The sequence below is a fragment of the Salvelinus namaycush genome, chromosome 3, assembly GCF_016432855.1.
Source record: "Salvelinus namaycush isolate Seneca chromosome 3, SaNama_1.0, whole genome shotgun sequence".
Taxonomy (NCBI): domain Eukaryota; kingdom Metazoa; phylum Chordata; class Actinopteri; order Salmoniformes; family Salmonidae; genus Salvelinus; species Salvelinus namaycush.
In genome coordinates this window covers 69,759,519-69,892,131 of record NC_052309.1, presented here as the reverse complement: position 1 = coordinate 69,892,131, position 132,613 = coordinate 69,759,519, and the positions used below count along the sequence as shown (strand labels likewise).

The 132,613-nt window shown below is 42.5% G+C and overlaps 3 protein-coding genes across 6 annotated transcripts; 1 reads left to right on the top strand and 2 right to left on the bottom strand.

Moving 5' to 3' along the window:
- The first annotated feature begins 1,617 nt into the window (after positions 1–1,617).
- On the top strand, positions 1,618–16,425 carry LOC120036366 (transcription factor MafK-like). Its single transcript, XM_038982843.1, has 3 exons — positions 1,618–1,798; positions 11,789–11,866; positions 11,957–16,425. Exons 2-3 carry the CDS (start codon positions 11,822–11,824, stop codon positions 12,392–12,394), a joined length of 483 nt encoding a protein of 160 aa, XP_038838771.1. The 5' UTR covers positions 1,618–1,798; positions 11,789–11,821; the 3' UTR covers positions 12,395–16,425.
- Positions 16,426–19,983: 3,558 nt separating this feature from the next.
- On the bottom strand, positions 19,984–39,102 carry LOC120036346 (transmembrane protein 184B-like). 2 transcript variants are annotated; one of them, XM_038982833.1, is made up of 9 exons: positions 38,781–39,102; positions 32,604–32,831; positions 29,314–29,479; positions 26,404–26,494; positions 26,036–26,111; positions 24,965–25,056; positions 24,585–24,754; positions 24,244–24,450; positions 19,984–22,037 (listed from the first exon to the last, which is right to left on the bottom strand). In XM_038982833.1, exons 2-9 carry the CDS (start codon positions 32,829–32,831, stop codon positions 21,799–21,801), a joined length of 1,269 nt encoding a protein of 422 aa, XP_038838761.1. In that variant the 5' UTR covers positions 38,781–39,102; the 3' UTR covers positions 19,984–21,798. The 2 variants fall into 2 exon arrangements, with proteins under 2 accessions (XP_038838761.1, XP_038838757.1); XM_038982829.1 differs by having other exon boundaries at positions 20,010–22,037; positions 38,602–39,102.
- Positions 39,103–45,804: 6,702 nt separating this feature from the next.
- On the bottom strand, positions 45,805–66,618 carry LOC120044540 (proteasome assembly chaperone 3-like). Of its 3 annotated transcripts, none has more exons than XM_038989199.1 (3): positions 66,531–66,618; positions 46,583–46,813; positions 45,805–46,449 (listed from the first exon to the last, which is right to left on the bottom strand). In XM_038989199.1, exons 2-3 carry the CDS (start codon positions 46,796–46,798, stop codon positions 46,297–46,299), a joined length of 369 nt encoding a protein of 122 aa, XP_038845127.1. In that variant the 5' UTR covers positions 46,799–46,813; positions 66,531–66,618; the 3' UTR covers positions 45,805–46,296. The 3 variants fall into 3 exon arrangements, with proteins under 3 accessions (XP_038845127.1, XP_038845126.1, XP_038845125.1); XM_038989198.1 differs by lacking the exon at positions 66,531–66,618 and adding an exon at positions 47,254–47,388; XM_038989197.1 differs by lacking the exon at positions 66,531–66,618 and adding an exon at positions 47,298–47,385 and having other exon boundaries at positions 45,806–46,449.
- Between the last annotated feature and the right edge of the window lie 65,995 nt (positions 66,619–132,613).

Sequence of the window (132,613 nt, the reverse complement as noted above, 5' to 3'; positions counted from 1 at the left end):
CAACTTTAAATGTACTCTGCATGAGAGATCCCAGCACATCAATGTACAATTTAGTCCATATGCCTCTCCTGAGGAAAACGCTCATGTGTTCAATCACCCCTGGCAATGGTCTTCCACAGAAATACAACCATACACCAACCTCCTGGCTCTAGGCCCAGCTACAGTGGGTGAACTCCATCAGAGTTAGTCAGTTCCTTTGCTAGGAAATTAGTGGGAATCTTTTTTCTTATTGTTTACAGGGTAATGGAGAGGTCCTCACTAAAGACATCCTGATTTGAACCAATGTATGAATGCATATTGTAAGGAGCAAGTTGATTATTATATGAATATCATTCAGTAATTTACAACCCTTCCATTTAAATTTGACCTTTTCCATTCTCAAACCTCTGCAGCGCAGTCTATGGTTGCGTTTACACAGGCAGCCCAATTCTGATCTTTTGCCACTAACTGGTCTTTTGACTAATCAGATTGGATCTTTTGCCCATAATTGGGCAAAAGACCAGAATTGGAATGCCTGTGTAAAATTGGAATTGGAATGCCTCTAAATATATGTGGCAACCTGAAGCAAGTGAATACTGTTGAAGCCAATTAGACCCCAGCCTTTAAGGCATCTCAGCACTGCTTATCAACTCTGTGCTCAGTTTGAGGATGTTCAATGAGATGAGCCCTAGAGTTAGGCTGTTAATGTGTATCACATACATACACATTTTAAACATGTAGTATTAAAATTTGTAAATCATTTTTAGAAGAATATTTGATTTGTCTGTTTAAAAAAATGATGCAGCGTATGACCGTACTTGTTCTTGTAGGCTTACAACAAGAACAACTGAGAAGCACGTTGTGGGAGTCCTTAGTTGGGGGGATACTACTAGTTTATTTTTGGAGATGTGTCATGTTTTTTTTCTAAAGCATTTCACCTAAGAGAATGTCTGTCACCCTTCTCAGACTATATATTGTCTATATATTCTCATACTATTATATATTATCATACTATTATACTATTATAGTATTCTCATACTATATATTGTCTTGCATGAGAATGGTCTTGGGGCAGTAACGTAAGTGGTTAGTAAGAAGACGGAATAAGCAAGCTTATAGTTGGCCTCAGAGCCTTCAACATTATGCCACCTGTAATAAATCCAAAACTCAAAATAAATGTTGGAAGGACAGGACAAGGGTAAAGACAGATGGCGCTGTTTCTTCTATTAACCAGTGAGGCAGTAACTTTAGGGTCAGATTACCAAAAAAAGAAAGAAAGATAATTCTGTAATGTAAAATTATGGGAACGTATGTGGGATAGGGATTCTCTCATACTGATTTTGTCACCAGAAGAACAAACATTGTGCAATCATGGGATTATTGAATCGGCCTATAAAAAGCTAAAACATGTGCTGACATTGTCTGTGAAGTATTAACAGCCTATTTATTGTTGGATAGCCATAATTAGTATAATAATGATTTCATCTACACATTATCTCGCCAATTTTCCCAAAAGTATTCGCAAACTGCATCTACCGTCTATTTCTGGCTTCCCCTAGTTTCCCGCCTCGTTTACGTCAGCAGAAAGTTATTTTCATGAATGGAGGGGGCGGTCACGAGGAATTGGTGACGTGAATACTTGCGGAAGCACAGAGTGGAATGTTGATACATTGTTGTTGTTTTGTAGTTAATTTAGTACGGGGATACATTTCGGTTCGACTACTGGACGCCTTTCAGAATTGCGACAAGTAACTTCCGTATAGGACGGCAACTTCACAAGCTTTACGCTTTGCAGACGGAGAATATCCGCGTTCATAAGGTGAGAGTACGAGCGCTTTTCTGGGAGATGTTTTGACATTCCTCTCTAAAATTGCTGATGCTATCACGGTGACAGATTCGATTTTACGCATGTATCAACAAGTAAGATCAGGCTTAACCAAACATTTAATTTACATGTTATCAACGTACTTGGTCATTTTTTTTAGGCCTATCTAAACAATTTGAAACAGTTTACAAAGGTTTATGGTTATTTGCAATTATTTTTCTGCAATATGGACACGTGTTGGAGTAGTGTAACGCCTGGAATTAATTTACTTCACTCTTGAAGTTGTTAAAATGTACCAATTTAACAAATCGTGTTTTTCCGAATTGTTTCTATTTATTTTTTATTCCATCTATTTACCAATCGTAATATTTTGAAGGGTAATATGTTTTACTTCTGCCTCTTAATAACTTGAATAAGTGTAATAACTTGAATAAGTGTAGATCTTCGATTAATTACTGTATCTATATCGTTGTCCACATAGCATACGGTAGCCTACTTTATATTTACGACGTAAGGAAACAACACGTGGTCTGGGTTTTAGAAATCTGAGTCAAAGGGCATGGTGTGGGGATAGACCACCAGGAGGATAGTAAAGGGGACAACAGTAATGGAGACAACAGTAATGGCGACAACAGTAATGGAGACAACAGTAATGGAGACAACAGTAATGGAGACGAGTTCTAAAACGTTGCCTCTGCTTCACACATGATACATTCTACGATTTGCTTGTTTTCCTATATCAAGGCCCTTAAGTGTGTGGGCTACTGTAATTTTCAGCAAGTATGACAGTTTTTATTCTCCTTAAATGTAGTATATACTGTAGAAGTTAGGTTTATGTTCAGTTTATTATATAGAATCTGCAATATACAGTGCCTTCAGAAAGTATTCACACCCTTGACCACATTTTGTTGTTAAAGCCTGAATTTAAAATGAATTACATTGAGATTTCACAGGCCAACTACACACAATGCCCCATAATGTCAAAGTGGAATTATGTTTGCGCTGCTAAGGTACGCAATAGTATATTTTGGTAGACAGAATAGCAAAGACAGATGGTGCTCTTTGGTAAAAGGGGTACATTTGAATTATGTTTTTTTTATGTTTACAAGTTAAGTAAAAATGAAAAGCTGAAATGTCTTGTTATGGCATGCCTAAATACACTACAAAAGTATGTGGACATCTGCTCGTTGAACATCTCATTCCAAAATCATGGGCATTAATATGAAGTTGGTCCTCCTTTTGCTGCTATAACCGTCTCCACTCTTCTGCGAAGGCTTGCTTCCATTCAGCTACAAGAGCATTAGTGAGGTTGGGCGATTAGGCCTGGCTTGCAGTCAGCGTTACAATTCATCCCAAAGATGTTCAATGGGGTTGAGGTCAGGGCTCTGTGCAAGTGAGTGAAGTTCTTCCACACCAATCTTGACAAACCATTTCTGAATGGCCCTCGCTTTGTGCACGGGGGCATTTTTGGGGGGGTAAATATAGGCAAATATATTGATAAGTCACCTTGTCCTAGAGAGTTTTACACAGTTATAACTTCAGAGTGATGGGAAGCATGAGCACCACCATCAATCAGCCTACACCACTGTGCACACACCCGTCGGTATTATGACAACAAGTGTAGCCATGTCAGCAAATGACTGCTGTCTGAACACAACTGATTTGAGCATTAAATCCGGCAGTGTGAACAAGGCTTTAGAGACTTACCCAGAAAGACACAGCTGTAATCGCTGACAGACAAAGGTGCTTTTACAAATGTATTTAGGGGTGTGAATACTTACAGTACCAGTAAACAGTTGGGACACCCCTACTCATTCAAGTAAAAAAAAAAATTATAACTATTTTTATTAACTATGAAATGACACACATGGAATCATGTAGTAACCAAAAAAGTGTTAAGCATAAAAATATATTGTAGATTCTTCAAAGTAGCCACCCTTTGCCTTGATGACAGTTTTGCACACTCTTGGCATTCTCTCAACCAGCTTCACCTGGCATGCTTTTTCAACAGTCTTGAAGGAGTTCCCACATGCTGAACACTTGTTGGCTGCTCCACTCTGTGGTACAACTCATCCCAAACGATCTCAATTGTGGAGGCCAGGTCATCTGATGCAGCACTCCATCACTCTCCTTGGTCAAATAGTCACAGCCTGGAGGTGTGTTTTGGGTAATTGTCCTGTTGGAAAACAAGTGATAGTCCCACTAAGCGCAAACCAGATGGGATGGCGTATAGCTGCAGAATGCTGTGGTAGCCATGCTGGTTAAGTGTGCCTTGAATTCTAAATAAATCACTGACATTGTCACCAGCAAAGCACCATCACACCATCTCCTCCATGCTTCATGGTGGGAACCACACACGAGGAGATCATCCGTTCACCTACTGTGCGCCTCACAAAGACACGGCGGTCAGAACCAAAAATCTCAAATTTGGACAGATTTCCACTGGTCTAATGTCCATTGCTCGTGTTTCTTGGCCCAAGCAAGTCCCTTCTTCTTTTTGGTGTCCTTTTAGTGGTTTCTTTGCAGCAATTCGACCATGATAGCCTGATTCACACAGTCTCCTCTGAACAGTTGATCTTGCGATGTCTGTCACTTGAACTCTGTGAAGCATTTTTTGGGGGGCTGCAATCTGAGGTGCAGTTAATTGCCGATTTCTGAGGCTGATAACTCAAGTTAATTTATCCTCTACCGCAGAGGTAACTCTGGGTCTTCCTTTACTGTGGTGGTCCTCATGAGAACCAGTTTCATCATGGTGCTTGATGGTTTTGCGACTGCACTTGGAGAAACTTTCAAAGTTCTTGAACTTTTCCGTATCATGTTGCCACTAGGGGCTATTGTGCGTAAATGGGTGAGGGGGAAAAAATCGAATCCATTTTGAATTCAGGCTGTAAGACGACATATGTGGAATAAGTCAAGGGATATGAATACTTTCTGAAGGCACTTTATCTGTCTAGTGTGGTGCTGTGTCCGATTGAATACTACTCTAGACATTCCCAAAGACAAATTGTTAGTGCTGTATCAGTGATTTCAGTCTTTATCCTATACCCTGGTTTGACAGTAGAGAGAGGAGAGAGTGCCATAGTTGGCCCTGGTTCAGCAGAATCTCTTTTGGAAGCCGCAGTGTCACAGGCCAATATGAAATTGATACTACGGGCCTGCTGTCAAAGCAATAATTTTTAGATGACACGCACACAAAAAAACGCTTGTTGCTATGCTGATTTTTTTTCTTCTCTGCCTCGTCCCATTGCTCAGCTTTATAGAATAAACAAAGAGAAGATATCCTTATCAATTTCATATTTTGGTGCTGATTGCATGTCTCCAGACTGGGATCATATTCTTGGACATTTGACCTTTACTGTCATTGTGATTTATGTGGAAAATATGAGAGTAGTCCTTTCTCATCCAAAACTTTCCACATTGTATGAGGGCCTTGAAATCTCGTCTAAGAGGCTGCCTATGCCCTGAGTCACTGTTGATGAGGTACAGTTGAAGTCGGAAGTTTACATACACTGAGGTTGGAGTCATTACAACTCGGTTTTTAACCACTCCACAAATTTCTTGTTAACAAACTATAGTTTTGGCAAGTCAGTTAGGACATCTACTTTGTGCATGACACAAGTAATTTTTCCAACAATTGTTTACAAACAGATTATTCACTTATAATTCACTGTATCACAATTCCAGTGGGTCAGAAGTTCACATACACTAAGTTGACTGTGCTTTTAAACAGCTTGGAAAATTCCAGAAAAGGATGCCATGCCTTTAGAAGCTTCTGTTAGGCTAATTGACATCATTTGAGTCAATTAGAGGTGTACCTGTGGATGTATTTCAAGGCCTACCTTCAAACTCAGACCCTCTTTGCTTGACATCATGGGAACATCAAAAGAAATCAGCCAAGACCTCAGAAAAAGAATTGAAGACCTCCACAAGTCTGGTTCATCCTTGGGAGCAATTTCCAAATGCCTGAAAGTACCACGTTCATCTGTACAAACAATAGTACGCAAGTATAAACACCATGGGACCACGCAGCCGCCATACCGCTCAGGAAGAAGACACATTCTGTCTCCTAGAGATGAACGTACTTTGGTGCGACAAGTGCAAATCAATCCCAGAACAACAGCAAAGGACCATGTGAAGATGCTGGAGGAAACGTGTACAAAAGTATCTATATCCACAGTAAAACGAGTCCTTTGACATAACCTGAAAGGCCGCTTAGCAAGGAAGAAGCCACTGCTCCAAAACTGCCATAAAAAAGACAGACTACAGTTTGCAACTGCACATGGGGACAAAGATTGTACTTTTTGGAGAAATGTCCTCTGGTCTGAAATGGAACTGTTTGGCCATAATGACCATCGTTATGTTTGAAGGAAAAAGGGGAGGCATGCAAGCCGAAGAAAACCATCCCAACCGTGAAGCACAGGGGTGGCAACATCATGTTGTGGGTGTACTTTGCTGAAGGAGGGACTGGTGCACTTCATAAAATAGTTGGCATCATGAGGGAGGAAAATTACGTGGATTTATTGAAGCAACATCTCAAGACATCAGTCAGGAAGTTAAAGCTTGGTCGCAAATGGGTCTTCCAAATGGACAATGACCCCAAGCATACTTCCAAAGTTGTGGCAAAATGGCTTAAGGACAACAAAGTCAAGGTATTGGAGTGGCCATCACAAAGCCCTGACTTCAATCCCATAGAAAATTTGTGGGCAGAACTGAAAAAGCGTGTGCGAGCAAGGAGGCCTACAAACCTGACTCAGTTACACCAGCTCTGTCAGGAGGAATGAGCCAAAATTCACCCAACTTATTGTGGGAAGCTTGTGGAAGGCTACCTGAGACGTTTGACCTAAGTTAAACAATTTAAAGGCAATGCGACCAAATACTAATTGAGTGTATGTAAACTTCTGACCCACTGGAAATGTGATGAAAGAAATAAAAGCTGAAATAAATAATTCTCTCTACTATTATTCTGACATTTCACATTCTTTAAAATAAAGTGGTGATTCTAACTTACCTAAGACAGGGAATCTTTTACTAGGATTAGATGTCAGGAACTGGGATACACCTTAGCCAAATACATTTAAACTCAGTATGTAAACGTCTGACTTCAACTGTATATGTGGTGGTGACGACCTCCCACACCAAGTGCATCATATCCATGCTCTGTTATGAGGTTAATATGTGGCTTGGTTTCCAATGTGATGTCTGAAGGAGGAAAGAGAGGGCCTATCATCTTCTGCTCTCTCACTTCCCTACCCAATATTTCAGCATGACAATATGGTGTATACATACTCGTAATGGTTAATGATGCTCACAGTTTTCATAGTATTGAGTGTTCAGGGGGTGGAAGAGAACCCGCAGTACTCATTGTGGGTTTTGCAGTGTGTTGTGAAATGACTGTGGTTAGTGAAAAGGTATGACTCAAAAGGAAACCAAAGTCAGATATTTTTGTGTAAAGTTCCTTTGAACTATGAAACGTTTAACTTCATTTCCTTACTATGTGTTCTGATAATTTATTTCTAGAGACAAAGACCGTGTCATAAGAATTACATAGACATGACAGACAACCAAAATATTTACAGTACTGTATTTCAGGTACAGTTTAACAGTCCCATTAACAAGTTGACACTGAAGCATGGAGAGATATACATTGGCATCTCTCCACAAGTGCCCCTTAGGTGCCTGTGTTGTACCAACCACCAGGATCTGCACCCAGCCCATTCCTGCTTTTCTGGATGATTTCCTGGATCTCAGACCAATGCTCTCGCCACACTGTGGTCTGGGGTGTGGAGGGATCGTCTCGAGTAAAGTGCCTTGTTTTTGTAATTATGGTATTAGGTGGTATACAGTAAACAAGGAGAAATGTCCTGAACTTTCTCACTTTTACATCTGAGAACTTGGGTACCCAGACTAAATAAGAATATTAACAACTTAATGGAGAGCCGGGATTGAATTAATGACTCCTGAACTCCTTTGTTATTTGAAGTTGGAAACTGTAATAGTATATATTTTTTTCTCATTGGTTTTCATTGTTATTCAATGTGTACTATGGAATGGCTTTAGTTAGGTAATAACTGGACAGGTTTGTCTTTGTTGTGTGCATACTTGACATTCTTTTAAATCCCTATGTCCCCAGTTGGAAAGTCGCTTCGCTCAAATATCTACCTCTCCTCCCTTTTCCGCAAAAAAGTTCCGCCGGTTATGCCAGCCGTTTCCTGTACTTTTCCTTCTGCCCTGCGGAACAACGTGATTTTCCAGGAAACGTCAGTTTGGGAGGGTGTGATTCCCTGCCGCTCGTCCTAGTTCTTACCAGTAAACAGCATGACTCATGGCTCGGCTATGCTCTCCATTTCCTTTACATAACATCCCTCCAAATGTGCTGCGCTGGAGTGCAGAGCAGAGTGCACCACCACAGCATAGTCTGGAGGAAGGCTCTCTCCTCCCCAACTCCCTGAGAAAACAGAGGAGACATTCTGAACAGAGGGGAGCTCCATCAAGCTCTCTCTCCTCAGAGGAACATAGCGTATCTGTTTTCCACCCAACCCAAACTCCAAAACTTATAGAAAAGAGAAGGAAAACCTTCAGCCAAGACAAGCCAACACTTCATCTATCACTAGGACCTGAGCACTCAGCTCTTTGATGTGCTCCTTATTTTAGCGAAACGTCGGGCCCCAGAGCAGTACCTGTCATAACCCAAGCACACAGACTTGAATTTGAGCTGATGTCTGAATGACAAAAACTAAATGGAGTCACATTTCACACATTGTCTCTGGACTAATACCATAACAGGCCTGCAGTTTTTTGGTTTGTTATTCTAGCCAGGTCACAATCAGTGCTTAAATAGGCAGTTATTCGTCCATTATTAATGGTTACTGCCTGGGCTGATACTGTGGTGCTGATTTAATATGCACCTTAGTAAAACTCATTCTAGAGTATTTTAGCAAAGCTATAGCCCTAGTTCTTGGCTCAAGCTTTGAGTAAGTCATTGAGTTCAATTGGGCAGAGAACAGTGATTATTAGCAGTAGGCTGCATCCGGCGCCTACAGTAATGTTGTCAGTTGGACTTGTGTGCTTTGATACGATGAGTAATTTCCTCATGATCTGGACAACGTGAGCTGATGAAATATGGCGCTGAAATCATCCGACCTTTCCTGTGGCCAGCAAATATTTTATATTTTCCATCTGTTTAGCCACCACCTTGTGTGTAAATGCTCCCTCTCTCATCATGAAAACTTAACAGTGTTGTCTAACTAAGTTATTTGGTTAGGGGTAGTACTACTCTGTATCCCTGTTAGTCGTCAACACTTGATTCATTCTGGCTGTTAGACTTCGATATGAGACACATCTGAATTTCAGACATTTGGAAGATTTTACAGCGATGTCTTTACATCTGAATAGACTAAGCCCCCCTTCCAGAGATGGGTGCATTACACAGGACATATTCTGAATGCATTTATCCTCCCAAATGAAACTTGGGGTCTCTTTCCTTTTGTGTGTGTGTGTGCTCAGTCAGGAATGTGGTTGTGTTATCCACACTTCAGCCACATTCCATGGCTTTACTTTGAGGTCTTCTCCGACATGAGTAGAAGCACTCAAAAAGGTGGAAAGGGAAATAGTTTTCTGGAGGACCGTCAAATGTGCACAGTCAATAGCGGTACTGAATTGTAAAATGTGCCTGTTGCTCGCCCTGAAAGATGATCAAAACAGGGATTTGGCCTTGGAACATTACTGCTCCTTTCCTCTCTGGAAGAAGGAAAGCCGCAAAGTGGGACCTAAAGGGCTCGACCTAGTGCCATTTGCAAAAACAGAGAGGAGCACATGCAGAAGGAATTTGAAGGAAACAACGTGGCCTCTGAGCTGTAAAGCTTGAGCACCCCGTGTATGGAGAGGGAGGCCTTTTTCCATCCCATTTCATGATATTCGAGTCGCACGGAATATTACCCAGGGTCTCCCCTTGATGCAACAGTTCAAAAGGCTCTTTCAGCCAATTTGCTGGAACATTGTCTTACATACATTTTTGGCTGGCTGTGCAGTGCTTGATTCAAAGTTGCATACATGTGCCAAAATAAGGCAATGCTGTATGCTTTTCTCTACTCTTTTTCCTATAGTTAAGTTGAAAACCCAAGTGAATTTCAAATGAGGTTCAAAGGGGATGGACAAAACAAGTAATCAGATGTGATGGTTCACCGAACATGTTTTCATGTGGTTCTTAAATCCACACAAAACAGAAGAATCTATTGGTTTATTTTCCAAGTTAGGATTGTGTGAGTGTACACTCCACATTCATGTATCCCTTCATTACAGAAACATGCGGCCAGGCATAGGCTGTACCTCCGGTGTGGTTTTACAAAAGGCAAAACAGATGGATGACTAAGAACGTATTAGTGATCTGTTCTGCTTCAGTGCCAAAGCCAGTGAACCTTCCATTATCATCAGACCAATCACTTGGCATTCTGCCCCTTTCCACTTAGACTTTCGATGCAAGAACAGTATTTATATTGTAGATACAGTGCAACCACTTCAGCTCTTCAACACAAGGTCAACCCAGCAACAGCTGTCAGAAACTGCTGTGATCAGCTATCTATATTTATTTCCAGGGGCATGAGATGAACTTCCCTAAAGGAATAGTCATTAAAACCTCACCCTTTGGGTTGTTGTATCTTGTTCGAGAAAGTGCAGCTCAAAGCGCCGGATGGAATATTTGGCCTCTTAATGAGGTATCGCTTATCACATGTTCACCTAAATTGTTTAGCTGGCATAATTTTGTGTCAGCAGCACAGTGAGCTAAATATATCCAACAGCGTTAAATAAGGGCATGTAGCAGCTCAGGAAAGCCAAGTGTAATACGAGCCAGACAAGCAGACACAAGTCCTAAATGAAATAGTGCATTGTCTCACTACAAATATACACCCATGACTGTAAGGGAAACTATTCCTCTGTCACACGGTCTTCAGGAATTTCCCACATATCTACAGGACTGTAAAGTTCAGTATGACCATAAATGTTAGCTTGTGTTTGTTGGGTAGTTTTACTGTTGACATAGGCATATGTTCTGTGTTATAAAGAGGAGACTCATACGGGTCAATGTAGGCCATGTTAGGTTGAATAGTACTGTATCTAAATGGAAGAGACTATGCATTAGGTCTGAGGGAAATTAAAAATAGGAGCCAATGTTCAGAGTTTATGAGACTGTTATTGTACACACTCCCTAAACTATTGGTGATCCTCACTTAGTTCTTCAAACTGACCTGCCCTTGTAATCTCTACCATGTGTATGACAGGGTTATGAATGAGACTTGTTTACCCTTTGGATGACCATGTGACTATACTCTCACACCCATTTGCAGGGCGTTTCCATGGCAGCCGTCGCCTAGGGAGCAAGTCAGGGTGCTGAAATGGAGCCTTGGGAGAATGTGGGCTTTTATTCACAGTCAGGCACACAGCAGTCTCTCTCTCTTTTTGGCCATGGCGGCAGTCTCAAAGGCATGCGTTTCACTGTAGTGTTCAGATAGGCCTTTTTCTAAAAACAACTTTGACCAAAATAGCCCATGCCCAGTTTCTAAGCAGAGGGCTAAGACAAAGCTGCGTGGTGATAGCTGACCTGTTTCTATTCTTGCGGTCTTGCTACGGTCTAGTGAACTACATTGTGAGGGCCCTCCCTACAGCAGCAAGTAAACAGGTTTGCCCAACAGTCTGTGTATTCATTATCATCTTTCAGTGTGATGCTGACCTCTGCTGGCAGTCTCTGTTACTAGAGAATCTACTGAGCTGGTTACAGATGAGGTAACTAACTCAGGAATGTTGTTGTGGGATCTCTTCAATAGATTTATTGGGAAAGGGGAGTGGCTTCTTAGGATGGCTGTATCTGAACTTGGCTACACTCATAACCGACACTTTAATTTCACCATGAAAACACTATATTATGTATGCAAATAAATTGGAATACATTTTTTTTATTCCAATCACAATTTTCCCTTCTTTGTTTTGCAGTGTGACGTCTGTGGGATTCTGGCCAGTTTATGCATGCAGGGTATGACGACTCAGTTTAAAGCAAACAAGACTTTAAAGGTAATTTTGTATTCGTAAACTGTATATTTTAATGTGAATGATGAGTTCAGGAAAGGTCCAGACTCTCATCAATGGCTGTCTCTCTTGCAGGTTAAGAAGGAGGTGGGTGAGAATGCCCCGGCCCTCAGTGATGACGAGCTGGTGGCCATGTCGGTGCGCGAGCTCAACACACACCTGCGCGGGCTGACCAAGGAGGACGTGGTGCGGCTGAAGCAGCGGCGGAGGACCCTGAAGAACCGCGGCTACGCCGCCAGCTGCCGCATCAAGCGGGTCACCCAGAAGGAGGAGCTGGAGAGGCAGAAGCAGGAGCTGCAGCACGAGGTAAACAAGTTGGCCCAGGAGAACGCCAGCATGAGGCTGAAGCTGGACGCCCTACGCGCCAAGTATGAGGCCCTGCAGTGCTTCGCCCGGACTGTCACCTGCGGGCCTCTCTCACCAGGCAAGGTGGCCACCACCAGTGTTATCACCATCATCAAGTCTACTAACAACCAAAACTCCAGCCCAACCTCCTTCTCAGCCCCCTCCTAGTGCTGACATGACTGGGCTCTCATCTCCCCGTCCCGCCTGGTCCTTACTGGTTCCGACCCGATCCAGCCTGAAACCAATGGCACCCGACCCATGCTGAGAGGAAGCTCAGTAATTCGACTGAGGGAAGGGGGTGGGGTGGCCACTAGCTCTGTGTGATGATAACAACATGATGCTGCATTCATTCTCTACTTTCTTTCTCTCACATACTGTACATAATCTACATTGTCTGTGCACTGTGCTACAACCTCCCCAGCACCGGCAGGGCATTGGGCCTCTCTGACTGATGGCAGAGATTAGCTCATACTACAGTGTGAGTGGATACTTGATATTATAACACGTGATGGCAGCACTGGTCTGAGACAGCTCTGATGCCTGTGGTATCTTGCATTTACAGAGTATAAAGTAATATATTATTGTAATAATTACCGTATTAATACATTATGAATATTTAAAATAACAAAAAAAAACAGTGATCTAAGCCTAAAAGCCTTCTTTCTTCTGTATACGAGAGCATATACTAATGTCTCAATGAAAATTGAGGTATTGAAGCTTTTGCCTTAAACTGATCTAGGAATGATCTCTCAGTAATATTCAATTTTTTGTCACTCTCATACAGTATGTTCAATATTTTAAGCTTTTATATTCCAATTTCAAGGGCAGCTTGAAAACCGTTAAAAAACAATATATATTTGATAACTGACCAAGCATGTTTAGCTGGATGAACCAGGCCCTTTTGACATTGGAAAACTTTTATCTGGTTTAGACTGTAGATTACACTTGCAGGTATATAGCATTATAACATAGCCTACATAAAAGAATACAAACATACTCATGGGTTATCCTCCTTACAGCTGTGAGGAACTAAATCTACTGTACAAGTAAAATACAAATTAGGCTACATCAGACAAATTTACAGATCATTGATCGGCACTTACTATGAAACTGTTAGATCACAGTGTAAAAGTACCAAAATCACTTGCTTTGCAAATGTTAAAAATCATATAGCTGCAAATTTACATCTAAAATCATAGGACACCTGAAGCATTTTTTGGGGAAATACCACAGTCCATTCTGGTATTACTTTAGCAATGGGAGATTGTATGATGCTGATCACAGTTTGTGGTCTATCCCAGAATTGCTAAAGTTGCAGCCAGTGTATAACTATTGCCAAGGGTGGCATGTTTATTTTATGTTATTAAGACAAGCACTTACCTATGATCTTTTGCCTCTGAGCTTTCCTCTCCATGCTATGCCATATTTCATGGTAGGTAATCCATATTGGATGTAGTCATAATGGGAGCTGCCTTGACAAATGAAATGCAATTCAATGAATTCCTGTATATTACAGACTTAAGCTAGAGCATTTTAGTTTCAATGCAAGAGAAGGAAAATTGAAGCTCTCAACTGCCTCCTGTCACTTTACATTGAGAACTCCGTCCTCTTAGAAATCATTCCTACTGTTGGGTCGTCTGAAAGTGCTGCTGCCGGTGTTGGTAACTCTCTGAAACAGTAGACATTGAACATAAATGCTTTTGACACAGACTCTTGGGTAAGAGGAATCCTGGCATAAAACTCAAGAAAAAAACCTCTAGGAATGGTGTCATGACCAAATCCAATGGCACATTAGCTTCAAATGTTACCCATAAACAAGCACAGGTTGAGTATGCTTTTTGAAGGTTATAAGTTTCAGTTCTAGATGATTATCTAGAATCTATAGTTCTTGCATTTCAGCACTTGTCCAAGTTAGTCACGAGTGAAGTCTAGAGTTGGCTATTGTCAAGGTTTTCTCTTACCCCAGTGGACATGACTTTTCCTCTTCCCCTGTTTCTTAGCTGTAAAGAGCACTAAAGGGGACTTTGCTGCTGCATGGCTCTCTGCTATTTCAGGCAGGGCCATTGCTGTGCTCTTATCATTCTCATGTTTTTTCATTTGGTATATTTGTTATTACACCTTAATTCCCATGTTTTTATATGTGTGTATTTTTCTATAATTTTTGCTTTATTATAGGGATATTAAATACCTGGGAGTGGTGTGATCTTGTAATCGTCATCTGACGTAAAATGATTCTTATTTACTGGCCTATCTCAGCAGGATAGTTCAATTATTATCTATAGCATCAATTAAATCATAAGGAATCTATTCTGCTGACTTTATAGTTGTATTTGTGTCTTTTTAAGGTCAGTTCATAATTATTACCTGCAAGCTACCCTCGGCTAGTCTGCAAATTAGGCTGTCTGTGTTTACAGTCACGACTGTTTTAGAGTAGGTGGATTGGGTATATTTTGATAGGAAAGACTTACTTTGGTAGCTAATTGCCATATGCCCACATGCTATTATAAGGAAGTTACATTTGTATCACATTGCTAAACTCCAAGACTTTTGAAGTTTGAGTTGATGATGCTTTTGTGACGGCTATGAAACAGATACAAGTATTACAATTTGGAGGAGAATATACAGCAGAATGCTAGTTATGAAATGAAAGTATAGGAAGCGAAAACACTTGAATTATTTAGCACCCTTTTCTGAGCTTTACACTGACCTCTGCTGGTAGTCTTTATAAATGCTGTGAATAAGCACATTATTATTGACCAAATTGTTTGAGACATGCAATCCAATTGCATATCAATTTAAGACTTTTATCCATTTAGTTATTGCTTTCAATTTCATTCAATTCTGTTATAAACAAAGCCATAATACTGTCTATATATTATTGTATGACTCATATTCGAGTGCAAAACATGTACTTTTGTGTCAAAATAAACATCCAACAAGGTAGATGAATTTCTATGTACCCCAAGCTGAATTTTCCTCCCTAGCTGTATTGAAACTCACTAAAGGTTCATACACATCTACACATAGCTCTGCCAGCTGAAGATGGAGTATGGAAGCACTAGTAGTTATGCTCTTCCTGCACAGCAGGTGGCTGTGTTATCCCTCAGTACCCTCGATCTAGAAATAAAGAACTTTGGTCCTAGAGTTTGATTGAACATTGGCGACGGCAAATTCATATGCACAGGGCACTGTAATGAAACTGCTAGCAACTAGAGGGAAATGTAGATAAGATGTATTTCTGCCATGGCTGATTGCATCTTCTCTGATATGAGTCATTATAATGCAACGGTAAGGAAATTGGATAGATGGTTCAGAAAGCAAGTGGGCACTTTTAAATGTAAATCTTATACGTTTTGCTATATGTTGCCTTTTAGACTGGCGCAGTTAAATGATTGTATATTCTTCACCTGATTTATATCTACGGTATGTTTTATGTAGGCCTACACATCTTTCCTATATTTGCTCTGTCAGTCCTACGAGCTATTTACCATAAACGCACATAGAACATACATGTTAAATGTCCTATGTTCAGCAGATGTACTTATAAATTTGTTTAAAAAAGTTCCATGACATATAAAGTATGCTGCTCCAAATTAGTACTTTGTATACGTCAACATTCAAATGAGTAAACAAGGTGGTGGTGGGTGAAAGAATAACAGCTGTAATACAATGGATGTTATACTTTCACTCACCATCGTCCATCTTGTATCACACAATTGTATGTTAACAATAAAAAAAGTTATCATGTGGACTTTCACAATGAATGTGATCTCAAGTGTTAATGCACAGCCACAACGACACTAGATTAGATGCTAATTTGTCTAGTTTGCGGTAGTTAATGAGGCATGACGATAGTTCTATTATACCGCTTTCTAGCTGATGGTGAGTGAAAATAAAATAATGAGGGAACACTTTGAAGAGAATCCGTACCCTTTGTGACCTTTCATTACTCTGCTAGTAGTTTGTATTTTATTTGAACTTCAATATTTATTTGATTGATTTTCCATAATTTGTATTTTCAACATCTAAATTATTTTATTTACATTCATTTATTTACATTTTGCGTTAATGAAATACCCTCCTGTACAAATAAAATACTTTTTGTTTCTGTTTCGATTGAAAACAAGGAGGTAAATTATTCCTGTAAATAGACGTCTGCTGTGTCTGTTTTTGTACTTTTAAATAAAGCTTTTTCCTCATTAAAATGTGGTCTGTTTAACTCCTTGAATGATTTCAAACACTATAGGGTGATTCCTCACGAAACTAGGACAAAAAAAGACCATGATTTTGGGGGATTTTCACAAATTTGAATCCATAGAAAGGTCCTGTGTGGGAAGGATTGTTGACAAATATTTGATTTATATCAAAGCATAATAGAGAAATAATGAATCAATGTTGGCATGTTTATTACAATTTGGCCTTACCCAGGTCTCCTTTAAAGGTGCTACAAATAGGATTTTCGTTTTTTAGAATTTTTGCATTGTCATTTCAGAAAATGTCCATAATATAAGTGGCCAATGTAGAAATCGCTGTCATATCCTGGTTACAAATATTCTACACGTTTTGCTCAATTTCAGTAAGTGTTGTAAGCGTTACCAACTGAGAGAATGTGTAAATGGACAAAAAATGGTCGTCTTCTGTTGGTGATTTTCAGGATGTGCAGTGATACAAGTAAAAGGAGGGCTGTGATTGGTTACATTTTCTACAGAGAAATTGGTACAGTAGAAAAAGTGCCATAACTTTAAAACTAGCAGAGATCCCACTCTGGAAAATTGATATGCCCATAAAGTATATTATGCTCAACGATATATAGAAATATTTGCATGTTTTCTATATTCATGTTTATATTTTTCAATATTAATAAATTAATGTAAGAAAAATCTAAATACTACCCATATATTCAGAGCAAGCAGTAAAGCTTCATTTGACACAAATATTAGCTTTTTGGAGTTGGTATTATTTCTCAATTACGCTTTTAGATACAAATGTCAACAATCCTTCCCCCAAAGGACCATTCTATACAGTAGATTAGATTTCCTTATTTTTTTTATTTACTGGTTAAATGAGAAATCACCCTTTAATCTACAATGAGGTGCTGAGAGAAGGACAGTGTACTGTCTATCCATACTCCCAAGTACTTGTATGAGGTGACTACCTCAAGCTCTAAACCCTCAGAGGTAGTAATCACACCTGTGGGGAGAGGGGCATTCTTCTTACCAAACCACATGACCTTTGTTTTGGCGGTGTTACCTAATTAAGGTAAGACAGTAATTCTGCTCATACACTGAACAAAAATACGGTGCATTCGGAAAATATTCAGACCTCTTCCCTTTTCCACATTTTGTTACGTTACAGCCTTATTCTAAAATGGATTTAAAAAAGTAAAAACATCAATCTACACACAATACCCCATAATGACAAAGCAAAAAAGTTTTTTTGAAATGTTTGCAAATGTATTAAAAATAAAAAACTGAAATACCTTATTTACGTGAGTATTCAGACCCTTTGCTATGAGACTGGAAATTGAGCTCAGCTGCATCCTGTTTCCATTGATCATCCTTGAGATGTTTCGACAACTTGATTGGAGTCCACCTGTGGTAAATTAAATTGATAAGACATGATTTGGAAAGGCACACACCTGTCTATTCAAGGTCCCACAGTTGACAGTGCATACAGCTTCGAGACAGGATTATGTTGAGGCAAAGATCTGGGGAAGGGTTCCAAAAAATGTCAACAGCATTGAAGGTCCCCAAGAACACAGTGGCATCCATCATTCTTAAATGGAAGAAGTTTGGAACCACCAAGACTCTTCCTAGAGCTGGCCGCCAGGCCAAACTGAGCAATCGGGGACAAGGACCTTAGTCCGGGAGGTGATCAAGAACCCGAGAGTTAATCTGTGGAGATGGGAGAACCTTCCAGAAGGACAACCATCTCCACAGCACTCCACCAATCAGGCCTTTATTGTATAGTGGCCAGATGGAAGCCACTCCTCAGTAAAAGGAACATGACAGCCCGATTGGAGTTTGCCAAAAGGCACCTAAAGGACTCTGACCATGAAAAACAAGATTCTCTGGTCTGATGAAACTAAGATTGAACTCTTTGCCAAGCGTCAAGTCTGGAGGAAACCTGGCACCATCCCTACGGTGAACCATGGTGGTGGCAGCTTCATGCTGTGAGGGTGTTTTTCAGTGGCAGGGACTAGATACTAGTAAGGATTGAGGGAAAGATGAACGGAGCAAAGTACAGAGAGATCCTTGATGAAAACCTGCTCCCGAGCGCTCAGGGGCTCAGACTGTGGTAGAGGTTCGCCTTCCATCAGGGCAACAAGCCTAAGCACAAGGCCAAGAAAATGCAAGAGTGGCTTCGGGACAAGTCTCTGAATGTCCTTGACTGGCCCAGACTTGAACCCGATCTAACATCTCTGGAGAGACCTGAAAATAGCTGTGCAGCGACGCTCCCCATCCAACCTGACAGAACTTGAGAGGATCTGTAGAGAAGAATGTGAGAAACACCCCAAATACAGGTGTGCCAAGCTTGTATAGTCATACCCAAGAAGACGCAAGGCTGTAATCGCTTCAAAAGTTGCTTCAATAAAGTACTGAAAAGGGTCTGAATACTTATGTAAATTTGATATTTTATAATTTTTTTGTATAAAAAACCCCAGCTGTTTTTGCTTTGTCATGATGGGCTATTGTGTGTAGATTGATGAGAGAAAAAAACGATTTAATCCATTTTAAAATAAGGCTGTAATGTAACAAAATGTGGAAAAGGTCAAGGGGTCTGAATACTTTATAAATGCAACATGTAAAATGTTAGTCCCATGTTCCATGAGCTGAAATAAACAATCACAGAAATCTTCCAAATGCACAAAAAGCTTATTTCTCTCAAATTTGGTGCACAAATTTGTTTACATCCCTGTTAGTAAGCATTTCTCCTTTGCCAAGACAATCCATCGACCTGACAGGTGTGGATGATATCAAGAAGCTGATTAAACAGCATGATCATTACACAGGTGCACCTTGTGCTAGGGACAACAAAAGGCCACTTTAAAATGTGCAGTTTTGCACACAACACAATGCCACATATGTCTCAAGTTGTGAGGGAGCGTGCAATTGGCATACTGACTGCAGGAATGTCTACCAGAGCTGTTGCCAGAGAATTGAATGTTCATGTCTTTACCATAACCTGCCTCCAGTGTCGTTTTAGAGAATTTAGCAGTGCGCCCAACTCGCCTCACAACCACGTGTAACCACGCCAGCCTAGGACCTTCACATCCGGGGTTGTGGGTGCTGAGGAGTATTTCTGTCTGTAATAAAGCCCTTCGGTGGGGGAAAAACTCATTTTGATTGGCTGGGCCTGGCTCCCCATGGCTGCACCCCTGCCTAGTCATGTGAAATCCATATTTATTTCAATTGATTGATTACCTTATATGAACTGTAACTCAGTAAAATCTTTGAAATTGTTACATGTTGTTTATATTTTTGTTCAGTATACATTGTGCATATATAAACTATGGGAAAAAAAATATATATATGCACATCCAACTTATCAGGTGCAGGACAGAAGAACATACCAAAGACAAAAGGAATGTGCGCAACTCTGGTATGCTCCCATCGTGATTTAATCAGATGCACAATAAAGACAAAGTTTCAATCAGAGTTGGATCTTCGTCAGATTGACCTGAGTGGCGGACATTCCTTTTTTTATTGCATATATAAACTACACATTGACACATCCAGGTCAAAATGGGAGGTTTAAAAAAATACTTGCGTAGTCGCAAGAGTTCCGGAACATCTCTTTAATCGTTTATTTTACATGAGTGCAAAATGTGACAACCAAATAAACCAGGATTCAGTAATAGACACTATAGTTACACTACATCTCAGTGATCACTTTATATCCAACTCTACATCTGTTTCTGCTTTCCCAGTAAGGCAGCAATAATTGGCACATGAAGGTATGGAAAAAGTGATTACATTGCACTTAATTTCCCTAACTTAAACGCAGTTCAAAATGATAGGGTAGATGGTGTCCCTCTATCACAATTTGCCACAAACAGAAACAAAATATATATATTTTCTAATGACATGAAACCAACTTAAATATCATGAAATATCAAACTGATCTGCAGAAATCACTGAAAACACATTGTTAATACTACATAGCTTATTTACAATATAGCAATTTATCAAACTTTGTCTTTAAGCTAAACATAACAGCAAACATGTCTTAAAAATTAAACATTGAGACCAAAGTACAATGCATAATTTAACATTTAAACCAATCAAACAATTGCTGTACAAATGTTATCTTCAGTGAATTGAAAGGAACAATAATACGAACATCAGAAACTATAAAAGGTTCTACTCAAACTATTTACAATACTGCAAATGTTTTTTTTAGCGTTAACATTGTAGAGCTCTGCTGAATTATACACTGAAATCCATGCTGAGAAAATTAATGAGAATACCACAACCTTCCAAGTTGGTGGGAGTCGGCCTTATCCTCCAATTTGTCTGTGGCATATTAGATACAAAGGATTTCAAAGCGCCAAAGTCTAGAGTTTGAAGTTCCTGCTCCAAAGTCAGTTGTGTCTTTGAAAAAATAATTCAGTTCGTCGGGAGACCCAACAGAGGACTGCTGAGCAAATACTTCAAACACGCAAGAGACATGCAAGAGTTGGTCCTTGAAGTGTCAGAGCCAGCCACGACGGGCACGATTCCTGGGTTCCCTCCTGAAGTCGTACATTAATCAGCTCCTATTTGAAACCCCCATGAATCAGAGAGAGCGGAGTACATACTTCAGCGGCCAGAGAAGAGCTCAGTCACTGCTACGATAGAGACCGAACCAGGATCAGGGAAAAGACCAAAATAAAAACTGCATCACTACCTGCCTTGTCTGAAACGGTTCAACAGACAGGCTATTTTCCCATAGTATCATAACTAGCAAGGCAGAAACAAAAAGCATCTCATAAGGTTATTAAAATCTTCATTCAGTCCCCTTCTTGATCTTTCCTGCAGGAATTATTCATTAAATTAACTGTCCAGTGAAAATCTCACTTTTAAAAGTTCATACTCTGTTAACTCGTACCCAAATAATAATGTCGAAAGCATCAACTGGAGAAAAACACTTCAAAAACCTCACCTCAAACTTCAAACAGATCATTTAAAACATGCTTGCTATTTCATAGAGGATGATGTCATCCTCCTCAGCTGGCCAATCAGCTATCTACTCATATTAATATTTTTACCTCACCATTCTATTGTTGGGGTACGCCGACACCATTCCAACACAGAAAAACTGCATACTTAAACATTTTTGGAAGGAAAACTTTCACAAATTTTGTAATGAGTTATATATAGATGATATTTCATAGAAATCTGCAAACACTGGACAGTTACTTTAAAACCAGGACTAAAGTAAAGAGTTCATCTTAAAAAATGAAATGAAAGAAGATGAAAATGAACCACACGGACGGATGCCAGGTCTGACAGTGGGATATGCTGTGCCAGTATTGTCCTGGGTGTGGTGAGGAAACAAAGACATGGATACTCGTGGTGGTGGGCGACTCCTTAGAATTCGTCATCAGAGATAATCAGCAGGACTTTGTCAGATTTCTTGGAGCTCTTGCTGCTGCCACCTGTGCCTGCCTTGCCGTTGTTCTGGCTGGGCTGTACCACCTCCTGGGTGGACTGCTGGGTGTACTGCTGGTAGGCTGGGGAAAAGTTGTGGATGGCATCCTGGACCATGTCCCCAGGGTTCATCGTCTCCTTCAGACCACTGGAGATGCTCTGCATGGGGGCGATGTTGTCTAGAAGAACACAACAGACACATTTTGACATGGTCATTTAACTTGTTTATAGGACATAACTTTGATCTGAATATCAAACCATAGAAAATACAAGATACAACATGAGAAATACAAGAGTACGCTTATGAAAACTAAATTCATCCATTTTTGAAGACAAGGTGCTGACAGAGACTCATTAGGAAAAACTCCCTAGTTCAGAATCCCAGTTGATACGAATCTCACTAATGCAAACTCATTGGTTTTAAGCCTGTGCTCAGTCCTTGTGCCCAGTGTTCCACCACATGAGGACCTCTTGTTAGTGTTCCTCTATTATCAGTGTTGATGGATGAGAGCATAGAGAAAGATGACAGGGAGTCTGCAGCAATTCAGTGGGAGTGAGGAAGGTGCTTCCTCTCCTCTGTCTACCTTCCCAGTCACTTCCCCGGCTGAGCTCCTCCAGCGGTGGACCAGGCTGATACTTGACCCTATAATACCAGGGTGTCTCATCCAACGTCCCGGGAGCGGTCCGGTTCAGACAGAACCAACGCAGCCTTCTGTTTCAGGGTCAGCGACAGTGCAGTCTAGGCCAGGTCTCTGGAGGGAAGGCGGCACGGCGGAGGGTTCCGCTGTGCTTCAGGGTCAGAGTCGTGGTTAGGCATGCTCTCCTGAGCTTCTCCTCACAGCTGGCCTGTTTTGCAACTAGGGCTGGGGCTGGCCTCAGTCAGGGTTGGCGGAGGACAGCCTGGAGGTATATAAGCCTCCCAAATCTCCACAGGCATTGAAAACACCACACATGAATGACCTTCTGACACTTCCCAGCCCAGGGAGGGTTGGATGGGGCTGTGACTCTACAACTCTCAGCAGCAATATCAAAAGGCTAGACTAGTCTTAATGGGAATCTTTCTGGTTCAGGTAATGTTTATGCAGTCCAGTCACATACTATAGCACTGAATTATGACCTTTGAATTGGTGCTTTGGTAGGAAAGAACAACTCAGTGGGGCATATAAGAAATGTAGCCCCAACACTATGCATCCCTTTGAGAGGGAAAATTAACTTTCAAAACTATACTTTTGGAAACTCCTCAGAGAATAGTCAGCTGCATTTCATTTACAAGTTTAGCCACCACAATAAAAATCTAATTTGCTGCTTTACTTTCTGCAGCTACATTACCATTAGTTTTAAATGAATAGCAACTACAGCAAATTAATAATACATTTTGTACGGGAGCACGAAGAAGGCCGAACATGGGAGAAATCACTATTCATTTTGTCACAAGGTTCTTTTGATCACTCGGCAACATGAAGAGAACACTTTTACCGGTCAAATGTAATGGACATGGAAACATTTCACACTTAATCAGCATTTAGCGATTCCGTTTCTTTCTGCACGTCTGTCTGCTATAGTCCAAGGCCTCAGCAGGATTGCTGTTGCAGGAGGGAACAAGCTGAGATGATTGATATCTCTGCAGAAGGTTTTTCCCTTGGTCTCCATTTGTCTTCTGCTCATGTGAAAGGTATTGACGTCAGAGCGGTACCGCTAGTTCCTGCGATTAAGCGTATAGAGGCTATGAAATGCTCTTTCTATAGTGTGCTGTGCTAGCAACCTTCCTGTGAGCCATGAGTAATGATGAACACCCTGAAGACCATTCCTCTGCTGACCTCTGGCCTGCCTGGTTCACACGGATCACTCTGGCCATTTCTCTCTGACGTGTTTCCCATTCCCTGTTTACAGCCAGGGAATGGGACAGAAACTGCATTGTCACCTACAGGTGACTTCCAAAATAAAGGAAACACTTGAGTAAATGGGGGATACAAAGTATATTGAAAGCAGTTGCTTCCACACAGGTGTGGTTCCTGAGATAATTTATGAATTAACATCCCATTATTTTGTCTACCATGGCTCGGTGACTTTGAAAAAGGGGTCTCAAAGGAGCATAAGGGGTTTAAAGTGTGTGTGTGGGGTCACCAGATCGCAACCCAATTGAACACGTAAGGGAAATTCTGCAGCAGACATATGGTGAGCCATATGTTTGGAACATTGAATTGCAAAGAAATCACAGTATCGAATCGCAATACACACAGAATCGTGAGAATTGCAATACATATCGTATCAGCACCCAAGTATGGTGATAATATCGTATCCGGCAATTCCCAGCCCTCCTAATGACCATTTCATCAGCTCCAACAGATACCTCCCCTCTCTATGGACGTGTAGAAGTGCAGTTACCGTGTGTCCCTGGTAGTTCGTTCTTCTTCTCCTGGTACACTGTGCAGGTGAAGGCGTAGCGCAGGGCGATAGCAGCGAAGAACATCTCGATGCAGGTGATGAAGTTCTGCCAGCCTGCTGCCACTGTGCCGGCCCCCACCTCCTGGCCGTCGATAAACAGGGCGTTAGGGATGACCCCACAGCGCTCCAGGATGGCCAGCACCATACCTAAACAACAAAAGACAACACCTTCATGTGCTACTCCAGTCTAATGTATCAATTACAATGTATTTTGTAGACTTTTCCAACCCCATCAGGGTTTGAATCTGTTGATATTAAGTCAAGGTAAGGGACCAACGCACCCTGCCAGAAGGACAGGAAGATGACAGATTTGATGGTGAGGAATTTGAGCACGGGCTCATAAGGCCTCAGCAGGTCACTGGTAGCGAAGAAGAAGAGGAAGAGAGCGTACAGGGCCAGGCTGACAGAGATGTTGTAGATGATGGTGATGTAGAGGTATCCTCCATTCACACTACAGTGGGGAACAGGATCAACACAGACATGTTAGTGGGGATCTATGTACATTCACTTTCTGAATTTCCATCCAAATGGAATACTCATATTGTAAATATCAATGTCTAATACATTCATGTGAAATGTAAAAAGCAGAAACACACAATGAGTAGTGCGAGCATGCGAAGGGAAGTTGAGTGGGTGAAATGGAATGAAAGGTTGTGCTCACTTAAAGTCTCCATCATGATACTTGCCAAAGGCCTGCAGGAGGATGGTGATGACGGCCATGATGGGTTTGACGACACAGAACTGAAGAGTGGCCTGCTTGACATCAATACAGGATGGGACATGCATTGAACACAGAAACAAAACAAGGAACAATGCAGGTGACAACTACTTCATGCTGGTTATTGGGTTTGAAAGGTAGCCAACTGTACGTCTTCAAACACTGAGTCATCTATGAAACGAATGAACATTTTGTGGAAATTGTGTGTCTATCAATTTGCAATGTATGATATACTATGTTAAAAATCTAAAATCTATGCATGTATTGACATTATGCCAAAACAATGTACTGTCTGAAGTAATGTTAAAGTACACTAAGGGGCATGTGATTGAGTTTCAAGGGTCAGTAGTTTTCCTTACTGGGGCTACCTGCAGACCTTTAAATGTGAAATGATATAGCAACTTTAGGACAGGCCGGTGCTTTTGGATTAGAGGTCCTCCTCTTGAAACCCGGAGTAATCTCTAAATGCAGTTATTGATCCCATTTCCTCCAACTTGTCATCTCACAGAGCCAGAGCAGATATAGTTCTATCCCTTTCAACTCTGCTACCGGAGGGAAGAGAACAGCAAGGTTGTGCTTTGAAACCACCCCACGTAGGAGTCCAGCCAGAACATGCCAAGTGTTAATCAGCTCCCTTTTCTGGACGTCTATTCACTGCTCTGAGGACATACCTTTCAGATCCAATTGCCATCAGGGTAAGACTCAGAGCACAGACTGCATCCCCAAGACACTATGGGGATAGTCTCAAGCTGACAGCTCATGTTATTTCTCTGTGCTTATTACAAAGCTGCTTTCACCTGTTCTCAGATTGCTTTCATTTCCCTTTTTAACCAGTCAACCTTATCCTCTAAAAAGTGGACAGCCAATTATAATGGCTGTCATTTCGCAATAGAGGAGCGATCTTGATAAAAAAAAGTTCAATGAGGTGACATTAAAATAACAAATCCCAATTTCCTATTTCCATATTTTCAAAGTGCTTTCATCCCCCAAGCAGGGAGGGAGATTGAAACTTACCTGTTTACAGAATCTTAAAAAGCCAATAGAGTAGCTTATTCCACCTAAGCAGCAGGTACCATACATACAGCTCGACCTGGGAATGATAGAAAATGTCTGGTCACAAATGTATCCTTTGAATGTGTGCGAGATTTAAAAGACATCATTCTAGTGTCCAAAATACAAGACAGCATTATCCTTCAGGTCAGACTACCTTAAAACCAGATCAAGACGTTAATTCAAGGAAATTACAGCCAGACCCTGGGTGACTGCAAGACTTGCAATACGAACTGAAAATCCACAACATTCTGGGTGGGTTTTTTGAAAGCTACTTGCATAAGCGTGTAGTATGAGACCATGGTATGGGGGATGGGACTGGGAGCACTCACTCAATGGACTTCCCTCGGATCTCGGACATGATGGCACTCTCTCCCCCGAGGTACTCAAAAGACAGGCTTAGGAAGTTGTAAATCACAAATGCTGTCATGGAGAGAAGGGACAAAGTCACTCACATACATTCCTGTACATTATGATGGAATGTTGTTTACAACACTGATACTAGGTTTTTGCAAGTGGGGTCATTTTCAAAAACAACAATTCGACGTCACGGGTCAATCCGTTTGAAAATGGAATCCGTCGTAGGGGGAAACCGCACCACTGGCCGCCCCACCACCACAGTTATTGTTTTTGTTGCTGAGCTGAGGAGCGTCGTGCAGCATGGTAAAACATTTTTGCAGTAGATATTGTGCTCTACCGCGCGTTCAATGATGTTGTAATATCACACACGGGTTTGGCTGTTTCCCCAGTAACTCTCTACACTGGTGGGAATTAGCCTACATGGATAGGGCTACATTTCTTTCAGAAGAAATATGAAATGCATAACCATGGTAACAATTAAAAGGGAACCGTTTAGAGATAAAGGGGAAATTATTACACCAAAAGGTGAGGACACAACAGTTCACATGACAACACTGAATCCAAAACATTACACTGTTGATTTTATGTGCAATTTACATTTAATGTACTTTTCACCGCATCTGTTGATTAAGAAATCTGATAATAATCAAGATACATTCAGTAACATGATGAGAATATTCCTGGAAAATGTGGGGTAGGCGCAACATAATACAAAATAATGACAAGGGTTTGAGTGAGAGGTGGCTACTTTTATGACTCAAAGAAGAGTCTTCCACTGTAAGGTACTTTTCGCTCTCCTAGCTGTTCCGTTGAGGAATTAGAGCAAGCATACTTTTAGTTGTTTTGTTTGGAACACAACCCTGCCATCACTCAATTACTGTTGTCGTTTACGCAATCCAAAAACTGACCATTACAAATCACAATCTGGGTCAGGTGGGCATCATTTGAAAGCCTGTTCTTTTGCCAACATGACTAGCTAAGTTCTAAAATATGACCTTACAGTGTTAGGATTTCACAATGCAATACAGGGAAACAGATCATCATTTTGGTGCACATAGAAAGTCGTGACTGCATTACATTTACATTTAAGTCATTTAGCAGACGCTCTTATCCAGAGCGACTTACAAGTACATACATTGATACTTTTTTTTGTACTGGCCCCCCGTGGGAATCGAACCCACAACCCTGGCGTTGCAAGCGCCATGCTCTACCAACTGAGCCACACGGGGCATTCAGGTGCGTGTGCCACAGGGGAGTTATCTTCACAGTAGACAAACATAGGCTCGTTCTGTTCACACTAACCCTGGGTATGTCATCATGTAACTGTACATTAAACATAGTGATCATAAACGTCGACACTGTATATGACACGAGTTGTATGATATGGAAATGTGAAGTGCACATTTGGACTCATGGGTGTTTGGCTGGCTTGTATGACATCAGCGGTGTTGATTATAATCCTCAACTTCTCATTTTTCAAAATACATAGTTCTCTTAATATACTGCACTTCCCTCACTCAGACAACAAAACATTTGCTAAAGTCGTCCAATTAGCGGGAGGGATGGGAGTGACACCGCGTGGGTGCTCAAGTTCAGCACGGATGTCAGTCAGAACCCATACAGCACTGAAGTGCATGTATAGCATGTTACTGCACAGATGCCTTCCAATTTAGCCGTTTATTGGTGCCCAAATCTGCCATTGTAACGCGTATAAGGGTACGAGTGTAAAGGGCTACTGATTCCAGCTAATCTCAGTAAATATTCATGTTCTGTCTATATAAATCATTCCTCATAAACATGTATTTTAAAGATAATTTGTCAATCTGTGAGCATTTTGTGCTGCAGGTAATATTGTGGGCCAGATTGTGATGATAGCACTGTGGAGATCTTTCGTCCTAATTTAGAAGCAGTGGAAACTGAAATTATACTTTGGTGAGAGGGTTTCACTTTACAATAATCATATTTTTTTACCAATCAATGGTTTCTCCCCACCACTAAGATGCTTGGGATGGTTCTCTGTCCTTCAAATCCTTGGTTGCCATTTCAGGAGGGGTTTTAAAAAAAAGCTAACGCAAGTTACACTCTCAAGTATCAGGGGCACAGAGTTTCTCACAGTGCTTTAGCTCTGGTCATGCTGACTCAATGCAATGCAACAGTTAACCTGCTTTCAGATGCAATCTCCACCACCAATCATACACTTGTCTCAAACACTAAATTAATCTGGTCAATAATGTATGTGAAATACTAATAGTTTTGTCCATATATCAAATTACACTTAAACAATTCTGCATGTGATTCACCTCTGCCATTGTTAAAGTACTACAGTCTTTTCTTATTGCTTCGGTACATAATGACTATTAAAGAAAGGCTTTTCAGAGGAAAATGAGACATTAATAATTCAATGTGAAGAATAGCTATGAGGAAGATTAACATTTCCTTTATGTTTGACTTAAAAACAACTCTTAACTAGTTTAGTTTGGATTAGAATGATCTCAACTAAAGTACATCCCTTTTCCACCTTTTGAAAAAAATAGAACACAAAAACCACTAAGCCTAAGAGGAAAAAAGACAGGTCTGAAAGTCTACACGCCCTGGAAACAGAACACCATGAACAATAGGGCCTCTCTGCCCATAGGGCGGCACTGACAGGTGAGAAAAAACAGGTTGGGCCAGTCCATTTTAGCTTCAATCCTTATAGCCATAAAATGTTTTTTGAGAACTCATAATAGGTCTAAATGTCATTACTGGCCAGACAGAACCTGCCCGGTATCTGACTACTGCCTGTACAGGTGCTTATAGAGTAAACCACTGTCAAGGCGCTGGCTGAGATATGAGGCAACAGCAAATGGGAGGAGAAGGGTGGGGTGGTTGGTTTACCGTACCTTCATAACAGTCTCGGACGGAGTCAAAGTAGACATAGTACTGGTCGTTGCTGATGAAGAGCAGGCTGAGCCAGGAGTCGAACGCATAGATTGGCACGATGAAAAGAATGCGAATGATGTAGCGCTGCTCGTTAGGGACTGTGTAGGACCTCAGGTGTGTGTAGATCTGGAAAAGGAACACAGAAACAAAACAAAAATAGTTATTAAAAAAAACAAGAATAGTTATTAAAAAAACAAGAGCACTGACTAGGCAAAAATGCATTGAGGTATTCAAATCCCAGTTTCAGCCCCTAGACCAACCACGATGAATAATTGAGCTGAACCTGACGAGCAGTATTAGGGGCCCAGTGCTTCAAAGAGATGGGTTCTTATGAATAAATGGCACTTCCTTGGAACCCTCTCAAGGCCCGATTTGGCTATCACACAGGGCCCAACAGGCTTAGAAGGACAGCATTACAGCATTGACTAAAACATATTAAAAAGGACAGTGTCTGTAGGTTTGGGGTCGAGAGGTATGAAAAAGATAGAGGAGGGTAAAAATGAAAACCCAGAATGATAACACTGCATAATTGGGGTACCAAGGTGAGCGGGATGAATTTCTGCTGATCAAGGCAAAAGCTTGACTGAAAAGTAAATGTCTCTGTTATAGGATCAACTCTCCTAGAGATGTGTTACACGGACGTTTTTACACTTGGGAGGGAGAACAGAAAGAAGTAGAGGGGTAAACTGCTTCAAAACTTGTGTCTCAGACTGTTGAATTTGATTGAACTCTTCAATTTCACTGAATCATTTTAAAACATTATGCAGTATGTGAATGCTAAATGGTGTGGCATGATTCCCTATTCTAGGAACCAACATTATTCAGAATTGGAGTCAAGGCCATGGGGTGAAGGAAAGTTCAGAGCATCCATTATGTAACTAAGTTTGTGAAGCACATAATCAACTACATATTTTCAGGGGCAAATGCCAAAGGAAACTAAAAGCAATGGTCAGAGTTGAGTATTGCAGTTTGATCCATTTCAAGTGGTGCACCATGGCATTTCTTGACTTCAGGTCCACTTACACAGACTCATACAACATGATTAAATGGCCATTAGAGGTGGCACATTAGAGGCTGGCCAGTGCCAGGGCGTGATGCATGTGGCTCTCCTGAGAAGTGAAGCAGGCTGCAGACTGATGTCCTCCATTTCCCCTGAATGGCTGGTGGAAAGACTGCGGTCCTCCAGGCTCCATAATGCTGAGCTGACAGGCAGACAGACAGAGCTGTGCCCTGGGTAATGACTCTGCTCTAGCCTGACTCAGACTCAATACCCGTCTTCCTTAGTTGAGCAGTAACCCAAGTCCATCCCCCAGCTAATTTCAGTTGGTCTGTGAAAGGCGTATAACTCTACCTCATAACACTCCCCAGCCCGCCCCTGGCACTGACAGCTGTGACACACCAAACGTCCATGTTGGAATGAGAAAGTGTGTGGAGTGTCTCGCGTTTATACCAAGCAGTGTCCGTGAGAAAGTGAGAGGGGCGCGCACTGAGCACGACAGTTCTATACAGACCACCCAGACAGAATGAGAAGACCACACATCACACTGACTATAGTGGGATATTATGACCCTCCTTTCGCCATGACAAGCTGCCCCGGGAAGTGGGAGGTCTGAACAGTGTAGTGTGTCAGAGAACATCAGTAACACTCCATAGCACTGTAACACCTGGTGCTTTGGACCACAGTGAGCAGACTGGGACATCTAAGATCAGCATCGACCAGCATACAGTGTTAGTATGCAGAATTGGGAGAGGGGGAGAACTCTCCAGAGACAGTCTTATGGAGGAAAATCTGATGATACACCAGAATACTAAATAAAACCAATCCTGTTGGGCAGGCTGTTTTTAATCTCCCTGCGTGCTTGCCTCATGCAACCCTGCAACTATCTCACGGGCCACATATGTTAATGTCTGACCTGCCTCGATGGGGAGTGGATGGGAAAACAAAGTACTCCAGAACTAAACAGATGGACGGAACGGGAGACGCCATGGAATGCCAAATTGACAGTATTTTTTGCGTGTTGTGAAAAAAACACATCTAATTAAAAAATTGTAGAACTCCTTTTATGAACAATTTCAATTTTATAAGACAAAAAAAAGGGTATGCTTGCTATACCAGAGGTATGCCTACTTCTGCTTGATGTATTTTCAGTAATAAAGTACGAGCTGATGATAATGTGAAACGTATCAGAAATGTTGCAACCAGCGTATAGAAAAGGTCAGCACATAAACCCCGGGGACAATAATACCATCATATTCCTATCTAGAAATATCGTGATCATCTAAATCTCCAACCAGAGCCAACACAGTGGCACTCCCTGGGGGCTTCCTGTCTATACAGCCGCTAAAGGTTGGATGGACCCATTCTCAGCAGCACTCAGGTTTATCGGTTCATCAGCACAATATGAGAAGAGACACCTCGCTCCCCAATGCTGAGCAGCATAAAACACACAGGTCCTCCGCTGATTGCCCCTCGCAAAACGTGATCCTCTCCTTTTATTACGACGCTGGAAATTTGACCTCGACAACACCTGCACATCTCTGCTGATAATGCATGCCATTCAAATGTACACCCTCTCTGGAGTTGATGAAACCGCAGTCTGATGATAAGTATCACCATTGTCTCTACTGAAGGATTACAGCAAGAGACTGAGTAAATAGCAATAACTGAAGAAAAAACACCCTTCAGTAAGCCTATACTGAATGTGAATATAATCATGGTTAGGCCTTATTATACTTGGTTAAAGTTATATAACTGCTCTGCACAGCCATTTGATCGATGACGGCTCTGTTTGCATTGTGCTGTTATCAGTGGTAGTCACAGTCAACGGAAGTGCCCGCAAACAGCAACCCTAATGGATCACCTAGTAACAATTAAGAAACAATGACACACTATGTACAAACCGTCACTTTACAGATAGGAGCCAATTAACTTTCACACTCAGTCTTGCCTCTCAATGATGGAGACAGTGAGGAGAAAGTAGGTCTGGTCAACACCTGATACTGGATCAAATGTATTAGTGAAAAACACAAAACAAAATGTATTGTCTGGCTGGAGTCTTTGCCCTCTGGTAAGGGTGTAGGCAACCCACAACACCTTCCTAGCTCCCATTACATATTTGCATTTGTTTGCCAAAAAGCTGAGTGATACTGACAACGCCTAGAGCCATGCTTTTAACTTGCCACTGATTTTGTTTACTAGATTCACATCAAAATGAGTACAGAGGCAGAAAACTGATCAAATGTAACCTACCTGATGGCAAGTGAGGAGCAGTGCTGACCAGACGAAGATCCCCGACAGAGCTTGAGCAGCGGTCGTATTCAAGAAGATATCGTGTGCCACAATAGTCCCATTCCCCGTTTGAATTATTGTCATGTTGGATACGTCTGACTTGTTAAGAATTGGAGATGCGAAACGTATGAGAGACTCATTTTGGGGGACCTCCGAGTCCATCGCCATCTCCTCTGAGGTGCTGTTCATCTGAAACAATAAAAAGTGTTGTTTGGGTAAATGAGGAAGCTTTAGGCCAGGGATCGTCAAATAGATTCAGCCGTGGGCCGATTTCTTCTTGAGTGGATAGTCAGGGGGCCGGAACATAATGACAAATAATTTGTAGACTTCAAATTGACCGCAAGAAGCCCAAACAGATACAATATTTGACTAAAACATAAATAATTTCAAACCTTGCTAACATTTGAAAATGACCACATATATTACTTGGAGATGATTTGCAGGGTGTTTTTACAGTCTTATGTCCCAAAAAATAAATAACTATATATATACACACAGTGCATTCAGAAAGTATTCAGACCCTCTCCTTTTTCCACGTTACGGTACAGCCTTATTCCAAAATGGATTAAAAAAAATAACAATCATCAATCTACACACAATACCCCATAATGACAAAATGAAAACAGATTTTTTTATGTTTAAAAAATGTATTAACATTTTTAAACTGAAATTCCTTATTTGAGTGAGTATTCAGACCCTTTCCTATGAGACTAGAAATTGAACTCAGGTGCATCCTGATTCCACTGATCATCCCTGAAATGTTTCTACAACTTGATTGGTTCCCAGCTGTGGTAAATTCAATTAATTGGACATGATTTGGAAAAGGCATACACCTGTCTATATAAGGTCCCACAGTTGACAGTGCATGTCAGAGCAAAAACCAAGCCATGAGGTCGAAGGAATTGTCCGTAGAGCTCCGAGACAGGATTGTGTTGAGGCATAGATCTGGGGAAGGGTACCAAAATATTTCTGCAGCATTGAAGGTCCCTAAGATCAGTGTCCTCCATCATTCTTAAATAGAAGAAGTTTGAAACCACCAAGACCCTTCCTAGAGCTGGCTGCCGGCCAAACTGAGCAATCGGGGGAGAAGGGCTTTGGTCAAGGAGGTGATCAAGAACCCGAGAGTTAATCTGTGGAGATGGGAGAACCTTCCAGAAGGACAACAATCTCTGCAGCACTCCACCAATCAGGCCTTTATGCTAGAGTGGCCAGACAAAAGCCACACCTCAGTAAAAGGCACATGACAGCCCACTTGCATTTTGCCAAAAGGCACCTAAAGACTCTCAGATCATGAGAAACAAAATTCTCTGGTTTGATGAAACCAAGATTTGACTCTTTGGCCTGAATGCCAAGTGTCACGTCTGGAGGAAACCTTGCACCATCCCTACGGTGAAGCATGGTGGTGGCAGCATCATGCTGTGGGGATGTTTTTCAGCGGCAGGGACTGGGGGACTAGTCAGGATCGAGGGAAAGATGAACGGAGCAAATTACAGTGAGATCCTTGATGAAAACCTGCTCCAGAGTGTTCAGGACTTCAGACTGAGGTGAAGGTTTACCTTCCAACAGGTCAACAACCCTAAGCACACAGCCAAGACAACGCAGGAGTGGCTTCGGGACAAGTCTCTGAACGTCCTTGAGTGGCCCAGCCAGAGCCCGGACTTGAACCCGATCTAACATCTCTGGAGAGACCTGAAAATAGCTGTGCAGCGACCCTCCCCATCCAACCTGATGGAGCTTGAGAGGATCTGCAGAGAAGAATGGGAGAAACTCCCCAAATAGAGGTGTGCTAAGCTTGTAGTGTCATGCCCAAGAAGACGTGAAGCTGTAATTGCTGCCAAATTTTCGTAAACAAAGTACTGAGAAAACAGTCTGAGCCAGGGGTCTGTTACTTGAACTCTGGGAAGCATTTATTTGGACTGCAATTTCTGAGGCTGGTAACTCTAATGAACTTATCCTCTGCAGCAGAGGAAAGGGTCTTCCCTTCCTAAATCAAATAAAATTTTATTTGGCACATACACATGGTTAGCAGATGTTAATGCGAGTGTAGCGAAATGCTTGTGCTTCTAGTTCCGACAATGCAGTAATAACCAACGAGTAATCTAACTTAACAATTTCACAACAGCTACCTTATACACACAAGTTTAAAGGGATGAAGAATATGTACATAAAGATATATGAATGAGTGATGGTACAGAACGGCATAGGCAAGATGCAGTAGATGGTATCGAGTACAGTATATACATATGAGATGAGTAATGTAGGGTATGTAAACATTATATTAAGTGGCATTGTTTAAAGTGGCTAGTGATACATGTATTACATAAAGACGGCAAGATGCAGTAGGTGGTATAGAGTACAGTATATACATATGAGATGCGTAATGTAGGGTATGTAAACATTATATTAAGTGGCATTGTTTAAAGTGGCTAGTGATACATTTTTTACATGTATGGCAGCAGCCACTCAATGTTAGTGGTAGCTGTTTAACAGTCTGATGGCCTTGAGATAGAAGCTGTTTTTCAGTCTCTCGGTCCCTGCTTTGATGCACCTGTACTGATCTCGCCTTCTGGATGATAGCGGGGTGAACAGGCAGTGGCTCGGGTGGTTGTTGTCCTTGATGATCTTTATGGCCTTCCTGTGACATCGGGTGGTGTAGGTGTCCTGGAGGGCAGGTAGTTTGCCCCTAGTGATGCGTTGTGCAGATCTCACTACCCTCTGGAGAGCCTTACAGTTGTGGGCGGAGCAATTGCCGTACCAGGCGGTGATACAGCCCGACAGGATGCTCTCGATTGTGCATCTGTAAAAGTTTGTGAGTGCTTTTGGTGACAAGCCGAATTTCTTCAGCCTCCTGAGGTTGAAGAGGCGCTGCTGCGGCTTCTTCACCACGCTGTCTGTGTGGGTGGACCAATTCAGTTTGTCCGTGATGTGTATGCCGAGGAACTTAAAACTTTCTACCCTCTCCACTACTGTCCCGTCGATGTGGATAGGGGGGTGCTCCCTCTGCTGTTTCCTGAAGTCCACGATCATCTCCTTTGTTTTCTTGACGTTGAGTGTGAGGTTATTTTCCTGACACCACACTCCGAGGGCCCTCACCTCCTCCCTGTAGGCCGTCTCGTCATTGTTGGTAATCAAGCCTACCACTGTAGTGTCGTCTGCAAACTTGATGATTGAGTTGGAGGCGTGCATGGCCACGCAGTCGTGGGTGAACAGGGAGTACAGGAGAGGGCTCAGAACGCACCCTTGTGGGGCCCCAGTGTTGAGGATCAGCGGGTGGAGATGTTGTTACCTACCCTCACCACCTGGGGGCGGCCCGTCAGGAAGTTCAGGACCCAGTTGCACAGGGCGGGGTCGAGACCCAGGGTCTCGAGCTTGATGACGAGTTTGGAGGGTACTATGGTGTTAAATGCTGAGCTGTAGTCGATGAACAGCATTCTCACATAGGTATTCCTCTTGTCCAGATGGGTTAGGGCAGTGTGCAGTGTGGTTGCGATTGCGTCGTCTGTGGACCTATTGGGGTGGTAAGCAAATTGGAGTGGGTCTAGGGTGTCAGGTAGGGTGGAGGTGATATGGTCCTTGACTAGTCTCTCAAAGCACTTCATGATGACGGAAGTGAGTGCTACGGGGCGGTAGTCGTTTAGCTCAGTTACCTTAGCTTCATTGGGAACAGGAACAATGGCGGTCCTCATGAGAGCCAGTTTCATCATAGCGCTTGATGGTTTTTGCGAAAGCTTGCTTAATGAACGTTCAAAGTTTTAGACATTTTCCAGATTTACTTTAAGACATGAAGGTCAGTCATGATGGACTGTCTCTTTTGAGCTGTTCTTGCCATAATATGGACTTGGTATTTTACCAAATAGGGCTATCTTCTGTATACCACCCCTACCTTGTCACAACACAACTGGTTGGCTCAAACGCATTAAGAAGGAAATAAATTCCACAAATTAAGGCACACCAGTTCATTGAAATGCATTCCAGATGACTACCTCATGAAGCTGGTTGAAACAATGCCAAGAGTGTGCAAAGCTGTCATCAAGGCAAAGGGTGGCTACTTTGAAGAATCTAAAACATATTTTGCTTTGTTTAACACTTTTGGTTTCTACATGATTCCATGTGTGTTATTTCATAGTTTTAATGTCTTCACTATTATTCTACAATGTAAAAAAAAAAAAACTTGAATGAGTAGACGTCAAAACTTTTGACTGGTACTATACATATATATATAAATATATATATGAACATAAATATAAACGCAACATGTAAAGTGTTGTCCCCATGTTTCATGAGCTGAAATAAAAGATCCCCCCCAAAATTTCCATACACACAAAAAGCTTATTTCTCTAAAATTGTGTGCACATTTGTTTACATCCCTGTTAGTGAGCATTTCTCCTTTGCCAAGATAATCCATCCACCTGACAGGTGTGGCATATCAAGAAGCTGATTCAACAGCAAGATCATTACACAGGTGCACCTTGTGCTGGGGACAATAAAAAGCCACAAAATGTAGTTGTCACACAAAACAACGTCACAGATGTCTCAAGTTGAGGGAGCGTGCAGTTGGCATACTGACTGCAGAAATGTCTACTAGAGCTGTTGCCAGAGAATGTAATGTTCATTTTTCTACCATAAGCCAACTCCAACATTATTTTAGAGAATTTGGCCTCATAAACGCAGAACACGTGTAACCACGCCAGCCCAGGACCTCCGCATCGGGTTTCTTCATCTGTGGAATTGTCAGGACAGCTGATGAAATTGTGGGTTTGCATAACTGAAGAATTGATGCACAAACTGTCAGAAACCGTCTCAGGGAAGCTCACCTGCATGCTCGTCGTCCTCACCAGGGTCTTGACCTGACTGCAGTTGGCAAATGCTCACCTTTGATGGCCACTGGCACGCTGGAGAAGTGTGCTCTTCATGGATGAATCCAGGTTTCAAGTGTACCGGGCAGATGGCAAACAGCGTGTATGGCGTTGTTAGGGCGAGTGGTTTGCTGGTGTCAATGTTGTGAACAGAGTGCCCATGTTGTGAACAGAGTGCCCTATGCTGGCGGTGGTGTTAGAGATCACAGATAGATCTCAGAAACCGTGGGGGGCCAAATAAATAATTTGTCCAGCGGGCCGCCAGTTGGGGAACCCTGCTCTAGGCTCAGTTGTGGAACAAGTATGCGAATATCATACTTGAGTAAAAGTAAATATACCTCAATAGAAAATGACTCAAGTAAAAGTGAAAGTCACCCAGTAAAATACTACTTGAGTAAAAGTCTACTTGAGTAATTTCAAATTCCTATTAAGCAAACCAGAAGGCACCCACCAATAACACTACTTAAATTGTACTTTAAAGTATTTTTACACCACTGTCTAGGCTACATACATGAAAACATATTTTACATTTCCTAAACATTTGTATGACTGAATCAGAGCTGCTTGTTTATGAAAAAGCGCAGGTTCTATTAGCTGTTAGCTTCTTAATAACATAAAAACTATAAGATCACAACAACAGTATAAAATACCATAAAAACACTAGCAGATCAGCTCCATGTGATTTTAATTTGGGAACTCTGTTCCAAATTATTCCCACGCATAATAGAGAGATATATTTGATCGTATACAAATGTGGCCATGGGTTGAAATGATTATGTTTTAGGCTTCTTGCGGTCAATGTGCTATCTACAAATTATTTGTAATTATGTCCCGGTGTTCTGGCAGAGGGAGGATTTTCGACACAACACCCGCCCATGACCACCCGCTCAAGAAGAAAATCGTCCCGCGGCTGAATCTACAGTAGTTTCTGATCCCTGTAATAGGCCTATGTGAATTATCAAGAACAAAACATCCACAGCCTTAATAATCTGTCTGAGAAACCTGTTGCATGGGCAGGTCATAGCCTACACGCCTATGTCCAAACAAATATTTGTAATTACTTAGTTATATGTAGGCTACATAGGTAAAATACTGAGGTTTACCTTAGCTGTCTGTAGACTCGGTGGCCTTGACCTAACGTTACTGGTGTATCCACTTTGAGCGAAATAAACTTAAAATGGAACGGGCAGGTATAAATCGTGCCCTTTCTCAAAAATACATTTGGAATGGAACAATTAATAGAAATAAAGATGATTTAGCTGTTGTTATCGAATACCATTACCAGTGAGCTTGCTGAGAAATGGCTTCCTTTCAAAAGGTACGAACGAAGGATTCAATACTTCCTTGTTGTGAAGACAGGTGTAATGCGAGTTCGAAGTCCACAGAGCCGGTGAAGGGTGAACTGACTCAGTCAGTGTAGGTTATTCGAATAAAGGAGGATGTAGGCCTATGTTTTAATTAATGTTCTAATAAAAGCGACACAGATACTACCGAATATATCCTCTCTGGACTATTGCCCCTTCTCAATAAACTGCAACATCGGGGATTTATTCATTGCGCTGTTTCTGTTTCAAAACGTTTCGTCGCAACAGAAACCGTTTAAGCCAAAGGAAAAGGTTTTGCAACGAAAACGAGTTTCAATTGGACAAATTCAGATAGGTCCCTCCCAATTTCCGTCCGTTCGCTGTTTGCTTCCGTTTGGTTCTTACACGGTAAACGGTTTCCGTTGCCAGACTCATGAATACACCCCAGGTAAACACTCAGGTGGAACATGGACGTAGAAGCGGTCATCGTCATGTGACATAACCATAGGCCGAGTGGCATATACACCCTTTGCATGTCCATCTAGTCGTGTGTGTGCAATAAGTGAGAACTATGTTGATACATGTGGTCTGTGGTTGTGAGGCCAGTTGGACATACTGCCAAAATACTTGGATTTTTAAAAATGTATTTCAGCTCAAGAAACATGGGACCAACACTTTACACGAAAAAAATATATAAACGCAACATGTAAAGTGTTGTTACTATGTTTAAGGAGCTGACAAAATAAAGCCCAGAAATGCTCAATACCCACAAAAAAAAACGTATTTCTCTTAAATTTTGGGCACAACCCTGTTATTGAGCATTTCTCCTTTGCCAAAGTGTGACATTTCAAGAAGCTGATGAAACAGCATGATCATTACACAGGTGCACCTTGTGCTGGAGACAATAAAAGGCCATTTTAAAATCTGCACACACCACAATGCAACAGATGTCTCAAGTTGAGGGAGTGTGCAATTGGCCTGTTGACAGCAGGAATGTCCACCAGAGCTGTTGCCAGAGAATTGAATGTTAATTTCTCTACTACAAGCTGCCTCCAATGTCATTTTAGAGAATTTGGCAGTACGTCCAACCGGGCTCACAAACGCAGACTACAGCCCAGGACCTTCACATTCGGCTTCTTCACCAACAGGATCGTCTGAGGAGGGGTGGGCGAGTTGCTGAGGAGTATTTCTGTCTGTAATAAAGCATTTTTGTGGGGAAAAACTAATGTTGATTGGCCAAACACAGCTGCATCCCTGCCCAGTCATATGAAATCCATAGATTAGGGCCGAATGAATTTCTTTCAATTGACTGATTTCCTTATATGAACTGTAACTCAGTCTTTTTTTAAATTGTTGAATGTTGTGTTTATGTTTTTGTTCTATTTATATACAGTTGAAGTCGGAAGTTTACATACACTTAGGTTGGAGTCATTAAAACACAAATTTCTTGTTAACAAATTTCTTGTTAACAAACTATAGTTTTGGCAAGTCAGTTAGGACATCTACTTTGCATGACACAAGTCATTTTTCCAACAATTGTTTACAGACAGATTATATCACTTATAATTCAATGTATCACAATTCCAGTGGGTCAGAAGTTTACATACACTAAATTGACTGTGCCTTTAAACAGCTTGGAAAATTCCAGAAAATTATGTCATGGCTTTAGAAGCTTCTGATAGGCTAATTGACATAATTTGAGTCAATTGGAGGTGTACCTGTGGATGTATTTCAAGGCCTACCTTCAAAGTCAGTGCCTCTTTGCTTGACATCATGGGAAAATCAAAAGAAATCAGCAAAAACCACAGAAAAAGAATTGTAGACCTCCACAAGTCTGATTCATCCTTGGGAACAATTTCCAAACGCCTGAAGGTACCACATTCATCTGTACAACAATAGTATGCAAGTATAAACACCATGGGACCACGCAGCAGTCATACTGCTCAGGAAGGAGACGCGTTCTGTCTCCTAGAGATGAATGTACTTTGGTGCGAAAAGTGCAAATCAATCCCAGACCAACAGCAAAGCACCTTGTGAAGATGCTGGAGGAAACAGGTACAAAAGTATCTATATCCACAGTAAAACGAGTCCTATATTGACATAACCTGAAAGGCCGCTCAGCAAGGAAGAAGCCACTGCTCCAACACCGCCATTAAAAAGCCAGACTACAGTTTGCAACTGCACATGGGGACAAAGATCATACTTTTTGGGGAAATGTCCTCTGGTCTGATGAAACAAAAATAGAACTGTTTGGCCATAATGACCATCGTTATGTTTAAAGGAAAAAGGGGGAGGCTTGCAAGCCGAAGAACACCATCCCAACCGTGAAGCACAGGGGTGGCAGCATCATGTTGTGGGGGTGCTTTGCTGCAGGAGGGACTAGTGCACTTAACAAAATAGATGGCATCATGAGTGAGGAAAATTATGTGGATATATTGAAGCAACATGTCAAGACATCAGTCAGGAAGTTAAAGCTTGGTCGCAAATGGGTCTTCCAAATGGACAATGACCCCAAGCATACTTCCAAAGTTGTGGCAAAATGGCTTAAGGACAACAAAGTCAAAGTATTGGAGTGGCCATCACAAAGCCCTGACCTCAATCCCATAGAAAATTGATGTACAGTACTGAAAAAGCGTGTGCGAGCAAGGAGGCCTACAAACCTGACTCAGTTACACCAGCTCTGTCAGGAGGAATGGGCCAAAATTCACTCAACTTATTGTGGGAAGCTTGTGGAAGGCTACCCAAAATGTTTGATTCAAGTTAAACAATTTAAAGACAATGCTACCAAATACAAATTGAGTGTACAGTCGCGGTCAAAAATTTTGAGAATGACACAAATATTAATTTCCACAAAGTTTGCTGCTTCAGTGTCTTTAGATATTTTTGTCAGATGTTACTATGGAATACTGCAGTATAATTACAAGCATTTCATAAGTGTCAAAGGCTTTTATTGACAATTACATGAAGTTGATGCAAAGAGTCAATATTTGCAGTGTTGACCCTTGTTTTTCAAGACCTCTGCAATCCGCCCTGGCATGCTGTCGATTAACTTCTGGGCCACATCCTGACTGATGGCAGCCCATTCTTGCATAATAAATGCTTGGAGTTTGTCAGAATTTGTGTTTTTTTGTTTGTCCACTCACCTCTTGAGGATTGACCACAAGTTCTCAATGGGATTAAGGTCTGGAGAGTTTCCTGGCCATGGTCCCAAAATATCGATGTTTTGTTCCCTGAGCCACTTAGTTATCACTTTTGCCTTATGGCAAGGTGCTCCATCATGCTGGAAAAGGCATTGTTCGTCACCAAACTGTTCCTGGATGGTTGGGAGAAGTTGCTCTCGGAGGATGTGTTGGTACCATTCTTTATTCATGGCTGTGTTCTTAGGCAAAATTGTGAGTGAGCCCACTCCCTTGGCTGAGAAGCAACCCCACATGAATGGTCTCAGGATGCTTTACTGTTGGCATGACACAGGACTGATGGTAGCGCTCACCTTGTCTTCTCCGGACAAGCTTTTTTTCGGATGCCCCAAACAATCGGAAAGGGGATTCATCTGAGAAAATTACTTTACCCCAGTCGTCAGCAGTCCAATGGGTGCCCTGAAGCCTTCTTCACAACAATTGAACCGCTCTCCTTGAAGTTCTTGATGATCCGATAAATGGTTGATTTAGGCGCAATCTTACTGGCAGCAATATACTTGCATGTGAAGCCCTTTTTGTGCAAAGCAATGATAACGGCACGTGTTTCCTTGCAGGTAACCATGGTTGACAGAGGAAGAACAATGATTCCAAGCACCACCCTCCTTTTGAAGCTTCCAGTCTGTTATTCGAACTCAATCAGTATGACAGAGTGTTCTCCAGCCTTGTCCTCGTCAACACTCACACCTGTGTTAATGAGAGAATCACTGACATGATGTCAGCTGGTTCTTTTGTGGCAGGGCTGAAATGCAGTGGAAATGTTTTTGGGGGATTCAGTTCATTTGCATGGTAAAGAGGGACTTTGCAATTAATTGCAATTCATCTGATCACTCTTCATAACATTCTGGAGTATATGCAAATTGCCATCATACAAACTGAGGCAGCAAACTTTGTTAAAACTAATATTTGTGTCATTCTCAAAACATTTGGCCACGACTGTATGTAAACTTCTGACCCACTGTGATGAAAGAAATAACAGCTGAAATAAATCCTTCTCTCTATTATTATTCTGACATTTCACATTCTTAAAATGAAGTGGTGATCCTAACTGTCCTAAAACAGGGACTTTTTACTAGGATTAAATGTCAGGGATTGTGAAAAACTGAGTTTAAATGAATTTGGCTAAAGTGTATGTAAACTTCCAACTATATATATATATATATTATGTGCATAGTGTTTATTCTAGTGTTGCATTAGCCTTCACTGTAGAATCAAGTCCAGTGTGAACTCCTTACAGCTAGGTTGTGTTCACAGTCAGCCCAATTCTGATCTTTGCAACAATTATTGATCTTTTGCCAATAATTGGGAAAAAGATCAGAATTTGGGGACATCAGCGTAAATGAGCCTCCCGAGTGGTGCAGCTGTCTAAGGCACTGCATCTCAGTGCAAGAGACAACACTACAGTCCCTGGTTCGAATCCATGCTGTATCACATCCGGCTGTGAATGAGAGTCTCATTGGGCGGCGCACAATTGGCCCAGCGCAGTTCGGGTTGGGCCGGGGTAGGCCGTCATTGTGAAAAAAAAATTGTTCTTATCTGACTTGCCTAGTTAAATAAAGATTAAATTAACTTTTTTTACAGTGCCTTTGGAAAGTATTCAGACTCCTTTACCTTTTCCACATTTTGATAGGTTACAGCCTTATTCTAAAATGGATGAAAAAAAAAATCCTCAGCAATCTACACACAATACCCCATTATGACAAATCGAAAACAGTTTAGAAATTTGAGCAAATGTATTAAAAATAAACAAAAATACCGTATTTACATAAGTATTCAGACCCTTTGCTATGAGACTCAAAATTGAACTCAGGTGCATCCTGTTTCCATTGATCATCGTTGAAATGTTTCTACCACTTGATTTGAGTCCACCTGTGGTAAATTCACTTGATTGGACATGATTTGGAAAGGCACACGACTGACTATATAAGGTCCCACAGTTGACAGTGCATGTCAGATTAAAAACCAAGCCATGAGGTCGAAGGAATTGTCCGTAGAGTGCCGAGACAGGATTGTGTCAAGGCACAGATCTGGGAAAGGGTACTAAAATATTTATGCAGCATCGAAGGTCCCCAATAACACAGTGGCCGCCATCATTCTTAAATGGAAGAAGTTTGGAACCAACAAGGCTCTTCCTAGAGCTGACCATCTGGCCAAACTGAGCAATCAGGAGAGAAGAACCCGATGGTCACTCTGACAGAGCTCTAGAGTTCCTCTGTGGAGATGAGAACCTTCCAGAAGGACAACCATCTCTGCAGCACTCCACCAATCAGGCCTTTATGGTAGAGTGGCCAGACGGAAGCCACTCCTCAGTAAAAAGGCACATGACAGCCCGCTTGGTTTGCCAAAAGGCACCTAAAGACTCTCAGACCATGAGAAACAAGATTCTCTGGTCTGATGAAACCAAGATGGAATCTTTGGCCTGAATGTCAAGTGTCACGTCTGGAGGAAAACTGGCACCATCCCTACGGTGAAGCATGGTGGTGGCAGCATCATGCTGTGGGGATATTTTTCAGCGGCAGAGACTGGGAGACTAGTCAGGATCGAGGCAAAGATGAACGGTGTAAGGCACAGAGAGATCCTTAATGAAAACCTGCTCCAGAGCGCACAGGACCTCAGACTGGGGCGAAGGTTCGCCTTCCAACAGGACAACAACCCAAAGCACACAGCCAAGACAACACAGGAGTGGCTTCGGGACAAGTCTCTGAATGTCCTTGAGTGGCCCAGCCAGAGCCCGGACTTGAACCCGATCGTACATCTCTGGAAAGACCTGAAAATAGCTGTGTAGCGACGCTCCCCATCCAACCTGACAGAGCTTGAGAGGATCTGCAGAGAAGAATGGGAGAAACTTCCCGAATACAGGTGTGCCGCTTAGCAACATACCTAACACTACTCAAGGCTGTAATCACTGTCAAAGGTGCATTAACAAAGTACTGAGTAAAGGGTCTTTACTTATGTTTGTTTTTTATTTGTAATAAATTAGAAAAATGTGTAAACCAATTTTTGCTTTGTCATTATGCGGTAATGTGTGTAGATTGAGGAAATTATTTTTTAAGGCTGTAACGTAACAAAATGTGGAAAAAGTCATGGGACCTGAATACTTTCCGTAGGCACTGTATGAGTGTGTGTATATATATATATATATACACACATATATACACACACATATATATATATATACACACACTAGAGTTCAAAAGTTTGCAGTCACTGAGAAATGTCCTTGTTTTTGAAAGAAAAGCACATTTTGTTGTCCATTAAAATACCATCAAATTGATCAGAAATAGTGTAGACATTGTTAACGTTGTAAATGACTATTGTAGCTGGAAACGGCAGACGTTTTATGGAATATCTACATAGGCGTACAGAGGCCCATTATCAGCAACTATCACTCCTGTGTTCCAATGGCAACGTTGTGTTAGCTAATGCAAGTTTATTATTTTAAAAGGCAAATTGATCATTAGAAAACACTTTTGCAATTATGTTAGCACAGCTGAAAACTGTTGTTCTGATCAAAGAAGCAATACAACTGACCATCTTTAGACTAGGCGAGTATCTGGAGCATCAGCATTTGTGGGTTCGATTACAGGCTCAAAATGGCCAGAAACAAAGACCTTTCTTCTAAAATTCGTCAGTCTATTCTTGTTCTGAGACATGAAGGCAATTTCATGTGAGAAATTGCCAAGAAACTGAAGATCTGGTAAAACGCTGTGTACTACTCCCTTCACAGAACAGCGCAAACTGGCTCTAATAGAAATAGAAAGAGTGGAAGGCCCCGGTGCACAACTGAGCAAGAAGACAAGTACATTAGAGTGTCTAGTTTGAGAAACATGTCCTCAACTGGCAGCTTCATTATATAGTACCCGCAATACACCAGTCTTAAACAACATTTTCTTTCAAAAATAAGGACATTTCTAAGTGACCCCAAACTTTACCACAGCAATCAATCAAATGCTATTTTGCATGTGAATTTCATGGGATGCATTCGCTCCTTTATTTATATTTGTGCACTAACAGTATTCAGAGTGTGGCTTTAAAATCGAGATGGTTGTCTCAAACAGAATAAGTTTGTGGCCATTGGCTTCCACTCGATCCACAAAATTCCATAGGCATTTATAATGCATAAACTTCCCATTTATATGGCATTTATTTCCACATCAAGCTTAGAAGTAACAACAGATAACAAAATACGTTTTTAAAGGATGCAAAAACATTGAGGAAAAAATGTGTTAAGTGTATGAAGTCTTTTCTGAAATTGTCTTTCCAGGTAGGCGATTCTGTTGCTCGTTCCCTGTACCAGTAGTTACCAGACTTGACAACTTTTGATTATATCTTTCATGGCCTTTATTGCTTCTATGGAACTGTCCTTGAGTGCCAATCCCAGTAGAACAGGCCTGTTGCTTGCCTCTTGTGACACAAATGTTGCCAAGTTTTTGGCACAGACGTGTGTCAAAGCCTGCAGAGAGGAATAAAACAAGACCGTGTGTGAGGAAGAGTGTGGGCAGCCACATACATACTCATAGTAGTCAATTACGGTAATACAATGCTACTAATATTATGAAAAATTCTAGTGGTGTCTAGCTGCTTACCTCTTCTTTTCCCAGCAACACTTTGGTGGTGAACATGGGAGTGCTGATATCACCTGATCTGGAGTCAGGTGTGACTGATACTAAAGTGCCAATCTTTCCATACTGTGTGAGAACTATAAATATGTAGTTACTGAATTCTGTGCAAACAACCTGTGTGGATATTCCATTGATTGATTTCTCGGTCTGCTTTGATCTGATGAGAGGCTGAGTTGACATGGTTTTCTTTCTGTCCTGAAACAAAAAAAAAGACATGTAAGTAACACATTGAGAAAAGTAAACATTACGGCACATGATTATTCTATTGCAAAATAAACCTCATTTTCAAAGAGTATTCTCAAGCATATATCGCTAGCATTAAGTCAAAATACAGCATAATGAAAGTACAAGAACATTTTGACCAAGCTTTAATTCGACAACTTTGACCAAGCTCTTTATTACAACAACCAGAATCTCAGACATGTTTTGGGTTAGATAACCTTCTACTGGGCTAATGCAGGCTGAAGAGCCAAAGTCTCGCCCTGCTGCTGTGGCATTTCATATCGGCAAGCAGAACTAGGATATTCCGAGGCCGCACTGACACATCCATGTCAGACTGCTGCTATAGCTACGCTTGTTCGAAAAAATAGTCAGATACCGATAGATTTTCTAAATAGTGGTGAAATATTTCTCACCGTGTGCCTGTTAGGATCCGTTTGCCGTGAACTTCAATACTAACCTTTATTGAAGGCTGTTAATTATAAACATTGATATCGTCTGCAGTTTCAGTTTCTCAAGCGTCCCTCTAAATTTCGCACATGCGCACTGCCACTGAAGAATGAAATGACGCTCCAGGTCCTGTCGCTTCTAAGGGCAGATCTGAGATCAGCCATATTGAGCTTGTGTGTATTGGTTTTTACAGTTGGAAACACAATCATGATTGTGATAAAAAATTATTTTGGATGTGTCTAAACTGAAGGTATGGCAATGGCATATTCCATCTTCGGAGTATGAATTCTAGTCTGGGTATCAGTCTGTTTCCGCTCATTGTCAAACTGCATATTGAACGTTGAAATTACCGAAAGGCCAGGCTCTTTGGCATATGACACGGAGCACAAGGAGTGGAAACTGTGATAATTACCTATATTCAAAGGGCGAGAAATGCTATAGAGACGCAGGTGCAACTGTGGGTTTACCCGTTTTCCTACTGAAAGTTCAGAAAAGAGTTCATTTTGTGTGTTAAAGTAGGCACATTTACATTGAACCAGCATAGCATATTGTTTTCGGTTTAGGCCGCACTACACCACAATGTTTAGAAGGTCATCTCGAATGCTCCTCTTGTGGCAGGGAAAGGAAAAGTAGCCTACGGTCACTGTCCAAACACTTTTTTTAAAATTCATAATACAAAAATCAACTTACATTGTTACATCAAACATGTCTAACAAAACAAAACACAGGTATTAACAAGAAAATACTCAAACATACAAAAAATTAAATAAAATAATACAAAAAATAAACAGTTTTAGTGCAATTGTATTCACTCTGAAAATATCTTATTATAATGATTCAGGAAGATGTTATTCTTGTTGTTATTCACTAGGGTTAATGTTTTAATAAGATAATTAAATTCAGCTCTCAAATTAAGTGGACACTTCTGATAACGTTTCATGACGTCTGACGAGTGTACACTTGCAGGGTGAGGGAGGAAGGAATGATTTTTAAATGGACCACCCTTGGCTGGAAATTCGTCACTCATTCATCCCGCGATGATTGTGTTTTCAGCAACCGGTAGCTTGTGGGTGCTTTATATGCGCTAGAGTCAATGATGAGTGCATGTCTACTTATATTAAATATATAATTATTAATATATACGCTTACTGTATGATAACTAGCAAATTAATTAGCTAACTAAAGTTAGCCTGCCTAGCTGGAACTTCTGAAGAAGGAAAATGTTTTATTTCTACAATTTTCAAAAGATAACCAAACAAAAACATATTTACTCTTTACAAGACGTGTTTGTGCCGTCATGTGCACTAGTAGCACATTTTCTAACTTATTTGCATTCGTTTTTGCTTACACTTGTATGTTGACTTCTCCATTGATGTTGTTTAAGTTTTCGCTGACATTTCTTAGGGGATGTACAATCGTTGTGAATTGAATGATGGGGAGTTTCAGGCCACGGAGTGAACATAATTGTACACTCGGAGTGAACATAATTGTACACTCGCAAAGCCGACTAAAAACGGGGCTGAGGGGCTTATGTTGCAAACTTCCCTTGCGTGGCTAATAATTTGGACCGCCCTCCAAGATGGTGACATGGATTCCCCCAAGGGCATAAGGCGAGTCAGGATAAGGGTGTGTCTTTTAAGTGTTTGTACTGCATCCTAGGCCTACCTCACTGCAAAATAAAGGAGAAGGAACCAAAATTGAGTTTTTAAATTTGGTGAGTCTGATTTGATTCATTGAGTTGATAGCAAAATCTGTTGTACCGTTGGGATGTGGCCATTGTTATAAATGTTTCATAAAATAAGCCGGACATAAGCCTACTTGCATTCAGTTTTCAGAATGCGTCGGATTTGGATGGATATCAGGAGTATCCAGCAGCAGCACAGCCTGAACCATGAAAAACAGCCCAAGACCATTATTCCTCCTCCACCCAACTTTACATTTGGTACTATGCATTGGGGCAGGTAGTGTTCTCCTGCCATCCGTCAAACCAAGATTTGTCCATCAGACTGCCAGATGATGAATCGTGATTCATCATTCCAGATGCTTGGCATTGCGCATGGTGATCTTAGGCTTGTGTGCAGCTGCTCGGCCATGGAAACCCATTTCATGAACAGCTCTTGTACTGACCTTGCTTCCAGAGGCAGTTTGGAACTCGGTAGTCAGTGTTGCAACCGAGGACAGATGATTTTTATGCACATACTCGGTGGTCCCGCTCCCATACTGTGAGCTTGTGTGGCCTACCACTTCTTGACAAGGACAGCTCTAGCAGGGCAGAAATTTGATGAACTGACTTGTTGGAAAGGTGGCATCCTATGACGGTGCCACGTTGAAAGTCACTGAGCACTTCAGTAAGGACATTCTACTGCCAATGTTTGTCTATGGAGATTGCTTATACACTTGTCATCAATGGGTGTGGCTGAAATAGTCGAATCCACTAATTTGAAGGGGTGTCCACATACTCTTGTATATATAGTGTTTAATTTAGGTCTTTTGCATCATGCGTGTTCATGCAGTTGTGTAGGCTACAGAACACAAGGGAGGGAACCATCCCTCTTGTCAAAGTCTCTCATCAAATATGACAACATAGCATATAAAGTTATCCAGCTAACTTTCTGAGACTGTCTTAAACATACAAAAAGAAAGATAAACCTGAAATGGAAATGGTAGGCTAACAACCAACCCTGTCTGTGTGTGACCTTTCTGATTTCTTATTCTTAGTGAACTTTGATAAAATACTTCTAATTGGAGATGTTGGTAGTCATGCTGATAATCTCACACCATACACCTTTGTACCCTATGTTTTTATTTATTTACATCAGAGTTGGACCCTTTCCCTTTCAAACAACAAGGTGTTTTCTTCCTGCTAGGCCTGCTATCTGAATGTCAAACCCCAGGTAGCGGGACTCAAGGATACCTGGCTGAGAGGTACTTGATAAGGTGAAACCTCCACGAAGAACTCTCCTTTCATGTTATCTTCGTCCTCAGTCTGAGCGTGCCTCAGGAGAGCGCATAACAATTCTGCTGAGCCTGGTCTATTTGACATTTTGTGTCATGTTCACAGTGATGACTTTTTGTGCATCATCCTGGCGCTGCACTGGTAGACTTCAGGGGAGTCTCGCTGCATCGCGTCCACCTGAAAAAAGTTGCAAAGCTTGCATTTTTGTCACCAGGGCTACGTTCCCTTCATTTGACTAACATAGGCAGGCCCCTCTCTTCACTCATCTCTTCCTGACTGAAGGAGCAGCTGTCACCACTGTAGACCATATGGATGTGGCAAATATTGGGGGCGTAGTAGCTCTGCTTGCTCTTGATGCATATTAATGATTAGCTGTTGCTACATGACAGTGCCTTTTTTTTAAATCCCCTCAACAATTACGATGTTTGCCTACTTTATAGCCTACAACGTTTGGTCTGGTTTTCAAGAACAGAATGAGTCTAGCCCTGCTGTGTTTGAATCTCCAATCTCCATTCCAAGGTGTGATGTAGATTCACACAACCCCCTCTCACAGCATTTCATATTATTCTGTATGTAAATCCGACACAATTTAGAATATGATACTGTATGTTACATTTCATATGTGTAACGTGTACACTGGGAGTCGGGAAGCAAGTTCAGGGAGTGTATTTAATAACTAAATGAACATAGAACAAAAGCAGAAACACGAGTAGCAAACAGACATGAACACTGGAACAGAAACAATAACGCCTAGGGATAGAACCAAAGGAGTGACAAACTCAGCAGAAAAAGAAACGTCCTCTCACTGTCAACTGCATTTATTTTTAGCAAACATAACATATGTTCATACAAATATTTACACAACAAGATTCAACAACTGAGACTTAAACTGAACAAGTTCCACAGACATGTGACTAACAGAAATGGAATAATGTGTCCCTGAACAGAGGGTCAAAATCAAAAGTAACAGTCAGTATCTGGTGTGGCCACCAGCTGCATTAAGTACTGCAGTGCATCTCCTCCTCATGGACTGCACCAGATTTGCCAGTTCTTGCTGTGAGATGTTACCCCACTCTTCCACCTGCAAGTTACCAGACATTTCTGGGGGGAATGGCCCTAGCCCTCACCCTCCGATCCAACAGGTCCCAGATGTGCTCAAAGGGATTGAGATCCGGGCTCTTTACTGGCCATGGCAGAATACTGACATTCCTGTCTTGAAGGAAATCACGCACAGAATGAGCAATTGGGCTGGTGGCATTGTCATGCTGGTGGGTCATGTCAGGATGAGCCTGCAGGAAGGGTACCGCATGAGGGAGGAGGATGTCTTCCCTGTAACGCACAGCGTTGAGATTGCCTGCAATGACAACAAGCTTAGTCCGATGATGTTGTGACACACCGCCCCAGACCATGACGGACCCTCCACCTCCAAATTGATCTCACTCCAGAGTACAGGCCTCGGTGTAACACTCATTCCTTCGACGATAAATGCAAATCCGACCATCACCCCTGGTGAGACAAAACCGCGACTCGTCAGTGAAGAGCACTTTTTGCCAGTCCTGTCTGCCCATAGGCAACGTTTTTGCCGGTGATGTCTGGTGAGGACCTGCCTTACAACAGGCCTACAAGCCCGCAGTCCAGCCTCTCTCAGCCTATTGCGGACAGTCTGAGCACTGATGGAGGGATTGTGATTTCCTGGTATAACTCGGGCAGTTGTTGTTGCCATCCTGTACCTGTCCCGCAGGTGTGATGTTCGGATGTACCGATCCTGTGCAGGTGTTGTTACACGTGGTCTGCCACTGCGAGGGCGATCAGCTGTCCATCCTGTCTCCCTGTAGCGCTGTCTTAGGCGTCTCACAGTACGGACATTGAAATGTATTGCCCTAGCACATCTGCAGTCCTCATGCCTCCTTGCAGCATGCCTAAGGCACGTCCACGCAGATGAGCAGGGACCATGGGCATCTTTCTTTTGGTGTTTTCAGAGTCCGTAGAAAGGCCTCTTTAGTGTCCTAAGTTTTCATAACTGTGACCTTAATTGCCTACCGTCTGTAAGCTGTTAGTGTCTTAGCAACCGTTCCACAGGTGCATGTTCATTAATTGTTTTTGGTTCATTGAACAAGCATGGGAAACAGTGTTTAAACCCTTTACAATGAAGATCTGTGAAGTTATTTGGATTTTTACGAATTATTTTTGAAGAGACAGGGTCCTAAAAAAGGGACGTTTCTTTTTTTGCTGAGTTTATTTGCAAAGTAGCTTAAAAGTAGAAAGTTGCTAATTAGCAAAAAATTGTCCGTGATGAGATTCGAATACGCAACCTTTGTTTTGCCAGACGTTTGTGTTATATGCCCACCCACCCCAACCAACCTCCTTTCGTTTTTTGCCTTAAGTAACCTTTTGTCTTATGTAACCAAACCTAACATATCCTAATAATTTGATGTTACTATGTTACGTATAATCTATGAGTCCAGGCTGATTCATATGTAACACTGAATGAATGGTACTGAATGGCAAATGAAACAGATGCAGTGAAACTGACATTAGTCTTTTTAAAGGTAGACTCAGCGAAATGGGGTTGCAATGAGCAGCACCGCAGATGTTGAGATGAGATGTATGACTTAGCTCTCGTACAGTCACACACAGTATCTGAATGTGCACGGGTTTGCTTCACGCTGTCACGGCGTGGTAGTCACGAGACCAAAACAGCGGAGAAGTTGAGCTTCGCGTTCAACATTCTTAGTTGTTGTTGAAATGAATCAACTATGCTGTTTACTTTCTGCATCTATGTCATATCGCTGAGTCTACCTTTAAGTCCAAATGTTTCTTCTAACAAAATGCAAATCCATTTGTATTCATGCACTCATTGCTCATTTGCTGAAAACAATGATTCCTCATTGCACACTGTACAGATACTGTACATAACCTTTCCAATTAGGACATTATAGATTTTAGTTTTGTGCCAGGAAGACAGCGAGAAAAGCATGGGAGTGGCCGATCATGCAAATTAAAAAGAAAGAACAAGCTCATTCATTGTTCATGAATACCTTTGGAGGTAAAGCACTACCATTTTAATATCTGTTTTATGTTCTTTTAAAACTGTGTATGGAGTTTTGTCTCTTTATGCGCCCCCACATAGGGGAGATAAGCGTGATTGTCTGACTCTGGCAGGATTTAATTAAAAGTACATTTCATCCCCAGTGTTAACTCCTACATTTCAGCACATACCTAGCCCTCTTTTGTTCCCATTCTCAACTGCATTTTCTCATATTCATTTTATTTTAAAGCTGGTTTCTAATGAGACAGGGATTATATAGCCATGATTGACGTATTAAATCCATTGAATGACTCCATTTAATAGTGAAGATACTTAAGACCAGGGTAATTAAAGTGTGATTGTCTTTATTAATTGCTATAGCTGGACATTTTTAGCAGCTATTCACATTCAATAATGTACTGTACTAGGCCTACTGACAGAATTAGGAATAATTTAATTGAAGAGAGGAGTAGGCTATTCATTTTACTGTTAAATATCATGAAATATTTAACTTAACAGAGTTCTATTTCGTTTTATTAGTTGACATGTTTTGATAGGCCTACTGCATAACATCGACTGCTCATTGATGCAAGTTTATTTTTGCATGTATTTATTCAGCCGTCAGCCAGAGTTGAAGTAAAAAACAACATTCTTCCGGCAGACATTTTTGTTGGTGCAATCAAAGTACATCATGAGGTCCTTTCTCTCTTCGCGGTCAATTTAATGAAGTACTTTATATTGATGGTAAACAATACATATCAAATGTTCACATTAACTGGAAGTTGTTTGTTGCCATTATATTAATAGAGAACCTGAAAAGCACCCTATTGCTAAAACCTGGTTGTCACCTCATCATTTGGCTAGTGCCCTAGCCGGCACAATAATCTTTCTCACTTTAATGCAGGCTGCTGGCTAAATAAGCACAGCCTTACACCTAATGGTTGTCCCAGTAACTAAGAGAAGTGACTTGGCCCTCTGATCTAACTCTTTCATTGAATAAGCAAAGGCTATGGAGGGGTCATGGCATCCTTGTTTTGGCATGGTGCAAAATGAGCTCTGTTCGGGTTAGTAGAAGCCTTTATGGGTCACCTACCTCACAGATTACATAGAGATTGATATTACAAACACCCTTCTACCCACACATACAGTAGGGCTCAGGGAGACACAGGGCTCAGGGACAAACAGGGCTCAGGGACACACAGGGCTCTTGCTCTCTCTCTTACACACACACACACACACACTCATATGCAGATGAAGGCTTGCAGTGTCAAAATGTCATCTTAACTGTGAGTAATTATATCCTAATTGCAGAAGTCACTTCCTTCCCTCCCATCACTACACTGCATTTCAAATGTATTCAAATGTGTTTCTATGTGTAGCCTCATCAAGTCTCTTCGATACTGTATAAATGGATATTATGTGTTCTTTCTTTGCATATCTTTGAATGACACCTGCTTGACTATTATGTGATGTGTGATTCATTTACTATTATCTGTAAAACACAGATTCAAAATGTAATGTGGTGCTTAACAATATGTTTAATTGAAATTTCTGTCCTAACATCTGGAGTCGAACGTCAATGATTAATTCATGAAAATGTATGGTGTAGAAATGGAGTGTACCTTCACGTCACAGTATTGAAAAACACAGCAATAGAATAAATCTCTCGCTCTCGCTCTCACACACACACACACACACACACACACACACACACACACACACACACACACACACACACACACACACACACACACACACACACACACACACACACACACACACACACACACACACACACACACACACACACACACATTCCCCTTGTGACCACTAGAGTGCTGTGCTGTATTGCTGATAGACAAGTAGCCCCAATTCTATCTTAACAATAGACCAAACTCAATGACTATGGTCTGTATGCTATGAAACCTGGTATTCTGGGTTTCCAAATAATTCACACAAGACCACATTTAGACGTGATTCCAATAGCTCAGTTGGTTGGAGCATGGTGTTTTTAACACCAGACTGGATGATTGCAGAAAGCAAAACTCTTGAGGACTTTGCTGTGGAATGCATGGGCTTCTTTTTAATTGGCTGCCCTCTGTCATGTACATTGGTTTGTATAAGCCTCTCAGCACAGGTTAGTACATATACTAGCCTTATTTACAGCACTATTACCCGGATTACTGAGCAGGGACTGGGATTACCTTCATCAATATACAGTAGGTTAAGAGTGGGTAAAATTTAATTCCCCATTATTTATTTGTTGTGGTTATTCTGAGCCATGGTACTGAGTACTTTTATTCTAATTGTGGCTGGTGTTTTGGTGTCAGGGATAGTAATATTTCTTGGCAGAATCCAAAAAACGAATCTGCTTCACCACAATTGATGCGCAATTTGAAAAACCGCAAATCTTTGTTGGACTGTATTTGTGATGAAGGAAAAGGAGTGTCAGTGTCAGCCTTAAACTCTCTGGTGTATAGAGCTCTATCGTTAACCAAGTAATTAAACTGAGGTTTGTGAATCAGCCATGGGTTTGGCCAGTCTCTCTCTGCTGTTGCTGTGTGGACCAACCGAGGAGGGGCTGACTAAGAAAGGGAGAAGAGGAGAGGAGAGCGAAAGAGGAGGGGAGGGGAGGAGAGCAGAGGGGAGGAGAGGAGAGAGGATGGAGAGGAGAGAAGGCTGAGTCTCTCCCGCCCTCTCAGATGGTTTGCCTGTCCCGTTTTCTTTTTAAATAAAGTGCTTCTTCCCACAAAATGCACATACAAGATTGTTTCACTGCAGACCATAAACCTTCAGAGCCAAGGAGAGAGAATGTTAAATTCCAGGGGATTCGGCGAATTAACATGTAAACTACTGAGAGTACCGGAATATAATATATTTCCCTTTAGGAGCTAAGTGGTGGCAAAACATGAAGTCCTTGTGTTTTCTTTTAACTAAATTAATTTCTGTTGACATGCGGTAGACGGTTCATTCTCACAAGTACAGGTATACTGATTGTGAAGGGTTGCAGCTTGGATGGAGAATAAAATATTTTCCATTTCGGTGCAGCCCGCCAGGTTGCCTTGTGTGGTGTTATGCAATTACAATCCCCTAGGCACTTACAGTATGTTCTTCAATGCTGTTAGCATGAAAATGAGAATGATTAACATTCTGTATTTGAATGATTAACATTCTGTATTTGACTTGCACACAGTATTCCTGGGCAATAATGTCTTGCCCACTATTTGCTGTGGATCACCATGCAGATGTCTAGGCCCATTAGTTGCCCAGTTTTCGAGGTGTGTGCACCTCAGTGCACTGTCTGCTGGTAATGGCACCCCTCATCATCTTGATTTGGACAAAGAGAAATACCCCTATTACCAAGATCCTGTTTCCAATGTGGAACAGCTCTGCCAGGGTGAAGTGACAGTAAGCCTCGCTCCGCACATTATTTTGACTTGCTTATATTTCAGGGCTACTAGTTATATTCCAAGGCTACTATTTATTCAATGGATCATTGTACACATAGACCCATTTCCTTGTTACAGAACATATTGTGAACATTTCCATAATGCTCACATTGTGCATTAGAGCTGGGTTTGCAACCTTGTGTGTCTCCCAGTTTATCATCGTAACAGGCCTCTGCTACCTCTTATCTTGGTTAACTGCTGCCTCTATTTGCTTTGCAGGGTGAGAGCCTGTGCAATTATGAAAACACAGTTACCATGAGATGGCATCAATGTCAGTTCCATCACAGTAAGGAGAAATTAATTAGTTAGTATGACAGGACCTAAATAGTTGAATACATTTGGTTGATGAGTTCATTAACTCTAATGTATTTCAAATGCCTCTTGACATATGTATGTAAATTACACCAAAGTAGTATGCCCTTTGGTATTGTTTAAACTCTTGGAGATATCTGTAATACCTGATTAATTTGAATAACTTTATTAGTTTGTGCCGTTGAGTGTCTTTCTGGTTTATGATGCAGCACCTCATTAAATGCAAATTGCTCCAAGGCATTATTAATGCTTTAGTTGATACATTGAAATATCATGGAATATTCACAGCAATTAATATCAGACCTTCAGTTAACTGCAGAGCCTCTATCTAGTTCATTATTGATTGATTAATAACGTGTTTAAAGGATTTACAAAGATGGACAGCTTCACTATTGTTTTGCATACAAAGCAGTCAAGTACCTGTTTTTAAGTATGCACATTTATCATAGGATGCATTATTGCAAGGTAAATTTGACTCCAGCGATATTAAAAACACAACATAATTTCTTCCAATCTTGCCCCATTTAAGTGGTTTTAATGTAAAAAAAAATACAGTTTTATCAAAATAGATGATTATTCTAGGGGAAATGTTTATCAAAATGGAACCTTTACCAAGGGAATCTAATATTTCTCAACTCCCCACAACAATTATATAATGTACTTTCACTAGATTCATGTTGCCCTTTCAGTCCTTTCAGTTGTCAGCATTGAGCCATATGCAGCTGTTTGAAGTCAATTGTGTCGCTGTTTCTTTGGCAGTGTCTCCAGCATTTTGATCTCTCCTCATTTTTCCTCAGCGTAATATTCACACAGGATTGTTTTGTTTCATGGCACCTCTAAATCTTAATTTCAAATGTAGACAATTCAAGTGTTATCTGCGGCCCTGGGTGTACCCTGAAACGCCCAGCGAATCCAAAGCAGTTCACTACTGAACAGTCTCAAGGTGGCTACATTTGTAATGACTTTTGGTTTTTAATTGAACACTTTGAGACATTCTCGAAGCCCTGAAGAGGCCGGGGTGGAGGAGAGCCAGAATGTTGAGCAGTGCATGCATAGTCTGTTTTGTTTCTCTTTATTATATGAAATTAGAATAGACCTCCTTTAATTCCCAGTAATTTACCAGCTCCGTTTAAGTTCAGCTTCCACACATATAGATACAGAACGTTATGAGATGACGATGACAAATGAGGTAAATAACGTAATATAGCTTACAGCATTTCACACTTCTGAGAGTGGTGTGGGGCTTCATTTTTCATTTTAGATCAAACCACACATGGTATAATATGTATATTTCAGAGAGCTCAGACTCATAGTTCAGGTCCCATAGCCTCCTGCTTTCTATTTAGTGTAGATAAGCATCTGATTAAACCCAGTGATGAATGCATTTTTATCAAGATGCCATTAGAAAGGCTGCTGTGCACTAGTGATTGAGGGAGAAATAGATAGTTACATATTGGGATATTTTTTGGGGACGATATATCATATGGTATCATTTTGACAATTTTACAGTATTATTTTTGTGCTAGTTAGCTGTAACTGCACCAAAACTCCAGTATTTTTCCTTCATAGCTTGTTCTGCATCTTCTTTTTAATTAGGGGGCCATTTTCAGCACTTTTATTTACATATCTGATTTCAAACCTTGTTTTCTCATGGCTTTCTTCTCTCTCACTTGTTCCTCTACAGCAAACATATGGTGAACAATATCTTTGGAACATCGAATTGCAATAAAATCAAGTATCGAATTGCAATACATATAGAATCGTGAGAATCGCAATACATAACGTATCAGCATCTAAGTATCGTGCTAATACCTTGGTACAAGATGGCGCCGGAGAACAAGGCTAACGTTTTATGTATTCCTAACCAACTGTGTTTTTTTTGTTCGTTTCTTTGCGTTGTTTGTAACTTATTTTTGTACATAATGTTGCTGCTACCATCTCTTATGACCGAAAATAACTTCTGGACATCAGAACTGCGATTACTCACCACGGACTGGCAGAATCCTTTTTTTCCTTTAACGAGTCCGACGAGCCCGACGTGAATGATATACTGCTTTCCTGGGAACAGGCCCAGATCCCCGTCATTTGCGTGAAGAGAAGGCGAAGAAAAAGAGGCAGGCTGCCTTCTGAGAATTTGTAGGCGATCGAATAAACCCCCACTTCCTTCCATTCTGCTAGCAAACGTGCAGTCTTTGGAAAATAAAATCGATGACCTACGCGGAAGACTAAACTACCAAAGGGACATTCAAAACTGTAATATCTTATGCTTTACGGAGTCGTGGCTGAACGACGACATCATCAACAAGCAGCTGGCTGGTTATATGCTGTATCGGCAGGATAGAACAGCGGCGTCTGGTAAGACACGGGGCGGCGGACTATGTATTTTTGTAAATAAAAGCTGGTGCACGATATCTAAGGAAGTCTCAAGGTTTTGCTCGCCTGAGGTAGAGTATCTCATGATAAGCTGTAGACCACACTATCTACCTAGAGAGTTTTCATCTGTATTTTTTGTAGCTGTCTACATACCACCACAGACTGAGGCTGGCACTCAGACCACACTGAATGAAGTGTATTCCGCCATAAGCAAACAGGAAAACGCTCACCCAGAGGCGACGCTCCTAGTGGCCGGGGACTTTAATGCAGGGAAACTTAAATTCATCTTACCAAATTTCTATCAGCATGTTAATGTGCAACCAGAGGGAAAAACCCTGGACCACCTTTACTCCACACACAGAGACGTGTACAAAGCTCTCCCTCACCCTCCATTTGGCAAATCTGACCATAATTCTATCCTCCTGATTCCTGCTTACAAGCAAAATTTAAAGCAGGAAGCACCAGTGACTCGATCAATAAAAAGGTGATCAGATGAAGCAGATGCTAAGCTACAGGACTGTTTTGCTTGCACAGACTGGAATATGTTCCGGGATTCCTCCGATGGCATTGAGGAGAACACCACATCAGTCATTGGCTTCATCAGTAAGTGCATCGATGATGTCGTCCCCACAGTGACCGTACGTACATACCCCAACCAGAAGCCATGGATTACAGGCAACATCCTCACTGAGCTAAAGGCTAGAGCTGCCGCTTTTGAGGAGCGGGACTCTAACCCGGAAGCTTATAAGAAATACCGCTATGCCCTCCGACAAACCATCAAACAGGCAAAGCATCAATACAGGACTAAGATTGAATCGTACTACACTGGCTCTGACGCTCGTCGGATGTGGCAGGGCTTTCAAACCATTACAGAGGGAAGCACAGCCGAGAGCTGCCCAGTGACACAAGCCTACCAGACGAGCTAAACGACTTCTATGCTCACTGTGAGGCAAATAACACTGAAACATGCATGAAAGCACCAGCTGTTCTGAAAGACTGTGTGATCATGCTCTCCGCAGCCGATGTGAGTAAGACCTTTACAAAGGTCAACATTCACAAAGCCGCAGGGCCAGACGGATTACCAGGACGTGTACAGCGAGCATGCGCTGACCAACTGGCAAGTGTCTTCACCGACATTTTCAACCTCTCCCTGTCCGAGTCTGTAATACCAATATGTTTTAAGCAACATGTTTTAACACCATAGTCCTTGTGCCCAAGAACACTAAGGTAACCTGCCTAAATGACTACCGACCCGTAGCACTCACGTCTGTAGCCATGAAGTGCTTTGAAAGGCTGGTCATGGCTCACATCAACACCATTATCCCAGAAACCCTAGACCCACTCCAATTTGCGTACCATCCTAACAGATCCACAGATGCAACCTCTATTGCACTCCACACTGCCCTTTCCCACCTGGACAAAAGGAACACCTATGTGAGAATGCTATTCATTGATTACAGCTCAGCGTTCAACACCATAGTGCCCTCAAAGCTCATCAGTTAGCTAAACATCTCCCTCTGCAACTGTATCCTGGACTTCATGACGGGCCACCCCCAGGTGGTAAGGGTAGGTAACAACACATCTGACACGCTGATCCTCAACACAGGGGCACCTCAGGGGTGCGTGCTCAGTCTGCTCCTGTACTCCCTGTTCACTCATGACTGCACCGTCAGGCATGACTCCAACACCATCATTAAGTTTGCCGATGACACAACAGTGGTAGGCCTGTTCACTGACAACGACGAGACAGCCTATAGGGAAGAGGTCAGAGACCTGGCCGTGTGGTGCCAGGACAACAACCTCCCTCAACGTGATCAAGACAAAGGAGATGATTGTGGACTACAAGAAAAAGAGGAACGAGCACGCCCCCATTCTCATCGATGGGGCAGGTTGAGAGCTTCAAGTTCCTTGGTGTCACCAACAAACTAACATGGTCCAAGCACACCAAGACAGTCGTGAAGAGGGCAAGACAAAACCTATTCCCTCTCAGGAGACTGAAAAGATTTGTCATAGGTCCTCAGATCCTCAAAAGGTTCTACAGCTGCACCATCGAGAGCATCCTGACTGGTTGCATCACTGCCTGGTATGGCAACTGCTCGGCCTCCGACCACAAGGCACTACAGAGGGTAGTGCGTACGGCCCAGTACATCACTGGAGCCAAGCTTCCTGCCATTCAGGACCTCTATACCAGGCAGTGTTAGAGGAAGGCCCTAAAAATTGTCAAAGACTCCAGCCACCCTAGTCATAGACTGTTCTCTCTGCTACCGCATGGCAAGCGGTACCGGAGCACCAAGTCTAGGTCCAAGAGGCTTCTAAACAGCTTCTACCCCCAAGCCATAAGACTCCTGAACATCTAATCAAATGGCCACCCAGACTATTTGCATTGCCCCCCCCTCCCCCCCCCCCTCTTACACCACTGCTACTCTCTGTTGTTATAATCTATGCATAGTCACTTTAATAACTCTACCTACATGTATATATTACCTCAACTAACCGGTGCCCCCGCACATTGACTCTGTACCGGTACCCCCCTGTATATAGTCTCGCTATTGTGATTTTACTGCTGCTCTTTAATTACGTGTTACTTTAATTTCTTATTCGTATTTCTTTTTAACTGCATTGTTGGTTAGGGGCTCGTAAGTAAGCATTTCATTGTAAGGTCTATACCGGTTCTGTTCGGCGCATGTGACTAATAACATTTGATTTGATTTGGACATCATATCATGAGGTCCCTGGCAATTATCAGCCCTACTGTGCACTTCAGAGTGTTATTTTGGCCTGTGACTGGAAAGCGCAGCCAACAAAACTTGAACCCTACATCATGGTGGCTTCGGTGAGGATGGGGGCTTTTAATTTTCTGTGCGGCTTCTCAATTTTTCAGTAGTTTCTCTCAAAGTTGGCTGCTTAGCAGGGGTGTCTCCGGAGAAAATCTGTTGTCTGTCTTGCCTGTCCCAGTGCCTGCTGGGGAAGTGGCTGAGGGGAGTTTCTTCAGAAGACAAAAAAACCTATTAATTACCGATGCAGTCTCAGAGCGGGGCTACGGTAGCAGGTAAATGAGATTCAGGAGGAGCAGCTGCAGCTCATCTCCTGTGTCTAGCTATTCTTAGAGACTAAAAAGCTGAGGGGATGGCTTTGGGACAGGACCAGGACCGGAGAAATTAACACATTATGTTGCTATGTGTTTCTACACAGCAAAAAGCACCTGTGTTAATTCAACTTTAGTAGTGTAAGTAAAATGTATATTGTCCCACTCAATAGAGTTTCCAGACTTGTTAAAAAAAGTGTTGGTGTTTAATTTAAAAAAAAATCTAATTGATGTCGTCACTCATTATTTCCCACCCTCTTCCTTCTCTGACAAGGAATCTGACAATGTTCCTAAAAGTAAGGGAATCACTTTAGACATATGATAGAGACCCCCCTTAACTTAGCAATCATAACCCTAATAATCAGTGCACATTCCGGACGATAATGATCTTAAAAATGTCCTAATTCCTACAGCAAAAGTAATTCTGCATTCTGATACAATTCTAGCCTATCAGTATCTTGACATTCATTCATCACTATTGGGTTAATGTTTTCAGACCATTTAGCTATTTCCTTTTTGAGGAAATAATGGGTTCAATACTTATACAATGACACTGCAACGCCGTTGTAGGCGGCCCTCTTTAAATTCATACATCAATCCGGTGGCCTCTGTTTGATGATTGGGCGGCATTTTGTGAGGACTGAGTACAGGTGTGATGACAGGTCTGTGATTCTGCCTCTGTGTTATGTACTGCAGCGGTAGGCACACAAATACATTATACACCTCTTGGAAAAGGTTGTGGAGAGAGATGGAGAACAGCAGCAAATTGCCTCTCCATCACATTATCGGCCTTTCATGTTACCAAGTCGGTCATATAGGCTCATTGTGAATGCATGCCTCTGATTGAGTATGAGCACATCGACTAGTTTGCATTAATCTGCATTTGGTTCATTTACACTGTTCAATAACATCATTATTCGTTTCTCAATAGGATGATTGTTCCAATGATTAATCAAGGACATTCAGCAAACAAGGATGTGTGATACATTTGACCGTAAATGCTCTCGAAATGACTTTCGATCAATTCAACTATATGGCCTATTCAATCAGTCATTAGGCAGGATGTAGATTGTCATTCACACTTTCAAAGTCTTTATTTCAATATCATAGAGAATATCCCAAGGTCTTATTCATGAGTTTGTCAATGTATGCTCTAGAAAATAAAACACAGCCAGGTAAGTGGTAGCCAAGCAAATCGGGAACATTCCCAGAACATTACGTAAGATTCCCATTAAGTTCTAGTTAGGTTTTTTTAAATCTAATATTAGGTCGATAACATCCCAGAAACATTCAAATATTTTTTTTGCAGGAAATATCCTTGGAATGTTCTCCTAACGTTCACAAAAATGTTGTGCACAACATCTGTGACAAACACCCCAAATTTCTCATTATGTTTCCAGGTAATGTAACAATGTACCACTTATGGTTTTAGAACATACTGCTGCAACAAAATGTGAGAACAATAGAAATGGTTCTGGGAAAAGATTACGGGAATGTTCTGCTAATGTTTATGGAGATATTATTAAAAACAGCCATAACAAGCATGGAATATTCCCACAATGCTCTCATAAAGATATAGTGTGACGTTATGACATGATTGTTCCAATAATCTTCCCTGAACATACTACAGCAATATAGACGGGTTAGCTGACAACGTCACGAAAACGATGTGCGCGCTTCAAAGGGGCAAAAGGCTGTGTGTTGTTATGGTTCTGGATGTCCAGATAGCTACCAACAATGACAAGAAACTGCCAGGTGGTGAATTGTAAGTGGCTTGTTTCAGCTCGTTTGATCTTGTTCTTGAGGTATTCTGACTGATGTCACGTCTACTGTATGCTAATATGTCAAACATGTGCTAGCTAGCTAGCTAACCAACAACTATAATGATGTATTTGAGCGACAAGTGCTCATTGTGCAACTTTATTTATGTTTTCAATAAACAATAAACATTGGAGACAAAATATAGTTTATATGTTTATATGTTATCAACAATCTAAGCCAAGACCATCTGTTTTGCCCCATAGTTACACATTTTTTGTTAGGACAAATCAAGTCTGACATTTTGAAGTGGAAATTACAAACTTTTGAAGCATTTTTAAACCGTGAATACAGTACAAGTTTTAAATTCCTGCGGCACAGGAACATTTCTCCTGCAACAGGGTGGTCCTGTTCAGGATCCTGTATAGGCCTAACAACCAATGATGTGTATTGATAACAACAAACAGCCCAGCAAACTGGGAACATTCCCAGAACATTTGCATACATTCAAATTCAGTTCTAGTTAGGGTTTGAGCTGTCATTACGACAGTGTTGTAGTACTCGAGTCTGGTCTCGAGACCATCGTTGTATCGGTGTTGGATACATTTTTACTCGGTCTTGCCGGTGATGATAATTTCTTCCCGAGAACAGCAGAGTAAAAAACTTTAATTATCATCTTCCATTCTGTCAGCGCATCAAATCGATTTGCCAGGCCAAATATATACACTCCTTTCTTGAAACATTAATATAATATTGCCTATTGAAACCTGGGATTCATACTTTACTCATAACATCCTTTCATTAAAAAATATCCTCAAACTTTGTCCAAATTTCATTGACTCGCTGGTAGGGAAGAGTGGGGGAAATGATATCTATTATAGACATGTTTATGCAGTGGCAAACGTATGAGACCTTCAGTGTGTGACAGGCCCGTGATGGTGAAAGGACAGCAAACCTAATACCAGTGCACTCATGTAGGAGAGTGCACTTTTTGTAAAACACAAAGAGCCCTATGGTGTAGAGGAGGCTATACATAGGTATATGCCCTATACCACAGGGGGTTGGTAGCACCGTCATTGTGGAGAACGGGCTCGTGGTAATGACTGGAGCGGAATCAGTGGAATGGTATCAAATACCACAAACAAATAGTTTCCAGGTGTTTGATGCAGTTCCATTTGCTCCATTCTGGCCATTATTATGAGCCGTTCTCCCCTCAGCAGCCTCCACTGCCCTATACCCACTTTTCTTTCAGTGGGCACTGCCTATACTTAGTTCTTAAATCCCTACTGTTGCGTATCAAAGTAGTGTTTTGGAGGTATACAATTTATTAATGATGTAGTACAATAGAGAAATCATGCAAAAAGTAGCCTACACAATCGCAAATCACGGGAAATATATTCACGTGAGCAGCACACATAGCCTAGTTTCAGCACAATTTCATCTGCAGGCGTGCGCAGCTCTCAACTGGTTGTCGCATGGAGCAGCTCACTGAAGAATCATCGGTACATCGGTAGCCGGTAGGTAGGAAATATGTTTCAACTTATGATATCTACCAGTAAATGCTAACTAAGGCAACAATGGGTATGCAAACCAGGTATTGAAAAAGTTTGGTCCATAGTCTTGGTTAGTTGGATATTTGGGATGTACAATTCAGTCATCATGCACTGTATGCATGAACATTTCCTAAGGCTTTCCCAAAACACCTTCCCAATTAAATGTTGACTGCAGTGTAGGCCTACAGAATGATATAATTCTGTTTTGTATCAATGGGTAGGGCATTTCATTTGCTCAATTGAATTAAAGGGTAACTACACCCTCCAAAAATACATTTATTTTTTATTTTTCCAAGACCTCAAATGGTCTGCTGATGTGGTTTAAGCATTGTTGTGGACTTAGAACATCACATTTTTCAATTTTATTTCTAAAAAAGTGTGAAAATCTGACAAAACTATAGGAAAACATAGGATATATCACACAGGGCGCCTTTCCTTCACACAGGACCCACTTCTCCGGGCACCACTACATAGAACCGATGGAAAGACAGCAGTCCATTCCCTCGGACATAATAAGCCAGTAGGTCCCAATCATAAGAATACAAAAACATAACCATTGGGCTAAGCATTTACTAATCGAAATGTACAACTATTACTTCCCATTTCAAAAAACATTTCATGTTTAGCACACAAAGTAACCGCTGATCTAAAGTTTAAACGCAACAAAGTTGTTTTCAAAGAGATGGCTAACAGCATGCGAGCTGCAATAAAAAACACAGTTCCACTCACCAGATGATGATCATATGAAACTTTACTTCTTGTTCAAAGTTATTCTTGAAAAGGGACAAGCTAACAAATTAGCAACAACAACCTCTTCGATAAATCCTTCTGCAGCTGCTGCAAACTAGCCTACAACAAAAGCTAGCTAGAACATGGGAAAACTACTGCTCACTATTGCACAGTGACCTGTTGGCCTTTGAGAAGGCAAAAGTTTACATACATTTTTGTAAAAACGGTTCCCACCCATTACAAGTCATTGTGATTGGTTGATTCCGCTGTCACTCCAGAATTTTGCCCTAATACAGTTGCATGGCAGATGCCTTCTATCAAGCTTCTGATGGCCTAGCCAATGGCTGACTTAGCTATCTAGATTTATCTCCCCAAAGACCACCAAAGAAAAATCCAGATTTTTTCACTTCAGTGTTAACCCTTCCCTTTCTAACAAAATTAAAGAGATTAAATCAGAGCATCATTGAAAATAATATAATTAATAATCATTTTATAAATCCTTAGCCTTTCTCTTAAAGCAGGGGTGTCAAACTCATTCCACGGAGGGCCTAGTGTCTGCAGGTTTTTGGTTTTTCCTTTCAATAAAGCCCTAGACAACCAGGTGTGGGGAGTTCCTAACTAATTAGTGATGTTAATTCATCAATCAAGTACAAGGGAGGAGCGAAAACCCGCAGACACTCGGCCCCCCGTGGAATGAGTTTGACACCTGTGTCTTAAAGCATAGAAGGCCCTCAGTGTGCCCCACTGTGTTTGGGTTAGTAAAGCATTGTAGAGTGGCTCTATTTGCCCTCAGCATGCATTTTTCCACCATTCTGAATATCTAAAGAATCCACATGTTCTTCTGAAATATGAACACAGAAACACAGGACATTTTGAAATCTTATTATGCTGATGATTTGACAAAATTACAATCGTGGTCTTGAATTGGACTTGCATTTTTCTGGTCTCGGTCTTTACTCTATCTCGGACCTCTCATCCCCCTCCCGGTCTCGGTCTTGTCTCACACCTCTCATCCCCCTCCCCCCTCCAGTCTTGACTCGTTTCGCTCCTGTCTTGGTCTTGAATCGGTCTCGCTTTAGGTCGTCTCAAACACAACACTGCATTATGATAACATCCCACAACCATTCTAAGAATGCTTTTGATCACCAAATATTTTATTCCAAGTTGTTCGAAGTAGTAATATCTCCACGTTCAGGGAACATTATTAGAACCATCATGTTATAATGTCACACTATAACTTTATGAGACCATTGTAGGAATTCCCTGCTTGTCGTTATGGTCGTTTTGAATAACATATCCATCCTTAGCAGAACATTCCTGTAATGTTTCCTCAGAAACATTTCTGTTACTCCCACATGATGTTGTGGCAGTATGTTCTAAGAACATTACCGGAACATTGTGTTGTTACATTCCCTGGCAACCTAATGAGAACCTTAGTGGAATGTTCTTTGGTCGTTTTTACAGATATTGTGAGAAACATTTTAGTGAATGTAAGGTGAACATTCCAAGGATATTCCTATTACAACAAACCAGAAACGTTCCTGCGAGACTCTTGTGAAGTTATTCTGTAAGGTTATGACAAACTTCAACGATAATGGAAGTCGTTTTGAAAACATTGCTGCAGTGTTCTGCTAATACTCATGTATAATGTAACATTATTATATGAAGTTGCCAAACCTTTAAACAAATGTCAATTCAATCTTTTTACATCACTATTTTTTATTAGGTTATTGTCCAAACATAGCTATAGCTTTTTTAAAGAATCGTAGTCATGTAGAGTTGAACCTATGACCTGTCATCTTCAAGCCCTGTGGGTTATTTCGTCTGCTGCACCACCAGGATCCTAATGTTTCTAGTGGATTTCCCTTTGTACTGAAATCCTTAAATTAAGATCCAAACTATAGCTTGATGTCTTAGTACATATTCACATCAATGTGCACATCACCGCAATCTGCCAGGCAATAATTTAACATGATTTCTGAAATTAAGTTTGTAGGGAAAATGAAAGTCAAAACATCCCAACTTTACAGTATATAAAGAAGATTGGTAGAGTAAGAAATAATAGAGTATACTTACTTATTTTTCTAGATTATGACAAAGACCACAACCTGGAAGTCAGAGTAAAGGTATAAACACCTTGATATTTGTCTTAGTCTCATTCAAGTGGCGCAGTGGATTAATTCCAGGACTAACACGCCAAACTTCGATCCCCGCTTGTGACAATCAACAAAACAGTAGAACTGTTTGTACAATAAATGTCTAATAAATTGTAATGTGATTCCAAATAATTGCCATATGTGTTGTTGTACAACTAATTTCTTCAACAATAAGATAACATGAACACATGAACGAAACCTCCATGGACTGTTCAAAACTTAATTTTATAATTATGGGAACATATACAGTGAATTATTGTTCTTGTAACGTCAGGTGAATGTTTTTTGCACCCTAAAAGAAACATTGTATAATCAATTGCACAACTGGACAGTTTTGTGTTTTGGGAACACATATTTTGGGATGTCCCTACAATGTTCTCACCAGACTGTTCCCACAACCTAATGAAACATTCTGGAACCTTTTGAAGAACAGACTGTGTGTTCTGGGAACATTCTTGCAACATCAGCCGAATGTTTTTGTGTCATGAAAACCTTTGACACAACCTAACGAATGTTCGGGGAACTTTCACACAACCAATTTGGGTTTGCTGGGAGGCTTCCTACTGGCTATATTGAATGAGCACCATACATTGCAGTATATGATTTATGTCCCATAGCTCTTATGTCTGTGGTTTGGAATGCTCTGGTCTTGATGGAAATATAGTGCTGTGTATGTTTTATCAAGACATGTAATTCCAAAGATGAATGGCTCTATTATATTTACTCTCAAAGTTAGTGATCCACACCCAGAGCCTATGGGGTACAGATGGAGATGCTACATGTGTCACTGAAGACCATGCTGACCGCCCATGGTACTAGCGTAATTGAAGGTCATGGACCACATCTCCAACTGCATGATGCAAAACTCCCATTAGAATTGAATGGTAAGGAAATGGAATGCCCTAGGTTTGTGTAGTCATAGCTCGTCCATGAAACCATGCCAACCTGCCAGAATGTTGATTCACTTAAAAGCTTTTAGATCATGTCATGCATATGGAAACATAGACACAGCAAGACAGAGCTGTAAGAGACTACTACAAAATCACATTGTTGTGGTGCATAGCTTTACTGTACATTGTGCATTCGATTTCATTCCTAGCATCAAATTGTATCAGGAATCAAGGTAAGACCCAGATGCAAACTGTCGAAGTAACACCGTTTATTGTAGCAACAGGGGCAGGCAAAGACAGGTCAAGGAAGGCAGGGGTCAAAAATCCAGGGTAAGGTAAAGGTACCGGACGGCAGGCGGACTCAGGGTCAGGGGCAGGCAGGGTTCAGTAATCCAGAGGTGGAGCAAAGGTACAGGACGGCAGGCAGGCTCAAGGTCAGGCAGAGAGGTCAGGCAGGTGGGTGCAGGGTCAGGACAGGCAGGGTTCAGTAATCCGGAGGTGGAGCAAAGGTACAGGACAGCAGGCAGGCTCAAGGTCAGGCAGAGAGGTCAGGCAGGCGGGTGCAGGGTCAGGACAGGCAGGGTTCAGTAATCCGGAGGTGGAGCAAAGGTACAGGACAGCAGGCAGGCTCAGACAGAGAGGTCAGGCGGGTGGGTACAGGGTCAGGACAGGCAAAGGTCAAAACCGGCAGGACTAGCAAAGAGAGGCAGGGAAACGATAGGCGCTGACAGGAAAACCGCTGGTAAGCTTGAACGAACAAGACGAACTGGCAACAAACAGACAGAGAACACAGGTATAAATACACAGGGTATAATTGGGAAGATGGGCGACACCTGGAGGGGGGTGGAGACAAGCACAAAGACAGGTGAAACAGATCAGGGCGTGACAGATTGTCTAAAACGTTTTCAAACGTTCTTCTGGATTTGCTTGGACCATCTTTATTTAATGGTAAATTATTTATAGTTGGATGCTCTGAAATCCCATATTCCACATATATCCATGCAGCATGAGCTACTTGAATGAGCATAATCTTTTCCATTGGGATGGTGGGGAATTTGTGTTCTTCAGCAAATCAACCCCTCCAATAGCTGGATGTTTAATTCCCCTGTAGCAAGACACTAAATTAACAACCCGGCAGCAGCAATTTGAAATTGAAGTGTAGAGCCTGTCATCGGTCACAAAGGCATCAGGACATCTGTGTGTGTGTTTGCTCGCTCACGTTCTTGTGTGTAAATGGTTGATGGGCTTGGTGGGCCCTGCTGTGGTGGTTCTCTGTGTTGATTGCTTTACATCCGAGTGTGTTTTCTCAAGTGTACTTAGTGTCCAGGGCTTGTCTGGCAGCAGGAGCATAAATCTGTCAGTTTCATGTGCTCACTGAGCAGCAATATTATGTTTGACTTCACCTGGTCATCTGCCCCTTGGTATTCTCCTTCTTGTGCTCTAATTTACTTTCTTCTGAAAGGCATTCGTGTAATTATATTATTCAAATGAAGACTACCACAGAATGCATAAATATTATCAAACATGGCACAAACTCATGTAAGAGAGTACTGTTTCTACAAGTAGACTAGATTTCAGGTGAAATCATTTCCCACAAATCCTCCAAAAAGCCTGTTTCAATTCAAATGTTACAGAATTTCATTAGATCTGTTTACCAAATCCTATTCTACGGTGCCAGCCTATGTAGCCCCTGGCTACAATGCAAATGTTTTATTAACTTCTGAAAAGTTCTATATACTGTATATATATTTTTTCCTTTATTACTTACCCCTAACCCTACCACCCCTTCCCTAATCTAATAAAATTGTATCGGTCACATACACATATTTAGCAGATGTTATTGCAGGTGTAGCGAAATGCTTGTGTTCCTAGCTCCAACAGTTCAGTAATATCTAACAATTCACAACAATAGACACAAATCTAAAAGTAAAAGAATGGAATTAATATATAATATATAAATATTAGGACGAGCAATATCGGAGTGGCATTGACTAAAATATATTAGAATAGAATACTGTATATACTGTACATATGAAGTGAGTAAAGCAGTATGTAAACATTATTAAAGTGACTATTGTTCCATTATTAAAGTGACCAGTGATTCCATGTCTATGTATATAGGGCAGTAGCCTCTAAGGTGTGGGGTTGAGTAGCCGGCTAGTGATGGCTATTTAAGTCTGTTGGCCTTAAGATAAAAGCTGTTTTTCAGTCTCTCGGTCCCAGCTTTGATGCACCTGTACTGACCTCGCCTTCTGGATGATAGCGGGGTGAACAGGCCGTGGCTCGGTTGGTTGATTTTCTTGATGATCTTTTTGGCCTTCCTGTGACATCGGGTGCTGTATGTGTCCTGGAGGGCAGGCAGTGTGCCCCTGGTGATGTGTTGGGCAGACACACAACCCTCTGGAGAGCCCTGCGGTTGTGGGCGGTGCAGTTGCCATGCCAGGCGGTGATACAGCCCGACAGGGTGCTCTCAATTGTGCGTCTGTAAAAGTTTGTGAGGGTCTTAGGAGCCAAGCCGAATTTATTCGGACTCCTGAAATTGAAGAGGCGCTGTTGCGCCTTCTTCACCAAACTGTCTGTGTGGGTGGACCATTTCAGATTGTCAGTGATGTGTATGCTGTAGGAACTTGAAGCTTTTGACCTTCTCCACTGCGGTCCCGTCGATGTGGATAGGGGTGTGCTCCCTCTGCTGTTTCCTGAAGTCCACGATCAGCTCCTTCATTTTGTTTGACGTTGAGGGAGATGTTATTTTCCTGGCACCACTCCGCCAGGGCCCTCACCTCCTCTCTGAAGGCTGTCTCGTCATTGTTAGTAATCAGGCCTACTACTGTTGTGTCGTCTGCAAACTTGATGATTGAGTTGGAGGCGTGCATGACCACGCAGTAATGGGTGAACAGGGAGTATATGTGGGGGCTGAGCACACACCCTTGTGGGGCCCTTGTGTTGAGGATCAGGGAAGTAGAGGTGTTGTTTTCCACCTTCACCACCTGGGGGCGGCCCGTCAGGAAGTCCAGGATCCAGTTGCACAGGGTGGCGTTCAGACCCAGGGCACCGAGCTTAATGATGAGCTTGGAGGGTACTACTGTATGGTGTTGAGAGCTGAGCTGTAGTCAATGAACAGCATTCTTACATAGGTATTCCTCTTGTCCAGATGGGATAGGGCAGTGTGCAGTGCGATTGCATTGTCTGTGGATCTATTGGGGTGGTATGCAAATTGAAGTGGTTCTAAGGTGTCAGGTAAGGTAGAGGTGATATGATCCTTAACAAGCCTCTCAAAGCACTTCATGATGACAGAAGTGAGTGCTACAGGGCAATAGTCCTTTAATACAGTTACTTTTGTTTTCTTGCGTACAGGAACAATGGTGGACATCTTGAAGCAAGTGGGGACAGCAGATTGGGATAGGGAGAGATTGAATATGTCTGTAAACACTGCGCATGCTCTGACGATGCGGCTAGGGATGCCATCTGGGCCAGCAGCCTTGCGAGGGTTAACACGCTTAAATGTCTTCCTCACATCAGCCACGGAAAATGAGAGCCCACAGTTCTTGGGAGCACGCCGCGTCGGTGGCACTGTGTTATCCTCAAAGTGGGCGAAGAAGGTGTTTAGCTTGTCTGGGAGCAAGACGTTGGTGTCCGTGACGTGGCTGGTTTTCCCTTTGTAATCCGTTGAATTGAGACTCCACTTTTTCTCTGTACTGACGTTATGCCTGTTTGATTGCCTTATGGAGGGAATAACTACACTGTTTATATTTTACCATATTCCCAGTCACCTTGCCATGGTTAAATGCGGTGGTTCGTGCTTTCAGTTTTGCACGAATGCTGCCATCTATCCACAGTTTCTGGTTTGGGTAGGTTTTAATAGTCACAGTGGGAACAACATCCCTTATACACTTGCTGATGAACTCAGTCACCGTGTCCGTGTATACGTCAATGTTATTCTCACAGGCTACCCGGAACATATCCCAGTCTGAGTGATCAAAACAATCTTGAAGCATGGATTCCGATTGGTGAGCCCAGCGTTGAATAGACCTTAGCACGGGTACTTCCTGTTTGAGTTTCCGCCTATAGGAAGGGAGCAGCAAAAGGGAGTCGAGATCTGATTTACCAAAGGGAGAACGGTGGAGGGCCTTGAATGCATCCCGGAAGGGGGAGTAACAGTGGTTGAGAGTTTTAATTGGAGTAAACAACAACACTTAGGCTTCTACTTCTAGCTTATACATACTATATACATTTTACGCTATCACTCAAAGAGCCCAAATACCTTTAGGCTTAGTATTGCATTCCATGTGTATGGTGCCCATTTTAGGACAGCCAAGCTCACTGTTTTGCAACTCACTGTTATGTAGCCTATGCATATTACTATGATGCAATTAGCTCATTACTTGATTGCATATTCTATAGAGCACATACTGAGGCTGTAGCTGAATAATATGGATGAATTCACACCCATTGCTTATTAAAAACGACAACTTTGGATCATTTTAATTGCAATAGTTCAATCAATCAACTCATATGAATTTAGTGACTCTCTAGTTGATTGTGTTGAAAACAATGCATACTTGACTTTGTAACATTAGCTTGGTTTCTTATTCCAAATACTTCATTCTTCTATGTAGTGCATTTGTATATTAGTGTGTACTTTGTATTGCTCATGTCAAGGATACACATTTAGTCAGTGTTGCTTTTAGAATGGCTCCACAGCCCATGATATTGAATGAATTACAAGTCAATATGTCAGAGGCCCAGTTTAATAAAGTAGCAGGTCATAACTCCAAGGCTTTACTTCTACATTGGCTATCCACAAGCCATGGCCTTGACTTTGATTTATCGTCACTGACCTCTCCCAGGCTGCACAGTAGGACATTTGCTAATCCTACAATGTCATTTGTCCATATACACACAGAGACATCGGTTAATACGTGTTGCTTTATTATTGTCCTTCTCCACCCTCGGTAGTAGTGTCCTTCTCCACCCTCGGTAGTAGTGTATGAGACTGATACACATACTTGTTTTCCCCTGAGGTTTGTTGTACTGGTAGTAAATTATTGGGATGGATAGTGCAGACTTGCATCTTTCATGTGCTGTACATCACAATATTGGCATCGATATCCCCCTTTTTACCCAAAAGAGTCACCCTAAAACCTTTAAAGTGGTACATGATTCAAAGTTCACAAACATTTGAAACTGATCTGAAGGCATCCTGACCTTTTTTAGATGGTTTGACTTCCTCTTTTTCAGATAAAAATCCCTTAAGGGTTGGCATTTGAGATTCATAGAGGATGTTGCTGCCTGTAACCATGCCACATATTGTGATGATTCTCAGATGTTGGTATATGTGAAAGGAACCATTTGCGTTAAAAGTGAGACGTGAATAGTGTGTCTCAAGCTGTTTACATTTCACCATCTGTGTGATGCAATCACAATACTACGGTAGTGTATTTGTTGTCTGAAGGTAACAAGTGATGTTGAAAATCCCAACTGTAATTTGCATGGATGCTGTGTGGCACACAATATCAAGTTAACACTGTGCCAGGTTTCAGTAGAATCAAGTGTTTACAACTGTATATGTTTCACATGTTATTTTCAGAAGGGAATAGAAGACCAAAACAATTCTAAAATCCTATAAACACATGTTTTATATACCTCGGTTCAAGAGAATAACAGGTGCAAAGTTTGCACCAGAGAAATGCAGGGAATCAGGCCCTACGGCTCTTAACATTTAATTAGAGCCTCTCAATAATAAAGCCACGCTCATGAATAATCCATTGCTCTTCCCATCTCATCTGCTATAGAATAAGTTAGCACGCGCTGCCATCAGGGAGAGCATCAGTTATGTTTCTTATATTTTGTAGGCAATGCATATCACCCTCTGCTATCCACCCTGTAATACAATCTGTCTGTTTGTAATGGATTAGTTTCCCTACAGAAGTCTCAAGAGACCAATACGTTAGCATACAGCTTCTTGTCACTACAAATCAGGAGGACAGGTTGGAACTTGTGCACTCAAGCGGATTCTGCATGGCCTTTTTTTAATAATCTCAAATTTCTTCAGATTTTTTTCCCCTGTCCCTGAAAAAGAATCCAAAAGTTGAGGGGCCTACATGCCACATTTGAGAGCTTTCATCAGATAGTCCTGTACTTATTCTGACCCCATCACACCATGTGTGTAATGGACTGTCTGTTGCCCGCTCTTTTTTACCCATGTCTCATCTCAATACTTCGCTAATATTTCGTGATGTGTATGTTTTTTTCAATTTGGTATCCACTGAAGTTTTTAATCTTACCAAATGATTTGTCTTTGAAACGCTGAATCTGTCTCTGAGTGGTTATTATTATTATTATATCTCATAGACAGCTGCATTACCTGAGTCCATTGCGTCAATGTGTGTTGTCTTGAATCGTTTGGCATTGACGACTGCTGCTGAACATACATGTTAAAAGATACTGAGTCATATGTGATAAGAATAAGTTAAAAGATGTGGGTTGCTATGGTAGTGGTAGAAATAACTCCGGTGGTAAACGCCTCAAAATAAATATATTATAGAAAGTTAAGTTGAACTGACGTAGGTGGATTGAACAGGTTCTAGCTTGTTCTCTGATGATTCATTAAGATAATCATGATGAGGACCATGGGGTAGCAGAGGTTCTAGACCTTGACTATACTCAATGTAGCTACTACGATAACAACCCAGTCTGAACGCTAAACAGATCATATATTTTCATGGTTTAATGTCTGCCACTCTAAAGTAAAAAGATATACAAGTCACATGCAAGCTGAACTGCGTCACGTTTATAGTGTTCCTATATATTTTTGAAAGTACTTCATCCCGATTTATGCTTTGGTACATTTTTTAAATAGTAGCTTCATATCTATTTGCAAACAACACTCCTGCCTTCAGAGCCAATCTGTAAACTTAGTTTGTGTAACGGAGCGAGATGGTACTCCAATAAACATAGAGATCAATAACTGCACACCCATCACATATTCTAAAGATGCACATTTACCCTGCATACGATTAGTAGCTTTAGTATATATATAAAAAATAATATAAACTGCCATATGAAAACAACAATTGACCACGAAAGAGATTTGCTTCTCTCATGTACCTTTGAATAAAGAATGGCAGAGTACATTTCTGTGTTTCCTCTCCAGGGATCCCAGCGTTAATTATTCAGTGAATACATAACTATGGACACCTATTTCTTCCGCTCACTGAGTGTGTGTGCAATGGCGTACCGACACCCCGCAAGCCCCAGAAGGTGGGGGGCCCATGTCTGACATCGATGTTTATTTATAAATCATTTTGACAGTAACAATCCAAAAGTAATTCATAAACCTTTTACGTTTCCATATTTACTAGGAAGCTAAGTATTTGTTTGTTGCGCTTCAAGAATGAGACTGATAAAAGTGCCTCAGGCCTTGGAAAATAAATAATTTAACTGATATTGGTAAACAAATGTTGTGTTACGACGCCACTCGCCAGTGCAATGAGTGGAACTTACTCAGGTGTTCAAAAAAGCCTATCAAAGTAGGCACCTCTCTACATAAGGTCCCACAGTTGACAATGCATGTCAGAGCAAAAGCCATGAGGTCGAAGGAATTGTCCGTAGAGCTCCGAGGCATGATTGAATCCAGGCAAAGATCTGGGGAAGGGAACCAAAACATTTCTGCAGCATTGAAGGTCCCCCAAAACACAGTGGACACCATCATTCTTAAATGGAAGAATTTTTGTAACCACCAAAACCCTTCCTAGAGCTGGCCGCCTGGCCAAACTGAGCAATGGGGGGAGAAGGGCCTTGGTCAGGGACCCGATGGTCACTCTGACAGAACTCTAAAGTACCTCTGTGGATGTGGGAGAACCTTCCAGAAGGACAACCATCTCTGCAGCACACCACCAATCAGGCCTTTATGGTAGAGTGGACAGATGGAAGCCACTCCTCAGTAAAAGGCACATGACAGCCCACTTGGAGTTTGCCAAAAGGCACCTAAAGATTCTCTGGTCTGATGAAATCAAGATTGAACTCTTTGGCCTGAATGCCAAGCGTCACGTCTGGAGGAAATCTGGCACCATCCCTACAGTGAGTATGGTGGTGGCAGCATCATGCTGTGGGATGTTTTTCAGTGGCAGGGACAGGGAGACTAGTCAGGATCGAGGCAAAGATGAACGGAGCAAAGTATAGAGCGATCCTTGATGAAAACCTTCTCTAGAGCGCTCAGGACCTCAGACTGGGGTGAAGGTTCCCCTTCCAACAGGACAACAAACCTAAGCACACAGCCAAGACAACGCAGGACTGGCTTTGGGACAAGTCTCTGAATGTCCTTGAGTGGCCCAGCCAGAGCCTGGATTTGAACCCGATCGAACATCTCTGGAGAGACCTTAAAATAGCTGTACAGCAACGCACCCCCTTATCCAACCTGACAGAGCTTTTACAATCTGCAATACTTGAATTTACAACTTTAATTACCGAACAAGCAATTACTGCGACACCATATATAGCTTTGTGAAACGTTAGGCTTAACATGAGAAAATTGTGACCAAACTGGCCTACCAATAAACATTTATCCATTAGCTAAAGCAAAGCTACAGGCTGCATGCCACATGCCCTGGCACCACAGAAAGCCTATCATCGATTCAATACGCAGCTGCATAGACATGGACATTTTAGCACCATGGACAGCGATCGGTAGTCTATATTTTGGGAGTGGCTGTCTTGCAGATGTATTCGATTTTATTGTGGGGGTCCAGAGAAACTGCTTTATGCCAGTGTGTGTGTGTGTGTGTGCGTGCGTGCATATAAGATAAGTGCAATGGAGAATATTTTGTATATACTGTACCATATGGCAACTCTATGTACGAGTTGAAAGTCACAGTACAGCAGGTGCGTTTGTTTCTCTGGAACAAGAGGGTACTTGAATGAAGCATATTGAGGGTTTTCGTGGCACACTGTTGTATACAAGTAAGTAATACATGACAATTGAGCGGCTATTGACAATTACAGTGTAGCTTGTTGGTTTTAAGATCCCAGCTCTTCAAGGAAATAGACACATCATATTCGATGACATGCTGTGTTTTGGCCTATGAGCATGGTCCCTTGTGTTATTTTAAGAATATAGAGGCCTCCTATACAAACTCCCCGGCACTCAGAATGATTAGCTATTGCATAACCCGTAGCCATGCCAAAGGGTTAAAGCCCAGTTTTAATCTAGTTCATGCATTAATGGGTTTCAGTAGATTTCTTGGGCTGCAATCCAAGAGGGCAATTTAAGAGAATTATTGGAGGCACGTTGACTTGTCAACGTAACCATTCCTTCCCCTGAAAGCCTGAAGTAACATGTTATTAAGAGGAGAGGTGTACCAGAGCCTCCACTGACAGCGGAGATAGTTGGATGTCTGGAATAAATAGGATAGAATGTGGATTATGCATTTGTTTACAGTTTTTTTTTCTGCCACACTTTTTTCTTTCTTGTTTTGAAGATATTTTGGTCCTTTTTATCTCACTGTCTTCTTTGTCAACAATGTTTTTTTTATTGCGCTTTCATTAAGGCTCTGGCTGTGTGTGTGGGTTTCCGTACGGTGCCAGTTTGTGTTAATGATAGAGACAACATGCTCTACAGAGTAATCAATGATGCATCCTCCAAACCTAGGAGGATTCAGATCATTCCCCAGTTGTCTCCGTTGTTTATTGATCAGTCTCAAATCGTGGCTCAGCTTGACATCCATTACAGTTAATTAGTGATCACAAAGTGGTGTGTTATGACATTGGCATGTTATGATGATGTCATGAAGTCTCAAAATGGCAAGGGGTTCTAAATAGTTTTGTTTTCAAACTTTTTGCACATTGAGCAGTCTGTACTTTGTAACTGAACAGCTAGCGATGGGACGTACGTTCTACGCGAGATGTTTATGGAGACGAGCAACGCTGTAGCAACCTCATTGGGACATGATCATTCACGCTTCATGCTTTGAATACCATGCATTTTACATGTGCATGATAGGCTTTTATGGAACATCATATTTCTCTTTATTAACCAAATCATACTTCCTTAAGCCATATGTGAAAGATGAAACGATTTAGGCTCACACCGTTCAGTACAGCTCTCAAAATACAGTATGTTTTATTGTCTGAATGTCTGTGTTGTGGACCAAAGTATGAAGCCTTAAATGGGGAATTATAATGTAGATAATAGAGGCTATAGTGGGTGTTCCCCATAATAGATGTTTGCAGATGATGGTTATCTCCCACACACCTGTGCTAAACACTGTAGTGTTTGCTTACTGTATGCTTTTAAAGTTACACTGGACCACATCTCGGGTGTATTTAAACATTGAAGCCTTTGAAGTTACTGCGGAGGAGTTTGATGGTTTAGTTCCCCTCGCAATGCACTTTCATGGAGACTGCAGTAAACTGTCATTGCAAGGCAAAATTATCTAAACTGAAAGTGTCACAAAGTGCAGCTCGTGAGTTCAGTTAGGAAATGGATGCCATGAACTTCTCCTAAATAAGGGGGCTGTTTAGCAGAAGGGCTACTTAAAAAACATGAGTCTTCCTTTTGGGGAAGTGGACAAATTCTGGTCGAGTCTTCCGTAATGTAACTTGCAATCTTCTAGTCAGTATCTCATGCCTCCCACCCCCATCCCACCAACCTCTCCATCCTCTTTGATACAGTGTCCCTGGATGGATGAGGGCTGTGGAGGAAGTCAGACCAAGTGAGGGATTTGACATAGAACCCAGATTCCATCTCTCAGGAGAAGTTATATTGGCAGGCTCACACCACCCACAGCATCCATGTTAACTTGAAGCTATACAGTATTATGATTGGATAGGGACGGATACCATAAAATAACATGTGTCCATGTAATTATTAGGCTGCAGTATCTGGGAAGCCATGAGGGATCATGGAAATATTTAAATTCTTCTGATCATTCTGTAACACTGTTGTTAGTCTCCCTGCATTTTATTGTTCTTTTTTTCATACTATGATGTCTAAGAAGTAAATGACTGATATGTGGAAATTGTTTTAACAGCATGATGAAATGTACAGCATGTAAGTTACACAAATTTGATATACACTGTATCAGGTTTCAGGTAAGACCCAGATGCAGACAGTGTCGAAGTAACAAAAGTTTATTACTAGTACAGGGGCAGGCAAAACGACAGGTCAAGGGCAGGCAGAGGTCAATAATCCAGATAGAGTACAAAAGGTCCAGAATGGCAGGCAGTCTCAGGGTCAGAGCAGGCAGGGGTCAATAATCCAGTGTGGTGTGGCAAGGTACAGAACGGCAGGCAGGCTCAGGGTCAGGGTCAGGCAGGCAGGCAGAATGGTCAAAACCAGGAAAAACTAGAAAACAGGAACGAGAACAGACAGGCGCAAGGGGAAAAACGCTGGTAGGTTTCCCGAAACAAAACGAATCGGCAACAGACAAACAGAGAACACATAAATACACTGGGGATAATGAGGAAGATTGGTGACACCTGGAGGGGGGTGGAGATAAGCACAAAGACAGGTGAAACAGGTCAGGGTGTGACACACTGAGTCATAGCAGAAATGCCTTTGAAACATTCAAGAAGGAAGTAGGGCATGGATCCATCCATGTTTGACAGCACAACACTGCGCTTGCCCTCTTACAGAAACCTAACAAAACATCCCATTTACAGGACGATTAGCCACATTCTATATTCTTCCTACTTCATTTTGTACTTCATTCTGTACTTCATTCTGTTCCCTAACTGCATTAACTCTAATTAGCCGTCCTAAGAAAACACATTATAACGTCAAACAAACATTGAATTCATTATCAAGTTATGGATATGACAAGGACAATGCTCCAAATCCATCATGGACCACTTTAGTGTGGGCTAAGAGGCAAGCTAATTAATAAATTGATGAAACATTCAAAGTTTCTCACCATTAATGTAAAGGCTAATGTGTTTGTGTTAAGGGCTTGCTGTTCTATCCAAGCTTTTTAGTAAAATAGCAGTGGGTATTGCAATTCAAACAATCCTGTGTTGCTGTGGTTCACTTTAATTGGGATTGATGAGGGGCAATCTTGCATTTCCTCAAAATATTCCTTTGTCCACAGATGATCAGTCAATGGGTATTTGACACAAACCGAAGGCATTTTGAGAAAATATGACATTAGTCATGTTGTTAGCGTTCCCATTGACATTGGCTGAAGGTTTTTGTATGTTCACATCCTGTATCATAGCTTTCATTGTTACGGAGAGTTTTTTTTTTAAGTACACTATATGATTCCATATATTTTGGTAGTACACCAAATGTCATATACATTTTATTAAGGATTTTTTCCCCCAGGGACCTGAGCATTCATCAGATTCATCATGATGTAGTAGCCTGAACTCCCGACATTTGTTACCAAATCAAATGTTTAGGTCCATAACAGCTCTTCTCTTGACTGCTGTTGAACATAATCATCAGTGGCGGAAGTACATAGTATATTTTCAGAATAGTCTCTTGCTTGAGAAATACCCGAGGCACCCTCTAATCTCAATGCAGCATGTGGTTCAAAGTAGGGATTTAATGCTTACAGGTCGAAATTAAATTAACTCTGCCAAGGGTTTCAACCAGGAATCAAAGACCCACAAAATACTGTATGTGTCCCCTTGTATGTTTTCAGTTTCCATTCTGTTTCATGTCAAGTCGTCTGATGTGTTGTCCATCCCAGCAACAGTCAGGGGAAGAAGTGGGAGGTCGGAGTTCTTCCCCTCTGTGGCAAGGCCAATCGGTATCTCCTCTGTTCATACCTGTTATATTCTGATAGGAATTAAATACCTCTGAACGTTTATCAGTCAACTTCAAACACCCCATCTGTTCTTAGTTTTAGAAATTGGCTATTTATTTGGTAAGGGACTCCTACTAGTGTACTTGTCTGATTCAGTGGACACTTATAAGGTTTGTTGTGTAACCCCTGTTGCTATGGTTGCTCCTGTGTAAAGCCTCTTGTGCCATGTGTTTATGTTCTGATTTGCTCCCTGGTCACATCCGGTGAGGTTTCATGTTAGTGGCCACGGTGTGTGGAGGCACTTGAACATATCTGAATCCGATCAAGATTATATTCAGCATGACCATAGCCAGAAGTCGATGAGCAACCACAGGTTCATATTCAATCCATTTTACTTGCAGAAGCTATGACTCAGATGACATTGGCAATAAAGTACATTGCTGTGGTTCTGAGTGAAGGCTTTGTCGGGAAATAGAGGAGCTGTCAAAAAAGCACTGTGTTCTTATTTATTTTCGTGTGTGTTTTCAGGCACCCAGCTGCGTTACCTAGGAGATGAAAAGGGGTGAAGGTAGGCAAAAGACATTAGAAACCGGAATAACCAAGTGAATGTTTGCAAAGGCAAACAAATGAAGAACACTCGCACTGGACTTTTCTTACTAGCACTGACTTGGCTGATAGCTACCTATTGAGGGACAATGTGCTTACTATGACTGTGATTTGCGGTTGTCTCTTATCTACCTGAGATGAATGAATGAAGAGCATCTGCTAAATGACCTAAATGTAAAATGTACTCTTTCTGAGTTAAATGGTCTGTATGCATATCAGATAATAAAACAAACACTGCACAGAGATGCTTGTTGTCTTGTAAGTCAGTGAAACAGAGCCTTGAATATATGCTTATCATCCTGTAACCCGAGTTAAATGTTAATCAGACAAAGCTCATCATGGTCATACATTAAAATGACAAAATGTGTTTTTCCGCATAAAATTATCATTCTTAATACCTTCATATTCACAGACCCACTCACCCTGCTGACCCTCACAAAAGAGTAGAAATGCCCTCTGAATTTGAAAGCACCAATAGAAAGATCTTGTTGTGAGAAGGTCAAAAGGCTTATATTTTCATTCACCAATGGAGTGAGTCCGTAATTGATGCATACTGGCCAGCAAGTCATGATTGACAAACTAACTTGAAAATAGTTGTTTCCAAATCACTAGTGCTATCAAGTGTATATGATGTCATTCATGGACCAAAACTAACTTTGGCTTGTTTTGCCAACTTATTAAGTATTTATCAAGTTATATTATTCATTTTGAATTAAATGTGTCATCTGTGTGATAAAACTTGCATGGCGTATTTATTGATTAAACAGGTATACAGAAAGCAACCTTTGAAGTAAATAAGCCATTTTTAATGCACATACGTTTTCAGGATGCATGTCATTTTGAGTGGGCTGCATTGATATGCCATCTTCTTTGTGTAACTATCTTAATATTTTCAGCTGGAATTCTCCAGGAGCTGTGGTTATGTTGTTTCTATAGACAAATCCCATGTCGAGCTGCAGTGAATGACAACTTTTTAGCAAAAGTGACCTCGAAGAAAATGAGTGTACGGTGATGAGGAAAGGGATAGAAACGGGGTTTTAAGAGCTATTCTCTTGCTGAACGGAAAATAAAAGATGCTCAACGAAAATTCTGTGCAGGAGCCAGCAGCAAATTTCAATTACTAATAATGTAAATTCACTGCCTAATTGGTACCACACCATCTGTTTCTAAGAAAATAATGAGTCTGATTTTTAGCCATTCAGAGAAAAATATTATCTACTTATTTTTGACAGTGCAAGCTCATTTTTCATTTGCTAGCTTTTAAGATCTGTCTTAGGCACTCTCTAAAGGATCCCTATTACAGAGGATCCAGAGTTTCCAGCTTTGAGAGTTTTCAAAAGAGTGGGGAAAAGTTTATATAGGAAAAAAACAGACAGATTCTCCAAACCGGTGACAGACTGATTCATTTCCCATCTGGTCATTCGGATCGCATACTCTTCATTGGGGTTCTGTTATGTCCTCATCCTCCACTTCTTAATGGCTGGCTGCACAGTTTGATTGTATGCAGATGAGGGGACCTGATTAAGTTATTACGTGTGCACAGTCATAGCTGCAGGGTTTCAGCTCTGCCACTTGAGTCCCACTTATTAATGATCTGTGGGAGATGAATACTTACCTATCTATGCACGGAGCAATACTGAGCTTAATAGACTGCCTTTCTTTCGGAGGTAAAGTAATCGATGCAGGGAAGGAACGCAGGAACTGGTGGTTAGACTAAAATCTATGTTGAGTGTCAGGGATGTTATCAGCGTTTTTAAATGTTTAGAGTTTTTGGATAACCATCAGCAATGTAATATGTTTTTGTTCGTTATTAAGGTTACATCTGTAGATATGTAGCTTCTAATTAAGTTCCTTTTTTTGCACCTAATTAGCAGACTTTACACAATGTCAAGGAAGGCACTTGAACAATGCCTACTAGGTACTCTCCGGGGCTAAATACAAATATGAATACCTCAAGTAACCCACTGAGCAAAACAATAAGTAAGAGATGCCAAGTACACAGCCTGCTCATTGCACTACTGATTTTATTGAAAAAGTGCATTTGAAATTTAGGCTGACTTAAAAAAAAAATACATGCCAAAACGTACTAAGACCTACAGTTTTGTTTTTAACTTACATGGTAACACTAAAAAGTAAGGTGTACATTATGAAGAGTTTATAAAATAACCTTTTTTTAAAGTGTTACCATTTACATAAGTGAAAGACCGACTTTACAGGGATGATCCAAAGAAGTACATGATGTCACTTAAAGGGAAACTTCAAAATGTTCTACTTCATAGTCATCGTCTCCAGCACCACCCCAACATCAACATATGTGGAAATGGTTCGTTTCTATGTTTTGTAGTCAAAAGAATAGAGGAAGATAAGGGTTTCCAATGACATCATCGGGGTGCAATCGTGTGATTTTGGCCAATTGTGAGTAGGCATTGCCTACTAATTGGTTGATGATGTCATTGGAAACACTTATCTTTCTCTATCTTTTGTACTACAAAACATAGAAACACACCATTTTCACGTATGGTGATGTTGGGGTGGTGCTGGAGATGATGAATATGAAGTAAAACATTTTTGTCATGTCAACAGTAAGACTAGAGACAAACAACCACCGGCAACAAACGGGCTACTGTGGTTCCTACAGAGAACTTCTTCATTTGCATATTAATGAATGCTTATGTTTTATTGTGTGGTAACACTATTTGAACTGTCTTTGAAATGGATAGTTCCGGTGCCTTGTCCCTCTGCCATTTGGCTGTTAATCATAGAGAATGACTTTGCGGTGACCAGAGTGACAGAAAAATAATGAAAACCACTCTCTCTCCAATGCAGAACTTCCCATTAATTCATTTGAACATGTCTCTCCCTCTGCTCCTTTGGAGTGTCACAGCTGATGGCAGCTGTGGAACACTACGTGGGTGCAACGCTCGTTAACTGGGAGGAATAAAATCCATTCACAGTTGAAAATATCCAATACAATTTACACAGAAGTAAAACTAGGACAGGCATATATTCTCCCTCTGCACTTCTATTGTCAACGGAACCATTGTAACAATATTGGAGTGTTGAATCAGACAAAATGTATTTAAGTGTGTGAGAACTGAGTTTCAGATTTATCACTGCTAAAAATAAATCCCAGTTTGTAAAGTCTCGCATTTAGATAACTTCAGATTTACATTTTAAATCGTGCATTTAGATAACTTAATTTCTAGTTACACAACAAAGCTGATCAACTGTCCAGTCTGCAGCCTCAGTGCCTTCTCCTGTTGCTCAATGTATTCAGGAATGACTGCGGTTTGCCCTTGACCTCAATGAAATATTCAATGAAAGGCCACACACATTCAGCCACCCCTCTTTATTGAGAAGTACAGGCACGTCTGGCCCTACTTTTGGACGGTAACTATCGGACACATTCATCTCGCGCTGACAGTGCTGAGGTCACAGGGTCACCGTTGTCCGACTCTGAACTCTTCCAAGCTGCACACAGACAGCTCTGAATCATATGAATGGTCTCATTCACACATTCTGTCTCAGAAACATTAGAGAAAGGACTGAGATTTGCTCTGTCACTGGACAGTGATATGTGTCTGGCTAGTGAGGTCATATTGCAGTGGTGTGTCCGCTGTCCAGTATCCAGTATCCAAGCTTGTGCCACTATGAGCAAAGCACCTGTAACCTACACCTAATGCTTTTCCATTATGAAAGAACACAAACAACACTACAGTGTGTATGGTCTTACAGTTCATTTAGATGCTAAAGCCCTCTGTTATGCAGCTTTCTCGAAGTGCAGATATTAGCCATTGATATGTACAATTGTACTAATGCACTTACCAATTACAGTAGCAGCCCTGAAGAAAACACAGCCAACGTCTATGTTATAGGAGCAGTATCACAGGTATACATGGATCAATACATACTTTGCATATGTCTCGTTTCAACCTGATTCAGTCTGCAGAACTCACAGCACTGCTTGGGTACTTGGAGATGTGATCTGAAAACTGAAACTCTTGAGTTTGCAGAATAGTGATGTACTGCACTGGCTCGATACGATTCAATTAAATGCATAACAACAAACACGAGTATTTTTGGTTTATATTTCTTACAATTAAGTTTGATGTGATGTCATAACAATGAAGAATCCATGTAAGTAGCCTAGTTCAGTTCCATATGTCTGGGACGGAAACAGAGATCTGTGTCATCTTTGCTCAAGCACCTGGTAGGCTTTTCAGTCGACTGCCTCCATACGTTGTATTTTTCACACATGAGAGCTGCGGGCCTGAGACAGGACAGGAGCTGCTCTCAGCGGGATTGGCGCCATGCTGCCTCCTCTGTCTCTGGGGCTCCACCATGCACATATGTGAGGGCTAATCCATTCAGAGCACTGGAAACTTCTGCCTCACATCATCATACAACTGGCAGTACAAGGCAAAGAATAGGTTGTTGTGTGTGTGTGCGTGTGTGTGTGCATGCACACTGTGTGTGCGTGTGTGTACTGGACAGGGGCCAAGCTCTGTCTGTTTCTCTTTATAAATCAGCAAAAAAAAGAAACGTCCCTTTTTCAGGACCCTGTCTTTCAAAGATAATTCGTAAAAATCCAAATAACTTCACAGATCTTCATTGTAAAGGGTTTAAACACTGTTTCCCATGCTTGTTCTATGAACCATAAACAATTAATGAACATGCACCTGTGGAACGGTCGTTAAGACACTAAAAGCTTACAGACGGTAGGCAATTAAGGTCACAGTTATGAAAACTTAGGACACTAAAGAGGCCTTTCTATTGACTCTGGAGAACACCAAAAGAAAGATGCCCATGGTCCCTGCTCATCTGCATGAACGTGCCTTAGGCATACTGCAAGGAGGCATGAGGACTGCAGATGTGGTCAGGGCAATGAATTGCAATGTCCATACTGTGAGACGCCTAAGACATCGCTACAGGGAGACAGGACGGACAGCTGATCGTCCTCACAGTGGCAGACCACATGTAACAACACCTGCACAGGATCGGTACATCCGAACATCACACCTGCGGGACAGGTACAGGATGGCAACAACAACTGCCCGAGTTACACCAGGAAATCACAATCCCTCCATCAGTGCTCAGACTGTCCGCAATAGACTGAGAGAGGCTGGACTGAGGGCTTGTTGTACGGCAGATCCTTACCAGACATCACCGGCAACAACGTCGCCTATGGGCACAAACCCACCGTCGCTACACCAGACAGGACTGGCAAAAAGTGCTCTTTGACGAGTCGCAGTTTTGTCTCACCAGGCGTGATGGTGTCACGCCCTGGCCTTAGTATTCTTTGTTTTCTTAATTATTTTAGTTAGGTCAGGGTGTGACATGGGGAATGTATGTGTTTTTTGTAGTGTCTAGGGTGGTTGTAAGGTTTAGGGGGTTTATTAGAGTAGTTGGGTTTATGTTTAGTATAGAAGTCTAGCTGTGTCTATGGTTGAGTGTAGGTATCTAGGAAAGTCTATGGTTGCCTGAATTGGGTCTCAATTAGAGACAGCTGGTTATTGTTGTCTCTGATTGGGAGCCATATTTAAGGCAACCATAGGCTTTAGCTGTTTGTGGGGAATTGTCTATGTCGAAGTGTTTTGTGTCAGCACTTATGTTTGTATAGCTTCACGGTCGTCTGTTTTGTTGGTTTGTTTTGTTTTTCCTTCTTTAAATAAAAAGAAGATGTACTTTCCATGCGCTGCGCCTTGGTCCTCTCTCAGTCCCTTTGACGATCGTGACAGAATTCCCCACCAATGCGGGATCAAGCAGCGTGAAAAGCGGCAACAGGAGCAGCGCAAGGAGGAATGGAAATGGGAGCGTAATATGGACTACACTACGTGGGAGGAGATCGACAGGTGGGCGATCGACCCAGGGCGAGTGCCGGAGCCAGCCTGGGATTCTCTGGCGCAGTGTGAGGAGGGATACCGGCGAATGGAGGCAGCACGACGACGCGGTAGGAAGCCTGTGAGTCAGCCCAAAAAATTTCTTGGGGGGGGGCTTAGAGGTAGTGGGCCGAGGGCAGGTAGGAGACCTGCGAGGGCAGGTAGGAGACCTGCGCCCACTTCCCAGGCTAACCGTGGAGAGCGGGAGTACGGGCGAACACCGTGTTACGCAGTAGAGCGCACGGTGTCTCCTGTACGTGTTCATAGCCCGGTGCGGGTTATTCTACCTCCCCGCACGGGTAGGGCTAGATTGGGCATTGAGCCAGGTGTCATGAAGCCGGCTCAACGCGTCTGGTCTCCAGTGCGTCTCCTCGGGCCGGCATACATGGCACCAGCCTTACGCATGGTGTCCCCGGTTCGCCTACATAGCCCGGTGCGGGTTATTCCACCTCCCCGCACGGGTAGGGCGACGGGGAGCATTCAACCAGGTAAGGTTGGGCAGGCTCGGTGCTCAAGGGAACCAGTACGCCTGCACGGTCCGGTATTTCCGGCGCCACCTCCCCGCCCCAGTCCAGTTCCACCAGTGCCTACACCACGCACCAGGCTTCCAGTGTGTCTCCAGAGCCCTGTTCCTCCTCCACGCACTCGTCCTATGGTGCGTGTCTCCAGCCCGGTACCACCAATTCTGGCACCACGCACCAAGCCTCCTGTGCGTCTCCAGAGTCCTGTGCATCCTGTTGCTGCTCCCCGCATTAGCCCTGAGATGCGTGTCCCCAGCCCGGTACCACCAGTTCCGGCACCACGCACTAGGCCTAATGTGCGTCCCCAGGGTCCAGTATGCCCTGTTCCTTCTCCCCGCACTAGCCTGAAGGTGCGTGTCCTTAGCCCGGTGCCTCCAGTTCCGGCACCACGCACCAGGCCTACAGTGCGCCTATTCCGGCCAGAGCCATCCGTCTGCCCAGTGCCATCTGAGCCATCCGTCTCCCCAGCGCCATCTGAGCCATCCGTCTCCCCAGCGCCATCTGAGCCATCCGTCTCCCCAGCGCCATCTGAGCCATCCGTCTCCCCAGCGCCATCTGAGCCATCCGTCTCCCCAGCGCCATCTGAGCCATCCGTCTGCCCAGTGCCGTCTGAGCCATCCGTCTGTCCCGAGCCATTAGAGCCGCCCGTCTGTCCCGAGCCGTCAGAGCCGTTAGTCAGTCAGGAGCCGCTAGAGCCATTCGTCAGTCAGGATCTGCCAGAGCCGCCAACCAGACATGATCTGCCAGAGCCGCCAACCAGACAGGATCTGCCAGAGCCGCCAACCAGACAGGATCTGCCAGAGCCGCCAACCAGACAGGATCTGCCAGAGCCGCCAACCAGACAGGATCTGCCAGAGCCGCCAACCAGACAGGATCTGCCAGAGCCGACCACCAGACAGGATCTGCCAGAGCCGCCAACCAGACAGGATCTGCCAGAGCCGCCAACCAGACAGGATCTGCCAGAGCCGCCAGCCAGCCATGAGCGTCCAGAGCCGTCAGCCAGCCATGAGCAGCCAGATCCGTCAGCCAGCCATGAGCAGCCAGATCCGTCAGCCAGCCATGAGCAGCCAGATCCGTCAGCCAGCCATGAGCAGCCAGATCCGTCAGCCAGCCATGAGCAGCCAGATCCGTCAGCCAGCCATGAGCCGTCCAGCCAGGATCCGCCAGAGCCGTCCAGCCAAGATCCGCCAGAGCAGTCATCCAGCCAGGATCCGTCCCTCAGTCCGGAGCTGCCGTCCCTCAGTCCGGAGCTGCCCCTTATCCTGGTGCTGCCCCTTATCCTGGTGCTGCCCCTTAGTCCGGTGCTGCCCCTTAGTCCGGTGCTGCCCCTTAGTCCGGTGCTGCCCCTTAGTCCAGTGGGGTTAATGTGGAGGGTGGCCATTTGGAGGAGGCTACGTAAGCGGGTAGTGACTATGGTGGGGTGGGGACCACGACCAGTGCCGGAGCCGCCGCCGTGGACGGACGCCCACCCAGACCCTCCCCTAGACTATGTGCTGGTGCGCCCGGAGTTCGCACCTTAAGGGGGGGGGTTATGTCACGCCCTGGCCTTAGTATTCTTTGTTTTCTTAATTATTTTAGTTAGGTCAGGGTGTGACATGGGGAATGTATGTGTTTTTTGTAGTGTCTAGGGTGGTTGTAAGGTTTAGGGGGTTTATTAGAGTAGTTGGGTTTATGTTTAGTATAGAAGTCTAGCTGTGTCTATGGTTGAGTGTAGGTATCTAGGAAAGTCTATGGTTGCCTGAATTGGGTCTCAATTAGAGACAGCTGGTTATTGTTGTCTCTGATTGGGAGCCATATTTAAGGCAACCATAGGCTTTAGCTGTTTGTGGGGAATTGTCTATGTCGAAGTGTTTTGTGTCAGCACTTATGTTTGTATAGCTTCACGGTCGTCTGTTTTGTTGGTTTGTTTTGTTTTTCCTTCTTTAAATAAAAAGAAGATGTACTTTCCACGCGCTGCGCCTTGGTCCTCTCTCAGTCCCTTTGACGATCGTGACAGATGGTCGGATTCGCGTTTATCGTCGAAGGAATAAGCGTAACACCGAGGCCTGTACTCTGGAGTGAGATCGATTTGGAGGTGGAGGGTCCGTCATGGTCTGAGGCGGTGTGTCACAACATCGTCGGACTGAGCTTGTTGTCATTGCAGGCAATCTCAACGCTGTGCGTTACAGGGAAGACATCCTCCTCCCTCATGTGGTACCCTTCCTGCAGGCTCATCCTGACATGACCCTCCAGCATGACAATGCCACCAGCCATACTGCTCGTTCTGTGCATGATTTCCTGCAAGACGAATGTCAGTGTTCTGCCATGGTCAGCGAAGAGCCCGGATCTCAATCCCATTGAACACGTCTGGCACCTGTTGGATCGGAGGGTGAGGGCTAGGGCCATTCCCCCCAGAAATGTTCGGGAACTTGCAGGTGCCTTGGTGGAAGAGTGGGGTAACATCTCACAGCAAGAACTGGCAAATCTGGTGCAGTCCATGAGGAGGAGATGCACTGTAGTACTTAATGCAGCTGGTGGCCACACCAGATACTGACTCTTACTTTTGATTTTGACCCCCCCCCCCCCCCCTTTGTTCAGGGACACATTCCATTTCTGTTAGTCACATGTCTGTGGAACTTGTTCAGTTTATGTCTCAGTTGTTGAATCTTGTTATGTTCATTCAAATATATACACATGTTAAGTTTGCTGAAAATTAACACAGTTGACAGTGAGAGGACATTTCTTTTTTTGCTTATTTTATATCGGAGCACCCTATTGTAAAGCTGTCAGGAAAAGACTCTCTTAAAGGTGCAGACCCTATATACTGTTGCCTTGTAAGCAGCTTTGTGCTTTTACTTCAGCATTCAAGTATTCATCATTCAGAATGGTAGATTAAGTCTCTCAGGAAAATTGGCATTTGCCACAGGCCATGAAATGCACAAAGCCAGCTGTGGAGAATGAGAGAGAGACTGCAACAAAGAGTGAGAGGGTATTTGAAAGACACATTAAAGTGGCGTTTCACAATAGCTGCAGACAATGAGTTACAAGGAGCAGGTAAGAAGTGGTAAGGATTATCATCGATGGGAGATGTGTTAAGTGTCAGCTGTTTGGACTCCTGATCCCCCAATCCAACCTCCTTACTAGACAGTGGGCTGGGTTGTAACATGGCAGCTGTGGATGTGTTAAAATATAGGCTAATCTAACTATGTTGACTTGTTGTGTTATGTAAAAGTCTCCATGTTGAATAGCATTCATCATCACCCATCCTCCTCAACATCATCATGAATACAACGCACTAAGATGTTCAATTACCTGTCATTTTTATAATGTGAGATTTTTGAAAATGGTTAAGTATTCACAACATTTCCAAATATCTTAACCTTTTGGGCTAAATCAGGGCCACACAGAGTGTTTCTTGGTAGTCTTAAACAACTCTACTTTGAAACAAAAGTACCCACCTCACACATATGGTTATGGATTTTATTAAAAGAAGACACCTGCACCATGTCAGATAAAGAGTTAAAATGTACTACATTTTGAGTTTTCATCCGAATATTACACTTTATATACATCCCTAAAGACTGAAATATAACAAAACTTTTTGACATGGAAACACCGGCTTTTCGGCGGCTTTTCAAAAATAATGTTTATTAATTATGAAATTATACATTTTTTAAATGTGTATTTCACCCATGAGGCCACTAAGACATTTGACTACAGGAAAAGGCTACATATCGTTTATATGAAGGTTATGAATGTCTTCTATGAGACCATAATTCTCCAATTAAATCACTCTGATCATTTGCATGAGAACCAAAGGCATAAGATCGTTTTAAAATGCAAATTACTAGACATAGATATGTCCCCAAATGTCATTTCAATAATCTAAACTGCTTTAAAATATATAGTATCGTGCTCTTTTAGCCTTCACTTGCTTGCTAATGCTAATCAGTGCCATTGTCTCATAATGCAAATGTTTGTAGGAGGCCAGAGTGGAATTAATCCCTTAGATACAACACAAAGCCGATTTGTGTCAAAGCACCGGGGCGCATTACTTTGCAAATGAATGCAGGGAAATCACAGATTATAATCCAGTTACCAGGAGAGAGGGGAACTACATAATAAGAACACAGCAGACACATACAACTGCACTAGTTCTCTCTAGCATTGAATTTTCTCAAGCATTGAATAGTTCTCTAGCATTGAATAGTTCTCAAGCATTGAATAGTTCTTATGAAAAGAGTGGATTTCAATATGTTTCCTCAAGGCTAGTTAACAAGTTCAGCTGAGCCCACAGATATATGCATGTAATTAGTGCAAATCTCTTCAGTGTCATTAATCTATTGTCTGCCTGCCTGCCTGCCTGCCTGCCTGCCTGCCTGCCTGCCTGCCTGCCTGCCTGCCTGCCTGCCTGCCTGCCTGCCTGCCTGCCTGCCTGCCTGCCTGCCTGCCTGCCTGCCTGCCTGCCTGCCTGCCTGCCTGCCTGCCTGCCTGCCTGCCTGCCTGCCTGCCTGCCTGCCTGCCTGCCTGCCTGCCTGCCTGCCTGCCTGCCTGCCCATGGGCGCTCATACTAGTGGAGCTGGTAGATTGCTAGAAGCCAATCAATGGCTATATTTGGACATGTTCAAAAGCAGGACCTTTTTAGAAACAAGTTAAAAAGTTTAAAGTTAAGCGATGATGTGGAATGTGAAGGAACACACTGTGCATGTCCTCGAAGTCATATTCCATTTTTGAGTTAGTGGAGAATGCTCGAGGGAGATATTTCAAGATAAGGTTGTTATTTGTTGCAGATGTTGGGTACATCTGGGACCTTATGATATTGTGAATTCAGGGCAATTGTTTCCCAACTCAACAATATATGAAATGCGATATAGCATTTACATTTAGCAGATGCACTTATCCAGTGTGACTTAAATTTATGCTTGATCCAAAAATGTGATTGGAGGCTCCATATGGAGGGTGTGACGCAATTTCTAAATGCAGAGGCCAAATCGAGCTCCATACCACATCACCGTGCGCCTCCCAAATTCTTTAATAATGCCGAGGGCTCCGTATAGCTTCGCATTGACATGATTGGTTGACGGTAGATGGGGGCTGGAGGTCCTGTAGAAACACAAACTCGCTTCCTTGACAACTTCCTTCACAACAGCTATGTACTTCAGCAGAGGCCATATCACCGTAAGTGCTGCACGCCCAATGCAGACGTCGGATTGACCATGCGGTGCCATTTACAGTAATGGGTGCATATGTCACGTGTTTTTTACAGTAATGGGTGCACATGTCAATGTCTTTTACAGTAATGGGTGCATATGTCAGTGTCTTTTACAGTAATGGGTGCATATGGCACGTGTCTTTTACAGTAATGGGCGCATATGTCACTAGTGCCTGCGGCTCTATTTAGTCATTTTTATTTATTACATAATGTGCTTAATTTTGAATATATTAACCTTGAAGTGCTTTAAATATTTATCCTATCATGTGCTGCGTTTTGGTTTATTTTGTATTTACTAATTAAGTCACTTCCTTTACTTTGAATTGGTTAACCTCCTTGAGTGTTTGTCTCCTTGTGTGAATTTGTGTCTTAATAAGGGACCTGAGCCACGCCCCCCACACCTGAGGAGCTTTGGGGCTAACGAGCTGTCTCTGCACAAAGGTCGCTCTCAGACATTGTTCAGCAGAGTCAAGCCAGCAGCGGGAGAAGACAGGTGCCACAGGCTGTATACAGTGGCGGTGGCGTCTGGGGAGAGGGGACCGGATGAGTGTGACCCTGCTCAGGATGAAGAGTGGAACGACGTGTGAGTGTGTACCAGTGGTTCCCAGTATGTTGACAGTACTGATGAAGCTTTCTCAACTCTCTCCAGTCGTAGCCTGCTAGACTACCGCATCAGAACCCCATGATGCCAACTACGATGCGACAAACCACCATGATAAACAACAATGGACTAGTGTGTATGTGGAGTGAGTGTGCCCGGGGCCTGTCCTTGTGTTTTGTTCTGTGTTGCTTTTATCCTGTAACCCTTGCCATGACCTTGGTCTGATGGTGGAGGTTTATGACCCCCATAAATACCTCCCCCCCATTTCTCTCTCTCTTCTCTATAGAGTTGACTCTGGAAAAGCACTTTGTTAACATAGAGATTCTGGGGACATCAAAAGGTGGGAAACGGAACCATATTTCGGTAATCCAACCAGTTGAAAATATGCGTTGGGACTTAATGAATATGATGTCAGTTCAGTTGGCATCTGAGACATGATTACTGATGATAGGACGACATAAACTATCTTGGAAGGCCGACACATTCTAATGATCAGATTCACATGGAATTGTTGTGCAATTTAAATGTTTAAATATGAAACTATTTGTGAAAAGATTAAATGTAATTTTTAGTTTCTTAATGAGAGAACGGTTTGTCATAATAACACCACTCGGCTCACTCAGAGGCCCCGCCCAAGTGAACAGACATGGGTTGTAACTATGAAACACGCCCTTCTTTCACCACTATATAAGCCGTGTTACGAAAATGTAACTTCCGGTTCCAAGGACGTGAGGACTTGCGGTCCCCACATTGAAAGGACAAAGACCACCTACCGAACTAAGCCAACCTCAGCAAGAACCTAATGAAATTAGCATTGAATTTCAACATGAAGGTGACGACCTACACGCCGGGAGGATGAATTTCGACTATACCAACCAGAATATAGCATGAGCATATAGCATGGCAACTTGGTATGAACTTTGAACCCTTATTCACTAAAGAAGTGATACCTCCTAGCCATTGCGTTAGCGCAGAAACTGTAGACGTGGGCTAGGAGAGGACGGACAGAATATCTGTCCTACCAAATGACGACAGTACTACCAAGTATCCAGTTTACCACCAGAGACATTCTTCAAAGGACAAGAGATCCTTGCTGGGCAACCCGGCCTACTATCTACAACCAATCTACCGAAGCGCAGCTCAGTGTAAATATTTATTGCATTTTCCTTTTTCAAATGGGCGGTAATTTAGAATGCATAAGATACTGTATTTACGATAGCATACCTTCTCCCTTTGTTACTCAGTCTTCCCGCTCTTTCATTCAAAACTCAACCCCCTTTCTTTGTGTAACCAGCCGTCATATCTGTTCCGTTCGCTAGGGACGTTTTCCTTTATGACATAATTTGTAATCAATGTATGATCCATTCTGTTTAGATGTAATTCTGTGTGATTATTTAGGTATTTAGTAAATAAATAATTAAACCAAATTTTGTATTGCTGATTCAACTTGTTAGCCAGGGTTCGTGAACATAACCAAGAATTTACAACTTTCAGATGAGACTAAATAAGGTGACGATTAAATATTGACTGCTACTGATGTAAAAGATTACTAGGTCTTTAAGAGTTTATTTGGAAGATAACACCTCTATAAACATTCTTTCATGGTGCCCCGACTTTCTAGTTAGTTACATTTACCTGATTAGCTTAATCAGGTAATATTAATTACAGAGAAATTATTTTATAGAATAGCATGTCATATCACTTAATCCGGCATAGCCAAAGAAAAGACACCCCCATTTTTTTTTATACCAAGAAAAGAAAGATATTAAAGAACTGTAGACACTGACTGTCTGGTATTGAAAGAACTTACTGAACCATGGGATTTGTACCCACAACCCTGGGTGTGCAAGCACCATGCTCTACCAACTGAGCCACACGGGCTAGATATGAGGCAACTTATTGGAAGCTTTAGGCTAAGGACTCCATGAGGAAGTCATTTTAGGACACATTAGCTTCTCAATTGCAGCGAGCTGAAAGTGAAAAGAGATCTCCTGGAGCCTATTAACAGTCACTGGGAGTTCATCCATCGTTGAATTTAGAACAGCATAGATTCAATCTTTTGGGGAATATAAATTGTCAAATTTCCCTTAAGCGATAAAAGATGGCTGTCAAAACATGGCAGCAACATTTTGAATGAAAAGTCTGAGTCTTCATATTGAGGGGAACCCAGCGTGTACAGTTTATATTGACTGAAGTAGGAATGTACAGGGAACTCTACGACCATATATATGTAAAGAAACGTATCTAGTTCTAAAACAAAGATGAGCCCATTAGTTGACAGATTAAAAGTAATGGGAGTCTTAGGAAATAATGGACATGGTGAATTAAATTGTCATTCTCTTCCAGGGATGGGAATGATTTATCCTAAACAGGAGATCATGAAAAGCAGACTGTATATAAAGGCAGGCAGTGATGCAGGCTTTTGTGAGGAAACGATGGACCAAGCCTTAAACTTAACTGGAGTGCTCCGTCAGCAGAACCCCTGGAAGCGGTTTCCCAGCCTACCTTGAAATGGACGAGGCTTGATACCTCCACAAACTGCAGGAGTGACGGTTGGATTTGTTATTATTCTTAATGTAATAAAAATACTGAAACTATGAACATAAATTGACTGTCAAAGTCGATATTCTGGACTCTTTCACTCCGTTTTGTGCACTGTATATGGTAAAGTGCACAGTATAAAGTACATCTTAAGCATGCATATCTTTACGTAATTGAGAATGTAAACGTTTTACTAACATGCTATTTTACCCCTGACCATTTATTTTTGGATACTACATATTTATCAATCTTTTTTTTGTGTGGCTGTGACTCAGAATGGTATACTATGAATATACACGGTTATGCCATGACACATTCACTACAGTCCAGTCACTCTGCCCTTTGAAAGCTTTGTTGTAAATATTGCATTTAACTGGGTAATATTTTAAGTACGGTTCAGCACACTAAAATGTATTTCTGGGTCATGCCTTACTAAAACATTTTGGTTTGATAAAAAAAAGGCCCTGTCTTAATGTCAATCTTAAATCTGCTCGCCAAATGAATAATTTTGCATCGACCTTCAGCATGTTTTTATGTTGCATAATATCCATTGCTAACATTTTATCCCCGTTTAACGTATACCAAATTAATTTCTAACATACTCTAGCGCAGATGGTGTGAAGAAACACCGAGGTCTCAGAAGTATTGTAAAGAAAAGAGAGAACAGTAAGTCTCAGAAGTATTGTAAAGAAAAGAGAAAACAGTAAGTCTCAGAAGTATTGTAAAGAAAATAGAAAACAGTAAGTCTCAGAAGTATTGTAAAGAAAAGAGAAAACAGTAAGTCTCAGAAGTATTGTAAAGAAAAGAGAAAACAGTAAGTCTCAGAAGTATTGTAAAGAAAAGAGAAAACAGTAAGTCTCAGAAGTATTGTAAAGAAAAGAGAAAACAGTAAGTCTCAGAAGTATTGTAAAGAAAAGAGAAAACAGTAAGTCTCAGAAGTATTGTAAAGAAAAGAGAAAACAGTAAGTCTCAGAAGTATTGTAAAGAAAAGAGAAAACAGTAAGTCTCAGAAGTATTGTAAAGAAAAGAGAAAACAGTAAGTCTCAGAAGTATTGTAAAGAAAAGAGAAAACAGTAAGTCTCAGAAGTATTGTAAAGAAAAGAGAAAACAGTAAGTCTCAGAAGTATTGCAAAGAAAAGAGAAAACAGTAAGTCTCAGAAGTATTGCAAAGAAAAGAGAAAACAGTAAGTCTCAGAAGTATTGTAAAGAAAAGAGAAAACAGTAAGTCTCAGAAGTATTGTAAAGAAAAGAGAAAACAGTAAGTCTCAGAAGTATTGTAAAGAAAAGAGAAAACAGTAAGTCTCAGAAGTATTGTAAAGAAAAGAGAAAACAGTAAGTCTCAGAAGTATTGTAAAGAAAAGAGAAAACAGTAAGTCTCAGAAGTATTGTAAAGAAAAGAGAAAACAGTAAGTCTCAGAAGTATTGTAAAGAAAAGAGAAAACAGTAAGTCTCAGAAGTATTGTAAAGAAAAGAGAAAACAGTAAGTCTCAGAAGTATTGTAAATAAGAGAAAACAGTAGGTCTCAGAAGTATTGCAAAGAAAAGAGAAAACAGTAAGTCTCAGAAGTATTGTAAAGAAAAGAGAAAACAGTAAGTCTCAGAAGTATTGTAAAGAAAAGAGAAAACAGTAAGTTGTGGTAAGTTGATTACAACTGTAGACACATGACTTAATGTTGTCTGCAACATTCTACACTGACACAGAGCTCCCTCAGGCTTGAGCAGCTGTGAAGCTATTAATATCATATGATTTCACAGCAGGTAGCCTAAAAACATTGTTTCTTTGTCAAATCATCAGTGAGTTTCCTTATCCACCAGGAACATCACCACTAGCCTTTAAGATAGAGCTTTTGCACAACCGTTTTACTATGATCCAAAGCAAACGACCCTTGAAAGCACATCAACAGACTGCAGAAGATGGGATCAATGCAATTTAGAGATTTAATATCAGGCTTCATGTTGACATGGCACATGAATACAAAACACCAGGAGGAGCCCAGGAATTTTTACCTGCATAAAGCATCACCTATTATTAAAGCTGTGTCTACGGGAACACAGCGGTTTGAAGATGTGTTAAGTTGTGAAGGACTGAGGTGGGAAATAGGTCATGCATCCTTGCGAGAGCTCTGCCGAGAATGCGAAAAGGAAGCATTCATGTCACTTCACATCTCTCTTAGATATCAAGCCTCAGACAGAATCTCATTGATACAACTCTGGAATTTCAATTTCAGATGGGAATGGAAGTGTGTGTGGTGGTTTTGAGTTGGAGTGTTAGTCAGCGTGGCTCTGGATGAAATGCAAGGAGACTCTCTGGCGGTGAAGGAGGGAGATGAGGGTTCAGTTCAGGAGAGGAGAGGCCATTGTACTGACTGCTGTCTGCCCTGAGGACCATGTACCAGGACAGGAGGGTTTCTCAGCTCAGATCTGATGTGAGGGACTATCTTCCTATCTTGAGAAGCTTAAAGGGACTCTTCGGGATTTTGTGAATTGGAGGTAGCATATTGTTAGCAGCGGAATTGCTGGAATTCTCTAGGAACTACTAGCCAGCTCCTCTCAAAAGCAGGGAAATATATATTCTAACTACAACAAAGCTGGGTGGTTGGTCATTTATAATCTTACAAAGTTATACATAGTAATCAATATTTAATATATGTGTTAATTTTACTAATAATCGTAAGAAACAAGATTCTATCCACTTCTTCATATTTGGTCAAGTTGTTGCATAAAGATATAGAGATCGCAACATTATATCTGTCTCAATGGCGCTGCCCATACACATCAAACACATGGTTTCCATGTGGTTGATACCATTCCATTGACTCCATTCCAGACATTATTATAAGCCGTCCTCCCCTCAGCAGCCTCCCCAGGTCTCTATACATCTTTATGCGACAACGGGACAGAATATGAGGAAGTGGATAGAATCTTGTTTCGTACGATTATCAGTAAAATTATACATTTATTAAATATCAATTACTAGGTATAGCTTTGTAAGACTATAAATTAACAACCACCCAGCTTTGTAGTAGGTACAAGGTCTATTTCCCTGCCTTTGAGAGGAGCTGGCTTGTAGTTCCTGGAGAGTTCCAGCAATTGGGCTAAGCTAATGATATGCTACCTTCAACTTCCTTAAAACTGCACTCAGAGACATGAAACTGGTATCCATAAGTTCGTCTGACTCTGGGTAAGTAGGAAAAATGTATTCCCCAAATCCCAAAGTATCCTTTTAAGGCACCTTCATAACCTCTATGTGCTAACAGTCAAGTGCAGACATTTCCCTTCAATTTTCTACAGATCTAAACAGCTCAAGGTTATTTTTGTCTTGATTTAAAGGAAAGTGTTAAATTAGAGAGCAATCTTCTTCGAGTGTGTCAGTCTACCCTCGAGCATCTGTTACATAGAAGAAACCCAGACAGAAATTGAAACTCCATTTCAAATCCGATGGTAAGGCTTGTCAATTACAAGGAATTATAGAAAATTAAACCAACAGTTTATAAATGGGTATATTAAATATAACAATTGTGTTTTAGTACCCTCATTATGTAACAGAAAGCACAGTCCATTAATTTTAATACACTTTAGTCAGATGTTTTGCTCCCAACAACTCAACCGAGCAGCAAATTGTGACAAAAAGTAATTATTACAGCTTAGACTGAACAGCTTTGAAATATTAACATTTCAAACTGCAATTTTTAAATGAAGAAAGAATGTAATTATTCTGAAAAGTTACAGCCCAACAGGACTTCATAAATGAATTCATGTCTTAATGAACAGTGATTATCAAGGCAAGCTAATGCTCATGCGGAATTTAGAGATTGTGGTTAATGGACACATCAAATCCTGATTAAACTTTCAGCACAGTTGGATCACCTTCAGAGGATTACCAAACCACAACAAGAAGTGTTTGTGTGTGAGTGTGTGTGTGACTGTGTGCGTGCATGTGTGTGTGTGTAATAACCTGTGCATTAATCCACTTTGAACCTGTCTTAGCTGTTGAGAAGTAAGTGCTCCCAGGGCACAGGGTCAGAGACCTTTTCCTCCACAGGCAAGAAAGGCCTTTCAACTAAGTTGATTCAGAATCTTCTTTTACCAACAATGTATAGGCATTTATTAGGAAACAGCATATCACTTTTGTAGACCTAAAGTCGTGGGAGTATATGAGTAACCCTTGGATATTCAACAACATTGCTTCCAACTTCCCGAGAGACATTGTGCAAAAACATAAAAAAGTTGTCGAGAAAATGAGTCAGGTATTTTTCAAAATCACCACCCCCTCCCTATTATCATGCGGCACTCAATCTATTTGATTTTTTTCTCTCCACTGCTTCGTGAGCTGGGAATCACTTGGCCAACAAAGCGTAGGCGGATGTCCCTTTTGTTTGTGCGCTGAACGTCTGCGTGGGAGGCCTGCTGGGCTGGGCTCTCTCATGGAAGGGCCACAGAGAACCACACAATCCCAGGCTGCTGCTTCTGCTACTTCTCACAGACAGATGCATACTGGTGGGCGCCCCGAAGGGAACTAACCGCCTGCAGTCAGAGACAGACAGAACCACAGTCCATGCCAATGTAGAGTGATGTCAAGAAGCTCTGGAAATGGATATAAATATGCATGTGGATCTTTCTAACTCAAGCTTTGCTTGCCTTTTGTCCCCTGACCCCTAGTAGTAGCTAACGGTATATGCTTCAGGTCTGGTATTTGTCTACAACGTCTGTGGGAGTAGAAGAATTACATGAGATGAGAGAGAGTGCACATTAATGTTTCATCTTTAAAAAAACTTTGAATGAGTAGCCTGCACTGTGTCGCTAGATAGATTCCTTAGCAGTGGGTGTTCGCAGTGGACGATGAGTCTAACAGTACTTGAACAGGACTTTATTGAAGAGAACATCAATGTGGACCGTGATTTATGATAAGTAAAATCACAATTTCATAACCAGGTGCATCATGGCGATGTAAGAGAACATGTTTGAGAGATCTTTGGTAAGTGTTCACAGTATCACATGTGAAGCATTCACTATACTGTATATCAATAATGACATTTCCTAGGCCTGAATAATTAATCCAGTTTCTTTAACTCTCTTGGGCATGAATGATGTGCCAGTATGTGTGCAGACAGGTGAGAGGATTGTGGACTGCATAAACGACTGCACTGGCAGGGAGTCAGAAGGTCCCATGGTTTCACAGGCCTCAGCCAAGCTAGCTAATTAATGATTTGCTTCTTTCTAGGCGTATACCACGTTTAAATGCTGCCTGCTGCTTTCAGATTTCTATGATCTAAACCCCCAACATGTGAAGGCTCCGTCTTATCCCTGCAACGACACAGTCAGGGGAATGATCTGAAACACCTCCTCATACACTGCCTCAACTTTCTTGGGTACTGTATTTCACACTTGTCTTTGGAAATGTTACACCTTTACAAGGGTGTCAATTAATGTAAAGGAACCTGCACTAGCAAGCATTTCCCCCCTCAATTGTTACTGTTCACAAAACAGCTACCTATATATTCCGTTTAACCCCTTCCTGCCAGACTCATATGTCTCTGTCAAATACAGTACATCTCAAGCCTGGACAAGTCAAATATAGACCCTGTAAATCTCTGAACCATGCAGGACAGGAAATTCTCAGCTGCATTATCAGGGGATGCGTGAAATTTAGCCGTAGCATATGCCATATTTCCCCCCCTTTGCTCCACGGCTAATGGAGAGAGGGAGCAACTGGAAGGTAAAAATGACCAAGGCAGTGCGCCCAGGCACTTAGCCAATTTTAACTATGTATGGTCTGCATCCGCTGTCAAAATAACCATTCTGCTTGTTCCTTATAAGTGTATCAATCTGAAGCTGGCACTATTTCCAGACATGGAGCACTGCCCCCACTGGGAGCCTAGCCCCAGCTCCTTCTCCAAGCTGCAGCCCAGAGGAGCTTCAGACCCAGAGAGCAGAAAGCACAGACGTCAGGCCGTTTCTGACGGTTTTCCCCTCTCCATTTAAGCCACAAATAACCCTTGTTCATTCCAGAGTCATGGGGGTAGAGGCAGCATGTCACAGCTGTTTGAAAAGCCATGTGTCTTTTGCAAGGCTTCTAGTGTAGGTGGTGTGTTTATCCCAACGGCCAGGCCGAGGGAACCACCATAGGGCCCCACTGTTCCTTGCTGAGTGAAGTCTGACTGAGTAAGCCCACGCTCAGCTCTCCACTCCTCTCCTGAGCCATCTACTCATGCTGTGCTGAAGCCTTCAAAAGCCTGTACTGTAAATTTACAGGGGAAAACATTATTTGCACTAAATAGAGTGAGTTTGACCCCTGCTGATTCACTCAGGGTTGATGAATGATGATGAAAAAAATGGACACCTCCACTGTTTGATGCTTAGCATAGACATAAACCATTAAAATAAATGTAAAGTATAATCCAGGAAGCTATTAAGGACAATGCACTGTAGAAGGCAAGTCTCTAGAACGCTTTTGACTCTGCTGTATCTTCTATATCAATGATGGATTGTATTGGCTACATGTTAAACAGTAGGGATAAACCCATGGTGTGATTGTATCCAATTTTGTGTTGTCTTCTTGGGTTTGCATTTTGCATGACAGATTTTCCTTGAAACAGAACCATGTAGCATCTCTTGTGTTTTAGTAGGTGAATGGATGCTGGATATTCTCCTCAGTGAATAAATTCCTTGACTAATTTCATTTAGAAACTTTTATAAACTTATAGAGAGTGAAATGTGAGGTTAAATCTGAACAGAGACACTGTTTTTCATAGAGTCTATCACTTCAGACAGCATATTTAAATGAACTCCCACGAAATAAACTGTTTTGGCTCTGTGTCTGAACCCAGCCCCACTCATTGTAATACCTAGTGTTTATCTAAATCATTCCTTGCACCTCATCTAACTACCCCAGAGTTAGTTGGCTCATTTCAATTCTTTGGTCGGCATGGTAAAGGTTCCATTAGTTGCTGCATAAATCTTTTAGTCAGAGATTCCTACGTCTGTCTCTTTCTCGTTACTGTTTCGTTGTGCACTTTGTAGACTACTTTGTGGTCTAGAACGTTCAATGCAGACACTTGAAATAACTCTGGTTGTCTCTCTTTTTACTTGTAGCTTTTAGAGTACCTATGTTAGCCTGTCTGTGTCTCACACATCTGTGTTTCTCATTAATAATTCTTTAGAGGCCTCCCGAGTGGTGCAGCGGTCTAAGGAACTGCATCATAGTGCTAGATGCATCACTACAGACCCAGGTTCGATCCTGGGCTGTTTCACAACCGGCCGTGATTGGCAGTCCCATAGGGCGGCGCACAATTGGCCCAGCGTCATCCAGGTTAGCGGAGGGTTTGGCTGGGGGGAGCTTTACTTGGCACATCGCGCTCTAACGACTCCTTGTCCTCCTGCAGCAACTGGCCCAAGGCCCCCCTGCTTCTCCTTCACCCAAATTCAGACAGCTGATGTTCTGATAGAGCTGCAAAATCTGGATACCTACAAATCAGCTGGGCTAGACAATCTGGACCCTCTCTTTCTAAAATTATCTGCTGCCATTGTTGCAACCTCTATTACTAGTCTGTTCAACCCCTCTTTCATATCGTCTGAGATTCCTTTAGATTGGAAAGCAGCCGCGGTCATCCCCCTCTTCAAAGGGGGAGACACTCTAGACCCAAACTGTTATAGACCTATATCCATCCTGCCCTGCCTTTCTAAAATCTTCGAAAGCCAAGTTAATAAACAGATCACCGACTATTTCGAATCCCACCGTACCTTCTCCACTATGCAATCTGGTTTCCGAGCTGGTAATGGGTGCACCTCAGCCACGCTTAAGGTCCTAAATGATATCATAACCGCCATCGATAAAAGACAATACTGTGCAGCCGTCTTCATCGACTTGGCCAAGGCTTTCGACTCTGTCAATCACCGTATTCTTGTCGGCAGACATTAACAGCCTTGGTTTCTCTAATGACTGCCTCGCCTGGTTCACTAATTACTTCTCAGACAGAGTTCAGTGTGTCAAATCGGAGGGCCTGTTGTCCGGACCTCTGGCAGTCTCTATGGGGGTGCCACAGGGTTCAATTCTCTGGCCGACTCTTTTCTCTGTATATATCAATGATGTCGCTCTTGCTGCAGACGATTCCCTGATCCACCTCTACGCAGACGATATCATTCTGTATACATCTGGCCCTTCTTTGGACACTGTGCTAACAAACCTCCAAACGAGCTTCAATGCTGTACAACACTCCTTCCGTGGCCTCCAACTGCTTTTAAATGCTAGTAAAACTAAGTGCATGCTCTTCAACCGATTTCTGCCCGCACTCTCCCGCCCGACTAGCATCACTACTCTGGACGGTTCTGACCTAGAGTATGTGGACAACTATAAATACCTAGGTGTCTGGCTAGACTGTAAACTCTCCTTCCAGACTCATATTAAGCATCTCCAATCCAATATTCAATCAATAATCGGCTTCTTATTTCGCAACAAAGCCTCCTTCACTCATGCTGCCAAACATACCCTCATAAAACTGACTATCCTACCGATCCTTGACTTCGATGTCATTTACAAAATAGCCTCCAACACTCTACTCAGCAAATTGGATGCAGTCTATCTATAGAATAACTATCTTCAAAGTAATGACTCGGGACGTCGGGTTTGATATGAAAGCTTCTTTTAGTAATAATTCTTGATCACGTTACATTTAACAACTTTAGATTCTACAGAGCAATGCCAGTAAGATGCTAGCGTAAAAAAGCCCAATAATCACCTGTTAATTGCACTTAACTAGCGCGTTCACTCTCTACTTCCTGTCGCAAGGCATTCTGGAACTTGCAGTCAAAAGCGTAATTCAATACTAACCAATACAATTACATATGTAAATAACTGTAAAGAAATATCTTTAGATACAGCTCAATGAATTAACTTAAACATTAACTCTGTAACACATTAAAGTTACAACATCCTCCCCCCCCGATGAACAACTGTGTTCATCTAGATCTCTAGGCAGTATATCAACTGAATAGGTCTCCTCAACAAAGTCCCTGAAGCAGTACGAAATGAAGCAGTACGAACTGAACATGATCTAACTAGGCCATCTCGGCCTGGAAACAGTTCCTCAATCTTTCCTAGTTTCCAGGTTTGTCTGGGTGTGTTATCTTCTCCAATGAGTACAACGTCACCCGCTTTCAGTGGGGTGGGCTGTGGTGTGTCACAGCGGTGTGCTGACTTTAGATCCAGCAAGTAGTCTCTTCGCCAACTGTTCCAGAAGCTGGTCACAAGTCTCTGCCTGTACTTCCATCTGCGTGTCATGTCCTCCTTGTTTAGCGTTGGGTGCTGAGTGTCAGCTGGAAATGGCTTTGGAGGCAAAGAGGTTAGTCGTTTACCCACCAGGAAGTGTGCTGGGGTCAGGGGTTGTGGTTCATCCACTTCATTGTGCACGAAGGTCAGAGGCCTAGAATTTAGAATTGCTTCAACCTCTGTCAGGACTGTGCACATCTCTTCAAAGTTGAGTGAAGCTCTCCCAAGAACCTTTCGCAGGCATGTTTTCACTGACCTGACAAGTCTTTCCCAGAATCCGCCCCAAAAGGCTGCTCGCTCGGCGATGAACCTCCAGGTGATGCCCCTTTCTGAGAAGAAAGCCAAGAGTTGGGGCTCTTCGATTGCCTTCCACAGCTCTTTCAAGTCCTGATCAGCTCTCTTGAACGTTTTTGCACTGTCTGAGTAGCTGTACTTGTTGGGCAGAACCCATGGGTGCTGCTCTCTGAATGTGAAGCTGGACTGTTGCAGTCTTCCTCCTACACTGAGTAGTTCGTGTTCGTCCAGGAACGGTTTCAGTTCTCTGATTTTACAGTCATTGTTTAGGCTTTTTCCTGCCTTCAGTAGTTTGATCTCCTGTCCAAAACTCTGTTGTTGTGTTACCTTAATCCAGTACTTTTCTGCATCGAACAGTTCGTCAGCAGTCAGTTCACCTTGTATCTTTATGGTTGTACGAGCATTGGCTATGAATCTCTTTATCCAGGCGGTGACTCTGAACACTCTTTTCAGTTTGCTGTACCTTTCAAGCTCCAACACAGGTTCAGGGATGTCTGTGCTGTTTGCTGCGAGTTGTACAGTAACCTGGCCGCTGGACTTGAGTTCTATATTCACCTCTTCCGGAACCTTGTTATCATCAGTCTCTTCGGACTGATTGGGTGATATCAGAATTCTGGGTCCATTCCACCATAGCTCGCTCTGTGTCAAGTTTCGAACAGTTTGTCCTCTTGTAGGGAGGTCAGCTGGATTAGTTTTCCCTTCAATATGTGACCATGACTCTGGATTGGTCAAGGACTGGATCTCCGTCACTCTGTTCGCAACAAACTGTTTCCATTTCTGAGCTGAGCTGCAAATCCAATGCAGCACGATCATCGAGTCTGTCCACATTTGGATCTGTTTTTCTTCCAATTTCAGTGTGGTCATCAAGTTGTTTGCGAGTCTCGCTCCAATCACAGCTCCCATGAGCTCCAGGCGTGGCAGCGTCATTTTCTTGAGTGGGGCTACCCTGGACTTGGATGCGACTAGACTTGTTGTTTCCCTGCCTTGTGATTCACCTTGCAAGTAAGCTACTGCACTGTAAGCCCTTTCACTTGCATCACAGAACACGTGTAGTTTCAGAGTGTGGCTATTCTGTGGCCGCATGTCTGTTCTGTACCACCTTGGTATGGTGAGCTGGTGTAACTGGGGTAGTTCTGAACACCACTGTTGCCATTCTCGTGTCAGATCAGATGGTAATTCTTCGTCCCAGCTGAGTCCCCTCTCCCACATTTCCTGGAACATGCACTTGATCCTGATGGTGAAGGGAGTTAAGAAACCAAGAGGGTCGAAGATACGTGCAGACGACTGTAGAACACTTCTCTTTGTGTTTTCCTTTTGCTTTAGAATGCTCAGTAGCGGCCTGAGATCAAACACAAAGTCATCCGTTTCCGGTCTCCATACTAAACCTAAAACCTTCAGCACTAATCCTTGTGTTTCTAGCGTCAACGGGTGGTCAGTTGTCGTACTCTCCTCCCATTTTGTTTTTAATTCAGGAGAGTTGGTCATCCACTTGCAGAGGTCCATGCCTGCAATCGACAACATTCGCTTTGCAGTTGTTGTCACAAGGTAAGCCTCTTCAACATTGCGTGAACTTGCAATGAAATCATCTACATAGAGTGACTCTCTCAGTATCTCTACAACTTCTGGTTGTTCTGTTTCATATTGTTTCAGGTGCTTCCTGATTGTAGCTGCCAGCAAAAATGGACTTGGGGAAGCTCCAAATACCACTCTTTTCATCCTCAGCACACGCAGCTCCTCTTCATTTTCTCCCCTTGGTGGGCCTGTGAGCCATAGAAATCTCACGGCGTCTCTGTCTCTCTCTGCTAGGGATATCTGCAGGAAAGCTTTCTTGACGTCTGCCATGAATGCGATCTCATGTAGTCTGAACTTTATCAGAACGCTGAGCAGATCCGGATTCAGGTTCGGTCCTGTGAGTAGACAGTCATTGAGGGATGGACAGCCATCTTCATGGGACGAGGCATCAAACACCACTCTCAGTTTTGTTGTCACCTTGTCTTCTCGGAGTACTGCATGGTGAGGTAAGTAGTATTTTACGTTGTCTGCACTTGATGCGTTGTCCTTGGGCACGTCCTCTGCCATATCCTGTTGTAAGTAGTCCTCTACCACTTCATTGTATCTGCTGTACAACGTCACATCCTTCTTCAGTCTTTTCTTCAGACCTTCAAACCGTTTCTTGGCGATTCTATAGTTGTCTTTGAGTTCTGGCATTTCTCGTTTCCATGGCAACTCCACGTGGTATCGACCATCTTTGAAGGTGGTTGTTTCCTCGAACCTCTGTAGAGCCTCGGTTTCCTCTGTGTTCTGTGTTTTCTCGCTTATAATACCCAGAGACTCAAGCTCCCAGAATGTATGCAGTTGTTTGGAGACTAGTGTGTCTTCATCAAGTGGGATGAACATGCAAGTTGCCTCGGCGACACTTGACATGAACACGGGTCCCTGCACCGACCATCCAAAGGTGCTCTCTAAAGCAACCAGCGTCTCCGTCAGTCGCTCCACTCTGCCTGATACTATCTGCCAGTAGTAGTCTGCTCCTATCAGGACAGAGAGTTCAGGATCATTGTCATCTCCTGGAAAGTCTGCGAGCTGCAGTCCTTTTCTATTGAGCTCATGTCGAATCTGTTCACCAGGAACCTTCATCACAGCTGTGCACACTTGTGGGGTTTCAATTGCCTCTATCTCTATTCTCTGCTGTTTGTCCCAGACATTCTCCAAGATGACTTTCACTGTGTTGCGTTGGGATGTTGCTGGGGCAGAGGAGCCAAACGTGTGAAGAGTGAGTGCCTCTTGTCTGATTACTGGTAGCTTCAAGCCCTTCACAAGGTTTTCATGTATGAAGCTTCTCTGACTGCCTCCATCTAGTAAGCAACGAGCTATCTTCCTGCCCGATGGGCCTTCTACCCATGCCTTTGCCGTTTGTAGCAACACAGTGTTCTGTCCATCTGGTTTCATCTTCACTGAATGGGGAATAACTGAGGAAACAACAGCATCTGCAGAAACAGTAGGGGGTTGCACCTCACTCCTCTTACCGGTACACACAGCAATGTGATGTCTGCTTCCACATGTTGCACATGACACATCTTTGACTTTACAGAATTTTGCTATGTGTCTCTGTCCTAAACATACAAAGCATCTTCCCATTTTCTTTAGTTTCTCTTTGCGTGCAGCAATATTGTGGTCAGGGCAGTTTTCTGATTTGTGGTCTGCACTGTCACAGAATAGACAGTTTTGTTCCTTCTGGCTGGCTGTATGCAGTGCTGCAGCAGAGGGCATGTTGGGTCTTTTTGTTTTCATTTCATTGGAGAAGCATGACTTGTTCCATGGTTTGCTCTCTTTCTGTTGGTTGCATGATCTTGTCATTTGTAGCGCTCTCTCCCTGCTCTGAACCTCCTTCTGCAGGAAACTGATAATCTCAGACACTTTCCATTCATCATCTACTCCCCTCTGACGACTATAGTCAAGAGCTATGTCCTCTGGAATCATCTGCAGTAAGATTGGGCATAGTAGGCTTCCATAGGTTTCTGACACTACACCCAGTGATTCCAGGCTCCTAATCTGAATTTCACATTCATCATATAGCTGCCTCAATGCATTTAGATCAGAGGATTTCTTCACAGGGGTGAGATTCAGCAGCTTTGACATATGAGCACTAATCACAAGATCTTTCCTTCCAAATCTGCTCTTGAGTAGAGCGATTGCATCATCATAGTTACTGTCTGTTAACATCAGTCCTGCTACTGCCTTTGCAGCTGGTCCAGTGAGATATGTTTTCAGATAGGTAAACTTCTCTTTATTACACAGTGAATCATTGTTGTGAATAGCAGTCTCATACTGACTCCAAAACTCCTGCCACATACTGACATCTCCATAGAATTTCTCAATAATCAACTTTGGTAGCCTTACTGATTGTCTCTGTGATCTGTTGGAGTTAGCGTCACTCACCCGTGCTGGTAGTGGATTGAGATCCTGGTTTTTCTTTATCACTCGTTGTGCACGGCTCTTCAGCATGATAACGCGCTCTTTGTAATCCTCCGTGCATGCAATCTCTGCCTCCAATGCGTCCAATGGCGTTAACTGTTCAATTCCACGATCAAGTTCAAACAAACTGTTCTCCTTAGCTAACAGCAATTCCAACAATGTACTCAAGTGATCGGTATCCGGATTCGACTGGGATATTTCCACGTCAATCTGATTCAAAATCCGTGTTGTGGCACCTCGAATGGTACCCCGCTTTCGTCTCATTCTTTCGGTTTCATGCCGACGTTCCTCCTCAGCCATTTCAGCTGCTTCTTCGTCGCAGCTCATATCCCGGGTTTCGGCACCAAAATATAGAATAACTATCTTCAAAGTAATGACTCGGGACGTCGGGTTTGATATGAAAGCTTCTTTTAGTAATAATTCTTGATCACGTTACATTTAACAACTTTAGATTCTACAGAGCAATGCCAGTAAGATGCTAGCGTAAAAAAGCCCAATAATCACCTGTTAATTGCACTTAACTAGCGTGTTCACTCTCTACTTCCTGTCGCAAGGCATTCTGGAACTTGCAGTCAAAAGCGTAATTCAATACTAACCAATACAATTACATATGTAAATAACTGTAAAGAAATATCTTTAGATACAGCTCAATGAATTAACTTAAACATTAACTCTGTAACACATTAAAGTTACAACACTATCAAAGTGCCATCCGTTTTGTCACCAAAGTCCCATATACTACCCACCACTGCGACCTGTATGCACTCGTTGGCTGGTCCTCGCTACATATTCATCGCCAAACCCACTGGCTCCAGGTCATCTATAACTCTTTGCTAGGTAAAGCCCCGCCCTATCTCAGCTCACTGGTCACCATAGCAACACCCATCCGCAGCACGCACTCCAGCAGGTATATTGCACTGGTCGTCCCCAAAGCCAACACTTCCTTTGGCTGCCTTTCCTTTCTCTGCTGCCAATGACTGGAACGAATTGTAAAAATCACTGAAGTTGGAGACTTATATCTCCCCACTAACTTTAAGCATCAGCTGTCAGAGCAGCTTACCGATCGCTGCAGCTGTACACAGCCCATCTGTAAATAGCCCATCCAACCAACTACCTACCTCATCCCCATATTTGCTTTTGTTTTTCTGCTCTTTTGCACACCAGTATTTCTACTTGCACATCCTCATCTGCACATCTATCACTCCAGTGTTAATTGCTAAATTGTAATTACTTCGCCATGATGGCCGATTTATTGCCTTACCTCCTTACTTCATTTGCACACATATACAGTTTTTTCTATTGTGTTATTGACTGTATGTCTGTTTATCCTATGTGTAACTCTGTGTTGTTGTTTGTGTCACACTGCTTTGCTTTATCTTGGCCAGGTCGCAGTTGTAAATGAGAACTTTTTCTCAACTGGCCTACCTGGTTAAATAAATAAAATAAAAATTTTGGCGGGCCGGGCACTTGCAGGCTGACCTCGGTCGTTAATTGAACGGCTGGCTTTTAAGCGTGCGGGTACTAAGCGGGTTAAGCGTGCGGGTATTAAGTCGCGTGCTTTGGCGGGTCATATTTCAGAGGATGCATGACTTGACCTTCGCATCCCGAGCTCATTGGGGAGTTGCAGTGATGAGACAAGATCGAAATTGGGTAGAAAAAGGGGGTAAAATAAAAAAATATTATTATTTAGAGTTGGGGGGGGTGATAAGCTAACATAAGGAAATGTTTTAAGATGGTCATACTATGGAACATTTAGCTATTTGATTTGGAATTTTAGGACCCCTTTAGGTATAAAAAAATATATGTACTACTACACTATTACATTGTAGAATAATAGTGAAGACACCAAAACTATGAAATAACACATATGGAATCAAGTAGTAACGAAAAAAGTGTTAAACAAATCAAAATAGATTTTATATTTGAGAGTTTTCAAATAGCCACCCTTTACCTTGATGACAGCTTGCACACTCTTGGCATTCTCTCAACCTGCTTCACCTGGAATGCTTTTCCAACAGTCTTGATGGATTTCCCACATATGCTGAGCACTTGTTGGCTGCTTTTCCTTCACTCTGCGGTCCGACTTGTCCCAAACCATCTCAATTTTGTTGAGGTCGGGGGATTGTGGAGGCCAGGCCATCTGATGCAGCACTCCGTCATTCTAATTATTGGTCAAATAACCTTTACACAGCCTGGACGTGTGTTGGGTCATTGTCCTGTTGAAAAACAAATGATAGTCCCACTAAGCCCAAACCAGATGGGATGGCGTATCGCTGCAGAATGCTGTGGTGGCCATGCTGGTTAAGTGTGCCTTGAATCCTAAATAAATCACAGACAGTGTCAACAGCAAAGCACCACCACACCTTAACACATCCTCCTCCTCCATGCTTAATGGTGGGAACCACACATGCAGAGATCATCCGTTCACCCACCCTGCGTCTCACAAAGGCACAGCGGTTGGAACCAAAAATCTCAAATTTGGACTCCAGACCAAAGGACAAATTTCAACCAGTCTAATGTCCATTGCTCGTGTTTCTTGGCCCAAACAAGTCTCTTCTTCTTATTGGTGTCCTTTAGTAGTGGTTTCATTGCAGCAATTCGACCATGAAGGCCTGATTCACACAGTCTCCTCTGAACAGTTGATGTTGAGATGTGTATGTTACTTGAACTCTGTGACACATTCATTTGAGCTGCAATTTCTGAGGCTGGTAATTTTAATGAACTTATCCTCTGCAGCAGAGGTAACTCTGGATCTTCCATTCCTGTGGCGGTCCTCATGAGAGCCAGTTTCATCATAGCGCTTGATGGTTTTTGCGACTGCAATTGAAGAAACTTTTAAAGTTCTTAAAATTTTCCGTATTGACTGACCTTCATTTTTTATTCATATTCATATTTTTTTTTTTCACCTTTATTTAACCAGGTAGGCCAGTTGAGAACAAGTTCTCATTTACAACTGCGACCTGGCCAAGATAAAGCAAAGCAGTGCGACAAAAACAGCAGCACAGAGTTACACATCAACAAACGTAAAGTCAATAACACAAAAGAAAAGAAAAATAGAAAAATCTATGTACAGTGTCTGCAAATGTGGAAGAGTAGGGAGGTAAGGCAATAAATAGGCCCTAGAGGCAAAAATAATGTCTTAAAGTAAAGATGGACTGTCATTTCTCATTGCTTATTTGAGCTGTTCTTGCCATAATATGGACTTGGTCCAAACAGGGCTATCTTCTGTATACCCCCCTACCTTGTCACAAGACAACTGATTGGCACAAACGCATTAAGAAGGAAATAAATTCCACAAATAAACTTTTAACAAGGCATTACCTGTTAATTGAAATGCATTCCAGGTGACTACCTTATGAAGCTGATTGAGAGAATGCCAAGATTGTGCAAAGCTGTCATCAAGGCAAAGGGTGGCTACTTTGAAGAATCTCAAATATAAATTGTATTATGATTGAACACATTTTTGGCTACTACATGATTCCATATGTGTTATGTCATCGTTTTTATGTCTTCACTATTATTCTACAATGTAGAAAATAGTAAAGATAAAGCAAAACCCTTGAATGAGTAGGTGTGTCCAAACTTTTGACTGGTACTGTAAGTGAATTTGTCCCAATACTTTTGGTCCCCTAATGGGGGACTATGTACAAAAAGTGCTGTAATTTCTAAGCGGTTCACCCGATATGGTTGAAAATACACTTACATTAAATCTGACAGTCTGCACTTTAACCTCACAGTATCATATTGTGTCACGGCCCTGACCATAGTTTGGTTTGTATGTTTATATGTTTTGTTTGGTCAGGGTGTGATCTGAGTGGGCATTCTATGTTGTATGTCTAGTTTGTCTGTTTCTGTGTTTGGCCTGATATGGTTCTCAATCAGAGGCAGGTGTTAGTCGTTGTCTCTGATTGGGAACCATATTTAGGTAGCCTGTTTTGTCATTGTGGGTTGTGGGTGATTGTCTATGTTAGTTGCTTGTGTCAGCACATTTCTTGTATAGCGTCACGTTCGTTGTTCGTTTGTTATTTTTGTATAGTTTCGTTAAGTGTTCTCTGTTTATTAAATTCATGATGAACACTTACCACGCTGCATATTGGTCCTCCGATCCTTCAAACTTCTCCTCCTCAGATGAGGAGGACGATGAGCGTGACATATTGAGTGATGGGAATGCTCTGTAGTGGTTGTTACAGATGTTATGCACAACGTTTCAGTGAATGTTAGGAGCACATCCCAAGGATATAACCAATGTTTTTTTTGTTATTTTTGTTATTTTTTTTAATATCCTTGGAACGGTCTCCTAACATTCACTAAAACGTTGTGCACAACATATGTAACAACCACCACTGAATAGTCCCCAAACGTTCTCATTAGGTTTCCAGGTAATTTACAGACAAAATGTGTTCTGAAAACACAACATCAGGCGAACGTTTTATACAAGTATTGTATAATCATCAGCACAACTGGACAGTTTTTGTGTCAGGAGAACATTTGCCGCACCGTGACGAATGTTTTGGGAACTATCACATAATGATTTCCATTGTACTTGTTAGATGGTCTGGAATCTGCAATATTTTTTTCATGTTAGAGTACACATTCATTTTCAATTAAAAGCACTGTCAGTGTCAAACAAAGATATGCTTTGGTTATATTATTTCTTTCGTATCTGGATTAATAGCTTTATCTAGCTTTATCTACACTTCCATTCATATTTACATATTAACAAAGGCAAACATTATTTTCTGCTTATGAATACTGTCATACTAGGCAGTGCATAATTCATGTGATTTTCATAAGAAGAAGAAGGGAATGTCAGGACAGCAGAGTAATACTTTATCCTCACTGACTTTACTGAGCAATTAAGATTTAGGTTTGGATCAGATGGATTATTTGTGTTGGTCCTTTAAGTGAAATACAAGTTTGAAAATGTCAATGGTTATACCTCTTTGTATAGAAAGACCCTCATTTAATCTGTTGCATTTTAATTTTTTTATCCAGTGAGATTTCCATTCCTAAAAAGAGGCCTTTTGGTCACAGGGCTCAAACCCTCTAATCCTCTAAACATGGATTTACTCAATCCAGTTTAGACAATACGCAATATGAAATCAAATATCACTCATTTAACATTTAGAAAAGGGCAAATATCATTTTTGGTTGCTTTTACGACGAGACAATCCCATCCACTTCAAAACCTGAATCAATACAATACTGGGCTATATCAAAAACGTCGTAGTACTTCATCTGTTACACCGGATTAATGCTTTAAGGCGGAGACAATTTCAAACAACCTCCGAGTTGATGGGATCTCATTTACCTTGACGCAACACCATCAATAGGAGAGCTGCTGTTCGTCTGTCCCACCGCCCAGATATTAAGATGGATCTGGAGCATTCAGTGTCAGCAGATGCTCCATTATATATTTTTATTTTATTTCACCTTTATTTAACCAGGTAGGCCAGTTGAGAACAAGTTGTCATTTACAACTGCGACCTGGCCAAGATAAAGCAAAGCAGTGTGATAAAAAACAACAACACAGAGTTACACATAAACAAACATACAGTCAATAACACAAAAGTAAAGAAAAATAGAAAATCTATGTACAGTGTGTGCAAATGTAGAAGAGTTGGGAGGTAGGCAAAAAATAGGCCCTAGAGGCAAAAATAATTTAAATGTAGCATTAATAGTGGAGTGATAAATGTGCAGACGATGATGTGCAAGTAGAGATACTGGGGTGCAAAAGAGCAAGAGGGTAAGTAATAATATGGGGATGAGGTAGTCAGGTGTGCTATTTACAGATTGGCTGTGTACAGGTACAGTGATCGGTAAGATGCTAAGATGCTAAAATTAGAGAGGGAGATATAAGACTCCAGCTTCAGAGATTTTTGCAATTCGTTCCAGTCATTGGCAGCAGAGAACTGGAAGGAAAGGCAGCCAAGGGAAGTGTTGGCTTTGGGGACGACCAGTGCAATATACCTGCTGGAGTGCGTGCTGCGGATGGGTGTTGCTATGGTGACCAGTGAGCTGAGATAAGGCGGGGCTTTACCTAGCAAAGACTTATAGATGACTTGGAGTCAGTGGGTTTGGCGACGGATATGTAGTGAGGGCCAGCCGACGAGGGCATACAGGTCGCAGTGGTGGGTAGTATATGGGCCTTTGGTGATAAAACGGATGGCACTGTGGTAGACTACATCCAGTTTGCTGAGTAGAGTGTTGGGGGCTATTTTGTAAATGACATAACCGAAGTCAAGGATTGGTAGGATAGTCAGTTTTACGAGGGTATGTTTGGCAGCATGAGTGAAGGAGGCTTTGTTGTGAAATAGGAAGCTGATTATAGATTGAATTTTGGATTGGAGATGCTTAATGAGCGTCTGGAAGGAGAGTTCACAGTCTAACCAGATACCTAGGTATTGTAGTTGTCCACATATTCTAGGTCAGAACTGTCCAAAGTAGTGATGCTAGTCGGGCTGGAGGGTGCGGGCAGCAATCGGTTGAAGAGCATGCACGTCGTTTTACTAGCATTTAAAAGAAGTTGGAGGCCACGGAAGGAGTGTTGTATGGCGTTGAAGCTCGTTTGGAGGTTTGTTAACACAGTGTCCAAAGAAGGGCCAGATGTATACAGAATGGTGTCGTCTGCGTAGAGATGGATCAGAGAATCACCAGCAGCAAGAGCGACATCATTGATTTATACAGAGAAAAGAGTCGGCCAGAGAATTGAACCCTGTGGCACCCCCATAGAGACTGCCAGAGGTCCGGACAACAGGCCCTCCGATTTGACACACTGAACTCTGTCTGAGAAGTAGTTGGTGAACCAGGTGAGGCAGTCATTTGAGAAGCCAAGGCTATTGAGTCTGCCGATAAGAATGCGGTGATTGACAGAGTCGAAAGCCTTGGCCAGGTCGATGAAGATGGCTGCACAGTACTGTCTTTTATTGATGGCGGTTATGATATCATTTAGGACCTTAAGCGTGGCTGAGGTGCACCCATTACCAGCTCGGAAACCAGATTGCATAGTGGAGAAGGTACGGTGGGATTCGAAATGGTCGGTGATCTATTTATTAACTTGGCTTTCGAAGATTTTAGAAAGGCGTGGCAGGATGGATATTGGTCTATAACAGTTTGGGTCTAGAGTGTCTCCCCCTGTCCCGCCCTGACCGTAGAGATCTGCTGCGAGGGTCCCCGGTCCGGGGTCGGTGGTAAGGGTCCCTGCTCCAGAGGCGCCACCTAAGTGGGCCAAGACTAAGGTGGAGCGGGGTCCACGTCCCGCACCAGAGCCGCCACCGCGGTGAAATGCCCACCCAGACCCTCCTCTATAGGTTCAGGTTTTGCGGCCGGAGTCCGCACCTTTGGAGGGGGGGGGTACTGTCACGCCCTGACCATAGAGATCCTTTTTATGTCTCTATTTTGGTTGGTCAGGGCGTGAGTTTGGTTGGGCAATCTATGTCTGGTGTTCTATGTTGTCCTTGTTTTGTATTTCTGTGTGTTTGGCCTGGTATGGTTCTCAATCAGAGGCAGCTGTCTATCGTTGTCTCTGATTGAGAATCATACTTAGGTAGCCTGTTCCCACCTGTGTTTGTGGGTGGTTGTTTTCTGTTTAGTGTATGTCACTTTATAGAACTGTTTGTTTATCGTTTTTGTTGTTTTGTTGTAGTATTCTTATTCATTAAAAGGAATTATGAATACTTACCACGCTGCACCTTGGTCTTCTCCTTCTCCTCTATACGACGATCGTTACACCCCCTTTGAAGAGGGGGATGATCCCGCGATCAGCTTTACAATCTTTAGGAATCTCAGACGATACGAAAGAGAGGTTGAATAGGCTAGTAATAGGGCTTGCAACAATTTCGGCTGATAATTTTAGAAAGAGAGGGTCCAGATTGTCTAGCCTAGCTGATTTGTAGGGATCCAGGTTTTGCAGTTCTTTCAGAGAGGGGGGGGGGGGGGGCAATTTACTGCAGGGGGAGCTGAGATGTTGGCCAGGGTAGGGGTAGCCAGGTGGAAAGCATGGCTAGCCATGGAAAACTGCTTATTGAAATGATCGATTATCGTAGATTTATCGGTGGTGACGGTGTTTCCTATCCTCAGTGCAGTGGGCAGCTGGGAGGAGGTGCTCTTATTCTCCATGGACTTTACAGTGTTCCAAAACTTTTTGGAAATAGTGCTACAGGAAGCAAATTTCTGTTTGAAAAAGCTAGCCTTAGCTTTCCTAACTGACTGAGTATATTGGTTCCTGACTTCCCTGAAAAGTTGCATATCCCGGATGTTTTTGTGCTGGTCACGGGCAGTCAGGTCTGGGGTGAACCAAGGGCTATATCTGTTCTTAGTTCTCCATTTTTTGAAAGGGGCATGCTTATTTAAGATGGAGAGGAAAGCACTTTTGAAGAGCAACCAGGCATCCTCTACTGACGGGATGAGGTCAATATGCTTCCAGGATGCCCGGGCCTGGTCGATTAGAAAGGCCTGCTCGCTGAAGTGTTTTAGGGAGCGTTTGACAGTGATGAGGGGTGGTCATTTGACCACGGACCCAGTACGCACACAGGCAATGAGGCAGTGATTGCTGAGATCCTGGTTGAAGACAGCAGTGGTGTATTTAGAGAGCAGGTTGGTCAGGATGATAACGGCCAGGGTGTTAAGCATGTCCCAGTTTAGGTTACCTAACAGTACGAACTCTGAAGATAGATGGGGGGCGATCAATTCACATATGGTGTCCAGGGCACGACTGGGAGCCGAGGGGGGTCTATAACAAGCGGCAACGGTGAGAGACTTGTTTCTGGGAAGGTGGATTTTTACAAGTAGAAGCTCTGTCACGAATCCCGTTTCCTGAGTCTGTTTTTTGCCTGTGTTCTGTTCTGGAGTGTTTTTTTCCGGTGTCCTGGAACGCACCCTGTCTGGTTGCCGGGCGATTTAGCTAGTTGGGAGATCTCAGATTACCCGCACCTGTATCCCATCAGCTATCTGCACACCTGGTCCTGATCATCATCTCTCCTCTTCATAAGCCCGGACCTGACATCCATTCCCTGCCGGATCGTTAGCCATTAACAGTATGTTGTGCCAGCGTATCAGCCTCCAGCTTGATAGAATTTGTTTTGTTGTTTTGTACGTCTTGCTTGCCTTAAACTTACCTCCGTTTGTTCTGTCTTCAGTTATTCACCCGGATCACTTACCCCATTCCTGCCTGGTCGTCGGAGGTTTCCGCTACTCCCTTGGACCCACCTATTCACTCCCATCAACTCACCACCGCTGCCCGCTACGCCACCTGGATATTTCTACCCCTTCATATTCACTTGTAAATAAATACTCACCTTCTTCCTACTCTCCTTGTCCTGGTCTGCTTCTGGGTTCGATTTTGAAAGAACGTGACAGAACGATCCGGCCAAGGATGAACCCAGCGGACCTGGACTCCGTTTGCCATGCCGTTACCCAGCAGGGGAAGATTTTGGAACAACACAACACAGCGCTACAGGAGATAGCGGGTTCAGTCCGGAACTTATCTGCTAGCTTGACGAATATCCAGGATCAGCTCAGTTTGCCGGCAGGACATCCACCACCTGTTTCACCCATCTCACCTGCCGATTCTGGAGAGGTTTCCTTCCGTGAGCCCAAGGTTCCGACGCCTGATAAGTACGAGGGGGATTTCGGAAGATGCCGTTCATTTCTTATGCAGTGTGGCTTAGTTTTTGATCTACAGCCCTACTCTTACGCCACAGATAAGGCTAGGATAGCTTTCGTGATTGAACTGCTGCGTGGTAGAGCTCTGGAATGGGCTTCAGCCGTTTGGGAACGACAGGACACCTGCGTGGCTTCATACCAGGAGTTCACGGCGGAGATGAGAAAGCTTTTTGACCATCCAGTCCGAGGTAAGGACGCAGCTAAACGTTTGTTCACTCTTCGCCAAGGGACTCGCAGTGTGGCAGACTTTATGATCGAATTCAGGACATTGGCTGTGGAGAGTGGTTGGAATGAGGAGTCACTACAAGCGGCTTTTTACCAGGGGTTGTCGGAGCAACTCAAGGACGAGCTGATATCCTATCCAGAGCCTAGTGACCTAGACAGCTTGGTCACTTTATCTATTCGGGTAGATAATAGAGTCCGAGAGAGAAGGAGGGAGAAGCAGTGGGGCCCGTCCAATCAATCAGCAACTCGGTTACCATTCGGTTCAGGAAATGGACCAGAACGTGTTGATCATGATTCCCCACACGGGATTAGTGGAGGGGTCTTGCCACCAGATCCTGAACCAATGCAAGTGGGGCGACACGGGCTAACTAAGGAGGAGCGCCAACGTAGACGTGAGACCAACAGCTGCCTCTACTGTGGTAGCTCGGGACATTACATCTCCGCTTGTCCACAGCGCCCGTTAAACTGCCCGGCTCGCTAGTTTTGGGAGGAATTTTTGCGAGCCAGTTTCAACCTCTCAAGAACCCTGTCAGACCCCGTTTTCCTGCGACCCTTATGAATAAAGATCAGAGCTTAGAGATGAACGCTTTTATCGATTCAGGTGCCGATGGCAGCTTTATTGATGCCGACTTGGTGGAACAGCTGGGGCTTTCCAAGGAGCAATTGCCGGAAGCCATTGAAGCAACCACTCTGAACGGCAGTAGTCTGGCACGGATCACTATGAGGACTGAACCGGTTAAGATGTTGTCGGGGAATCATTCAGAGTTTATCTCCTTCCTCATTCTGTCCTCGCCCCATGTTCCTCTGGTTCTTGGTTACCCCTGGCTGAAGGAACACAATCCCTCGTTTGATTGGGTGACGGGTAAGGTAACTAGTTGGAGCATTGAGTGTCATGCTAACTGCCTTAGGACTGCCTGTTCTCCTGCTGTTCCCAGTCAGGTCAGTGACTCTGCTCCTCCTGATTTGTCCCTGGTTCCAGAAACATATCACGAGTTGGGTGAAGTATTCAGTAAGCAGAAGGCTCTGTCACTTCCTCCCCACCGACCTTATGACTGTGCGATTAATCTGTTCCCTGGAGCTGCCTTTCCCAAGGGACGGTTATACAGTATCTCTCGACCTGAACGTGAAGCCTTGGAGACCTACATCAAGGAATCTCTAGCTGCAGGTCTCATTCGCCCCTCGTCATCACCTCTGGGAGCAGGATTCTTTTTTGTGAGTAAGAAGGATGGCTCTCTTCGACCATGTATTGATTATCGGGGGTTGAATGATATTACGGTCAAGAACAAGTATCCCCTGCCCTTGATGAGCTCTGCTTTCGACTCTTTACAGGGTGCTACGGTTTTTACGAAGCTTGACCTACGTAATGCTTATCATTTGGTTCGGATCAAAGAGGGGGACGAGTGGTTGACTGGGTTCAATACTCCTATGGGACATTTCGAGTACCAGGTGATGCCGTTTGGACTGACCAACGCTCCTGCTGTGTTCCAAAGTATGGTGAATGATGTTCTGAGAGATATGATTGGTATTTTTGTGTTCGTTTACCTGGATGATATCCTCATCTTCTCGAGGGAGCTTTCTAGCCACGTCCAGCATGTCAAGCAGGTCCTGCAGCGGTTATTGGAGAACCGTCTGTTCGTGAAGGCTGAGAAGTGTGATTTTCACGCCCACACGACGTCCTTCCTCGGGTACATCATCTCCAGGGGAGAGATCATGATGGACCAAGAGAAGGTTCGGGCGGTTCGGGATTGGGCCCAGCCCGGTACGAGATTGCAGCTCCAGAGATTCCTGGGGTTTGCGAACTTCTATCGGAGGTTTATCCGTGATTACAGCCGGGTGGCCGTCCCTTTAACTGCCCTGACGTCTTGCACCAGAGATTTCTGTTGGACTCCTGAGGCAGACCGAGCATTTCTGGACTTGAAGAGCCGATTCACCAACGCCCCGATTCTCTCTCAACCTGACACTTCCCGTCAGTTTGTTGTTGAGGTGGACGCGTCTGATGTGGGGGTGGGCGCCATCCTGTCCCAGCGTAGCTCCACTGACGGTAAACTCCATCCCTGCGCCTTCTACTCTTGTCGTCTTTCTCCAGCTGAAAGAAACTACGATGTGGGTAACCGGGAACTTCTCGCTGTGAAGCTTGCCTTGGAGGAGTGGCGTCACTGGTTGGAGGGAGCGGAGCAACCGTTTGTGGTCTGGACTGACCACAAGAATCTGGCTTACGTGCAATCGGCTAAACGTCTCAACTCCCGTCAAGCCAGGTGGGCTTTGTTTTTTGGACGCTTCAATTTTTCCCTGACGTTCCGACCTGGGTCGAAGAACGGGAAGGCGGACGCTCTGTCCCGGATGTTCTCCAAGACGGAGGAGAGTGGGGCCAAGACTGAGACGATTCTTCCCCAGAATGTTGTCGTGGGAGCCGTTACATGGAGGATTGAGGAGGATGTGATGGCGGCCCTTCGGACGCAGCCCGGGCCCGGTAACGGTCCACCCGGTCGGTTGTTCGTGCCTGAGTCGGTCCGTTCTGCTGTCCTTCAGTGGGCCCACGCCAGCAAGATAGCTTGTCACCCTGGCGTTGCTCGGACTATGGCGCTACTGCGCAGACGATTTTGGTGGCCTGCTATGGGAGAAGATACCCGGAGGTTTGTTGCCGCTTGTCCTGTTTGTGCGCAGAATAAGAGTACCAATCGGCCCAGCTCTGGGCTTCTTCACCCCCTACCTATTCCCCGGCGACCTTGGTCGCATCTGGCCCTGGACTTTGTCACGGGGTTGCCCTCTTCTGTTGGTAACACGGTTATTCTGACCATTGTGGACAGATTCAGCAAGTTTGCTCACTTTGTCCCCCTCTCCAAACTGCCTTCTGCCACTGAGACGTCCGAGATCCTGGTTAGGGAGGTTTTCAGGGTCCACGGGTTGCCCTGTGACATTGTTTCTGACCGTGGTCCTCAGTTTACCTCTGCTGTCTGGAGATCCTTCTGTTTGGCCATTGGAGCTACAGTCAGTCTCACTTCTGGATTTCACCCCCAATCTAATGGTCAGGCGGAGAGAGCCAACCAGAAGATGGAGTCCACGCTGCGCTGTCTTGTTTCCTCTGATCCCACCTCTTGGTCCTCTCAATTACCCTGGGTCGAGTATGCCCATAATACTCTCCCTTCATCTGCTACTGGGATGTCTCTCTTCCAGTGCCTGTACGGTTACCAACCTCCCTTGTTTCCTTCTCAGGAGAGGGATCTCTCGGTTCCCTCTGTCCAGACCCACATTCGTCGTTGCCACCGGACCTGGCATAGGGCCAGGAAGGCTCTCCTTAGAGTTTCTGACCGGTATCAGATCCAGGCGAATCGTCGCCGTATTCCTGCCCCCGCTTATACGGTCGGAGATAAGGTTTGGTTGGCTACACGGGATCTTCCTCTACGGACTGAGTCGAGGAAACTGTCACCGAAGTTCATTGGTCCGTTTGTAGTGGAGAGAATCATTAATCCTGTTGTGGTTCGACTCAAGTTGCCTGCAACACTTAGAGTACATCCCACCTTTCATGTCTCCTGCCTCAAGCCGGTTCTCCTCAGTCCTCTGTTGCCCCCTCCTCCTCGTCCTCCTCCTCCTCGGATGATCGGAGGTGGTCCTGTCTACACGGTGCGCCGCATCATGGACTCAAGACGGCGGGGTCGAGGGTTCCAGTATCTAGTGGATTGGGAAGGATATGGTCCAGAGGAGAGGAGTTGGATTCCTCGGCGTCAGATCCTTGACGCTGACCTGCTTCGTGACTTCTACCGCCTCCACCCTGGCGCTCCGGGTAGTCCGCCCGGTGGCGTTCGTCGGAGGGGGGGTACTGTCACGCATCCCGTTTCCTGAGTCTGTTTTTTGCCTGTGTTCTGTTCTGGAGTGTTTTTTTCCGGTGTCCTGGAACGCACCCTGTCTGGTTGCCGGGCGATTTAGCTAGTTGGGAGATCTCAGATTACCCGCACCTGTATCCCATCAGCTATCTGCACACCTGGTCCTGATCATCATCTCTCCTCTTCATAAGCCCGGACCTGACATCCATTCCCTGCCGGATCGTTAGCCATTAACAGTATGTTGTGCCAGCGTATCAGCCTCCAGCTTGATAGAATTTGTTTTGTTGTTTTGTACGTCTTGCTTGCCTTAAACTTACCTCCGTTTGTTCTGTCTTCAGTTATTCACCCGGATCACTTACCCCATTCCTGCCTGGTCGTCAGAGGTTTCCGCTACTCCCTTGGACCCACCTATTCACTCCCATCAACTCACCACTGCTGCCCGCTACGCCACCTGGATATTTCTACCCCTTCATATTCACTTGTAAATAAATACTCACCTTCTTCCTACTCTCCTTGTCCTGGTCTGCTTCTGGGTTCGATTTTGAAAGAACGTGACAAGCTCGAATTGTTTGGGCACAGACCTGGATAGTATGACAGAACTTTGGTAATTCTATCTTGTCGGAAAATGTTATAGTTAGGGATGGAAATTTCAGGATTTTTGGTGGCCTTCTTAAGCCAGGATTCAGACACGGCTAGGACATCCGGGTTGGCGGAGTGTGCTAAAGCAGTGAATAAAACAAACTTAGGGAGGAGGCTTCTAATGTTAACATGCATGAAACCAATGCATTTACGGTTATAGAAGTCAACAAATGAGAGCGCCTGGGGAATGGGAGATATGCTGGGGGCTGCAGGGCCCGGGTTAACCTCTACATCACCAGAGGAGCAAAGGAGGAGTTGGATAGGAGTATGGCTAAAGGCTAAAAGAACTGGTCGTCTAGTGCGTACGGAACAGAGAATCCAAGGAGCAGGTTTCTGGGCGAGGAAGAATAGATTCAAGGCATAATGTATAGACAAGGGTATGGTAGGATGTGAGTACAGTGGAGGTAAGCCTAGGCATTGAGTGACGATGAGAGAGGTTTTGTCTCTAGAGGCACCATTTAAGCCAGGTGCGGTCACCGCATGTGTGTGGGGTGGAACATAAGGACTAGCTAAGGCATATTGAGCAGGGCTGGAGGCTCTACAGTGAAATAAGACAAAAATAACCAAAACAGCATTAGACAAGGCATATTGACATTAGGGATAGGCATGTGTAGCCGAGTGATCATAGGGTCCAGTGAGTAGCTAGGCGAGCTGGAGGCATGGCGATTCAGACAGCTAGCAGGCCGAGGCTAGCAGCAGGCTAGCAGATGCGCCTCAGGGGGACGTCGCAACGGGAGAGTCTGTTGAAACCCCCTTTGACGGTTACGTCGGTAGACCAGTCGTGATGGATCGGCGGGGCTCCGTGTCGGCAGCAAAGGGTCCAGGCCAATTGGCAGAAGAGGTATTGAAGCCCAGGAATTATCTGATGGATACCAACTTCGACTCACCATGTCCTGCCCTGAATTATAACTAGCCCTGTTGTCTCTTCTCCTCAGCCCCAAACAGGCTTAGCCAGTAAATGGAGGATTTGAATACATAACACCCGACATTCCCACCTATTGGCCTGCTTCGCCTTCTTTCCCCAAAACTCCATTTACTGACATTAAAATATTCTCTTTCGCATTGAAAGCTACTTAAAATATTTAATGTTGGCTTTACATGCTTAATAAGCAGTTATTCCTAGAACCTGTACTCTATTCCACAATGCACATTGGTGTCAATGTCCTGAACTGTTGGTTTTGATGGACTGTGCAGAGATAACAAACAGAATTGGGTATGTGGTTTGTGGTTTGTGTATTAATTTTCTATTGGGGGGCAGAGGTCATCCCAGGTTCAACCTAGGCAGGTTACAACCTAAATTAATTAGTTCTGCCTGCTGAAACAGACTAAATAGTTTTTACTGGAAGCCAAGGGAGGATAGAGGAATAACCCAAATGTCTCAGAGAGAGAGAGCTGTAGCCCCTGATGCCTGACTGAGGAGTGGGGCGTGTGCAGCTGCTGCACCAGGCCCAAAGACATCCAGGCAGCTAGGTAGCACTGCAACAGCCAGGGCCAGGGAAACCCAGCCCAGCCCAGCAGCAGGCTTCCCCCAGTATCATAAAGATATTAGTGAGAGTGACACAGTGCTCCTGCCAACCCCAGTGCTGCAGAAGCAGAACCATGCTGCCCGGCCGTCCGCCTGCCTATGTCCAGAGCCTGAGTGCTGCAATGAGACAGGGGCAATGCAGCCTCCTGCGCCAGCTCCACACAAGTCCACTCCCTCACTCTGACAGACAAGCATCTGCAGCCTGGCCAGCCGGCCACACTGGTCATCCCCCATCCAGCCTACGTCACCATAGAGGACATCAGGCTGCACTCTCTATAAATCAAATGTAAGAGCTCTCATGGTAATCAACGGCTAACAATATCCAGCTTCAGGAGTTGAACAACCTGTGGTTGTTATGGCATGGCCCAAGTAGTACTGGATGGTCTTAATGTACAGTTCATTTCAACGTCTTTATATCAATTTCAATACATTTGTGTTTGCATTTTGGAAAGCTATACCAGCTTATCTTTCTGACAAGTTGACAAACACAAAATTAAGGGAAAATATGATGTAATTGATTTACAAAAAATATATACTTATTACAAAACATTGTCCCTTTAAGTATTTAGTAAAATAATATACCTCAGTATGAATAAGCTCCATGTTTGCATACAAATGAACCATGCCTATCAACATTATCTTGAAGTTCCACCATAGAACAAATAGGGTGATAACATTTTTCTACATTAACATGTTGTGAGGCCAGGTTAAGTATTTATGCCCTATAGTATACTGTATATGGCTGATCTATACTATATTCAGAGGTGCAATGGCACACTTCAACAAAAGGATTTACAATTACCCTCCAGACTGTGTTGAACTCCACCATTTATAGCCTTGCGGTGACAAACAATCTTATTATGAGATTTATCTTCACCCCAACTGGGCTTGAGGATCAACATGCTTCTTCTCCTTCTCCTGTGCTTCCCAACTGAAATAATAACCCGACGATTATGGTTAAAACGTGGTGTCAGCCCCGATATGATTGAAAAAAGAGCCCTGTCGCGGCATAATGGAAACTCCCGACTCCGGTTCGGGAATACATAAAGGGAAGGAGTGAAAGAGATTTCGATCAGGGCTCTCTGGCTTGAATTAATCACTCACTGTTTAATGGATCTTTGAGGCTTGTGCTTGACGCAGTGAGGAGCTGCATTTATTTTATTCCCGAGACCAACAGAACCCTGGATTTTTCATCAGAAACCTGCTGCCTCCTTGAAAATGTCTTGGGGTTCATGGTGACATAGGGTTCCAGTTTTTGATCGGGAAAGGCTAGAGGGATTCTGCTCCGCTGTTGTAAGCAGGTAAGCGCTTAAATGTTTCTGGTTAGTGGAGGAATGCTGTACTCTAATGCCGCAGTAAACACAATACGACTTAATTCTCTAACATATTCAATGTACACGTTTTAGTCGTGTCTTTCAATATCGGCACAGTACATTGAAAGTCAACGATGTAAAAGTGATTGCATTTTATTAGCAAGAATAGTTTTCACACTTGAGCCATATTCCAATGGCTATGTGTGTTAGCAACACATTGTAGCATATCACTTATCCTTGAGTTAACTGTAGAAAATGTAGGACTGGTTTGAAGTTGCATATGCATGCGTAAAACTTAAACAAATGTTGCACATGCCTTTATGGGGACATGCATAGTTTAAGTTGTTTGGAATGTGTTTATTTGATCAGTGAACGATCAAATCTAGGCATTTAAACTGTAGCACGTTAAAAATAATATTCACGTAGAGTGGTTTCTAAGTTATTGGATATAGCTTGCCTGAAATGCATTTCAGCACCATGGAGAGCGAACGGACACGCTTTACCGCTAGAGTTCGCCTTGAACCATAGAAGATATTTCTCTCATGGCTTCGCTTCATGCGTTTTCTGAGAATTATATGACAACTGTGTTACTTTCTTATTTGAATTAAATTATGAAAAATGTGCTTAATGTACACTAGTGCGCAGATCCTTGCTGACGTCAAGGCGACACCTTATCGGATAATTTCTCAGAGGTTTTAAACGTTCAGAATTTGAGTTTGCATGCAGGATGGTAGGTTACAGAATAAGCAACATACTGTATTACATCCAGAGTACAGCCCGATGTGCTAGGCGCGCCAGGTCCGTGAGGACACGAGGAACTGACCCAGTCAACAGGGCTAATCTGTACCGGTGAGTCTACATGACATACCCTACAGTACGCAGAAATACTTAGCCTACTGTAACATATTGCTGCACCATGTGCAGTTAAATATCGCAGGTATAATTAATCGGTGACTATGTAGACTCTTGGCTGCATGCCTCTGAGCATGGTAATACATTTTGTAATTCATGTGAAATAAGGGTTTGTGACGTATATAAACACCCAGGCAGGCTAAGTTAGGGTATGGATTTATCCCCATAAAAGTAACATCAGATGCTTGAATTATCTCAGAGATTTTGGAATGCAGTTGATTTTATTCAAAGACAAATATTTGTTTATATCCTGTGATTCATATCCAATGTCACAAATTCATATGGTTGAAGTCAGACCTACACAAACAACAATATGACCCTCTATGGATATAGGCAGAGCTAGTGCATGGGACAGGGGGTGCAGCCTACATCTACTTGGTTGAATATAAGGCGTCTTTCATATTCGTCTTGTATGCAAATGTATATTGTATAGCCTAGGTGTTTGTAAATATTGTTTACAAAACTTGTTGCAATATCTGTCTATCCGTCTTTTTTTGTGTGCAAATCTTCTTCTTTTTTTTTACCAATATGCAAATATTGTATATTTTATTATTTTTGTGGATCAACTGCACCACTTTGATGAATGTGTGACATTGATAATGAAATTCTAAATTGATTCACAATATTGAGTTGGCCTTATTTGCATGAGGGCTGAGAAAGTGGTGGTTCGCTTACAAAGGTTGCCATGACAAGAGCCTAATGCTCAGCTGATACTCAGCCAAACATATTACGACAACAGCTTGAGCTGTTGTGTATAGTGGAGCGTAAACCCTCGGCTTACACAGTTGACAAGTAAAATAAAAGGTATACTCATCTATTACGCGTGCACCTGACACTTGGCACAAGTGCTATATCAATATGATGAACGAAACATGTATGCATAAAGACAGTAGGCTACGAAGACAATAATTAAAACAAATCTATGTTCTTTTTCTTCCTTTTGTTTACCCCTCATTTTCATGACACCATTTACTTTCCACGTCTTTGTAAATGGTGTTGGGATGAGCAACCTAGCTTGATATTTGCAGCTAAACCGGGAGAGTTTTGACGATTTTAAAACATCCTCACACAGTTTCATAGCTGCTGTCGCTGGAGCTTTGCCTCACATTAGCATCCCGCATCTCCCTTTTCCTGTCCCTGTCTTTCTTATCTTGATTATGCAGCTTGAAGATTGAGTCAGCTATTTTGTATGCACGTTGCCTTAGCTTGGTTATTTGTGGACGAGAGTTAGATCGTGCTGCGGATACTGAAAAGAAGTACAGCTTCTCATGACGGTAAGGAGTGGAGGAGACGGAGCTGTCCTGTTCGATATTGCCATTGGAAAAAGACATACAGTACCTTCAAAAAGTCTTCACACCCCTTGACGTTTTCCACATTTAGTTGTGTTACAGCCTGAATTAAAAATGTATTACATTTTGATTTTGTGTCACAGGTCTACACACAATAACCCATAATATCAAAGTGGAATTAGGTTTTTTGAAATGTTTACAAAGTAATAAAAATGAAAATCTTGAGTCAACAAGTATTCAACCCCTTAGTTATGGCAAGGCTAAATACGTTCAGGAGTAAACATTTGCTTAACAAGTCACATAATGAGTTGCATGGACTCATTCTGTGTGCAATAATAGTGTTTAACATGATTTTGTACCCCACACATACAATTATCTGTCAGGTCCCTGAATCTGTGTTTGTGAATTCCAAACACAGACACAACCACAACTACCAGGGAGGTTTTCCAATGCCTCACAAAGAAGGCACCTATTGGTAGAAAAAAAGCAGACAGTGAATATCCCTTTGATCATGATGAAATTATTAATTACACGTTGGATGGTGTATCAATACACCCAGCCACTACAAAGATACAGGTGTCCTTCTTAACTCAGTTGCCGGAGAGGAAGGAAACCGCTCAGGGATTTCACCATGAGGCCAATGGTGATTTTAAAACAGTTACAGAGTTTAATGGCTGTAATAGGACAAAACTGAGGATGGATCAACAACAATGTAGTTAGTTCACAACACTAACATAAATGACAGAGTTAAAAGAAGGAAGCCTGTACAGAATAAAATACTCCAAAACATGCATTGTGTTTGCAACAAGGCACTCAAGTAAAACTGCAACAAAATGTGGCAAAAAAATAAACTTTTTGTCCTGAATACAAAGCGTTATGTTTGGGGCAAAAATAACACAAGAAATTCACTGAGTACCACTCTTCATATTTTCAAGCATGGTGGTGGCTGCATCATGTTATGGGTATGCTTGTGATCGCCAAGGACTAAGGAGTTTTTTAGGATAAAAATAAACAGAATACAGCTACAAACACAGGCAAAATCCTAGAGGAAAATCTGGTTCAGTCTGCTTTCCAACAGACACTGTGAGACAAATTTACCTTTCAGCAGGGCAATAACCTAAAATACCAGGCCAAATCTACACTGGAGTTGCTTACCAACACAACATTGAACATTCCTGAGTGGCGTAGATACAGTTTTGACTTAAATCGGCATTAAAATCTATGGCAAGACTTGAAAATGTCTGTCTAGCAATGATCAACATTCAACTTGACAGAGCATGAAAAATTGTACAAATAATTATGGGCAAATATTTTACAATCCAGGCGTGCAACGCACTTAGAGACTTACCCAAAAAGACTTACAGCTGTAATCGCCGCCAAAGGTGCTTCTACAAAGTATTGACTTAGGGGTGTGAATACTTATGTATTCAGACTGAAACACAACAAAATGTGAAATAATTTAGGGTGTATGAATATTTTCTGAAGCCAATGTAAGTAGTGATGATGATGATGAGGATGATGATGATGATGATGTGTCTACTGGTGGTGATAGGTTGTCAATTTAGTTGTAGAGCTAAAGTAAACTCATGCATAACTTTGTGAGGACATAGTACCTTTATTCCGGCATGGTAACTGGTGATTTCCTGGACAAGGCAACAAAGCATTATTCTCTTGTTGAAAAAAAGTGATATAAAGTACTACACAATAAGGAATCATACTGAAGATAAAATAAAACATGACTGTCTTGTAGAAGGCATCTATGCTTTGTTTCAGAATTGATTGCAGTAGATGCGCTGCATGTTGTAGAGAAGTTACCTAAGCATGACATACTGGCGTGCTCAAACCCAGATGCTCTGGGTATATGGTTAACAATGTGTAAAGTGTAATCAAAGAGACCAGTCATGCTTTGTAGACAGAGCTAAGAAACATATGGTAAAACAGCATGCCAAAATCTGCAGTTACAATACCACAATACTGTAGCGGCCCCAGCATCAGTACGACATCAGTATCCTCCTCAATAGGGCCTCTTAGGGGA

Coding starts and splice junctions, on each gene's coding strand:
- LOC120036366 (XM_038982843.1), top strand. CDS start 11,822: ATGCAGGGTATGACGACTCAGTTTAAAGCAAACAAGACTTTAAAG. Junction 11,867..11,956: donor AAGCAAACAAGACTTTAAAG/GTAATTTTGTAT, acceptor TCTCTCTTGCAG/GTTAAGAAGGAGGTGGGTGA.
- LOC120036346 (XM_038982833.1), bottom strand. CDS start 32,831: ATGAACAGCACCTCAGAGGAGATGGCGATGGACTCGGAGGTCCCCCAA. Junction 26,495..29,313: donor CGTCCGAGACTGTTATGAAG/GTACGGTAAACC, acceptor TCTCCATGACAG/CATTTGTGATTTACAACTTC. Junction 24,755..24,964: donor TATCATGATGGAGACTTTAA/GTGAGCACAACC, acceptor TCCCCACTGTAG/TGTGAATGGAGGATACCTCT.
- LOC120044540 (XM_038989199.1), bottom strand. CDS start 46,798: ATGTCAACTCAGCCTCTCATCAGATCAAAGCAGACCGAGAAATCAATC. Junction 46,450..46,582: donor TGTTGCTGGGAAAAGAAGAG/GTAAGCAGCTAG, acceptor TCCTCTCTGCAG/GCTTTGACACACGTCTGTGC.